This window comes from Pinus tabuliformis, chromosome J (assembly GCF_031772625.1).
Source record: "Pinus tabuliformis cultivar Carrire ecotype Pingquan chromosome J, CPIR1, whole genome shotgun sequence".
Classification (NCBI taxonomy): Eukaryota; Viridiplantae; Streptophyta; class Pinopsida; order Pinales; family Pinaceae; genus Pinus; species Pinus tabuliformis.
This window is the reverse complement of record NC_142295.1, coordinates 938,521,108-938,665,286: the sequence shown is the minus strand read 5'-3', so window position 1 is coordinate 938,665,286 and position 144,179 is coordinate 938,521,108. Positions and strand designations below refer to the sequence as shown.

General features: G+C 37.1%; 1 protein-coding gene across 1 annotated transcript; it reads left to right on the top strand.

Moving 5' to 3' along the window:
• The first annotated feature begins 37,270 nt into the window (after positions 1–37,270).
• On the top strand, positions 37,271–39,445 carry LOC149229862 (uncharacterized). The gene has a single exon (XM_089381148.1). The coding sequence runs from the start codon at positions 37,271–37,273 to the stop codon at positions 39,443–39,445; it is 2,175 nt and encodes a 724-aa protein (XP_089237274.1).
• The last annotated feature ends 104,734 nt before the right edge of the window (positions 39,446–144,179 follow it).

Here is a 144,179-nt window from a genome sequence, read left to right as displayed (position 1 = left end):
GTTATCTGGTTTTCATAGCTATGTCTATGTCTTTCTAAGCTAATGAAATCATGTTTACTTATGCTCATTAGTTTCTTCTACACTTTCTCCTCTATACTACACTGACAATATTCAAATTACACCATGGCTTCTAATATCTAGCTCCTTCTCATATTTTCTCCTGCACTCCTACAACCTAGACCTATTTATGGCTCCAAACCCTAAGTTCAGCAAACCCTAAAACCCAAATTTTCACAAACAAACAAAAAAATACACATATCTAACCTAAAATTCATTTTCTTTAAAGTCATATCACTGATAAGAGACTTAGAGAGATCCCTCTCATGCTCAGTAGGGCTAGCTACTGAGCTGAAGTGGTTTGAGGTTACCCTTCTCGATTTCCTTTTTATCCTAGGAGATTGTAAGGACTAACATTTTTGGCATCGTTTCCAGGGAACGATTGTTAAATCATTCCTGGGAAATATCTAAAGAGCTTTCAAAGAACTGGTTCTGTAGTTCATAGTTTCCAGTATTCAAAGATGGGCTTAATTCATAAATTTCATTAGTTTAGGGTGTATACATTCTGGCTTCCAAAAGGCACACCAGGTCAAACCCTGACCCAAATCCACCCTTTATTGTTGAAGATCTAGAAAGACTGCTAAGAAAACTTAGATTACCCATCACTAAAAGTGCAGTTCGAAAAATCAAAAGAACAATCGCTCTTCCTAAAAATCTGTTTTCCTTTGAGCAAACTCCTTTTGATGAGAACATAGAATTATATCTTTCAAGGTCAAAGTTTGAGTCCTGTATTTCTGAAGTAACATTAGAACCTTTAAAGGTTGAAACTCACTCTATTTCTTCAGAATCTTTGTCTGCTAAAACTGATCATGAACTATGGTTGAATTTTGATAAGCTTCAAAGCCTTGCTGACCAACTCTAGATCACTAGTGAAAAATATTTTGTTCAATATCAACTTGAATATTTGGCCATTGCTTCATCTTCTGTTTCACCTCCAAGCACATCTGCTACATCTCCCAAAGTTTCAGTTTCATATCTTTCATACCACCTCCATTCATCCCATCTTTGCCTTTACAACCAAATGTAGTAGTTCCATCACCCTTACACAATCCATGGTAGCACCTCTACTATCTCTAGTAGTCATGGCAAGATTTTCACCTCTTTTACTGCCTGCTCAACTTGCTGCTTTTCCTGAGAATTATGGTTAAAGACTCCCTTTGTTTGATGGAAGTGCAGAAATTACAGCTCAGTAGGATGTTGATAAGTTAATATATTTCATTTATTTAGAAGAAATTGATGAAGAGAATGCCAAGATGAGGATTATAGCTCAAAGTTTCTCAGGAGATGTTAAGAAATGGTTTCAAAGTATGGTTGCTAATTATATTAACAGTTCTCAAATATTGATTGAATTATTCTTAGCTCGTTGGCAAGAGAAGAAAAATCCATTACAAATATTATCTGAGTATAATTCAATGAAAAGGAACCCAAATGAAACAGTTGAAGAATTTACAACAAGATTCAATACAATGTACAATTCCATACCTGATGATATGAAGCCTCCTCCTGGTTTGGCTCTTCTTCATTATCCTGATGCTTTCGATCCGGACATGGCCTACCAGCTCAGAGAAAGAGATCCTACTACTCTTGAAGAGATGCAGTGGAATGCAGTCAATGTCGAAGCCAATTTTCTCATTAAGAAGTCAAAATCAAAGCCAGAGAGGGCAGAGAAGAAAGTTGTCTTTAAAGAAGAGCCTGCATCATCTTCTGATGCAAAGCTTGACAATCTAATAAAAACTATGGAGAGGATGATGGATAGAATATCCATAACTGGTTGACAATCTGAACCTTCAGTGAGGAATCCTAACTTTCACAGACAACAACAACATCAATTTAGAAATCAACAAAAAGAGAAGCAAAACCAAGATCCTCAAGGTCAAGTAAGAGCTCCATTTCAGCAAAATTATATTGAAGGTCAGGAAGAAGATGAAGAAGAAATTGTAGAAGCAAATCACTTCTTTCAAGAAGATGAACTGCCTACTTTCCTAATAGAAGAAGATCAATTTTTCAAAGATTCTCTCATACCAAGTGATCAGCAATTCGTGTTCGCAAGTGAATATCTGTGGGCTGTTCAAACTGAAGAGTACCAAAGAGGATATCATAATGCCCTCAGTCATCTCAAAAAGCAGTACGCTTTCAGGAAAAGAAATGTACTTGTCACTCTAACTCAGAAAAGACAAAATCTACAAAAGGACACACCGAGCAAAGAAATTGTTCCTGCAGGTCAGAATAAAGACAAGGACATTGTCATACTAAATCGGGATAGAACAAATGAAGCCTTCACCAACAATGTGAGGAAAGACAAAGAATTGCAAATTGAAAGCCACAAGAAAGAATCTCAATCTAAAGGCCAAACAAAAAGGAAGGACATCGCTGCAAAAGAGGTAGAAAATCAATCTAATATCTTTAGTTTGGAGAATGAAATTTCTAAATTGAAGATTGTTATTCCCCTTAATGAATTGGTAAGGAATGACAAATATAAATTTCAGATTGTAAAGATGATAAAGGTTGACCAGATGTCTGATACAGTTAATGTGGCTGATGATGAGCCAACAATCCTTTTTGGTCCAACCTTAGAAGGAGCTCCTGAATATAGTGAAATCCCTCCTTTTTATCTAAGTCTTAAACTTCATGATTTTATCCTTCATAATGCCATGCTAGATTCTGACGCCTCACATAATCTGATGCCTAAAGCCATCATGGATAAACTAGGACTGAGCATCACCCGACCTTACCATGATCTTTATTCCTTTGATTCCGGAAGAGTGAAATGCCTTGGCCTCATTAAAGACTTGGTAGTGTCCTTGGACCAAATCCCGGCCAAAAATGTACTCATGGATGTCGTAGTTGCTGATATTCCTCCTAGGTTTGGCATGTTTCTTTCAAGATCTTGGGGATCAAAATTAAAGGGCACTCTATAGCTTGACTTCTCATATGCCACTATCCCTGTTTTTGGACAACTCTGGAAACTTTATAGGGAAAACAAGATGAAATTTATGATCAGCCATAAGGAGAATCCAGTTAATCATCTTATACATGTTGTCCATACTAATCTTGATTCTTTCATTCTGTTTAGTGATATAAATTCTGTTGATGATGAAAGTCAGCTAGTGGAAATCTCAGAAGTTCCCAAGGTTATGAGCATCATACATGAAGTTATTACAATAGAAGGTAAAGATGTTGGTGAAGAATGTTTGCAGCCTGCAAATACTATGAGTAAATTCAAAGAATAGTGCAGAAAATAGAAATTTTTGAGATAGCTTGTCAAAATCCTAAAAAACAAAAAGTTCAATCTTCAGAAATCCTTTTTCTGGATGAAGAAAATGGTCTTTAGACAATGGAGTTCGATGGTGCATCGAGAAGAGAAGGAGCAGGGATTGGTTTCTGGATACCTGGTCCATTACATCAGTCAAATAAAATCCCTCAAAATGTGAGAATGAGCTCTTACAAGTTGCCTTTTGAATGTTTAAACAATGAGGCAAAGTATGAGGCATTGATTGCTGGCCTCAAAATTCTGAAAAAGTTGGGAGAAAAAAATATTTATGTTTATGGCAACTCTGAATTAGTAATCAAGCAAGTCAAAGGGGAATACCATGCCAAGCACCCAAGAATGAGAGCTTATCGCAATGTTGTACTTGATATCCTCAAGACTTTTTCAAAATATACTTTATCTCTTATTCCTAGAACTCAGAATGTCATAGCTGACTCACTCGCTACTGCAGCAAGTATGGTGAAGATCCCTATTCATCATGATCAGAAGTAATCCATCCATGTCAAACATCATCGAGCTGTCCCAAATAACATGAGATTTTGGCAAGTGTTTGGGGATGATAAACAAATAGACAGTTTTCTGCAATTGGAAGGAGAATTTTAGAATTCTCATATTGATGATGCATACAACTTTGATGATCCGAACATCCACTCAGCTGAGATTGAAGTATTACAGCTCAAGGAAAATAACATTCCAAGAGGCTTGGTGCCTTTGGAAGAGTTATTTGACTGTGATGATGTTGCCAAGAAGCCCACCATGGTTCCTACAGAAAAAGGAGTTGAAGATGTAAACATTGGCACAACTCAAAATCCTAAAATGGTCAAGTTATCAAAGTCCTTATCTCCTGAAACAAAAGGTAAGTACATGTCTTTAATGAAGGAATTCACTGATGTATTTGCTTGGGACTATTCAGATCTAAAAGTTTATGAAAAAAGTATCATTCAGCACACCATTCTTGTTAAGCCCGACCAGAAGCCATTTCGCCAGAAATTGAGGAGGATCAATCCCAAGTTGCTGCCATCAATTGAGAAAGAGGTAAATAGGCTTTATAAGTCTAGAATCATACTCCCAGTTCGATTTTCTGAATGGATGTCTAATCTAGTGCCTGTAAGAAAGAAGACTAGGGAAATTCATCTATGTATTGATTTCAGAAATCTGAACAAGGTGTCCTTGAAAGACAACTATCCCTTGCCGAAGATGGATCACATCCTATAGAGGGTGATTGGATCCTCTAGGATGTCATTGTTAGATGGATGCTCTGGATACAATCAAATTTTGGTACACAAGGATGATCAGCTCAAGACAGCCTTCACAACACCATGGGGTACATTCATGTATGCCAAGATGCCTTTTGGGTTGAAGAATGCAGGAGCTACTTTTCAGCGGGCTATGGACATAGCTTTTGCAAATGAAAAAGATGTATTTTTTTTATCTATCTAGATGATCTGACAATTTTTTAAAAATTTGATGAAGATCATTTGCATCATTTAGGAATTGTTTTTCAAAAATGCAGAAAATTTGGCATCTCAATTAACCCAAAGAAGAGTTTGTTCGCCATGGAATAAGGTAAACTACTAGGACACATCATCTCTAAATATGGCATCTGCATTGATCCTGCAAGAGTGGAGGCCATTCATCAACTAGACTTCCCCAGGAACAAGAAAGAGATTCATTCTTTCAATGGGAAAATTAATTTTCTGAGAAGATATATTCCTAATCTCGCTGAGCACTTGAAAGAAATGACAAACATGTTGAAGAAGGACAGTGAGGTAAAGTGGTCTTTGGAGGCTAAGAAATCATTTCATGTTGTAAAGTTTGCTTTATCTACTGCTCCTATTTTAATTAGCCCATATTATACTTCAGATTTCATCATCTTTTCTTTTACCTCTGAGCATACATTAGCAACAGTCCTAATGCAAATGAAAGATCATAAATGTGAGTAGCCTATAGCATTTTTCAGTCGCACTATAAGAGATGCAGCACTAAGATACAATATCATTGAAAATTGGGCATTGGAATTAGTAAAATATCTCAAGGATTCCCGAATTTATATTCTGCATTCTCATACCACTGCTTATGTTCCTACTGCAGCAGTAAAAGAAATTCTTGTGTAGACAGATCCTAAAGGTAGAAGAGGAAATTGGATTGTAGCCATGCTGGAGTATGACTTAGAGATAAAGCCCACAAAGCTCATCAAAGGACAAGGTTTAGCCAAACTCATGGCTGAATCAAATCTACATGCACTAGACATCAATTTGATTGCTGCACTGTCTGAAGAACAAGAAGAAGACGATCCTTTCCTACAGGTGTCAGATATGTTCATGTCCTCACCTTGGTATTCTGACATTGTCTATGTCTTGCAACACTTGAATCCCCCTCCAGAAGTCCCCAAAGGTAAAGCTAGATCACTGAAACTGAAAGCTTCAAAATATTGTATTCTAGATGGTGTTTTATTTTGGAAAGATCCTGGGGGTGTGTTGCTGAATTGTTTGATAGAAAATGAAGCTAAAGATGTAATGAAGGATTTTCGTAAAGGAGATTGTGGTGGTCATCACTTTTGGAAAACTACATCAAATAGATCTTAAGAGCTAGCTTTTATTGGCCCACCCTCTTTTCTGATGCATACAAAATAGTCATGAGCTACCATGAATGTCAAATTTTTCAAGGAAAGAGGAAACTTTTTCCATTACCACTACAGCCCATTTTAATTTCAGCTCCTTTCCAGCAGTGGGGTCTTGATTTCATTGGTGAAATCCATCCTTCATATTTAGCACAACATAAATGGATATTGACAGCCATTGACTACTTCACAAAGTGGATTGAAGCAATCCCAACCAGGCAAGCTACTGATTTTGTCATCATTCAATTCCTTGAGTCTAATATTTTGTCTAGATTTGGATGTCCACAGAAAATAATTACTGACAATTTTTCTACTTTCAAGTAAAAAGGAATGGTGGACTTCTATGCCAAATATCATATTGTGCTAGGACATTCTACTTCTTATCATCTGCAAGGGAATGGTCTTGTCGAACCTTCCAATAAATCCCTAATTAATATCATGAAGAAGGTCCTAGAGGTAAACAAGAAGAACTAGCATAAAAATCTCATTAATTCCTTGCAGGAGGATAGGGTTAGCACTAAAAAATCAATAGGTATGTCTCCTTTTCAGCTAGTATATGGAGTTGATACAGTGTTTTCTTCATCTCTTGTTGTCCCAGTAATGAGAATTATGTAGGAATTTTATAGTGAAACTAATGACATACAAAGGAGGATAAATCAGATGATTCATTTACAGAAAACAAGCAAAGAGGTTTTTCAGAACACATCCAAACTCTAGGAGAGGATTAAAAAGATTTATGACCGCAAGACCAAGGAAGACAATTTCAATCTGGGAGATGTGGTTCTTAGGTGGGATGCTAGAAATGAAGAAAAGGGCAAACATGGTAAGTTTGAAAACTTATGGAAGGGGCCCTATAGAATTTCTGCCTTCAGAGGAAAGAATGCTTCCTTGTTGGAATAAATGGATGGAAGAGATTATTTAGGAGGGGCGACCAATGGTAGGCTTCTCAAGCACTAATATGTCTAAAAAGGATCCTGAAAATTCATCATCATTGTATATACCGGTGTGGATTTTATTTCCAGCATTTTAGATGGTTGCCATAGGAGTTTGAAGCTCGAAGTGAATGCCCTAAGTCTCTTTAGGTCAACACTGTTTTAGTTTTAGTTTTTCAGTTTTTCTATCATATCAAAAGGTCAGTTAGTTTTAAGTCAAAATTCTGTTTTCATTCATGTTGACTCCATTACCCAATGGATAAGGCTACTTGGTCTATGGTGTTCTTGACACCTCCAAGGAGCTGCCATCCCTAGTTGGAGCCAATGTTAGTGTCAGTCTTGTTAGCCTATCGCCTAGATCAAATGTGCTTTTACTATGCTTGTCCAGACTATCAAAATCAAATTTTTTATGTTACTAGGTTTACACAACAAAATTTGGTCATTGTTTGGTTAGTCTAAAGATGAAGTCAATCTTTTGGAAATTCACTCATGCTGGTCACCTATCACACTTTATGGTGTCACAATAAAAATGGGTCAGTCATCATCATCATTCCATTTGGTCTCAGGTCATTCATTAGGTCACTAGGGTTTCCAAGGTCCATCATTTTCATGAATAAAACAAGCAGTGAATAAAACATGACAAAGAACTCTTGGGAATTGATTTTTGAATTTTCACACATTCCTCATACTCTCATGTTCAAAAAGTTCAAGAAGGAGTTCCAGCACTCAGGAAAGTAAAAGGCAGCTCAGGTTTTCAGTGGTAAAGGTAACTCTGTTTTCATAAAGTGAAAAATCAGTTTTTAAAGGAGGGTGGGTCCCATTTCTTTTCGAAAAAGTGAAATAACTCTCCCTATATAAACTCAAAATCCCCCAAAATCCTTCATTTACCTCATATTCACTCTTTTTTATCGAGCTATACCGTCCAAGAGAGCAAAAAAGTCGGTTTCCTAGGAAAAATTGACAAAAAAATTAAGGCATTGCACTTAGGAGGCCGGCGCTGCGCACAGGATAGAGTGCCCAAAAATCCTTCCAAACTCTCCCAAATCTCATTTTTTCACTTCCAAGCTTGATTATATTGACTTCCAAGCCAAGGGACAAGTAAGTACACCATCATTATCCCTCTTTTTATTTTCCAAATTCATCTCATGTCAATGATTATTCAAGTTATGGTTTGTAGTGAAATTTGCATGGGAAATGATAGGGTGAAAATAGCTATCTTTATTTTTGGTTTCTAAAAAATGTAAAATGATATCCTACACCTGCATACATGTTTCAATAACCATTTTAACCATTCAACCCACCTCAAAACAAAGTTTTAACACTCAAAAAGCAAAACCCTAACTCATTTCTAGAGGATTTTGAGCAAGTTTCATTATAAACCCTGTTGTTTCTCCACTCATTTTATCAGCTTCCAAAGTTCTTATTCACATTTCCCAAGACCCCTCCATCATTTTGTCAAAAACTGCCTTCATATCACTTCATTTCCATTCACACCTCACACTTTATTTTTCGCTGCTTGCTACTAGGATTTTGTGTCATCATGGAGGCAAAATATTCGCCAAAGAGAAAAAGAAAACATAAAGGAGGAAAGATCCTCATATATGAGCCATCAGACTGCAATGCAATCAACTCCTATCCTTTCATTAAACAATGCTTTGAGGATGTACATTGCCTGGAATTTTGCAAAAGGGTGAGCAAGATGGGATTTCATGAGCAATTAACAGATTGGGTGGCAACTCAAGTGAAAGGTGAAACTACTATCATTGCTGGTGTTGAGTTTAGTTTCTAGGTGACCTCCATCTCACTTGCAATAGGGTTACCAGACAATGGCGAATATTGGTTCAAAGGAATGCACCTAGATCTTGAATACTACAAGCCTTTCTTAAAGACGCCACATAGAGAAACACATACTCACCTTATGCCTTTCATATATTTATTGGAGAAATATGCCCCTTTGATGAAGACTGTCATGAAGTTATTCACTTGTGAAGGTAGATTCTTGAGGTTGTATTCTTATCATTCGCCTCCAGATGCATTTCACCTCTCAAAAGCCACTCAACATGTGTAACTATCTATCCAGGAGCATTTCCAAAATGTATGAAAAAATAAAATTGAAGTACAAAGAGCACTCCCCAAGATTGTTTCATCACAGTCTAATCAAAACCATTGTCCTTTACCAGCTAGCAGAGAAAGGTATGGCTTGGGAAGCCTTTTTGGAAACAACCTTGAAATGGGATGAAGCAAATGCAGCGTCTCAGTCTCCTAGTGTGCCAAAACAACAAACAGAGGTGGGGTCCTCTAGCAAAATAGTGGAGAAGACTCAGTTACCCAAACCTAAGGTGACAAAAGTGTATAAGAAAGGACAGAGGCTTGTGTTTTCTTCTCATAGAGAGAAAGGGGCCAAGCCCTGTTCATCGACAAAGCAGGAACCAACAGCAATAGAGAAAGACACAGTTGAGCATGAGTTTGAACTGGTTGATTCAGATGTTGAGGATCAGACTTCAAACATGCGACATACAATCAGGGTGAAGAAATATCAAATCAAGGATCTAGCAATCAATTTGGAAAGAGAAAAATGTATCATATCATTCCTTGAACAGGAAAATAGTTAGCTCAAAGCAAAGGAGTTGATTCTAGAAAAGGAAAAAGACAAGTTATTGCATCAAGTTGGCAAAGGCAAGGAGATCATAGAATCAAGCAAGCCCGAAGCATCAAAGGGGAAAGGAAAGAGGAAAAGACCAAGAACAAGAAGCGTTAAGAAATATTTGCAAGAAGAGCAAGAACATATTCTATTGAATGAGGACCTTGACCTAGAGGATAGGATTGCCATTGAGGTTCATCAAGATCAGGAATATTAGCTAAATAGGGTAAATGAACACTTGGAGAAGCTCCTTGAGAAGGAAAACATGGATAATAAGTTTCTCAAGCACATGGTGCACCACTACTAAGCTTAAAACATGATCGCCAATGTCAAAGTTTAGCAACTTGAAAATAAGCTCAAGGAGGCCAAAAAAGACCAAAAGGATGAGGGAAACTTGGAGATGCTTGCTAAAGCATATATGAAGCTTTAAAAAACATGTTTTTACACCTTCCATCCAATTTTGAACAAATTTTGAGCATTTTGAGTTTTTTGAGAGATTTTGGTCTAAATTCAGAAAATCAGCTGCTCCAGAAGTGTAGCGCCTTGGCACTGTGCTTTTTCCTCAAGCCTCCATTTGAGGAAAGGTATACATTTTTAGAAATATCTTGCCATCCTCTAAAAACCCATTTGCTCATATTTTGCACAGGTAGCTTATTTTTTGAGAAAAATGCAAAAAAGCGGCAAAAAACTAGCATTCTCGACCCATTTTTGACAGGCGTTGCACTCCTAGAGCGACCTTGGGAGAATTGATTCGTGAAGGTCTTTCCATGGTCCAAATTCAGAAATTCAAACTGTTTTGGAAAATAGACTTGAAGGGATAGATGATCGTTCTCTCAGGTTTTAATTTTGACCCCTGAAAGGCACCTGAAAATCAGCTCAAAGTCAGCATTGCGCTTTTGCACTTTTCCGTGTTTTAAATTTGTAAATTTCACTGTGTAAAATTTCTAGTTTCTAGTTTGACTTAGTCAAAGTCAAGATTCTCTATGTAATGGAACTAGTTTCAAGGCTAGGTGATGTAGACATGAATAAATGTACATCATAGGTTGTTTTTGATGTTTATTAGGCCTCATGAAAGAAGCAAACTCTTAAACAAACTCTCCCTGAAGTGTTTGAGTTTCACATTCTCACTCTCACCTGTTGGTTGAGAGAATCTTGAAGTCAGTTCTTCCACCAAGGAATTCCACTCTTGAAGGTGGGAAAGTGGTCTAGGAGAGTCTATATGTATCATTTCTCTTCAGGAGAAGAAGGTTTAACTTTTGTGAAGGAAGCTTACATGTAATCATCTTTTCAACTAATACAGAGACATGTTGCAGCTATTTTCAAGGAACTCTAGCCCAGTGAGTTCATGGTGCTTGTACTTCATTCTATTTGTTTCCTCATGTTTTAAAAATCTTTATCTATATGATATCTCTTCTTTCTATGGATGCCTTACAGTGAAATATACAGAATTCTTGTTTTTCAAGCTCTGTTATCTGGTTTTCATAGTTATGTTTATGTCTTCCTAAGCTAATGAAATCATGTTTAATTATGCTCATTAGTTTCTTCTACACTTTCTCCTCTATACTACACTGACAATATTCAAATTACACCATGGCTTTTGATATCTAGCTCCTTCTCATATTTTCTCCTGCACTCCTACAACCTAGACCTATTTGTGGCTCCAAACCCTAAGTTAAGCAAACCCTAAAAACCAAATTTTCACAAACAAACAAACAAATACACATATCTAGCATAAAATTCATTTTCTTTAAAGTCATATCACTAATAAGAGACTTAGAGAGATCCCTCTCATGCTTAGTAGGGCTAAATATTGAGCTGAAGTGGTTTGAGGTTACCCTTCTCGATTTCCTTTTCAGCCTAGGAGATTGTAAGGACTAACAGGCATTACGAGGTCTAGCAGGGGTGAGTGGTGATGTTGGAATTGAAATTCTACCTCTACTTACAAATCTACCCATAGAATCCATTTATCTATGTATACATGATTTTTACCATGCTTTAATCTGCATCTAGAAATTTGAATGCACCTAAAATTATATGCAAATCAGAAATAGAATCTTATATACACTTCCCTGACAACGGTGCTAAAATGTTGGGTAATTTAATTGTTCTTACTTCATTAATTGTCGACAAGGTCATGTACATGTGAGATGAATGTGCACTATATATGCTAGGATTATTTCTATGGATTGATTATTTCTAAGGATGAAATTAACCTAAGAAAGGGCCAACATTTTTTATGCAATTTAGAGAATAATTATGCACATGTTCTTTCAATTTAAAGTTATATCAAATCCTAATTAACCAAATTGAATTCACTATTTTGCAGAAATTGAAAATCTATCTAAATTGCAAAATTCAAACTTACTTCTAATGGCATGAAAGGTAATGCTAGAAACCCAATTTCAAGAAAACAATTTAGTTCTATTTTGCAAAATTGAAAACATTCTATACTATCTTGCAAAAAGAAACTTCTACACTTAATTGTAGTAAGGAAATTCTATGCTAATTGCATGAAAGAGAAATGGCAATAAAAAGGATCTAATTCCTACTTGCAGAAATGGAAAACTTATAACTTTAGAATGATTACTTTTATGTGCATTTAACCTCTAAAGAGTATTTCATCATCATTTAAGAAATCAAATTAAGTTATGAAACATTTAAGTGTTGGAAAGAAGATGCATTCAAGAATCAAAACTTTTTAGTTTTTTCCTGTTTATGAGTACTCTGCAATCAAAATGAAAATGATAAAAAATGTAACTATGATGAAAATAAATTCTTAAAAGAAACTACAATGCTATAAACATGTCATAAATGCAAAACAAAATTGTAAAAAAAACCTCACATCTCGACAGGGGGCCCTCCCGTGAGTGCAAGTCAGCTATCAATCACAAGATCTCTCACACATGCATTGAGAACATAGTAATTATATTAAGCTGGAACAGAGTATCACCGGTCTTCATAATAAAACAATTATAAACTTAATATTCGAACTTGTTTTTCAGGTCTCAACTTACAACCTTTATACAAACTTCATAAAATGATTTTTAAGAGTTTTAAGCTGACATGAAATGAGCTAACTTGACATCTACGAAATATATTCACTTTGAAACTCAATCTCTTTATGACTTGCTACTAAAAGAGAAAGTCATAGGAGATTCATATCGATCCATATCATAACAGCTGAACAAATCTTCAACACGCTCGCTTGATGTCGTTCTATTCCTCTACTGCCTTTACTTGACCACTACACGTTATTCTCAGAGTTTGACTCTGAATTTAACTTTTAGATTTCTCAATCCTCATAGCTTGCCAAGTCATGCTGATAGGTGGTCATCCATATGGTGGACATTTTTCATCTCTAGGTAGTCTTCATCCTTTTATTGAAGTGCTGCAACCTGTCTATCCGTGAATATTATTGTGGAAACCAACATTAGCTGTAGAATGTTTATGATTCTATCACTGTAAGAAGCTTTTCGTTATAATTCATTAAGAAACAAAGATTATAATTATGAATGATAACTACCTTTTTAAGAGTTGAACTTGACCTTTAGCATGTTGAGATAGCTATAAAATGGTGAGAAAAATGTGAAATGAGATGGTAAAAGGATAGTAAAAAAGAAACAATTCTAGACTTCAACACTAGGCATGGACTGATGGGCCTTATAATTTATCTAGTTTGGTAGCCCATCATACTCCCTACTTGAATTGTTTCTCATCCTCGAGCAACTCAATATTCATCTCTTCTTGTATCCTATTAATTTAGCTCTCTGATTATTTGATTGATGTCCCAAGATGAACTAGACATGGATTCCCCTACTAGATAGAATCTTGCATTCTTCTCTATGTCCTTCCACATTTGGGCTTCCTCTTCTTGGCTTTGATGCTTCTATAGCCCTAGTAGTAGAAGTGGATTAAATTTGAGTCCTATCCATTGAATCCCAAACTTTTGGATAATCCTCTTATAAAGAGAATTTCTTGCTAATGTTTCTTGGAGTCTATCAAGGGAGTGACACTCCCTCATCTTCATGTTGTAAGATAATCCTTGCCATATTCTCTGGAAAGATTGTGAAATTTCTTCTCCCAACAAATTGAAGGTATCCTAAAAGTGCATGATGGATTATACTTGTCTTTGCTTCCACATAATCTCTAGCTCAGGGTCCTATGCAAGAATGGAATGGGATTGAGCAAGCATTGAACATTAGAGGAAATTTAAACCTAAAGATGGTCTCCTAAGGAAAAATAATAAAATAATAGTTAAAATAATAAAATAAGAGTTATGAATTTTGGAGGGAAAATAAGAAAACTACTTTTTTTAATTGTATTTTTGGTTTATCTCCTTGTAGGTTTACTCAAATTTCAAGTGCAGACACTCATTGGATGCAGAATTAAATTCCACGTCCAACAAGTACCCATTATGCATACTTTTGTAAAGAAACACATTGATAAAAATTGAAGATACATTAAAAAAACGTGTTCAGTGTGTTTTTTAATGTATCTTCAATTTTTATCAATGGGTACTCATTGGACATGGAATTTAATTCCACATCCAATGAGTGTCTACACTTGAAATTTGAGTAAAATTACAAGGAGATAAGCCAAAAATATAATTAAAAAAGTAGTTTTACTTCGTTTTCCTCCATAATATTTGCATGCACCTGTTTTTAAATCTAAATGATTTTGATTGGTTTACATATTATGACAAGGAAATTACATGAAAATTTATGGGCACTTTTAGGCTGAAATTTCCTCTAATGAGAGAGGGGTGGTTTGGTATGATCCATAATGACTCCTTCAACTCCCCTTCCAAGGTCCCTTTTGCTTACTCCACTAATCTCCTCATGTCTTAACCAATATGATAATTCCAATAGATGTGCATCCCCCAAGTAAGGATTGAGGTCCCTGATGAGCATATCAAAGAGTACAAGGTTACACATACAGAATTCAATCAATTTTGTTATGTCCTCCATGTAACACTCTAGGCATAAATATGTGAAGTGTTTAGTCTCTTGCAACTATATAGTGCCTCTTTGAGCTATCTAATTAATTTGAAATATGCACAATTTATCTTTTAGGAACAGTGAATAAGCCTTGGATAGTTTCCTGTAGTTGACAACCTCTAAGGAAAAATGTGCCATGGTTCCTAATGATGTTTCCATTGTTGTAATATAAGAATCTTCTCATTTTAACAATCCTTGTGCTTGTTTTACTTGACTCCGTAGTTATTTATTTTCTTTCTCAATATGTTTTCTTTTGTTGAATTCTTTTACTTTTAGGAAGGTGATTTACTCCCTTACTTTTTTTACTTTATTTTCCCTTCTAGCAAGATTTTCCACCCCTTTATCTTGGGAAATTATCTTCCACATTTGCATTTATACTTCGAATTTATCCACCTCAGTAATTAGTTGAGGCACTATATGTGCAAGTATCACTTTGCCTGATGTCCCTATAGCAGGAGGATCAACCCTCAATATCCAAGAAATGAAGGAAGGAAACTTTCTTGGTGCAAGTTGCTTTGTATTTGTTTTCCTTGTGTAACTTTGTGTTTTGTTCCTGTAGTCAGCTAGAATGCTCCTATAGCTCCTCTGTGTCATCAGGAAATATTATCATTTTTCCTTGTTGCACCTCAGTTTCTAGTTCATGTTGGCATTATGAATGAGGTGTTGTCCTTGATGGCAACCTACCTAATGAGTTTTCCTTGATGACAACCTACCTGATGAATGGAAACCTACTTGATGAGTTGTCTCTTGATGGAAACCTACTTGTTGAATATGTAAATAGGATGTGACATAATGTTTTACAGATGTGACAGAGTGTTTTAGCAAAGGCATAACAGTTCAGAGGTAAAGGTATGATAAAGTTGAAAGTTCAAGAAGTATACGTGGGTTTTGTTAAGCTAAGCTACACACACATGCGAGTATGAAGAAGAAAATGTGCATATAGTTTCCGCACCATGGTATTTTATATACTAGGGTCCTTACCATGGTATTTCCCTGTGGTATTGAGCCCAGTAACAGATGTTTTGACCCCGTCTAAGGAAACCATTGGTTGGAGTATGGCTTTGACCTATGGTATTGGATAAAGGCTAAGCTATATAAGGTGATGCAGATCAAAGTCCTAATATATGTGTAAGGTGTGAAAATGTGTGCAAGTGATGGAAATATTATGAATAGTTAGATCTGAAGCAAAGATGCATGTTAGGGTTATTGATTCTTTGCTTGATCTAAATTAAGTATGCACCCAAGAGTTTGATGATGGATTAGATCCAATACATTTGACATGATAATCATGATTATGGGATGATTTGATTTGTGTTGATGGCGTCTTAACGAATGATTTTTTTGTTTATGTTGAGATCTGGGTAAGTCTGAAGTTCTATGTTGCAGCGAAGATTTGAATCTGAATTTGCAAATTTTTACGTGGGTTTTATAGCCTGCAAGGTGTGTACACACACAAATGTGTTTCTGATAAGTCACATATATGCGAGTTTGGTTCCTGGAAACTGCACACACATGCAGATATGCTTTGAGTAAAGTGCGTATAGAAACTAGGGTTTTGATGCAAAAGAATATCTAAATATTTAATTAGTTTTTGATTTGTTTCTATTGTATTTCAATGAAGTCCTCTTAATGATCTATGCTTAAACAATGATGGTCTGATTGTGAATTGATTAATTGAAGAATTTTGAGGTTACTTGCTGATTGAAATTGAAGATCAAAGAAAGTTTTGTGATTTGTTCAGAATGTTGCAGTAGATCTAAGTATGATTCAATGCTTGTTTCAGAAAGGCAGTTGTTTAGTTTTCAATTTTCAGAGGTTTAAGATCTATATGCGGGTATGATTCATGAAAGGTGCATATACACACGATTTTTCTATTGTAAAGTAGCGTATACATTTTGACAGATGATTGATCAGGGTTTACAGTAACAGGATCTAACTTCTGTGATGTGTAGCATGATGTTGATATTCTGGTTATAGTGATATGACTGATTGGTTGAGTTTTGATTGAGTTTCAGTTGATTGGGTTTTAGTGATTGGTTGATTTAGTTGTGTCAGATTTTGATGATTGAGTTATAGTGATGAGTTACAGTTTGATGATTGATATTGAGCTTAAATGTTGGTAGTGGTTCCAGTATGAAATTTGATGAAACACGGCCTACAAGTTATGATGTGTTGTAGTAGGTGGATCCAATATCATAATTTATGAAATGTGGTCCCTAGAGTTGAGGGAGTTGGAGCTTCCTTCTAGTAGTAGCTGGTAAATCAGATTATGGGGCCAGAGCTCCCTTCCAGTAGTAGCTAGAGAATGAGTGAAGGTTGTAGCCTTCTATAGGTTGGTGACTGTGTACTGGTATGAGTGTACGGTAATACAAGATCCAGGGGGTTGCATGTCTCTTCCAGTAGGAGCTGGAGAACAAGCGAAGGTTGTAGCCTTCTGCAGGTGGGTTCCTACATACTGGTATGAATCTGCACTAGTATAAGATTGTAAACAAATTTTATTTATATTTAAAAAAGACAAAGACGACAACAACATGTGGTTTTTTTTGCATTGGGTTTCCACCTTAAATCGTGGTGTTCATGTGCATTTCTTATGTGTGATGGTTTATTTGTTCTTATTGCACATGGTTATTATCTATATAATGTTTATTAACGTACTGAAGCACTGGCTGAAGATAAAAAGATGTTGAATTAACTAAAACATAACTTTACTGGATGTATGTTAATTGTCTTAAATACAGTTGCATACACAAATGGGTACCTTTCAATAAATTTGTGTACATAAATCAGAATATGAAATAAAAATCTTGTGATTTTGAAAATACTGATTCACCCCCTCCCCTCATTATTTTTCCCAACAATTGGTATTAGAGCAGGTCTTTGGCAGAGGCTTGATCACTTGAAGGAGATCCGTCAAGATAACAGGAAAGAAGCAAAAGAAGAAAGAACCTCAAAAGAAGAAGACATATCAAAGGGATAGTGATAGTGATAGAGATGATTGGCTATTAGATGGAAGCAATATTCAAATTCAAAATCACCTCAGAATGAAGATGATCAAAAAAAAGAATTATCAGGTACTGATTTTTGGTCCTCTAGTGATACCTTTCCTTGTTCATGCAATATTGAAGATAATGAATATGACAATGCAACAACTAAATTTTCTCTTATGGGTAAAAGTGAAAGCAATATAATGACTATAGAAGTATAAGTTAAAAGGTCCAAAGATAAAATTAGAGATCAACAATATCTATTTGATAAAAGGGAATGTACCTACAAAGAAGAGCTTACTAGGTTAAAAACTCAGTTGGAGGAAGGAAACAAAATAAGGAAGCAATACAAGGAAAAGGAATATCAATGTCAAAGGCTGCAGGATGAAGTAACAAAATTATGAAATCAAGTGAATGAAGAGGATACAACAACCAAGGAACTTAAAGAAACAACCAGTTATTGTAAAGGTATTGAAGTTGAGGTCATCTCTCTAAAAGGAGATCTTGAAAAATCAAATAAAAAGAATGAAGAACTACTTCAAGCATTTGAAGAATGAGAAAATGGGCTGAAATAAGAGATTCTCAAATTAAAACAAAAAGTGGAGGAAGGAAGAAATGTTGAAGAAATCATGAAGAAGCAGTATCAAGAAAATGAAAAGAAATATCAGGTTGACTTAAATATCGTAAAAGGTAAATTAGAAGAAAAGGACAAACATTTGTGTTTTCAAGATAATACTAAGATTTTGCATAATATTATTAGTAGTCAAAGGCCTCTTGCCATCAAATCTGGTCTTGGTCTTCATGTAACTGTTAAAGGTGAAATCTATCTCATAAGCCGAGGCAAGGAATTCTAATGCAAAATCTGAAATTCTTAACAAGGAGATAAGAAGTCAACCTCATCAACAACCAAGGAAAGAAAGTATTCAAAGGAAATAATTTACTCCTAACTATAGAAGTGTTAATCTATTTTATCCTCTGATCAATAATGTTGAATGTTCTATATGTCATAATTTTGGACATGTTACAGCCAATTGAAGAAGTAGAATGTTTCAAGCTAATAACTATCTCGCCAAATGATCATCAGCTTCCAAGTACTTTAAGGGATATTGTTTATCTTGCAATATGTTTGGTGACAAAGCCATTGATTACAATAGAAGGAATATGAAACACATAAGATGTTATTCTTGTAACAAGTTTGGGCATGTAGCAAAAGAATGCATGAACAAGTCTATGGAACGCCACAAACAACATAATAGGAAACCAAATAAGAACATTAATGTCAGAAGACCTGAAAAAGATGGATCCACCAACAAGCAAAAAAAAGAATAACAAATAAGGTGTGGTCTTTCTTTCTACTCATTTGAAGATGAAGATGAATGGTGGATAGATAGTGAATCTTCTCATCACATGACTAGAGATAAGAGTAAAATGGAGACTCTCAAGAAAAACCAGCATGGTAATGTTATTCTTGGAACTAATGTTTCAACAAAAGTACTGGGACAAGGTAAATCTAGAATTAATAAAACTAGAGTAGCAGCTGATACTTTATTAATTCAAGGACTAAATTAGAATATCCTAAGTGTAGGTCAAATGGAAGATAAGGGAAATATAATTGTGTTTGCATCAACCAAGTGTAAGGTTATGAATGAAGTAACTAGAAAATTCATAATAAAAGGATATAGAAATCGAGACAAATTATATGTGTTTGAAGATTGGAATTCTCATAGATATGAGAAAGGTTTAGACTTAGAGTAAAAGAAGATGGTGCCTATGGAAGTCTCTTATTCTTAAATGAATATTTCTAACATTGATTGCAGAAGTGGTGAGAGGTACTTGACCTCATGAAAACAAAACATAATTATCAGGTCCTCAGGATCAGTGATATGTAAATTCAGGGGGAGTAATGCATGTGTTGTTTTGATGATGAATCCCGTGGTTGTTTTTTATTTTCATGCTACTTATACTACTGACAGTGGCTCTGGTGTAGTAACAATGCATAAGTACAGTCAGAATAGACTCAGGGGGAGCTAAAAGTGTGAAATTTCAGTATTTCACTTTCGGTACGTGGATCTTATGAAGACAAGTCATGTGTATATGCGAGTTCTAAACTTCATAGTCACATATATTTTGGTTTGATGAAGAAATAGTGGGATAGACTCAGGGAAAGCCTCTGATATGGTTTATTCAATTATCAATTGGATTTTATGTTCTGACGGTTGATGGTTACAGTCTGTTGATGCTATTTAGAAGTGATTTTTTCCCTCATAAGTTGTTTATGACTTGATGGATATCTGGTTGATGATGATGCCTTAATGATTCTTACTGATATATGAAATGATATGAGCATATTTGATAGTGAACAATTGGCATAGGTTCAGGGGGGGATTTTCTATGCTTCTAATAATGCATTGTTGGCATTATGTTTGCTTTAGAAGTCCTTGGTATGTAATGATGCTTATCAATGGTAATAATGCTTATGTTGCTTAAGTGTTTAAATAATGTGTCATGCTAAGTTACGGTCATGGGTTGATTATGATGAAATCACAAATGATACTTATATATTACTTGAGCCACATAATTGTTTTGATGCTACTAATTAGATTTATGGATGATTATTTTTATGTTGCATATGGCACATATTTTATGTTCGTTACATGGTGATCTTCATAAGTTAAATTAGATAAACAAATATTGAGTAAACAACTGCATTATTTGATGATGATCAGTGTCACCCATTACTTTATGCTACTACCATCGTGCCATAAAATATGCATAAATTGCATATGGTGCAGTTATGGATGAGGATTCCTATAGTTATTGGCTCTCACATGGTATTGTGTTTTTTTCTTTTTGATGGTATCAAGGAGATAAGTTACTAACAAAGTTTGACAAATGATTGTGAGCTCATGGCTTGCTTTTCTCATTGATGAGAATCTAGATACATATTGTTATCTCTATGATAGATGAACAACAGATAAGGATATTATGAATGATTTTCATATTGATTAAGTGATGTTGGTGTGATAGTTATTCTTGGATAAAGAAAATGGGACAAGATAATGGTGTTACTGTAGGTTTCATGAAGACATGGCTATTTGGAGACACGGCTTACTTAGTCACATAGTGATGATGATAAGGAATGATGAATACTTCTCCCTATATTACTTTATTATTATAGACTTGGTTCTCACATATGTTGATTATCATGGTTGATGCTTATCAGATGTGGGATGTTAGAAAACTCCCTAGTGATGATACACATTTGATATGTTGGGGATTGTTGTGGAAAGAACATGCAATTCTTGCTGTGATTATTTGATGATCATGTTGAGGTCATAGATGATGACTATGGTGCTTACACATGTACATGATATGAAGTGAATGGGTTTGTGAAGATATGGTCAATACTGCTTGGAGATATGGCATATGCTTAGTTAATGCATGAAAGATTATGTTTTTTATGAACATAGATTAAGGATTTTTCTACTAAGGAAAAAGAGCAAGTTGATCTTGATGAGGTCAAGAGGATGAGTTGATAACAAATATCTATGGACAATATTATGATGCATATCAGGTCACATGTTGATGATATTGAATCTACATTGTTCTATCTTACATATTGATGATAAGTTGTTGTTGACAGATGCTTATGGTGCATATCACATATGGTGTATGATAGTTGTTGATGACTATCATGGTCTTTTCTAGGTCTTTGGTCTTGGTTATAAATGTCTTATCTATCATTTGATGTAAATGACATGTAAAGACCTATGATGCACTCATTTTCAAATTCATGTATGGAATATTATGGTCAAGTACTTTTGGATATGTAACCCCACTATGCTTGTGAAGTTGATGTAATAATGATTTCAAATAAGTAAACTCACTGTGATTGGGTTATTGATGTAAGTTTGAGTCCTTGGTGATAGGACAAGTCATATGAGTCATATAGTCATGTAATTCATTGTAAATCTGTCAGAAACTTCAGCATGTGCTCAAGGGGAGCATGGTTTGTTGGCATTTTGGCACAGGTGTGGCGCTTTGATACAGGTGTTGTCCTTGATGGCAACTCTATTTGATGACAGATCTCCGTTCAGACTACAGAATGAAGAGAAATCTCATATACGCAGGTTAATCAAGTCCAAGTTGCGTATACACGCAATCTATATTCATATTAAGTCGCGTATACGCAGGTTATATATATACGGAGGCGCGTATACACGCAGATATATGAACAGAAAAGGGCGTATATGTCGGGAAGCTTCCCTTTGGTCCATGGTAGTTAGTCCTCGGTACTTGAGCCTATGTATTTGGACCAAAGTATCTCGACAGACGTGTTGATCCCTAGTTTCTAAGTTGATGGTATTGGATTTCTACGGTTTGGCCCTTGGTATTGAGCAAGGCCTAAGACTATATAAGGAGGAGAAGATCATTAGGCAAATCATCTTTTGAAAAAGGCTTGAATATCTGAAAAAGAAAGAGATCTGGTATGCAGGTTTTGGGTTGCTTGATCTAAGCTAAGGAGAGATCACTTCGGTTGATGGAAGACTAGATCTAAGGATAGATCAGGATCTAATGATTTGAAATGCACTATTATGACATGGTTGATTATGCGTATTTCTAGATCTGCATACTGACGCAATGTTATGTTCTGGGTCTAACTGATGTCTGGTACAGCTGCAAGTTGAGAGAATTTATTTTTAGATCTGTACGCAGGTTGGCTTCAGTAAAAGAGCGTGTATACGCGGGTTGCTCTCATTGAAGTAGCGTATATATTTTGGAGCTTGATTTTTGAGTTACAGTTGGGTCTGACTGTTATTGCAGAGTTCTGTAGTCTGCTCTGTGTTCTGGTAACAGGTGTTTGACAGGGTTTCAGTGGTTCAGTGATTGATGATGCTAGTATTGGATGTTTTGTGCTTCAATGATTTGTTGTGAAAGTTGAATGAATTGTGGTCTTCAGATTGTAACGTTGTGCTTCAGGAATATCCAGTCTGAAAATGTATGAAAGGTGGTACCTGAAAGAAAGAAGATTGTAGGCCAGCACCTACGTACTAGTATCTTAGCTAGTACAAGAGCAAAGGGGGTTGGAGCTCCCTTCCAAGGAAGTTTGGAGAACGAGAGAAGGTTGTAGCCTTCTGCAGGTTGTAGCCTGTGTACTGGTATAAGGCTGCACCAGTACAAAATGATTGTAAACTGAAGTTTCATATTAAAGAAAGATAGAGACGACTTGCAGCAGGTGGTTTTCACCCACATTGGGTTTCCACCTTATATCATGGTGTTCATGAGTGTGGTTTTTGTGTGATCTGTTCTACTACATCTGTTTACTCTTAATATGGTGAATAATGTCCTTATGCACTTAACTGAAGATAAACTGACTGAATTATAAGATTTCTGTTTATACGCTGTTTTCCTTAGACACAGTTGCGTGTACACGCTGGTTCACTTAACAAAAGTAGCGTATATGTTTCTGAGCATTGAAAAAGTTTTATAGTTCTGATAATACTAATTCACCCCCCCCTCTCAGTATTATTTCCAACAATTGGTATCAGAGCAGGTCCTTAAGAGAAGCTTGACCGCTTGAAGGTAGATCGATCATCATGAGCAACTACGAGAAAGAAGCATCAATCAGGCCACCGGTTTTTGATGGGACAAACTTCAATTATTGGAAGGTAAGAGTTACTGCATATCTTCAATCTCTTGGTACAGAAGTTTGGAACATCATAGAAACAGGCTACACTTTTCCTTCAGCTACTCCTACAGATCCAGCCGAGAAAAAGAAATATGAAACAAATGCGAAAGCAGTCAATACTCTATTGGGATGCATCTCTCAATCAGAATTCATGAAGGTAATGCACTATAAATCTGCAAAAGAAATATGGGACAAAATGGTCACGAGCTATGAAGGAGACGATCAGGTAAAGCGTGCTAAACTTCAAACTCTCAGGATTAAGTATGAGACTCTCAAAATGTATAATGATGAAAGTGTGGCTAACTACTTCCTTAGGGTAGATGAGATTGTCAATTGCATGCAAAACTTGGGTGAAGAAATAAAAGAGGCTATTGTGGTTGAAAAGATTCTAAGATCTTTGTCCCCCAAGTTTGAATCTAAAGTATCTGCCATAGAAGAAAAGGAAAATTTGCAAATTCTTACTATGTCTCAGCTTCACGGAATTCTAACCGCTTATGAAATGAGAAAGGGAGGTCCATCAGACAGAAGAGAAGCTGCCTTCAAGGCTTCAGGCAAAGAAGATTATTATGAAGCAAGTCACCTGCCAGAAGATGAAGAAGAGGAATCGAATTTCGTCAGAAATCTTCAAAGGGGTTCTGGAAGGTTCAGAGGTAAGTTACCTTTTAAATGCTTTGCTTGTGGAAGAGTAGTTCATTATGCTGCCAAATGTCCTCACAAAGATAAGAATGACAAGGGAAAGGAACCTGTTAAATGGAACAAGAAACAAAGCTACTACACTCATGAAGATAGTGATGGATTTTCAAATAGTGATGAAGATGAACAAGGTAATAGATATAAACTTTTAATGGCTTTTGAAGATGATGACTACATGGATGCTATAGATGTAGAAGGCTTTTATGAAGAAATGAAAGATCTCAAGGTTTGTTTAGAAGAGAAGAATGCTATTATTGATTCTCTACAATGTCAACTAGCTGAAAAGGAAAAACATCTTGAAAAATTGGAATGTGAGATTGTTTGTCTTAGAAAGGAGATTGAGAAAACCAAAGCAATTAATCTTAAGTTTGTTAAAGGATCTGAAACCTTGGATGAGATTATCAATGTGCAGCGATCTCCTCTGATCAAGACAGGTCTTGGATATAATGGAGAAACATCTCAAGCCTCTACCTCTAAAAGTTATCTTGATGCAGCAAGGAGAAGCAAGCAAAGGCCAAATAAAAGTCATCAGGTGAATCAGAGACAGTTTACCTCAAGAACAAATAAAGACCATCAAGAAATTCGGGGACAAACTGCCTTAAACAGAAGCTACAATCAGCCACAGGTAAAATCTTCCCAATTTTCTCCAAGAATGAATAGAAGCTACAATCGGTTGGATGATAGATCTGATTATCGCAGAAGTTTCTTTAATGGCCAATGCTTTTCTTGCCATAACTTCGGTCACAAAGCAGCTCAATGTGTTGCCTACAAAACGATCATGACTAGAGAAGCTCAAAAACAAGGGAGAGTGACTGAAACCATGAAAAGGACTTATAACAACTTTTCGGTTCTTGAAAATGAAGTTGAATGCTCTATTTGTAATAACTTTGGTCATGAAGACTCTGAATGCAGGAGCAGGTTCCGGAAGACAACTCAGAAGGAACAAACCTCAAATGTTAGAACATGGAGAATAAAAGAATCACAACCAGAAAGATGTGGGATAGCCTTTTATGCAGAAGGTCAAGAAAGTCTATGGTACATTGACAGTGGATGTTCGAAGCATATGACAAGGGACAAAGAAAAGCTTGAGTCATATACCGCATTAGAAAAAGGGAAGAAAGTTTCTTTCGGGAACGATATCTCTGCAGCCATAAAAGGAAAAGGTATAGCTCCGTTGAAAGAGGAGGTCAAAGCAGGAAATGTTTTATATGTTGATGGATTGAAGCATAATCTTCTGAGTGTCAGTCAGATGTGCGATCAAGGAACTGAGGTAATATTTAGATCAAATGGATGTTGTGTTCGCGATCTTGATACAGGTAAAACAGTGATCAAAGGAAGAAGGACTCCAAATAATCTATATATCTTTGAGGAAAGACAACAATGCTACTTAAGCAAGGATGATGAACATTGGCTATGGCATCGGAGGTTGGGGCATCTAAGCTTTTCACAAATAAGGAAAGCATGCAAATATCAGGCAGTTCGTGGTCTTCCAGATATCAAAATTCCAGACAATACCATATGCAAATCTTGTCAGTTTGGAAAGCAAACCAGAACTAACTTTCCAGAGAAGGAAGGATCAGCTAGCATGCCTCTCGAACTAGTCCATACAGATGTATGTGGTCCATTTAGGAAGAGGACACCTCGAGGAGAAGAATATCTGATCTTATTCATTGATGATTTCTCCAGATTTGTTTGGTTAGGGCTCATGAAGCACAAAGATGAAGCATTCGAAAAATTCAAATCCTTCAAAGCCTTGGTTGAAAATGAATCAGGACACAAAATTAAGTGCCTCAGATCTGACAGAGGTGGGGAGTTTACCTCAAACGAATTTTTCGATTTCTGTGAAGAACATGGGATAAGAAGAGAATTCTCTACAGCTAGAACTCCTCAGCAAAATGGGGTTGTGGAAAGAATGAACAGAACAATCCAACAAATGGCTCGTGCTATGCTTGATGAATCAGGTACTCCCACAACCTTCTGGGGTGAAGCTGCACATGCTGCGGTTATTATTCTTAACAAAACAAATGTCCGAGTAAACAGCACTCAAACACCTCATGAGCTCTGGAGTGGTAAGACTCCTTCGGTGAAGCACTTCAAAATCTTTGGGAGAAAATGTTATATTAAGAATACTGATGAGCAACTTGGCAAACTTGAACCAAGAGCAGATGAGGGCATTCTTCTTGGTTATTCTCCACATAGCAAAGCATACAAGTGCTACAATAAAAGACTTGGCAGAATCGTTGACAGCATTGATGTAGTGGTTGATGAGAAGGGATATATTCCTAGACAAGTTCATCATGAAGACATTGAAGAAGATGAAGGCTACCCTCAAAGACGGAATGATGAAGAAGAAGAACCTCAAGAAGAAGAAGAACCTCAAGAAGAACCAGAGGAGCAGACAAGAATAGAAGAGAAGACTCCATCCAGATATGTTCAAAAGAATCATACGGAATCTCAGATTGTGGGGCAGAAAGAAGCAGGAGTACAAACAAGAAGGACACTTGCAGAAGCTTCAAGCTATTTGGCATTACTCTCCTCCACTGAACCACAAAATGTGAAAGAGGCATGCAAAGATGAATGTTGGGTCAAAGCAATGGATGAAGAACTTGAGCAGATCGAAAAGAACAACACTTGGGAATTAGTTCCTAGACCAAAAGATAAAAATGTAATAGGAACAAAATGGGTCTTCAAGAATAAATTGAATGAAAATGGAGAAGTAATTAGGAACAAGGCCAGACTTGTTTGTAAAGGGTATGCTCAGCAAGAAGGAATAGATTTTGAAGAGACCTTTGCTCCTGTGGCAAGACTTGAGGCTATCCGAATGTTCCTTGCTCTCTCAAGCTTTCAAAACTTCAAGGTATTTCAAATGGATGTGAAATCAGCCTTTCTGAATGGAGACTTAGAAGAAGAAGTATATATTGAGCAGCCAGATGGTTTCATTCTTGGGAATGATCCAAACCTTGTATGCAGATTGAAAAAGGCTCTCTATGGACTCAAACAAGCTCCAAGGGCTTGGTACTATCGGTTGGACAAATATCTTCACCAACAAGGCTTTTCAAAAGGATCAGCAGATAGCAATCTCTATATAAAAGTTGAAAATAACAAATTGCTAATTCTTGTTGTTTATGTAGATGATATTATCTTTGGCAGCAATGAAGAGACTATGAGTCAAAACTTTGCCTCGGTTATGCAGAAGGAATTCGAAATGTCACTACTTGGAGAATTGACATATTTTCTTGGATTGCAAATTCAACAAAATGAAGGAGGTATCTTCTTGTCTCAAACCAAATACCTCAAGCAGATCTTGAAGAAGTATGGCATGGAAGAGTCAAAGCCAGTATGTACACCCATGGTTACAGGATGCAGCCTCAGTGCAAATGATGAATCAGCAGTAGTTCACCAACCCACTTATAGATCCATGATTGGGAGTTTGCTCTATTTGACAGGTACCCGACCAGATATTACACATGTAGTAGGAATTGTTGGAAGATTTCAAGCCAACCCAAAGGAAACTCATCTTCAGGCAGTCAAAAGAATCTTCAAGTATCTTCAAGGGACCGAAAACTGTGGCTTATGGTATCCTAGAAATACAGATCTCACTCTTCATGCTTACACAGATGCAGATTGGGCTGGAAGTGTGGATGATAGGAAAAGCACAAGTGGTGGTGCTTTCTTCATGGGTTCCAGATTAGTATCTTGGTTCAGCAAGAAACAGAGTTCGATTGCCTTATCTACAGCTGAAGCAGAATATGTGGCTGCGGCATCTTATTGCACACAACTTCTTTGGATGATGCAGACCTTGCAGGACTTTCAAATCACTTGCACTCCACCAGTCTCTATCTTATGTGATAATACAAGTGCAATCAACATTTCAAAGAATCCAGTCATGCACTCAAAGACCAAGCACATACCAATCAAGTACCATTTTCTCCGGGAACAAGTGCTTGAGCAGAAGGTCAAGTTGGAGTATGTTCCTTCTAAGGAACAAGTTGCGGATATTCTCACAAAACCACTGCCCAGGGAAACTTTTGAATATCTCAGACAAAAGCTGGGAGTAGTTGATGCTTCATCCTGCTGTTGAAGCTTGTCTATTCTACAGAAAAGTTGGTATACGCAAGTTATGTAAGGGATATACGCGTATATACGCCGATTTATGCTGGGAAAGTCGCGTGTATTGTGTATGCTTGTTGCAGAGAATATATCCGCGTCCATACGCTGGTTTGTGCAGGATAAATCGCGTATATGGAGTTCTGAACAGCAAGGGCAAACTCTGGTTTGAAAAGGTCTGAGATGGGTATGTCAGAATCCTTCAGACACAGTTTCAGGAGGTGCAGCAGGCACAGGTTCAGGGGGAGCAGCTTAAAAGTCTCATAAAGCATTGTTGGCATTTAGATGTTTTGGTTGTTGGTTTCAGGAGAAGGAGCTCAGAAAGAAATCCTGGTTGCTGATCTAAAAGATGTTTATCAGATGCTGCTGGTAACTTTCATAAGTCTTGGTCTAGATCTGTTGTCTCTATGTCATGTATCTCTTTTGTGATATCTCTTTTATGGTGTCAAGGTCATGTAACGGCCTATGTTGGTTTCCCCACTATGCCTGGGATGAATGATGTAATATAATTGGTTGTTTCTGATATGTCCCCTCTTGGTAGGGAGTATGGATGTATGTATTGAGTCTTTTGGTGATAGGAAGGTCCCTTATGGTGTATAAGTCTTGGTTCTTGTTGAAGAACATCTTTTGCAGATCTGGCCTAGCCAAGCATGATTCAGCACAGCCAAGCAGAGGTATCAGCATGTACTCAGGGGGAGCACACCCCTTTGCCCTTGATGACAAAGGGGGAGAATGATTCTAAGGATCTTGAGGTTGCCATCAAATCCAAAGGAGGAGATTGTTGGCATTTTGGCACAGGTGTGGCGCTTTGATACAGGTGTTGTCCCTGATGGCAACTCTATTTGATGACAGATCTCCGTTCAGACTACAGAATGAAGAGAAATCTCATATACGCAGGTTAATCAAGTCCAAGTTGCGTATACACGCAATCTATATGCATATTAAGTCGCGTATACGCAGGTTATATATATATATATATATATATATATATATATATATACGGAGGCGCGTATACACGCAGATATATGAACAGAAAAGGGCGTATATGTCGGGAAGCTTCCCTTTGGTCCATGGTAGTTAGTCCTCGGTACTTGAGCCTATGTATTTGGACCAAAGTATCTCGACAGACGTGTTGATCCCTAGTTTCTAAGTTGATGGTATTGGATTTCTACGGTTTGGCCCTTGGTATTGAGCAAGGCATAAGACTATATAAGGAGGAGAAGATCATTAGGCAAATCATCTTTTGAAAAAGGCTTGAATATCTGAAAAAGAAAGAGATCTGGTATGCAGGTTCTGGGTTGCTTGATCTAAGCTAAGGAGAGATCACTTCGGTTGATGGAAGACTAGATCTAAGGATAGATCGGGATCTAATGATTTGAAATGCACTATTATGACATGGTTGATTATGCGTATTTCTAGATCTGCATACTGACGCAATGTTATGTTCTGGGTCTAACTGATGTCTGGTACAGCTGCAAGTTGAGAGAATTTATTTTTAGATCTGTACGCAGGTTGGCTTCGGTAAAAGAGCGTGTATACGCGGGTTTCTCTCATTGAAGTAGCGTATATATTTTGGAGCTTGATTTTTGAGTTACAGTTGGGTCTGACTGTTATTGCAGAGTTCTGTAGTCTGCTCTGTGTTCTGGTAACAGGTGTTTGACAGGGTTTCAGTGGTTCAGTGATTGATGATGCTAGTATTGGATGTTTTGTGCTTCAATGATTTGTTGTGAAAGTTGAATGAATTGTGGTCTTCAGATTGTAACGTTGTGCTTCAGGAATATCCAGTCTGAAATTGTATGAAAGGTGGTACCTGAAAGAAAGAAGATTGTAGGCTAGCACCTACGTACTAGTATCTTAGCTAGTACAAGAGCAAAGGGGGTTGGAGCTCCCTTCCAAGGAAGTTTGGAGAACGAGAGAAGGTTGTAGCCTTCTGCAGGTTGTAGCCTGTGTACTGGTATAAGGCTGCACCAGTACAAAATGATTGTAAACTGAAGTTTCATATTAAAGAAAGATAGAGACGACTTGCAGCAGGTGGTTTTCACCCACATTGGGTTTCCACCTTATATCATGGTGTTCATGAGTGTGGTTTTTGTGTGATCTGTTCTACTGCATCTGTTTACTCTTAATATGGTGAATAATGTCCTTATGCACTTAACTGAAGATAAACTGACTGAATTATAAGATTTCTGTTTATACGCTGTTTTCCTTAGACACAGTTGCGTGTACACGCTGGTTCACTTAACAAAAGTAGCGTATATGTTTCTGAGCATTGAAAAAGTTTTATAGTTCTGATAATACTGATTCACCCCCCCCTCTCAGTATTATTTCCATCATGGTTAGTGTTCATATTTAGTAGTTCAGATATGGAAGTCTTCATTCAAATTTGGTCATCCCTTTTCCCTTGATGTCAAAGGGGGAGAGTAACTTGGTGTTTGGAGAGTAGCTTGGTTTGGTGCTTGGATTGAGTTGTTTACTAGTATTTCAGGTTGTTGTGAGCAAACACCAATGTGGTTGCCATCAAGTCCAAAGGGGGAGATTGTTGGCATTATGAATTAGGTATTGTCCTTGATGGAAACCTATTTGATGAGTTGTCCTTGATGACAACCTACCTAATGAATGGAAACCTACTTGTTAAAGATGTAAACAGGATGTGATAGAATGTTTTACAGATGTGACAGAGTGCTTTAGCAAGGGCATAGTAGTTCAAAGGTAGAGGTATGTTAAAGTTGAAAGTTAATCAAACCCACATACACACTCGCGTATGAAGAAGCAAAGGAGCATAGATTTTCTGCACCATGGTATTCTAGATACCAAGGGTCCTTATTATGGTATTTCCTTGTGGTATTGAGCCCAGTAACATATGTTTTGATTCCATCTAAGAAAACCATTGGTTAGAGTATGGTTTTGACCTGTGGTATTGGATAAAGGCTAAGCTATATAAGATGATGTGGATCAAAGTGGTAATATATGTGCAAGGTGTGAAAATGTGTGCAAGTGATGGAAATATTATGAATAGTTAGATCTGAAGAAAATATGCATGTTATGGCTATTGCTGATTTGCTTGATCTAAACTAAGTATGCACCCAAGAGTTTGATGATGGATTAGATCCAATAGATCTGAGATGACAATCATGATTATGGGATGATTTGATTTGTGTTAATGGCATCTTAACGCATGATTTTTATATGTATGTCGATATCTGGGAAAGTCTGAAGTTTTGTGTTGCAACAGAGATTTGACTCTAAATTTTGAGATCTATACGCGGGTTTTATAGCCTGCAAGGAATGTACACACATGAATGTGTTTCTGTTAAGTCTTGTACACGCGAGTTTGGTTGCTAGAAAGTGTGTACACGTGTGAATATGCTTTTAGGAAAACACGTACATAAATTAGGGTTTTGATGAAAAAGAATGTTTGATTAGTTAATAAGTTTTTGATGTGTTTCTGTTGTCTATCAATGAAGTCTTCTTAATGATCTATGCTTAAACAATGATGGTATGATTGTGAATTGATTAATTGAAGAATGTTGAAGTTACTTGTTGATTGAAATTGAAGATCAGAGAAAGTTTTGTGATTGGTTCAAAATGTTGTAGTAGATCTGAGTATGATTCAGTGTTTGTTTCAAAATGGCAGTTGTTCAGTTTTCAGTTTTCAGAGGTTTAAGATCTATACACAGGGTATGATTCATGAAATGCACGTACACACATGGGTTTTCTACTATAAAGTAGCGTATACATTTTGACAAATGGTTGATCAGGGTTTACAGTAACAGGATTTGGTTTCTGTGATGTGTAGTATGATGTTTGATATTCTGGTTACAGTGATCTGACTGATTGGTTGAGTTTTAGTTGATTTAGTTTCATTGATTGGTTGATTCAGTTGTGTTAGAGTTTGATGATTGAGTTACAGTGATGAGTTACTATTTGATGATTGATATTGAGCTTAAATGTTGGTAGTGGGTCCAGACTGAAATTTGATGAAACGTGGCCTACAAGTTATGATGTGTTGTAGCAGGTGGATCCAGTATGAAAATTTATGAAACATGGTCCCCAGAGTTGAGGGAGTTGGATCTTCCTTTTAGTAGTAGCTAGTAAATCAGATCAAGGATTTAGAGCTCCCTTCAAGTAGCAACTAGAGAACGAGTGAAGTTGTAGCCTTCTGCAGGTTGGTGCCTGCATATTGGTAAGACTGTATGCCAGTACAAGATCTAGGGGGTTGGAGCTCCCTTCTAGTAGGAGCTGGAGAATGAGCGAAGGTTGCAGCCTTCTGCAAGTGGGTTCCTGCGTACTAGTATGATTTAGCACCAATACAAGATTGCAAAAATATTTTCTTTATATTAAAAGAAGACAAAGATGACAACAGGAGGTGGTATTTTCCCACATTGGGTTTCCACCTTAAATCCTAGTGTTCATGTGTGTTGCTTATGTGTGATGGTCTATTTTTTTATTACTACAGTAGTAAGAAAAAAATAAACCATCACATATAAATGGGCTATGATGGGCCAAGTAATTGTTCTTTCCCTCCTTTTCTTTAGTGATCATCTCCTTCAGATATTGTAGGAGAAACAAAGGGATGCTCAATAATTCAGAGGTTGGGAGTTTGGCTTTGAAACTTAGTTGAAATAATAGCCTAAATTTGTAAGCATAGACTATGCTCAACCTACCCTCACAGAGGATGTATTTGAGGATGTAGTAGGCTAACCTGTTCTATGGATAAAGCAAGATTTCCCTCCTCACTCCTATTTTATCATCATTAGGTTTTTCATCTTGAAGAAAAAACCCCTTCTTAACAGTGATGGCCTTCTGCCTCTCTTCCTTATTCCATCAAAGTCCCTTAAAAAGGGTTATAATCATGTTCATAGAGTCTTGATTGGAGCATATCACTAATCGTATGACTACAGTGACAAAATCATGCCCCTCAAGATTCTACAAATTCATGGAAAATTCCCTTGCCACTTCATCATCAAAGCCTCTGAGATTTTCAAAGAAACCTAACCATTGAAAATTATCAAATATGGTAATAAATCTAGGGTGCTGGTAAATTCTATTAGTTTTAGTGGGCTCTCTCTTATTAAAACTTCCCCCCATTTTTTCCTATCATAGGTTCCCTCAACCCAATTTTGGAGGATAATTTCAAACCATACTTTAGAAATTTCCTTCTTATTAACTCCTACAAGCCCATTCGAACCAAATGGTTTATTTATTCTACAATTATAACAATTCTAAGTGGATATGATGTACTTGTGTTGCTATAGGAAATAGGGTTTCTTGGTGTAATGCCTCTTTGTGTTTTTTAGAATCGACGGAATTCCAAATATTAGCACAATTTTCAACCTATTACTTCAACAAATTGGGAATCACATATATAAATAAGTAAAATGATGAATCTCCTTTCCTCCCACTCACAATTTGACAAAAAAAAATGTATTGTGTGCCCAATTAACACAAAATCAACCATGTAGGATAAATAACTTCTTGAGAAGAGGACTTGGTAAGAAACTCAAGATTTGTTTTTTTGGTACTGGTCTTGTTAACACCCATAAGGAGTTTTAATGCTTGGTTAAGGAAATATGGCAATGTTCTCCCCTACATACATATAGCTATCCATAATAGTTCTTGTAAAAACCTATGATAACTCTTGTAGTAATCTGTGACAATTTCTATAGTAACTTGCAATTTCTTAATTTCGCATGCACTTCATTGATGGGGATAATACTATTTTTTTGTTCTAAAAATGATAGAGATCATAAAGTATAAAATAGTATCGGGGTGGTAGGGATGGGACTCAGTGAATAGTGCTTAGTTGTCCCATCTACCATTCCATTCCTCAATGTAATCTTCAGTCATACTCTCCACTTCAACCATTACATCACAAAAGGACAATGGCCACCCTTTTGAATAAGTCAAGGAGATAAGCCTATTTGTCCTACTTGCCTCTCACAGATGGGAAAAGAGATTTAGAAAAGTGGGTGTTGACTTGTTGGTTAGTTTTTAGTTGCTAGCCTATTTGAACCTTGATTTTCACAAAAAGGTAATTTTCACTATGCTTTAGATGAATTCAAAGAGCATCTAGGACTCCATACCTCATGTTTACCTTTTGGAAACCATGATTGTGGGTGCTTTTAGAGACTAGTTGATGTCTGTTGTTGTGTACAGTTAATGTTGTAGTAGTTTGTAGGGTATCCTATAGCTACATAAGACTTATTCATTAATCCTAGAGGGCTTTCTTGAGCTTATGGAGCTATTGGAAAATATAGTTCCCTCAGAGAGCTTTTGATGTGCCAAGAAAAATCCGGGTTTGTAGCACCTTTGCAACTTGCTACAGAACTGTGTAGTTTCTTGTAACATGCATAGAGGCTTATCAATCTCAATAAAAAGTCTCCTTGAGTGATGTAGGTGACTTGATAATTCAAAGGGATGAAGGAAATGTGGATGGAGAAGGTTTTGAGATTGAATGTGATGAAAAAGTGAAGGAAATGGGCTGCTACAGGGTGGAATAGGGTGAATAGAGTGAGAGGAGAACATTTGTGAAGGTTGTACATGGAAAGGGGAATTATTAGGACCCTGTTGGTGCTCTTAGTTGGACTAGGTACTCAAAAAAACTTGGAACTATAAACTTTTCAAAAACAAGTATTTGCTATATCAGTTGTAGACTTTCTTGAAGCATTTCAGGGATGTTACAGAAATCCCACAGAAAGTGGAGAATATGAGATCCATGATGTTGAGAATGATGTAAGGGAATGGAAAATGATACAGGGATACCTTGGGCCAACCTTGACACAATTTGTGCTGATGACTTGAAATGGGTACTATATTGTCATTTTTTCTAATTTCTATTGTATGTTCTTTTTGGTTGACCTAATTATTGTATATCCTTCTATTGTAGGGGAAATTGTTTTTGAATTTGTTTATTTTATTTTTTTTCCTAGTCTCAATGTTGTCTTGTGGAGGTTTTCAGCTAGTGACCTTGCTTTAGGCGCCTCAAAAGAGGTTTTCACCTAAAGCTTTATTATATTTTTTTTTTCAAACTCAATGATTTCCTCATGGAGGTTTTTATACAATGAGCTTGTCTCAAGCACCTCAAAGGAGGTTTTCACTTGAGACTACTATTTTTTCTTGTTCTCTTTGTTGATCAGAAGTTGGATGATTGAGATCACTAGTGCTCTAAATGACATTCAATTCCTTATTGAAATTGTAAAGTCAGCTCTAGAAAAGGCCTTCTTGTAAACTTTCAATCTGTAACCATTCATGAATAATGGGATCTAATCCTCATCTATGGTTATGATCCTGATAGAGCCATTGTCATAAAAATTTTCCACCAATAAGGTCCCAACCATCTAGTCATAACTTTCCTTTGAATTCCTTGAACCTAGAATCATACAAGAAATCCTAATCACCCTCTTGGAAGGCTCTGGGTTTGATGTATTTATCATCCTATATTTTCCTTTCTAGCTAAAATACCTTGGTATGCAACAAGGCATACATCTTGTATTCATACAAGTCATTTACTTGTTGCATCTTATTGGTTTTCACCTTGGTAAAATCCATGTCTAACTGAGAGGCCATCCTTAAAGTGTGGTATTGAAACTCAATTAGTGACAAAGCCTTCTTCCCATAAACTAGCTCATAGGGTTTGAAACTAATGGTTGTTTTCCAAGTAGTATTGTAGGCCCAAGTGGCCTCAACAAGCCTTTTTATCAAGTCTTTGTTGTTGGCACTAATTACCTTAGTAATATTTTTCTCTAAGGCTCTGTTAGTGACCTCTACCTGCCCATTTTGTTGTGGTTAGTAGAGAATGGATTTCCAATGGAAAATGTGTTGGTGGTTCATTATTCCCTCAATTAGGTTGGAAGTAAACTAGGTGCCTTGATCTGTCACTATCTCTCTTGGAAAACCAAACTTGTAGAAAATATTTTCTCTTAAGAACTCAATTACCTTTTTTTCTATGGCTACCTTTACTACTTTTACTTTAGCCCATTTAGTTTGGTAATCAATGCATACAATGTTGTACTTTTTCTGTCCAAATTGGGGATCAATAGGACCAATTAAATACATGTCCCATTTCTCAAATGACTCAAAAGGCACTTGAGGTTGAAGGGGAATTTCATCCTTCCTTGTAGGCTTCCCCATTCTCTGGCACTCATCACATTATGCAATCTATATTTAGGCATCTTTATGAAGAGTTGGCCAAAAGTATCTTACTTTCAAGATATTATTGGTTGCCCTTCTTGCAACAAAATGACCTCCACAAGGTCCATCATGAAAACCTGAGACGATGTCATAGACCTCATCCTCCAAAAATATTCTTAAAACCTTATCAGGTACCAATTTGAAAAGGCTTCCACCAATCCAAGTAGAGGAGGCACTTTTTCTAATGATATTTCATTTCCCCTTTGAATACAAATGATGAGGGAGATGGTTAGTGACTAGATAGTTAGAAATGTTAGCAAACCATGGAGAGAGAAGTGAGATGGAAAAAATATGCTTATCTGGAATTTGATCATCAACCAACCCTTATTCTATATAAAAGGTTAATCTTGAAAATAAATATGCAACCACATTTTCTTACCCTAGTTTGTCAACAATGGTTAAATAAAATTGTTGTAAAAGCAATAGCCACCTTATTATCATAGCATTTACATCAGTTTTTCATCAAATATTTAATTGTTGCATGGTCAATATGTAAATTGACTTAGTAATTGGTAATATAGTGTCTAAAATTATTCAAAGAGTGTACAACAATGAGGAACTATTTTTCAGTTATAGTGTAATTCAATTCAACCCTAGATAAATTCTTACTAATGAAGTAGATTGCATAAGGAATTTTACCCTCAAGTTCACCTAAAGTTGCTCCAATTTCCCTATCTGAGGAATCTACGTGAATGTGAAAGGGAAAATACTAATTAGGACTTCTAAGAATAAATGTTTTCATTAAGTTTTCCTTTATTCTTTTGAAATCTTTTGGGCATGGATCTGCCCAAAAAAATCAACATATTTGGTTAGAAAGGAAAATAAAGGAGAGGAAATTTTACTAAAATCCTTTATGAACCTCCTATACTATCCTACAAGGCGTAAGGAGATGTTTTCATCTCTTTGCTTTTGAGGTACGGGAAGGTGCTTGATGATTTCCACCTTACTAGGATCCACTTGAATCGATATTAATGAGAGGAAATGTCCTAGAACAACTCCCTCATTCATTAAGAACATGATTTTTTCATGGCTTAAGGAGAGGTTCATCCCTCCACATATTTGAAAGCCCTTATTAATCTCGGCAGCAGTAGTATGGGAGATGACATATCCATTGAAGCCTTAACTCGGAGCAGTCTGGACAGGCACTCTTGGACCGTGGAGACTGTTCCAAACTCCAGCAGAAGGGAAAGCATAAACAAAACAATTAACGTTGAAAACCAAAACAACAGAAAAGATAGCAGGTTCAAGGTTGCTGACATTCCAAACAACGCAAATAGGATGAAGTGTGTAGACATAGACACCCCTAGTCATGTGTCAACTGAAAGCAGTTTAGATAAATTCGATTTTGAGCATCAACGAACTAAGGAAGCTTTCCCCAGTGCCTTAGGAGAATTAAAAACCATACGGATTAATTTAGGCAGCAACGTAGAAAATACTAAAAATTGTGGGGATCCAAGAACTAATAATGGTGTTGGAAAACTAATTGAAACAGATAGAAGCCAGGACATACAACAGACGAGTGAGGACAATGATAGTTCAGTAGTTCGCAACAATTGTGGAAGCAGCTCATCCCCAAATTATGTAAGCACATCAGGAGTGGATAAATTAGGTTCCAGCCTATCCTCGAAAATTCCCAAGAGAAAGGTGGTCAATTTTTCTTCCCATGAATTAGACCCAGATATTATTAGTGTCCTCAATAAAGGATCAAGGTTCGTAGTGGCTCCAAAGAGCATTCTGGTTGAGAGGATCATTTGTAGCATAGAGGATGGAATCAACAACCTCTCTATGGAAGATAAAGAAGCATTGAGACAAGAATTTGCTCTCATAATGAGGAAAGCTAGAATTCCCAAGAGTAATCTAAGTAAAGAAGAACAAATTGCCTTTAGGTCTCTACGAAATAATGAAAAAATTGTAGTTCTTAAGGCAAAAAAGAGAGGGGTAGTGGTGATCTTAGATAAAGAAGATTACATTTGCAAAATGAATGAACACCTCAGTTGTGGCAATTACAAGAGGCTTAGCACCAATCCAATTCCTAAAATTATGAAAGAGGCCAAGAAGGCAATTTCAGACTCCAGACTTGAAGAAAAATTAAAGAAGGAATTAACTCCTTCCTGTGAGACCATCCCAAGAATTTATGGGTTGCCCAAGATTCATAAGAAATGGGTTCCTCTTAGACCAATATTAAATACTATTGGCTCCCCAAACTATGAACTCGCAAAATATGTTTCTAGAATCCTTAGACCTCTGGTTGGGAACACTGATTCTTTCATCAAGGACTCCCATGATTTTGTGAATATTATCAAGAATGAAAGGGTAAACCATGATGACATGTTGGTAAGTTTTGACGTGGTTTCATTATTCACCAAGATCCCTTTGGATGAAGCTATTCAGGTTATAAAGGAGGTTACGGACCCAGAAACTGCAAAACTTGCTAAGATTTGCTTAAGGCCGATTGTTTTCACATTCCAAGGAGGATATTATGAGCAGACTTCTAGGGTGGCAATGGAATCACCCCTATCACCAATTGTAGCCAACTTATACATGGATTACTTTGAAAAGAAGGCCCTTAAATCATACCCTTTGAAGCCAGCTTGGTGGAAACATTTCGTTGATGATACCAACCTAAAATGGACCCACGGTAGGGAAGAGCTTGATAAGTTTTTCGTGCACCTCAACTCTATCTCTCCCGAGATAAAATTTACTATGGAGATAGAAGAAAACAATAGTATCCCATTCTTAGACGTGCTTATCATTAGAAAAATGGACAACTCTCTAGGACATAAAGTTTTTAGGAAATCCACTCACACAGAAAGGTACCTCCACACTGACTCCTACCATCATCTGTCCCAAAAGTTCAGTGTGCTTAACACTCTTGCCATTAGGGATTTTCAAATTTCTAACTCTGAACATCTTAAGGAAGAGAAGGAACATTTATCTTCAGTATTTAAGAGTATAGGCTACAAAGAAAAAGAAATTAAGAAAGCCATAGAGAGAGCAGAAAGGAGGGTGTTATCTCAGATACCTAGGGCCCAAGACCTTAACCAGGGTGGTGGAGTCTTCCTACCATATATTCATGGAGTGACAGATAAAATTACCAAGATCCTAAGAAAGAAAGACATAGTCACACAGTTCTCAGCACCCGGAACAATTAAGAAGGGTATGAAGTCTGTTAAGGATGACATTGATAGACAACAACTCAAAGGGGTTTATAAAATTGATTGTTCTTGTGGCAAAAGTTACATTGGCGAAATAGGTCACTCTTTATAGAAAAGACTAAAAGAACATGGAGCTGATATTAAGAACGGAAGATCTCGTACTTCAGCCCTTGCGGAGCATTCCTCGAAAACAAAACAAAACATTAAGTTTGTTTGGAAAGCGCCTCAATTATTGCAAGGGAGGAACAATATCAAAGAAGGAAGATTAGGGAGGCCCTTGAGATTATAAAACATCGAAAAAATCTCACTAGGGACAACGGGATTGAGATCAATAAAAGTTGGCTACCTTAATTAGAGAGTTAGAACCACAAAGGCATCCTAGGTAATCAAGTAGTTGTTTTTCCTCTCCTAACCTTATAAATACCTAATCTTATAACGATATTATTAATACACAAAGATAAAATTAAGATAGCTATGACTATTAGGTTTTATAATAATGATCATTATCATGAAGATTATTTTAATAATAATAATATTTATTTGTTTATAATAAAATAATATAGTAATATTATTTATAATAAAAATATTATTTAACCACTAATAAATATCTAATTTGTATAATTATATCATTATATATTAAAATATAATAATAAAGTATCTAATCTAATATTTTTTATAAAACAAAACAAACTAACTATCTTACCTTATTTTCAATATAAATTGAAAAGAAATTGTAATTCTTAACAGTAATTACGAGGAAAATTTATAATATTAATTATCATAAAAATATTAAAATAAAGATTAAAAAGAAATTTATGATATTAATTTATGAAATTAATAATTATTATTACCTAAATTTTTTTAATATAATTTGAAAAGAAATTGTAATTCCTAATAATAATTATTATTGAATTTTTGTAATAATAATTATCATAAAAAAATTAAAGTAAAGTTTAAAAAAAGAAATTTATGATATTAATAATTATTACTAACTAATTATAGAAAGAATTACTTTATATAAGAATAAAATTAAACTATATTCAATTAATTAACTATTATTAAAATATTAATATTAAAATTAATAATAATAATAATTTATTTATTTATGTTATGATAATGATTTTTAGAATAAAATTAGTTTTTTAAAAGAATTAAGTAACTAATTAATCAAATAAGCTAATATTAAATCCATTAAAAAAAAAACCTCCAATTAATTAATTATTCAACTAATAAAAATCTGTTAAAGCATAAATTAAAATAAAAAAGAAGCAATTTATTAATGAGTATGATAAAATTAAAAAATATAAAATATAAATAAAATATAAATTAGAAGTTATCAACCGACCTTTAAAACTATTTCTTTAAACTATTTATCCTATCACATAGCTCTTTTTATATCATCATTCAGATTGGTCCTGATGATGGATCCCTGTTGGGATTCGAAACGTTGACAAATATGGTTTCTATTGTGGATACTCCGAGACAAAACTCAAAATAAATGAACCACAGATGCCTAAAATCGAGCCCTTATTAATATTGGAGAGAGATTCTTGAAATTCATTCTCATAGGGTATGAAGTCATCGATATAAATTTCTACTGAATCATGCACAAGACCATAAAAGATGTTAGGCATAACCCTTTGGAAAGTGACAAGGGTATTATTAATCTAGACAGCAGTAGGATGGGTGACGACATACCCATCAAAGCCTCAACTCGGAGCAGCCCAGGCAGGCACTCTTGGACCATGGAGACTATTCCCAACTCCAGTAGAAGGGAAAGCATAAACAAAACAATTAACGCTGAAAACCAAAACAACAGAAAAAATAGCAGGTTGAAGGTCACTGACATTCCAAACAACACAGATAGGATGAAGTGTGTGGACATAGACATCCCCAGTCATGTGTCAACTGAAAGCGGTTTTGATAATTTTGATTTTGAGCATCAACGAACTAAGGAAGCTTTCCCCAGTGCCTCAGGAGAATTAAAAACCGTACAGATTAATTTAGGTAGCAACGTAGAAAATACTAAAAATTGTGGGGATCCAAGAACTAATAATGGTGCTAGAAAACTAATTGAAACAGATAGAAGACAGGACATACAACAGACGAGTGAGGACAGTGATAGTTCAGTAGGTCGCAAAAATTGTGGAAGCGGCTCATCCCCAAATTCTGTAAGCACATCAAGAGTGGATAAATTAGGTTCCAGCCTATCCTCGAAAATTCCCAAGAGAAAGGTGATCGATTTGTCCTCCCATGAATTAGACCTAGATATTATTAGTGTCCTCGGCAAAGGCTTAGGGTTCGCAGTGGCTCCAAAGAGCTTTTCGGTTGAGACGATCATTTGTAGCATAGAGGATGGAATCAACAACCTCTCTATGGAAGATAAAGAAGAATTGAGACAAGAATTTTCTCTCATAATGAGGAAAGCTAGAATTCCCAAGAGTAATTTAAGCAAAGAAGAACAAATTGCCTTTAGGTCTCTATGAAATAATGACAAAATTGTAGTTCTTAAGGCAGACAAGGGAGGGGCAGTGGTGATCTTGGATAAAGAAGATTACATTTGAAAAATGAATGAGCACCTCAGTTGTGGCAATTACAAGAGGCTTAGCACCAATCCAATTCCTAAAATTATGAAAGAGGTCAAGAAGGCAATTTCAGACTCTAGCCTTGAAGAAAAATTAAAGAAGAAATTAACTCCTTCCTGTGAGACCATCCCAAGAATTTATGGGTTGCCCAAGATTCATAAGAAAGGGGTTCCTCTTAGACCAATAGTCAATACTATTGGCTCCCCAACCTATGAACTCGCAAAATATGTTGCCAGAATCCTTAGACCTTTGGTTGGGAATACTAATTCTTTCATCAAGGACTCCCATGATTTTGTGAATCTTATCAAGAATGAAAGGGTAAACCATGATGACATGTTGGTAAGTTTTGACGTGGTTTCATTATTCACCAAGATCCCTTTGGATGAAGCTATTCAGGTTATAAAGGAGGTTATGGACCCAAAAACTACAAAACTTGCTGAGATTTGCTTAAGGTCGATTGTTTTCACATTCCAAGGAGGATATTATGAGCAGACTTCCGGGGTGGCAATGGGATCACCCCTATCACTAATTATAGCCAACTTATACATGGAGTACTTTGAAAAGAAGGCCCTTAAATCATACCCTTTGAAGCCAGCTTGGTGGAAACGTTTCATTGATGATACCAACCTAAAATGGACCCACGGTAGGGAAGATCTTGATAAGTTTTTCGTGCACCTCAACTCTATCTCTCCCGAGATAACATTCACTATGGAGATAGAAGAAAACAATAGTATCCCATTCTTAGACGTGCTTATCATTAGGAAAATGGACGGCTCTCTAGGACATAAAGTTTTTAGGAAATCCACTCACATAGAAAGCTACCTCCACGCTGACTCCTACCATCATCTGTCCCAAAAGTTCGGTGTGCTTAACACTCTTGCCATTAGGGCTTTTCGAATTTCTAACTCTGAACATCTTAAGGAAGAGAAGGAACATTTATCTTTAGTATTTAAGAGTATAGGCTACAAAGAAAAATAAATTAAGAAAGCCATAGAGAGAGAAGAAAGGAGGGTGTTATCTCAAATACCTAGGGCCCAAGACCTTAACCAGGGTGGCAGAGTCTTCCTACCATATATTCATGGAGTGATAGATAAAATTGTCAAGATCCTAAGAAAGAAAGACATAGTCACATAGTTCTCAGCACCCGAAATAATTAAGAAGGGTATGAAGTCTGTTAAGGATGACATTGATAGACAGCAACACAAAGGGGTTTATAAAATTGATTGTTTGTGTGGCAAAAGTTACATTGGTGAAACAAGTCGCTCTTTACAGAAAAGACTGAAAGAACATGGCACTGATATTAAGAACGAAAGATCTCGTACTTCAGCCCTTGCGGAGCATTCCTTGAAAACAAAACATCAAGTTTGTTTGGAAAGCGCCTCAATTATCGCAAGGGAGGAACAATATCAAAGAAGGAAGATTAGGGAGGCCCTTGAGATTATAAAACATCCAAAAAATCTCAATAGGGACAATGGGATTGAGATCAATAAAAGTTGGCTACCCTTAATTACAGAGTTACAACCACAAAGGCATCCTAGGTAATCAGGGAGTTGTTTTTCCTCTCCTAACCTTATAAATACCTAATCTTATAACGATATTATTAATACACAAAGATAAAATTAAAATAGATATGACTATTAGGTTTTATAATAATGATCATTATCATGAAGATTATTTTAATAATAATAATATTAATTTGTTTATAATAAAATAATATAGTAATACTATTTATAATAAAACTATTATTTAACCACTAATAAATATCTAATTTATATCATTATATCATTATATAATAAAATATAATAATAAAGTATCTAATCTAATATTGTTTATAAAACAAAACAAACTAACTATCTTACTTTATTTTTAATATAAATTGAAAAGAAATTGTAATTCTTAATAATAATTATTAGGAAATTTTATAATATTAATTATCATAAAAATATTAAAATAAAGATTAAAAAGAAATTTATGATATTAATTTATGAAATTAATAATTATTATTACCTAATTTTTTTTAATTTATTCAAAGGGAATTCATTCCTAGGGTGTCTCTTTATGCACTGGGGTCAAAACATAACCAATGTTTTTTTTGCTTTTTATTTTCTCCTAATTTGCAAATTATCCATCCTCATGACAAATGTGTGTAATAATTATGTTTTCATGTGTTCTAAAATTCCTCCTATTTCATTTTTGTAAGCAAAATGAAGAAGAAGGACTTACCAAACTCTTTCCCATTCTACCTTTTTTCCTGTGGCTCTAGAATGATTTTTAAAAACCTGCTTAATCTTATCATAGGTGAGTTGGTAGATATCTCCATTAGCCAACAAGTTGAGAGTTTCCATGGTATCCTCTCTAACTCCTCTCAATAGCACAAGATTTAAGGAGTATTGTCCCAGAGTGCAATTATGTGCCCTTTTGTAACTCATTTGGAACATTTGCTCATAATGTTCTAAAGGTTCACTTTCCCCTTGATTCATTCTGAAAATATTATCTTTGGTGTCCCTTTACATACAATAATCTTGATACTTATTGTTAAAATATTGTTGTGTGTGGGATCAAAATTTTGATTCCCATGTCTGGATTTTTAAGGTCAAAGATGGATGAAGCTATGAAAACTCTTATGGAGACTAAGGTTTTTATCTATCCAGATGATCTATGCCAGATCACATGGATATATTTGCATATCCCTTCTTCATTCTAACTAGTGGTGAATCTTAGTGTTTCAACGAAGAAGGAAATTTCTATTGCAAGCCCTGGTTGTTGTTCCAATGAGATCTTCTTTAGTTTTGTACAATGACATGCTGAAAACCATAGATGTTCTTCCGATTGTTCAAGAAGTTCCTTCCCTTAATGTTCCTCTAGAGGAGGGAGCTTTCAGCTATGAATAATACTTTTCAGAGCAATATTTGGTCTACAGGTTTAATAGGTTTTGGTCATGGTTGAATGATATTCACAACTGGATCTAAGATTCATGGAAATCTCTGTTGACAGATGATATGAATATTTATCTTATGCCTCAGAGTTTTGTTGTTGTTGTTGTTTTTGACAATATTGAGGACAAGAAGGTTATTTGTGAATCCAGGCCATGGTTCTGGTGTAGTTTTGGTCTCTTTATGTAGCCTTGGTATCCCATCTTTGATCGAGTTACAACATCAATCTCTACGACTCTAGTTTTGGTAAGGTTTCCAAACCTTCCCCTACATATTTGGAATCTCCCATCATTATGCTCTATTGGGAATGCATTAGGAAATTTTTATTACCATAGCCTAGAAACTAAACATTTTTATAAGAGTAGTTATGCTTGAATATGTGTGGAGATGGACTTCAATAAGGGTTTTCCTGCTAAGATTAATTTGACGGCTTTAGAATATGTCTTGGTTCAAAAGTTGGATTATGAAATTATTTCATTTTGGTGTAGAGCATGTTCTGAAATTGGGCATGTAATCAAAAAATTCCCCAAGTGTATGCAGATCAGCAATGACTGGAAAAAAAAATGAAGGCCCAAATGGTGGGAAGGAGCTCAGAGTAAACACTACACGGTGTGCAAAGAGGAAGGGTACGAAGATAATAAAGAACCAGAAGATAATCAGGAAGCAAATATTTTCCAAGAAAATGCATAAGAGGAAACAAAAATTAGTTAGTAAAAGGTGCATGCCAGTGAGGATTCTCTGGACTCGTGATAATGGAAAGTAGCAAACCCTTGTGGAAAATGGATCCCTTCCTGAAACCAAAAGTAATAAAAATAGAAAGGAAACTTCTTGGGTAGATCAGGTGGATAAGGAAGAATTTAAAATAGAAACGCTCACTTGCTAAAGAGTGACCCATTGGGATAAGCAGAAAACATGGGTTGGATTCAAGTTGGGAAGAAAGGAAAGGTATTTTTCCAAGGACAAAAAGAAGTCATAGTAAATCAAATCAAAAGTAGTGAAAAAATATAAGGTAAATGTATTTGGATATTGGAGGTTTTTTGGAAATATTTTTGTTGGAAAGGGTTTAGAATTCTTGTATCAAGGTGTATTCACTTGAGGGTTTGGATTGAGCCTCCATGCCCAATCTGATATCTGCAAAGAATATTGAAATATGTAAAGGTTGTGGCCTTGTAACCAAATTAATCTTTAATACAAATCTTTACCCATTTCTTTATTAAAAAAAAAACTTGTTTTGTTTGATCCCAAGTGGTGATACTATTACCTTCAAGGCTCATGAACCACTAGAGAGCTACATGCTTTAAGGTGGAAAGAAATAGCTTTAGCTTTTGCTCATGTGTGGTGTAGTCATCAGTTCTACACACAAATCAAACTTGAACATAAAAGTGTCAGGATCATCTATAATTAATCTAGAAAAGTGTGGAAGTATAGATGGGTTAATATTTTTCATTCTTTCTTCTCCATTTGTCTTTATAACGAAGAATACAAACACTTCAAGTTGTCTTTCTTCAACCATAGTAGTAGTGGGGGTTGAAGGATGTTCTCCTCTTGCAAACTCCTCAAAGATCCTTGCTTGCTCACTCAAAAGAGCCTCAGAGGTCTCTATGGATAGGGTAACAGGCTCATTGTTAGATGAGAAGGGACAATTGATAGTAGAAGTGGGGGATTTTGGTAAAACTTCCTTGTCTTGTCCCTAATTCTACAAGGCTTAAAAGATTCAAAGAAATTCTAGAAAGAATAAAAAAATTATATTTTTGTATATTCTGAAAGAATGTTAATGTTTTTTTCTTTTTCTTTTAAGAAAACAAAATAAGGAAAAAGAGTAAATTTGTTAAAGAAAATGGCAGTGCATACCTTGACAACTCCCCGACAATGGTGCCAAAGTGACGACCGTCAGTATTACAACAACAATAAACACATTTATGAACTTAACGAGAATTGTATCGAGTTCTCATTTTTTTAGAGGTTGCATCAAATCATGATTTTCATGCCAATTTTGAAAAGTGTTGATGCAACATCAACCTTTTTTTTGGAGAAACATATTTTTGACACTTTAAATTTTCTTATGTATTAAGTATGGACATTTCTTTTAAATATTGGTGATTTTTCATGCCAAATTTGAAAAGTGTTGATGTAGCATCAACATTTTTTTGGCATATTTCTAACACTTTAATTTTCTTATGTATTAAGTATGGACATATTTTTTTAAATGTTGGTGATTTTCATGTTGATTTTGCAAAGCATTTTTTTTGTTTTTTGGGCAAATTTTTGACACTTTAATTTTCTTATGTCTAAATTATGCACATTTTTTTAAAATGCTAGTTATTCAAACATTTTCAAGTTGTCTTATTTTTCTTCTTTTTTCTTCGAGATGTTTTCTTTTTAAGTGTTTTCAAGTTTGTCTTTTTATTTTCTTTGCAATGTTTTCTTGTAATAAAATTTTCAATTTTTTGTAAAGATAAAAAAAAAAAAACACAATAAAAATAATATTTTGAAGCTATGATTTTTTAATATATTTATGTATTGTTAGTTAATACTTCAATACACATAAAATAATTGTTACTAAAGAAAATTGTAAATACTTGACAAAAAAATAGACATTTTGCATATAAATATAATTAAAAAAATACATATTTCAAGAACTTTTCACTAAAAATTACACTTCAAATAAAGGATCTTTTAGGAAAAATTTTGAACATAAAAGTTGAAAAATAGCAAATTTTATGAAATTTACATCCAAAGATGATAATATTTAAATTTTTTTTCCTCCAAGCTTAAAACAACTTTAGCCCCAAAAAAAAGGTTAAAAAAATGAAACAGAATTATGAAAACAAATAAAAAATAATTTAAAATGAAAAAAAAAAAAAAAAAAAATCAAAAAAACATTTTTAAAAAAATTAGAAAAAAAAGAAAGAAAAAATAAAATTAAAACATTATAAACCAGCTAAAATTAGAATTTATTAAAAATTATTAGAACAATAAAAAAACATTAGAAAATTAAAAAATAAATTTGTAGAAAAAAATTAAATAAGACATTTCAAAAATTGAAAAAACAAATATTAGAATAATTAAAACGTTATTAAAAATTTAAAAACAAGACAAATTGAAAAAGAAACAAATATAAAACAAATTAAGCAAAGCCTTTCGGTAGAAATCACATAAGAGAAATTAAGAAAATCAAATATAAAAAAATATATAAAAAAAAAAAAGAAGAAAAAAAACAAAAAAACCAAAATTAACTTGTAAAAAAAAATTAAACAAAAAAATAACAAAAAATAAATAAAATAAATATCATATATATATATATATATATATATATATATATATATATATATATATATATATATAATTTAAGGAAAAAAATTAAATCAAAAACCATTTCTTTCAAGTTAAAGATAAAAACCTCATAATTTTTTTTTTAAATAATTACAAAAAAATTTAAAATTTAAAACAATAAAAAAATTAAAAAAATATATATTAAAGAAAAATTCCCCGCCCACCCCACACCTCCCTCCCCACCACCCCTGCCTGCCTGTCACGAGTTAGTCCACGTGCCACACCTGCTAAACACTTAAACATTTTATCTTCTAAGTTATTTTCCAGATTACGCCTAACACTTTTATCTTTCATCATCTTTCTTATTAATATGTAGAATAAACATTAAACTTTCAACCATATGCAAGAGACACAAGACACATGTAAATACAGTAATCTTTTATAAATTTTATTTTACAATTTTCCTCAGGAGAGAAGCTTAACCAAGTTATATAAATTTTACAACAAAGTGGTTGTCGTGCAGCTCGGTTGGTCTACCCGACTCGGTCACTGCACCGTGTAGACTTACCCAACACACCCGCACCGCCATGCCCACGCGTTGTGCAAACTCTATTTTAACTAGCTGCCTGGTCGCCTTACACGACTCCCGTTCGGACTCCACCGCGAGTGCACCACCCACCCGGGTCACCCACCCGACTCCCCGCTTAGACTTGCTGCCGGCGCACCACCCACCCAGGCTGCCCTGCCCAGCTTCCTGCAGCGACCATGTTTCAACCTATTGATAGCTCATTCGCCCTTCTGTGTGTCAACTGCCCTGTGGTTTGCTACCTGCCTATTCGTCAGCATACATTTCGCCCACTCGCCTGCGGTGCGACTGCCACTCGAAACTCGACCCTTCCTACCCGTTGGTTATGTTGTTGTTCAAACAATGTTTTGCCCACTGTGCGAGTGCATCCTACACCTCGTTAAGACTTGTTTGCCCCTTTAACTTGTACTATCTTGCTCAACTCATTGGATGATGCCCTCCTCACTTCTTCTGTCATGTTTACTTATACACTTTGTCGACCATGGATGGGAGCTTGCCACTGCCAAGCTAACCCACTGTTTCACCACTTAGTGTATTTTCCACCTATTGACCCAAGCGTAGGGCCGCCCATACATTCGGTCGCTCACCCCTATAACTCACCAAATCGTTCGCCCACACTTAGTCGTTTTTTTCAACTCGTCTCATGGGTGCATTCTTGGCTCGTTCGGTTGACCCAGCTCGTTGGTTGGGCATGTCCATCACCAACTCGTCGGTTTTGTGTGACTAAGTTGTCTCACCCATCATGCACCCAAGACGACTCATCCTCAACTCGTCAGTTGAACACGCCCATCATGCACGCCCGACTCGCCAATGTGTGATGATGACTCGGGAGCCTTACATCTTCCCCCACCAAAATTCATTGTCGTCCTCGGCAATCTAGCTATCCTCCATAGCTTTCTGTCATAGTTGGCAATCTTCTTCTTCCACCTCCACAGTGAGTCCTCTGTCTCCCAGCTATCCTCCTCCGGTGCATCCTTCCATCTAATGAGGAATTCCCGTTGCATGTTACTTCCAAGACCTGTCGTTCGAAGATCCAGGATCTTCTCCAAAACAAGGTTCAGTCTGTCAACAATCATGGCTGGCCCTCTCAGTGGCTCTGTCCTGTTTGGATGGTCTACATCAAGTCAACACTTCTTCAACTGAGTGATATGGAAAACAGGATGTTTCGAACGCATGTAGTTTGGAGGCTCCAACTCATATGCAACTTCTCCCACTTGCTTCTTCACTCGAAATGGTCCCTCATACTTCCTCATCAAATATCTCGCAGTCCCTTTCGGTGGCTGAAACTTATCTCCGGTAATCCTAAGAAAAACCATATCTCCCACACTAAAGTGTGCATCCCGCCTATCCTTATCTGCTCATTTCTTCATCCTCCTTGCAACCTCATGCAAGTGCAACTATGCCAACTTCAAAGTCTCCTCCCATACTATCATAAACCTCTTCACATGAGGACTCCTCAAGAAACCTCTCGTCAATACGGTAGGAGGAGCAACTTGAAACTTTCCATTCACCAAATCAAATGGACTATACCCTGTTGCAGAACTCTTCTACATGTTGTAACTGAAATGAGCTACATCCAAGAGTTCATGCCAATTCTTCTAATTAGCCGTCACATAATGTCTCAAGTAGCCCTCCGACAAAGCGTTAATTCGCTCAGTCTACCCATATGATTGCGGATGGTAACTTGAACTCATCAACAAATTTGTCCTGACTAACGTGAACAATGTGGTCCAAAATCTTCCCGTAAATCGCGGATCTCGGTCCAACACAATGCTCAATGGCATTCCCCAATACTTCACTATGTACTTGAAGAACAACTCCATAGACTTCTCATCTCCACAAGGTATCTTCATTGGAATGAAGATGACATACTTGGAAAAACGATCAACCATGACCATAATCCCATTACACCCCTGCAACTGCGGTAACTGAGTAATGAAGTCCATCGAAACATTCATCCATGGTCTCTCCGGAACCGGTAAAGGCTATAACAATCCTCCCTGCCTCTAGGTGTCCGATTTGTCTTGTTGACAAATAATACATGTGTGCACATACTCCTCTAAATCCTCTCTCATCTTCTCCCAGAAGAACCCTCTCTCCAACAATGCAAAAGAATGACGCTGCCCTGGGTGGCCAGCCCACAGAGAATCATGACACTCCTTCAAAAGGTGTCTCCTAAGTCCAGATGTCTTCGGAATATAATGTCGGTTGCCAAAGAATAAGTTTCCATCTCGGAGAAAAACCTTCTGTGTCTTCCCCTCCTTTATCTACTTCATAATGTTCTACGCCTGAGTATCGGTCTCAATGCTCGCTTTGAGCTTATTTTGCATCTCTTCGGTCATATGTACCCAAATCCTACTTCGTGATGCCCAGTCTTCTTCCTCCTCAAGTGTGTCTAACTGTCTATTCATGCTAAGGGCATCTACAACTGCATTGAGTCTACCCGGTTTGGACTCGATAGTCATATCGCATTCTGCCAAGAAGTCTTGCCAACGAGCTTGCTTCGTTGACAACTTTGGTTGTGATGCAAAATAACTTTCTGCAACATTGTTAGTCTTGACAACAAAAGGCTTCCCAATCAAGTAATGCCTCCATACTTGTAAATAGTGGATGATTGCAGTCATCTCCTTCTAATGAAATGGATACCTTCGTTCCCTGTCTTGCAACTTCTGACTCTCATATGCCATCAGATGCCCATCCTGCATAACAAATCCTCCTATCGCAAAATCGGAAGCATCTGTGTGTACCTCAAATGGTTTCTCGAAGTCAGGAAACTTCAGTATCGGTGACGAAACCATCCTCTTCTTCAAGTCTTCAAATGCCATCTAACATTTCTCCATCCAATTCCATCACTTAGCCTTCTTCAAAAGGTTTGTCAGTGACGAGGTCACTTTGGAGTATCCCTCTACAAACTTCCATTGGTAGTTGGTCATCCCCAAAAACACCCTCATATCATGGACATTCTTCGGTTCAGCCCAATCCTCTATCGCCTTCACTTTGCTCAGCTCCATCTGTATGTGCCCTTGGCCCACAATGTGCCCAAGGAATGGAACCTTGGTTTGGGAAAACATACACTTTGACTTCTTTAAGTACAACTGACTCTTCTTCAGTGCCTCAAACACCAAAGCCAAGTGTTTCTTATGATCCTCCATGTTATCACTGTACACCATGATATCGTCCAAGTATACTACTATGAACGAATCCAAATATGGACGTAGTACATCATTCATTAAAGTGAAAAATGTGGCAAGAGCATTGCACAACCTGAATGGCATAACAAGGAATTAAAAACTTCCATACTTTGTGACAATCATAATCTTCTTCTCATCTCCTTCTGATATCCGCACCTGATAGTAACCATGCCTCAATTATAGCTTGGAAAACACTCGGGCTTTCGCAAGCTTATCGAAGCAATCTACATCTAATGGAAAAGGATACCTGTTCTTTATTGTCTACTTCTTAAGAGCACGATAATCACAGCACATTCGTAGCTCGTTTGTGTCTTTCTTCCATTGGAATAATACTAGAGCTCCATATGGGGACCTTGAAGGTCTTATGAAACCTGCATCAGTCAACTCTTTCAACTTTCATTTCAATTCCTCCAACTCTAGTCCTGAAAACCGATAAGGAGCTTTTGCCAGAGGTTTCTTCCTTGGCTCTAGCTCAATGCTATGGTCCACTGCACACCTTGGTGGAAGTTTCTTTGGTAGCTCATCAGGCATCAAATCCGCATAGTTGGCCAGCACCTCAGAAATTTCAGCTGGAATATGCGTCCCCACTCCATCATTGCTATCAACTTCTCTAATGACTGTCACATATGTCTCTACATCTGACTCACACATAGCTTTCTCCAAAATTAGTGCAGAAACATGTTGCACCTTGACTTCCTTCCTTTGCTTATGAGTAGGCAAAGTCTAAGTTTGTGAGCCTCCAATTAGCGTGATCTCATCGCAGAAGGGGACAATAACCACTCTATTTCCCTTCAAGAAATATTGCCTCAATATCATGTCAAAGTCGTTCATCTCCATCACTATGAAGTCCAACCAACCCTGCTAGTCTTCAATTCAAATTGGCACTTCGCTTTCCAATCCAACCACTTTAGCCCTTGAGTTCATTGCCTTAACCTCCACATCTTAAGGGATAATCTGCAGCCCAACTTCTTTTGCTAAACATGTAGTCATGAAGTTATGTGTGGCACCCGTGTCCACCAATGCTTGGATGGTCTTGCCATGAACCTCCAAGCCCAGGAACCCCAAACTATGAATCCAAGATTTCCTGTCCAAAACATCAGACTGCATACATACCTAGTTTCTGCAATTTCCTCTGATACCATCTATCATGCCCCCAACTCTTTTTTCATGAGTTAGTCCATGTGCGACACTAGCTAAACACTTAAACATTTTATCTTCTAAGTTATTTTCCGAACTATGCCTAACACTTTTATCTTTCATCATCTTTACTTATTAATATGCGGAATAAACATTAAACTTTCAACCATATGCAAGAGACACAAGACACATGTAAATACAATAATCTTTTATAAATGTTGTTTTACAATTTTCCTCGGGAGACAAGCTCAACCGAGTTATATAAATTTTACAACAAAGTGGTTATCGTGTAGCTCGGACGGTCTACCCGACTCGACCGCTGCACCGTGCAGACTTGCCCAACACACCCGCACCATCGTGCCGACGTGCTGTGCAAACTTTGTTCCAACTCGTTTCTCGGTCGCCTTACCCGACTCCCGTTCAGACTCTACTATGGGTGCACCTCCCACCAGGGTCACCCACCCGACTCCCCGTTTAGACTTGCCGCAGGCACACCGCCCACCCTGGCTACCCTGCCTAGGTCACCGCGGTGCCCATGTTTCAACCTGCTGATAGCTCGTCCACCCTTCTGTGCATCAACTGCCCTATGGTTCACCACCCGCCTGTCCCCCAGCCTGCGATTCACCCGCCAGCCTGTGGTGCGACTGCCACTCGAAACTCAGTCCTTCCTACCCGCCGGTTACGTTGTTGTTCAAACACTGTTCTATCCACTATGCGAGCACATCCTGCACCTCACTAAGACTTGTCTTCCCCTTTAACTTGGACTGTCTTGCTCAGCTTGTTAGATGATTCCCTCCTCACTTCTTCCGCCATGTTTACTTATACACTTCATCCACCATGCATGGGGGCTTTCCACCGCCAAGCCGACCCATTGTTTCACCACTTAGTGTATTTTCCACCCGTCTGCCCAAGCGTAGGGGTGCCCATACATTTGGTTGCTCACCCCTATAACTCACCAACTCGCTCACCTGCACTTAGTCATTTTGTTCAACTCGTCTTGTGGGTGCATCCTTGGTTCGTTTGGTTGACCCAGCTCGTTAGTCAGGTAGACCCATCGCCAACTCGTCGGTTTTGTGCGCCCGACTCGCCAATGTGTGATGATGACTCGAGGGCCTTACCCCACCCACCTCGCCCTTCCTCCCAGCCCACCCCATTATCCCACCCCGCCTTCCCTCCCTGCCCACCCCACCCCTCCTCCATCCCATGCCATCCCGCCCTCCCTCCCCGCCCACCCCGTGGCCCAACTAGCCCGAGGTGGTGAGGGGCCGATTCTTGGAATTGGCCCCTCGCCACCCCGAGCTAGTTGGGCCACAAGGTGGGCAGGGAGGGAGCTGCGTGGGATCAACCCCTCGCCACCCTAGGTCGGTTGGGCCACAAGGTGGACGAGGAGCGAGGGAGGGAGGGGTGGGATGGGCAGGTAGGGAGGGAGGGTGGGGTGTGGGGGGGGAGGGGGGGGTAGTAGGGAGGGAGGGGTTGGGTGGTGGGGTCGGTTGGGAAGAATCGGCCCATCGCCACCCCGGGCTGGTTGGGCCGTAGGGTGGGCAAGGAGGGAGCTGCATGGGATCAACCCCTCGCCACCCTAGGCCGGTTGGGCCACAGGGTGGGTGGGGAGGGAGGGAGGTAGGGGTGGGATGGGCGGATAGGGAGGGAGGGTGGGGTGGGGTGAGTGGGAAGGATTGGTAGGGAGAGAGGGGTTGGGTGGTGGGGTCGAGTGGGCGAGGAATTTTTTATTTATTTTTTAATTTAATTTTTTTGCTTTATTTATTTATTTATTTTATAATTTTTTTATTAGGAGGTTTTCTATTTTATTTTTTATTTTTAACTTAAAAAAATTGTTTTGGTTTTTTTTTATTATTTTTTTTCCTTAAATTATATGTTTTTTAAAAAATATTTTCCTTTATTTATTTGTTTTTTTCTTTTTTTTTTTTTTTTTTTTTACAAGTTAATTTTGGGTTTTTGTTTTTGTTTTTGCTTTTGCTTTTTTTGTTTTTTTGTTTTGTTTTGTTTTGTTTTTTTTTTTTTTTTTTTTATGATTTAATTTTTTGTCACAAATCAGCCCACTTCCAACCTTGGCCAGTTGAGCCTTGAGGTGGGCGGGGAAATTTAATTTTTTTATTTTTATTTAAATTTTGTAATTTTTCTTATTTTTAAATTTTCTTTTATTTTTTATTTGGTTTTTATTTTATTTTATTTTTTTAGCTTCAAAAAAGAATTGTTTTTTATTTTTTTGTTTGTTAATCTCTATTTTTTTCTTAAATTATGCCTATTTTTTAAATATTTTCCCCTTTTTTTATTTTATTTTATTTTTGTTTGATTGTTTTGTTTTTTTCTTTTTACAAGTTAATTTTGATTTTATTTTTATGGTTTTTTTTTGTCCTTTCTATATATTTTTTATATTTGATTTTTTTTTTGTCATGTTTTTTTATGTTTTATTACTTGTTATTATTTTTTAAATTCTTTTGTGCTTTTTTTTTTTTCAATATTTGGCTTTTTGTTTTATTTTGTATTTTTCAGCCCACTTCCAACCTTGGCCAATTGAGCCTTGAGGTGGGCGGGGAAATTTAATTTTTTTATTTTTTTTATTTTTATTTAAATTTTGTAATTTTTCTTATTTTTAAATTTTCTTTTATTTTTTATTTGGTTTTTATTTTATTTTATTTTTTTAGCTTCAAAAAAGAATTGTTTTTTATTTTTTTGTTTGTTAATCTCTATTTTTTTCTTAAATTATGCCTATTTTTTAAATATTTTCCCCTTTTTTATTTTATTTTATTTTTGTTTGATTGTTTTGTTTTTTTCTTTTTACAAGTTAATTTTGATTTTATTTTTATGGTTTTTTTTTGTCCTTTCTATATATTTTTTATATTTGATTTTTTTTTTGTCATGTTTTTTTATGTTTTATTACTTGTTATTATTTTTTAAATTCTTTTGTGATTTTTTTTTCAATATTTGGCTTTTTGTTTTATTTTGTATTTTTCATATATATATATAGGGTCCATGTCAATGCTCGTCAAGCAACCCAATCCCACTATGTGCAATTTCATAGTTGATTTTAAATTTTTCATTATAATGAATCGAGTCTACCCAAAATTGTAAGGGAAATCCTCCATGCAATCTCATTCACATTGCATGCTCCATGATTGTCCTATTCATCCTTTCTGACACACCATTTTCATGTGGTTTTCTTAGAACTGTCTTCTCTCTGCGAATTCCATGCTCTAAATCAAAAATCTTTATTGTAGTATTTGTCTCCATTTATGATTTGAGATACTTCAATTTATTTCCTATCTCATTCTCAACCAAAGCTTTCCATTTCATGAAAGTAGCAAATACTTCAAATTTATTTTGAATACAATAAATCTAGGTTTTCCTAGTTGCGTCATCAATAAAAGTAACATAATAGCAAGAGCCACCCAGAAATGATACCTGAGAAGGTTTCCATACATTTGTATGCACAAGTTCTCATTTTTAAATACTTTTGGTTGTGAAGCCTTTGCCCACCTTAATAAAGAAAACAGAACAAAGCTTGAGGCAAAATCAAAGAAATGTACCTTTATTGGATATGGTGTTAATGATTTTGGTTATCGCTTAAATGACTATGAAAATCACAAAATCATTAGGAGCAGAGATGTCATATTCAATGAAAAGGTATTGTATAAGGGTTAGATGTAGGAAAAGAAATAGAAAAAGGAAAACAAAGAACACACAGTGCTTGATGAGATCACAAAAAATGTAAAAGTTCCTGAAAATTATAATGATCAATAGCCACAACAACAACAATAACCACAATAGCAACAGACACCTCAAACACCTGAAAGCAGTGTTAGAAGATCTATCAGGATAAGTATACCCCCTGAAAGATACTCTCCTTCATTATAGTATGTATTGTTGACTGATTCTGGTGAACTAGAAAGATATGAAGAAACAATGCAAGTAGAAACTAGGAAGAAGTGTGAGCAAGCCATTGAAGAGAAGATGGACTCCTTGATGCATAACCAAACTTGGGACTTAGTCAAATTACCTTCTGGTAAAACAACATTGCAGAATAAATGGGTTTATAGGTTGAAGGAAGAAGATGGAGGAAAACATAGGTACAAGGATAGACTTGTGGTGAAGGGGTTTGGACAAAAGAAAGGTATAGAATTTGATGATTTTTTTTCTTATGTTGTTAAAATGACTTCAATCAAAACTATTTTAAGTCTAGTGGCAGTAAACGATTTTCGTCTTGAGTAGTTAGATGTAAAGACACATTTCTCTATGGGGATTTGGAGGAAGAAATATATATGTAGTAGCCACAAGGGTATGAGGTCAAAGGGAAGGAGAAATTAGTGTGCAAGTTGAAGAAGAGCTTGTATGTCTTAAAACAAACCCCAAGGTAGTGGTATCTAAAATTTGATAGGTTTATGTCTGAACAAGGTTATACTAGATGCCACTCTGGCCATTGTGTTTATCTTAAAAAGAAAAATGATAGAAACCATATTATATCTTTGTTTTATGTAGATGACATGCTTGTTGCAGGTTCTAACATGCAGGAAATAAATGTTCTCAAAATGAATTGGAAAATTCATTTGCAATGAAGAATTTGGGTGCTACAAAACAAATCCTTGGTATGAGAATAACTAGAGACAGGAAAAGTCACAAATTAACATTATCTGAGAGTGAGCATATAGAAAAGGTGTTGGAAATATTTAATATGTAGAATGTAAAACCAGTTAGTATGCCTTTGTCTATCCATTTCAAACAAAGTAAGGAGTTGTATCCCAAGACCCAGGAAGAGATGGATTATATGTGTAAAGTTCCATGTGCGTTAACAATTGGAAGCTTAATGTATGCAATGGTATGCACAAGGCCTGATATTTCACTTGTAGTGGGAGTTGTAAGCAGGTATATGAACAATCCAAGAAAAAAGAATTGGATGATAATGAATTGGATTCTCAGGTATTTGAGAGGTACCACAAATTAAGCATTATGCTTTAGTGGTTCAAACATTACTCTACATGGATATGTTGATGCAGATATGGTAGCTGATAGAGATAATAGGAGGAGCACAACAGGGTATGTGTTTATTGTAGGTGGAATAGAAATGGAAGCATAGTATACTACTGCTACAGAGGCTAGTAAAGAAATGCTTTCATTACAAAGGTTTATGGATGAATTGGGCAAGAAGTAGGAAATGGGAAGGTTATATAGTGACATCCAGACTGTCATTCATCTTGTAAAGAACTCAAATTTTCATTCCAATACTAAACATATACAACTCAAGTACCATTCCATATGGCCAATGTTGGAAGATGTACAATTGAAGCTGGAAAATATATGCACTAGCCATAATCTTGTAGATATGTTAACAAAGGTTGTAACCAGGAAGAAACTAAGATTCTAGTTAGTTTCAATTGGTCTTCAAGTATGATGGTGAATATGAGAAACAGTCGGGTCCAAGTGGATTCATTTTCCATCAAGTGAAGCAACGATAGAGTTTATATAATCAATCTCCAAGTGGGAGATTTTTGCATGTGGAGCCTGATTATCTTCTTGATTCATAGGTCTCAGTTGCGTTGGCCCCAGTTCCTAAATAGGGTGGAAATGTTTCCCGTATAATAGTCGTCATGGGGGTCGGGGGGGCAACTGATACTTTTAATGAGGTCCCCCTGGCAAGGGTTCAGGAGCACCACCCCCGAATATCCTAAGCGAGAGAGAGAGGAGGTTGTGTGAGAGAGAATAGGAAATTACAACAAATCTATTGTAGGTTGTATCTCTTTATTTTGCTAGATAATATAAAAGGAAGGATTGGTTGTTTCTCCTTGGACATATCCCAAATTGGGTGAACCACGTATATCTGTGTCTCTCTTGTTTTATGCATTTTTGTATTTGTGTTTCCACAATATTTTGTGTATTTCATTGCTCCGTTAATTAATTTCTAACAAGAAGAAATGTTTTCAAGTCATTTCAACAAAAAGGTTCAGGATTATGAGAAGCTAGAAGTAGAAATTGATCCAAATATAAAAGAGAGATAAAAAATTTGAAGAATTTATATCCTTGAAAATTTAGCTATAAGAAGCTAAGATAACAATATAAGTGATGAAAATCCAGTTGAAGGAAAAAGAAGAAAATTGTGAGAAGATTGAAGAAAAAATTGTGTCATTAAGGAATGAAGTAGAAAAACTCAACAAGAACTTAAAAATTTCTCAAATTTTTTATGATATTCTTATCAATCAAAGATGAAATTATGAAAAAATAGTTCTTGGTTATGTGGGTGAGATTTCATACAAAGAATATGCAAGCCTTAGGTGACTAGAAAATAATATTTAGGAAAAACATGAAAGTCATGCTAATATTCTTCAAAGCCCCAACCCTAGTGGAAACAAGGGAAGAAATCAAGACGAGTTTGGAAGAGATACTAAAGATAGAAGTTATACAAGTAGAAGTGAAATAAGAGATAAGGATTAGTAAATAATTGAATCTTCTCCAAATAAGAAAAACTTCTGAAGAGTTGTTTCATCAAGACAATCCTTCTCAGACAAGTACCAAACTATATTTCTTCATCATTATTTTTCATGCACAAACTTTGGACATAAATAAAGGAATTGTAGAGCCTATGATAGGGATGATTATAAAGGCCTGTATCAGACCTCTAGAAGAAAAATTTCATACATTCAAATAAGAAGGTCCAATAGCTATAATAATATAAATCATAATTCATTCACTCCCTTATTCAAGTACGGTACCAAATGCCATAATTATGGGCATATATCACATCATTGCAAAAGAAGTATGGATGGTCTCCTAAAAAAATCAAGGAAGAAGGTATCTCTAGTAAGCATAGAGAAAAATACACCAAGATGTGGAGAAGAAAAAAAATAAGATCCCAAGATGAATATGTATACTCAAGGCAAAGGTCTTTGTAGATGGAAACTTACATCTGATGTGCTAAATCAATGCAATGCACAAGAGCTAGGTTTTTCTTCCTTAAAAGAATCAAGGTCCACCTCATCAATGGACTAAATAAGTGAAAACTTTATATATGCAAAGGATGATTGACGAGCAGGAGAGATCTTAAGAACTGGCTCGGAAGGGAGAAAAAGAGAGGCAACATATAGAGAGAGAAGAGGAGGAAGGTCAAAGGAGACTTTTGGTTTGGATCCCTCTCTAAACAAAGGTGAAGTGATGAATAAGTATGAGGTCATGTCTCAAACATTGGAGGTTTCAATCTCAAAGGGTTCCAATTATCATGAAATTCATGGACTTGTCTTAGAGATTTCACATATTATTTTGCAATATATTAGTAGAGATGATACAACTATGGCAAAAGAACAAAAGGTTTTTAAGAGATTGTATCAGAATCCATCAAGAAGCATACATGTTTTGACCCATATTGTTGTATTGATGACCATCCATGATGTTTTCATATGGGTTTTAAAGGAACTGACATGATGTGTTATTTGTTTAGATGGGGAACACAAATTCAACAAGGATATACTTATCACACTTATTCATTCTGAACTAATTAACCTTACATAATATTCCATGCATCTTTCTAAACTTGTGGATGAAGGCCATAATGTTGTGGCAACCAAATCTATTATATTTCTTGTTCAAATCTATGCTATAAAATAACTTTGGGTTAGTGCATCTAAGCCCTACAATCTTATTGAATCTCAAGGGAAGATGGCAGAAAGGCCAGGCTCTCTTGAGTCCTTGTGGAAATTAATTGAATATGTAAGAAATTTTTCATCAAATACAGTTGGTAAAAAATCATCTTCAGTTGGGAAAGAGGAGAAGGATAGAAAATCTAGAGATAAGAAGGTTATTTCTGGTCTGCTTGGGGCAAATAGGGATGACAACAAACTAACCAGCTGAGATCGTGGGTTAGTTGATTTTCTTGGTTTATGTGAATAGGTTGGAAGCGCTTTTGAAGACAAAGCTCATATTTATGATCCTCCCAGAGTGAATGATAAAGCATATTTTATTTAATTACATTGTTATAGCTGTTAGAGTCGGTCTAGTAGCCCTCCACCAGAGATCAAAACTCTTTGCATTTCATAATTAGGTGTCTCATCAGTGTGATCATGCTTGCATCCCGTTAGGCATGCCATAACCCTGGTGGAGAAGCTTATGTCTTTTATTCCCCTCTTGTTTGGCACTGCTGGATCATGTTTTCTTGAGTAAATAAAATCTTCACAAGGTCATTTCCCTGTTTTAAATGTCAAGGTCTTAGGTCTAGGGTTGAGTCAAGCTTTGTCTTGAGATGTCATAAAGGACCAGCAGGCCAGAGGGATGTCCGTCATAAAGCATCATTTTAATAACTCTTATCATTGTACAGCTAATTTTTACCTTGTTTTCAAAAACCCTGTTTTTGAAGACAAAGGTCATTATCTCATTTTTGTAAAAATTTGTAAAAAGTTCAAATTCTCCAAAAGTTGGCATGCAGCCTTGGTCTCCTTTGCCAAGACATCTCAGAAGCTATCCCTGCAAAAATTTTCAAGAGAAATCATCATTTCAACCAATTTATTTTGAAAAAAGGAAACTAGAAGTCAGCGGCAATTAATTCAAAAAAATGTCATTTCAAAAACATTATAAAGTGGGTTTTGGGCAAATTAAATTCAAAAGTGAGCCTATAAAAGCCCCTCCCTCCTCATTGGTAACTCATTTGCCTCTCAACACTTCAAGAGAATACTTTTCAAGTCGATTTCAAAGTTCATTGGGCGAATTGGGTAATTACAGCGGCGCGCTACGCATCAGAGGAGGGGCGCTACGTGTTGGGGGCGCGCTACGCATCAGCGCGCATTTTCCAGTGCAAATTAACTTAGGCGCTACGCGTTGGAGGCACGCTACGCATCAAGCTGGGCGCGCTACGCGTAGGGTTTCTTGCTCAGGAAATCGCCAGCAAGCCACCAAAACTACTTCTCTCTCAAAATCTTTTCAGGTAGGCCTCTAATCCATGGTGATTTTGGTTTGGCTAAGATGAATGAGCAATGAACATGCAAAAAATTCCATGCTAATATGGAGTAAAAACCCTACCTTGCTGTGTCAAAATTTAAAAATGTAAATGTGCTAGGGTTTCATTGAAATTTGCTGCCCAAGGTTACCCATTTTCCATTCCTCTTTCCCCATATTTTCATCACCATTTTCCTTGACATTTTTCCATGCAATCATATAATTTCCCTATTCAAAATCATTAAAATCCCTAAACCCTACTTCCCATTAAAATCCCACAAATTATGATTGTATATGTTCCATGTTCCTTTCCTAAAATTTCCTTTCACATTTGTTTTCCCTAATCCCCTCAATGTTCCCTTTTCCCTAACATTTCCCATGTGTGTTTGTCCCCTTGGTAACAGCATTTAAACAAGTCAAAACAGCAATTCATTGGGTGCACAGTCAGCATTATTTTTCAGTCACTTGCCTCCAAAACCATGTCAGAAACCGAAACAGATTATGAGCAAAGTGATGACCGTGAATCAACACCAGAGGTAGAGGTGCCAAGGAGGCATCACAGGGGTGGTAAAGGTGGTCAGCATGTCAGGGAGGAGCCCACCTCTTTGGCTTATCTACAAGCTTGTCCACTTGCAGTGACATGTTTCCGATACCAATCATGTTATGAATATTGCGAGAGAATCTCCCAAATTCAACACCACAAGGAATTGGTCCGCTTGTTTGTCCTACATTTGCACAATGGGCATGTGAATCTTGCAGGAGTGGACTTCACATTGTCACCCGAGATTGTTGCTCAAGCAACAGGGATACCCAATATTGGAGAAGAGTGGAACAAGCGCCAGCAGTTGGACAGATTTCATTATGAGCCATATATCAAACCTGTATATATGAGGCACCTAACTGCTGTTTTTCCCTTCAGATTCTTAAGAGACGAGTATGCACCTTTGATGAGGATCATCATTCGCTATTTCACTTGCGAGGGTAGATTTTTACGTTTATATTCGTACCATGTCCGTTTGTTGATGCATTTCACACGGGTACGAATGATGAACATTCCATTCTTCATGTGTCGAAATATAGAGAGGATGGTGCCCTTGGTGCAAAGAAAGAGCCCAGCACAGCAACACAAGAGCATCTATCATTATGCACTGATCAAGATTGTGGTCATGCATCAGTTGGCACAACAAGGTATTCCATGGGAGGATTTCATTTCTCGTGACTTGTTCACAGTGCCACAGCCACCTCCTGAGGTTGTCCGTGATGAGGGAGGGCCTTCACATCAGTTTGACATTCCAGAGCCCGAGCATGTCAGCTCCCCTCCATTTGTTACATATCAGAGAGGCCACAGGGCCTTATTTGCATCTGCACGGCGAGTATTATCTTCACACCAGGTGAAAGGGGTCTCGCCTTCTTCATCAGCACAACGAGTGTTATCTCCACCTCATGTGGAAGGGGCCTCGCTTTCGACAGCAGCACAGGTACCGGAGAGAGGCAAGCAGCCCATGATTGAGGAGGGACTGTCAGGTGATCCAGACATTGACATTATTGACCTTGACGTCAGTTCTCTTAGCTCGGAGCTAAAGGAGATCATTCAGCAACAAAAGGCTGAAAATCGCTTGTTGCAGTAGAAGTTGGAAATGGAAAATTGGACAATCACCTACTTAGAGCAGCGCAACAAGCAACTAGAGGATGAGCACACTCTTGATGAGTTGCGGAGGATCCATGAAGACCGCAACTTGGCTCGCAAGAGACCTGGTGATTTGACACCCATTGAGCAAGAGGCTATGCTCATCCGGGTCAATACTCATTTGGAGAAGTTGTTGGCCAAGGCAAACAGGGAAAAGGACATGCTCCGACACATGAAGAATCACTATTGGGCTCGAATGCATGTGTGTAAAGCAAGAATGAAGGTACTCAAAGGACGGTTGGCCAAGGCACTAAAACGGAGAAAAAGGCCCGATCCCCTTCATATTTTGGCTAAGGCTTCCTTGAAGGAGCATGGCACTAAATGACACACCTTCAGCTCAAATTTCAGAGAATTTGGAGCAATTTTGGTCATTTTTGAATTTTTTTGGTTAAAAAACAGGTTTTTGCCCTCAACGCGTAGCGCGCCGCGCGCTACCCTGAAGATGGGCAAGTCCATTTCTCAAAAACTCAGTATTTTTGGATTTTTCATGAAAAATTACACTTTCTCAGCAATTGCCAAGACATTTCATCAGGTTTTGAGCCCTCAGAAGGTCAAAAAACATGCAAAAAATGACTTTCTGCCACTTTTTGGACACACAGGAAGCAGTCTTGGGAGATTGCAATTTTGGAGGGGCAAATGGACACCAAATTGAGAAATTCCACTTGGGTTGGAAAGTAGACATCTAGACCTTTCCAACAAGCCTACTTTTGCCTCATTTGGATGCCGATAAGTGCCTCAAAAGTTGGCTCAAAGGCGCGCTACGCGTAGAGAATTGGGGCGCTACGCATCAAGGAAATTTGCCAGATTTTCACCTACAGGTCAGCAAAACGCAGATTTGACTAGTTTTGACTTTTTGTAGTGATTTTTCATCCTCCTTGATGTAATTGATGTAATTTTATGATGTCATGGAACTTATTTATCTCTTCTAGAAGATTCATTCATAAAAAGTCAAAATTTTAATGAATGAATTGGTTTCCTAGCTTATAGAGGCAAGTTGTTTTGACTGCCTAGATTTTAGTGCTCAGTTTAGAATTGGTTGAAACAGCTCCTAGAAGGATGAGCTCGACCCCTAGAGGCAAGGAAAGGTGTTAGCTTGCCTATATTATGTATTTTCTTAGTCATTTTCATGGTTGGACTCTTGAGGGATAAGCTTATACTGTTTTACTCTTTGTATCTCTGCAATTTTGGCAAAGGAAAGACCAGGGTTTTGCAGCACTATTTGGGATTCCTGTGGTGTTTTGTGTTGATGGTGTGCTTCTCTCATGTACTTGTAAGTGTGTTATGTGTATCATTTTCCTACTTCTCTTTTCTGCACATTAAGTAAATGAAGTGTTAAGGTAGAATTCATAACTTATATGCTCTGCCTTTAAGTTTGCTTAATATCTATGTTTTCCTCTGTCTAAAGAGAACTCTCGAAGGTTTCTTGCTCTCTTTAGCTCCTCACCAGTCATTCCTATCCATTCACTTAAATCAAAGGCATCAAGACAATCTCCTACCTTGCCCCAAAAAGACCTCTGCAAAAACTGTGTCTCATCCCCGCACCCAAAATTGTTGTGCTTAGTTTTCCAACAAAATTCTAAAAATTTAAAATCAAACTTTCCCTATCAGTTTACTAGCCTAAAATCAGTGTTCTTTATTGGTCATCTCTGCCCTTTGAAGACCTTTTGCCAAGATAGACCCGGAGAGAGCCCTCTCCTGCCCCGTAGGGCTAGCTACGAGGCTAAGTGGTTTGATGTTGCCTTGGATTTTGTCTTTTTCAGCCTGAGGCCAAATTCAAGCGCTAACAATAGCAATATGGGATATTAAAAGGAGATGATATTTCTAACTGTTTCTTCCATGCCTTGATGGAATTATGTGTCCAACACTATTTAGCCTCTAAAAGGCCTTTCCTTTACATTAATTGATATGTATTTGAAAATTGTGGTTTTTTTTGTTAAGTGTTGTGAAGTGGACCTAGGAATGAGTAGTCATTCTTCTAAACACGGTGCTTATAGTAACTTTGCATGTCATTAAAAGGCATGTAGAAGACCAAAAAATTTCATTCCATCTAATACTTTATTTCCTGCTATTTTTGAATTGGATCATGGATTCTAACTCCCGTAATCATGCTCTTGATGCCAGCAATTTTCAAGTACTCATTGCATTTGCAATTGTTTTCCATTCTTTACAACCATTCTTGGATCAATTAAATAGGAAGAGCATGAGGGTTTGTATTAAGAAGAAACTCTAAGCCAGATAGAATAAAGGATGAGTTATAGGGAAAACATGATATTAGTGTGCATCAAAAATTTCCCTTTGGGGGTGAACTTTTAGTGGTTATAGATTATGGTGAACATGAATTCCATGAGGATGAGGCTTTGTAAACCCAAAAGGAGGGCTTTGTAAATGAGGAATATGGTTCAAATAAATTACAAAAATCCATCATCTAGCAACTTATTGTTTAGAAGGCCTCTATGGGGACATCTAGCTTAGCCTCAGTGGAGTTGGGCCTATCCAATATTTTTTTTTCTCGTTAAAGACCAATTCTATTAAGTGTAATATAGTACAATCAGGATAAGCAAAAAACCGGCAGACCGGAAATGATGGATTGGGCCTATCCAATATTAAAGACACTCTAAATATAAATATACTGGTTGACTAGATGGAGCATAGTTGTATTAGACATGATTTATATACATATGATGTTCTAATCTATGGATAAATATGTGCATAATTTGACACTGAATGAAAAGCCTCAATATGAAGATAAAAATTGGAGCATAAACTCAAGGGGAGCAGTCCTCAGTGAAAGAAAAAGAGGAACATATGCCAAGAAGTGTTGAAAAATGTAGAAAAAGGGAGCACCCTTTGGTATTAATGTAAAAGGGTGAGAGAATGTATACAATGGGATAGCTAACAAGAAGAATGAAAATAATGGAGGAAGGGGGAGAAACTATCAGAAGAAGCATATATATAAGTATTTCCATCAATAAAAAGGGGGCGACTGTTGAAAATGGTTATTATTGATTTCAAAGGTTGTTCAAATGAAAGAGAAAATTATATAGTAAAATAAATTATTTTGAGACCTTTCTAATGATATATGACATGCATTTTGGAGATATTATTTTTGTAATTTTAATGCCTCTTTAAGATACCCTATATTTGAATGAATTTTTTCTTCAATTACCTAGATCAAAACAAAGAATAATATATATTCTTAGAAATCTTATTATGATACATTTCCAACAATATATGAAACTCCCTATAATTCCTCATGGTTGAGGAGAAATACTTTTTTTATTATTCATTATACAGTCTACCCAAGTCAGCCTAGCCAATACACAAGTCAGGTCATCTAATGGACAAGTTGGCCCTACTTTTGAGGATCAAACACGCTATATATAGTTATTACAAGGAGTAAACTAGGACTTACTTGCTCAATAAAATTCATGTTTTTATAGGCAAGAAAAGGATCATTTTTTAGGTTCATACCTCATGAACGAAGTGAAGTGAACCTAAGTTAGAGAGGTTTTCCTGCAAGAAAGGTTTTTGGCACATTTTTGTAAGGGTTTTTGGCACTCTTTGGGAAGGTTTTTGGTCTTGGTTAGAAAGCAAGTGGTAGAGCTACTCTAGAGGTTGAGTTTTAGTCTTGTGGAACCCAATTTTTAGCCCTATTGAAGGACAAACTTTACTCCTATTGAGGAAGAGTTTTAGGTCCTTTTTGTGGGCCAAACTCTAGTGTTTGAAGCCCAAGTTCGGGCCTAGTTTGAAGGTCGAGTCCTAGAGTTTTGAAGCTCAAATTCAAGTCTAGTTTTAGGGCCAAGTTCTGGTGCATTTAAGACTAAGTTCAGGTCCAATTTGAAGGTTGGTTTTTGGTGTTTTAAAGGCGAATTTCAAGTCTATTTTGTGGCTTAAATTTCAGTTATGTTATAAACCAAGTTCTCGTCTAATATTTGGGGTGTCCAAGATTTGTTGGAGAACTATTGTAAGGCTCTTTGGAGGTTGAGTATGGTTTTCTAAGGAAGTGTTAAGGGAGTTGTTAGATGAAGTATTTGTGATTTTAATATGGTTATATTCCTGAGCCCTATCATGGATAGAGATGCAATAAGAATAGGGCTATCACAAAAAAAATTTGTGGTAGACCTATGGGCTACATAAGGTGAGTGTTTATTACAAATGTTGATAGGCCATAGGAAGAAAACCTTGAAGGTTGTAAAGGCCTATTTGGTTCCAAGTGTGTTGAAAAACCACATGTAGGAGAAAGAAATATATAGTGTAAGGTCCCACCTTACCAACCATCAACATAATAGAGAAGTAAAAGTCCCATTGAATACTAAGACTCACAATACTATTTTTTTCTAATATTTTGTGGTTGTTCATATTTATAAAATCCAAGAACTATACACTCCAACAACCAATTGCCTTATTATGGATTTAGGGTGTGTAATCCACAAAATCGTGTGCAAGAAAATCATTAATCCAATTAGTTGGGTTGTTTCACCATAAAGCATGTTGATCCATCACCTTGAAAGACCATTAATACACAAATTTCCCAACGTTAACTAAATATGAAGTTTAATCACCATTTACTAAATAGAAAATAACACACAAGTTTTCATATTTAGAAGAGACCCTTCACTTAATGAGTGAAAATGGCGTGCAATGTAAATGTAATATTTTAAATGGAATCTTTGATTTATTGAAAAAAAAAAGTCCATATGCAATAACCAACCATAAAGAATTCAACTTGCAGTTGGAGAGGCAAGTGGCTAAAGAAAGAAATCAAATTGAGATATTAACCTTTTCTTGAGTTGTGATCCAACAAGATAACAATGCCTAGAAAATAGAGCCCAAGAAAATGAGGAGAACAACCATCCATTTCAAGATAATGTGTAAGATAACTGCATAAAAAAATTTGCAACTCACTTGCATAATGATGTAAAGTTTTATTAAGCTTACTATAGTTACATAAAATCTAGACATCCTTATTTTTGGAAAAGACAAATGATTTTTCCTTTCAAGTTAGTATTAGAATCTTAGACAAATTTCAACAATTCTTGCACATAATAATGGATACATACTAAGCTATTTTGTAGAATTTGATTATTAGTGGATTATATTAAAATCCCACTCCATATGATCAACAATTAAAGCTTATGTGATTTACCATAAAAACATGGGACTTCATTGATAATGTTATCCAACTACAGGAGTTGGAGTGATAAATAATAGTTATTTAAATAAAATAATGAGTGAAGCAGACAATTGTCATAGCTATACAATATAACAAGTGTTAGCGAATTAAAAAATAGCAACAGATAACTCACAGGACTTATGTATTGAACCATGGAGAGGGTCTAGCTCATAATTATACATCAATAGAGATGGCCATCATTTAACTTTTATACTCAAATCCACTTAAAAGTTTGTCTTAGATGCAGTAAAATTATCGCTATGCTTCACAATACTAGAAATATAAAGGTGGAATTCCAATAGGGTTTAACCTTACTAAGCATTCAACCCATAGATTTCATAGTTGTATTGATTAGTTTGATTCAAACTGAGTTCCACAACTGTAACACAACTTGGTACCGGATTAGCAAACATTAATTCCATGCTTAAAATTGAGTATTATATCTATAAACATATGATTCCAGATTTATTCTAGAGATTTAATACACATTATAATCAAAATGTGGAGAGATGGAAGGAAATGGACACATATCAATATTGAAAAAAATACATACAATGGTAATTTCATTGTAGTTGCACATTTTCCTTGAATACACAACTAAGAAACTCATCTAGAAATTATTTCCTCTTTATCTCACCCCTTCTCGTGCTCCAAGAGTTACATTTTATATAAATATACATTTGTACTTTTGAATTTATGAAATTCAAGAAAAATTCTTAATTTACCTACATTATTGTTGTCCTTTCTACAACAACCTCCAAAATTTTGACCTACACCAAATTTTAGAGCCTACCTTGTTCTTGCATTTTGTCATCGCAAACATTGAAGTACATTTCACGTGTTTTATTTAAGTGTTTTGGTACCTTTTGCAAGAAAGGAAAAATGTCGTATTCTCGCATGTTAGTTGTCACATAATATGTGGATATTTTTTTGGTTGTTTCAAGGGGTTATATTTGTGCAAATGAGTTGATCTAACCATGTCAACATCCACCACACTCATTCCCAAAGTTTTTAAGCATTGTCGCACAAGTGTCGTCACGGTCGTCGCAAAGTGTACCTTTGGTGTCGCACTTGTCATAAGTCATCACAGTGTGGTCGCGCTGAGAGAAATGTGTGGTTTATGTTTCATGAATGATCTATGTTGTTGTTTCATCAAGTGCTTAAGTGTGGTCATAGTCAAGTCATGTCCTTGATCACATCAGTTCATTGACCCCACACTTAAACAATTTTCAGAAATTTTCCAACAACTTAGACTCATCTGGAATCTCCCAACTACGCATTGCATAGTTCCAACCCTCAAGTTGGAGCCTTATTCCTTTCCATTGGGTAATGCACAACTCCTTCCTCCCAGGACTATGCACTGCGTAGTTCTAGTGCTAAAGGGACTTGGCCCACATAATTATGCAAGCCAACTCTCCAGCCTGGCCCCAACTATGCATTACACAGTCTCTAAGATGAAGTTCAGACCTTGATCTCCTGAGCTACATAATTGCACAATCCCCGGGCCTACTTTGCCTCCTAGAACTACACAGTTAGCCCAACTAGTGAAAAACCTCTCAGCTAAGCCCATTGAGCCTTATAACTATGAAGTCTGCCTTCTTAGTCTAGCCTAAATTGTGCAATGCGTAGTCTCAAGGCTCAAGCTTCACCCCTGAGCTACACAATTATGCAGTCATTAAGCCCCACTGCAACCTACAACCTGGTTCCAGCTCAACTAGTGGATCAACATGTTCCAAAATAGGGTTTTTTATCAGACCAATGTCGTCTCGTCATGAGTGGATTGTAGATGTAGGTACTCCATCATACAATGAAAATATGATGGAGAAGGATATGGAGAAGGGAAACATGATGAAAGACACTTGCATAGCTGATTATGCAATATAATCAATCAAGAGAAGAAAAATGGACACCAGTTTGTGGCCACAGCTCAATACTTGATATCATTAAAAACTCCTTACCTCTAAGCCACAAGGAGGTGGATAGAAGATCATCCTTAAGTAGACATGTAGCAAGAAACAACAAAATTGGATTGACATTGCCATGTCATCAAGTAGTTCATGTCAGCAGTGTCATGTCATGATTTTTCATATGCCACATCATCATTGTGGGTTATGTAATTATCTATTCAAAATGTATTGTAAAGTGCAAGTCCAAAGGACACATTCAGAATATGGCGAGTCATGAAAATTCAAAAATTCATAGGAAGTCAAAGAATCATGAGGGTAGTCAAAGAGTCACAAGGAAAGTGAAGTATCACTTCATTGGTTATATATACACCATCATTGTGTGAGAAAAGGACTTTTCACCTTGGATCCTCCCGCAAGGCATTAGAGAGAAAAACTAGTTCTTTTGGGGAGCAAGGAGTGGCTCCAACACTCCACTATTGGAGCTAGTAATGTTTATTGTATACATGTGTCTTGTAACTTTTACTTAATATATAAGAAGCCTCATGGCTAGCACATTCTTCATGCATGGATTATTAATATTTGTAAGACTATTTTGTGGATGTTTGTAATTCATGGTTTTTTTCATCTGTGCTAAAGTAGTTGAACTATTTCATTTATTTTAGTACCTATCATATTGAGATTTTGATGTAATGGTTACTATTGTTGTCACATCCTTATGGACTATTCCTCTTGATATTAGACAAATCTATCTTTTTGATTGGTTGTATTGACCGTCACATATTTGTGGACTATTCCATTGGATGTTAGATGGATCCTTCTTGGTTACATGTGTCTCTACTAGGGTGGTACTATTAACTCTCTCTTAGAGGCCCACTTCCTTTTCTCCCTCCGCAATAGAAGAAACTTGACACAGTTACAACCGAACACTCTCCAGGCACACTCACTTTCTTTTCGAAGGCACATTTTCATTCCTCTCTCTTGCTAACAGTTAAAGCCAAGGAAAATATTTAGTTACCTAACAACCAAGCCATATTCCAGATGGGGCTCCTATCCAAAATGGTGTGAGTTTTAACTGGGACCACATATCAGGGAGACCCCTTGAATGTTGGTGGGTCCAGTACCATCAACAATTATCTAACAGACTATCTAAAATATCGTATTGCTTTAATTATATGGACAATAAATGTAAGAATGTTGAGAGTCATTAATAGTATCATAATCAAAATTTACACAATATAACGATGCATATTTAAACCACAAGTAAACAATAAAAAAAATGCATTTTACATAAGTAAACTAAACTTAGATCTTGTTACCATATTTTATATCATGCCAAGATTCACATTGCTGGCTTAAGGGGGCTTAACCCAGGTTTAGAGTTGTCCGCACCAACCAACAAAACCCTAACTATTGTCCCTTTCTGTAACAACATGCATAGCGCATGCTGCAGTCTCTCTCGAAGTAGTATTGGGGGATGCTAGAACCAGGTTTCTACATCTAGGGACATGTGATAAGTGGCTCTTAAGCTTCTATAGTTCAAATTTGCCTTCATGCAGATCGGTAGTCTCCTATGGGTTGTTATTGCAATTCTATGAAAAAAGCTTCAAAGCCTTCGTGAAGATCTACGATCAGTATTTGCAGACCTTAAACAAACAAATTACCTACTTTCGCGCATCAATAAATAACCCTAGATCTAATTTCATGCAGATCTATCCAATTCATTAGAAAGTATAGCACAATTAACCCTTAACTTCACAAACACAGATAATTACCTAAAGCATGCATAAATAGCATAGATTCAGTAGTTTCACACAACATTCATACATTATTTTAGGAAAACATATCATTGAGCGACAGAATATAACATAAATAGAATCAACATAAATGCTCAGATTGCACATTAATTCTTCAAAATCAGTCTTTATTGATCTTCAATGTTCAGATTGCAGACTTTTCTACCCTGCGCACTCAGCTACCGGGGTACACATACTCAGTTGTGGACTTACCAAGGCCTCCTGTGCACTCAGCTACAGGGGTCCACGCACTCAGTTGCGGGCTTACCAAAGCCTCTTGCGCACTCAGCTGTAGGAGAATTCCCCTTCTCGCCTAGGTACAGGAAGCAGAGCCTTCCTGCCTTATCACTTGCCCAAAACAAAAAAAATCATTCAAAGTTCATAATTCTTCCTTCTAAGTTATCTCTAAGACTCGCTATGACTCAACTATTTATAGCTTTCTTCCATACGATACCATGGTCATCGGACCATGGGAGAATCTTAAAACTGACCCAAACAAGGGGCTAAGACCCCTTTGACTCCTATCTACCTGCGCGCTCTGCATCCACATTTCGCAGACTTTACATCTTTCACAAAAATTCATACAAAACTTGGGTTAACTACTTCCAAAAACTTACCCTAGGGACCCTATCCCAACAGGCCCCCAACACAAAGATCGTGACTCACCCTCGAGTTACTCAGTTGGCACCTCGATCTTGCTGCGCAGACCACTGAGCTCAACCTATAACACTGAAACTTCAGCAACACTTTGTGTCACAGCCTGCTGCACTTCTTCAACCAATTTCTCTATTGCTGGGCCCTCCACAGCTAGATGCATTGTCCTCTGTGTCAGTTGTAGCACCTTTATCTTGTCCTGAAGTGATAGAGTAATATGACAAGCTTCCTCTAGCCACTGTTGTAATCTGGCCTTTAGCAGGGCCTCATTCCTCTGCAATTCTTCCACCTGTTCTTGCAGCTGCTTTCCCTCCTGTAATTTTGCAAGGCGCTGGTGCCAAAGTGCGCGTAGTCACTTAGGCCTCATAATATTGTCATTATGTCTCTCAGACATTGGTGTTCAGCTTCTGTAGGGTTGGTTCCTCCTATAGATTTGTCCATAATTCCATAGTTGTGTCGAACATCGTTGCACAGTCTGTGATTGAGGTATCCAATGTGTTCATACCATCCTTGATCGTTGCTCCGTGTTTCTCCCATACCTCTGGCGGAGTTTTTGGTTACAACTTCAACTGCAGCTCTACTATCTTCATTTGGAAGTCAAGGGTAACCCTCCAACCTCATCCTTTGAGGTGCGTACCGCAGAAGCCTATTTCCTTACTTTTGCTATGGATTCTGCATCCTTTGGTATGTTCAATTCAGGTACTAACTTGCAGGCCTACTCGATTGTTGTCTCCGGGATCTGATGTCGTATCCGAAACTCCTCTTTTTCCTTTAGTGCCTGAGTTTTCTCTGAGAACATCTGTTCATTGTTGACTTTAAACTCAATTATGATGGTGAGGGCACGCTTGTCTCTGATCCTCAGTTCCTCTGAAACCCCCTGATGTAGCGCATGGAGGGTCTGGAGTGACATCGTAGCCAAATTCAGCCCAATGTCCTTCACTGTGTTAATCACAGTGCGATCCTCATCTAACTCTGTGTGAATGGATCCCTCTAGAAATGGTGTGACTCTGAGGTCCAGAGTCTGTTCTAACTCTGCCACTGTTCCACTTCCCTGTGTCAGGCTTGCTTGCACCCCGCTCTCTTTCCCGACGCCCACTTGAATCTTGCTAGCCTAGATATGCAACTCATGCAGATCCTTTTCGACACTCCCCAGTGTCTGCATATACTATTGCTCAAACTGTTGCAACATCTCAGTTGTTGTGTCTCTCACTTTGTCACCGATCTCATCAAGATCACCTTCTATCAGCACCATTGGGTCGATGAGTGTCTGCTTATGAGACGTATGCTTTTTTCATTGTCCAACAATCTGCTCCTACCCATGCTACTTCAAGGTGAAAGGAGTTCTCTACTCCTCACCAATGCCTTCTCCCTGTTTTGAAAGAACTTGCTCATCAGTGTGTTGCAAAGCTGATTTGTCACCTTTTTCTGTATCATGTTGTTCTTTATTAGCCTACTCTTTGGCAGCGTGCTCTTTCTTTGTCCACTCTTTCTCTGCAACTGCCTTAGAAACAACTTCCTTCTTATTTTGCTCAGCGAGAGCCTGCATGGCCTTCTGAGCATCTTCCTTGTGCTTCTGCGCAGCAAATCTCTTTGTACCTTTTCTTGTTCCCACATCAAGCCCTGTGGGTTCATGCCACTTCACTGGCCAATACCCCATGATCTCTTGCACGTCCATATCTGATACCAAATAGGGAAACTTGTGCCATACGTGCTTTGTTTCCTTCTGTGCTCTGATTAACACATTGTGGAAGTCGGCCTTGAACTCTGCGTAGGCCATCAATTTCTCAAACAAGGTTGGGGACAACCTTGGACTCTGATTTATAACCATCTGAAGGTCCATCTCCATGAGGATCAAGAAAATTTTCGACTCCTTGATTCTTTCCAGATCCTTTGTAGACCACAGTGAGGCGAACTGCACTACTTTGGGTAAATATTCCTTGTGCGGGGGGAACTGACTATCCTCTGACAATCTCCAAGTTACTAAAACAATAGATAATAGCATCCATGAATAATGGAAAAACTTTCTCTCCTCTCGAGCTTCCTAGAAGTTCGCAAGGAACTCCTTGCACAGATATTTTGCCCAATTGTGTTGAAATCCCTTCGCACACTGTGCTGCAAGTGATACGACCAGCACCGAAACCTCATCCGCGCGACACTTTCTCATTATTTTGCTTGCTAGAATCTGGGTAGTGAACTGCACCGCTTGGTCCTAAATAGAGCGGATAGAATATCCATGTGACTTCTTAACAAGCCCATATTTAGTCTTCATCTTATCGGCTAATTCGTTTTCACCACTTTTCCCTCCAAACTCCTTAGCAGGGTCTACTCCTTTGTAAGGCAATTTCATTATGTGATGGATTAACACGTTGGTAATTGGGATGGGCTCCCCAAACCATAGACAACCATCGTGCACCAACGCAAGGAGCTAGTGCACACACATCGTGTTGATATTAGATCGATGATAATGTGGCACACAGAGCATGTGCAACAATCCAGCCTGCTCAACACCTTTGACCCACTTCATGGGCTCTAACCGCGTAACCCTTTTCTCTTCATAGTATATCTTCGTCATATATTTATGGGTCACCAAATTTGGGAGCCTCTCATGGTCCTCGAGGTCCCAATCTTCCATTTTCAGTACTATAATGTGTGCTAATGTAGGACCTTCAAATTCCACCTGTTCAAGAAATAGGGGTGTCGAAACGGTGAATTTCCTAGAGCCTATGTTCTTGGTCACTTTGGTTCATCCCTTCCACAGAGGGATATACTTAGGAAGTCGTGAGATGGGCTCGACCTCTTCGGCATCCAATTCTTCTATACCTTAGTATTCCTCCTCCTCTAAATCAACCACTTTCTCCAGCTGTTTGTCTTTCTTCTCCTTTTGTTGCCCCTCTAGATTCTTCCTCTGTGACATTCTCACCGGCATCAAATTCTTCTTCTTTTCCTTTGTGGCTAATTGCTTCATTTTTGTGGTGGATTGCTTCAGCGTTGGTGACCTCGTCACGGTAGGCACAGGGGTTGTAGCTTCCATACTTGAACTCTCAAGACCCAGCATGTCAGACACAACAACTTCGAAACTTATGGCTTCAGAGGGGTTTGTAGTAGTCATTCATTCAATGAATATCTCTTGGGATGCTGCAGTGTAGTTTGAAAACAAGGGGCACATCACGAACTCTTCCCAAAACTCATGCTTCATAAACTTCAAACAATAAAACGCCCAAACAATTCTCAGAATGCAAAGTGTTCTCTGTTGGACCAACACGCGTAATTTATAGGAAGTTTTGAATTCAAATCTAATCGCGCCCCCCCCCAAGCCAAATTCTGATAATAAATGCATCTTTGGTGATAGATATTCAAATATTTTTGCCATAAAGAGCACCTATCTACTCCTCTTAACTACTTTTTGGCCATCAAGTCATGAATAGTAATTTCAACGGCTACTTTTGGAACCATCTGTATGGTACCAGCCCTCATGGCGCAACTCATCTAGCGCAGCTCCACCTATCGCACACTTGTCATCCGTCGCGCAACCTTTCTACCACGTTCTTCACCTAGTCAGCCAACATATCTTATTGTCCCACAATCCCTTGCAATTGCCTAGATTACTAAGACTGTCTTGCTGCTATATAGTCATCACGCAGGGGTAGGATCCCCTATGTACGACTTCAACCTACTTTCATTCACTTTTCCAAGGAATGGTTCTCCATTCAACTTCGTGAGCTGAACTACGCCACCATTTGTGATCGCCTTAATAACATACGGACCCAACCGGTGAATTTGAAACTTTCCTAGAAACTTCATGAACTTGCTATCATATAACAGCACCAAATCATCTACCTTGAATTTGTGCAACTTAATATGTCGATCGTGACATGCCTTCTTATGTTCCTTTTGCACTTGCTGGTGAAATCCTGCAAGGAAGCAGTCTTCTTCTAACTCCATGATCTATGCGATCTGTTCCTCCAAGTTCACACGGTCTGCCATCTCAGTCAAGGTTGTAGTCCGTAAACTTGGCACTATATACTCCATCGGCATTACTGCTTCAATTCCATAGACCAACCTGAACGGTGTCTTTCCTATCAAATTCTTGCAGTTCATCTTATAAGCCCATAATACAACAAGTACGAGCATGTCCCATTCATTCCTCTGCATGTTGCATACCTTTGTTAATGCATTCTCCAAAATGTTATTAAAATCTTCCACCGTTCCATTTTCCTGTGGGTGATAGGGTGTGCTCTTCTGATGATACACTTGAAATTCTTCCAATATTTCACTGATAGTTTCATTCACGAAATGCATACCCCTATCACTCATCAAAATCATAGGGCATCCAAACCTCGTTAAGACATACTCGAATAGAAACTTCGCAGTAGTGGTCGCTGTACAATCTTTCACTGGCTGCACTTTCACCCACCTAGTTAAATACTCAGTTGCAGTAATGATATACCGCGCGCCCATCTTCTTACCTGGCGGTTGTATTGAACCTATAAAGTCAATGGCCCATTTCTCAAATACCTGCAACAAAACATGGGGATTTAAAGGAAATTCATCCCTTCGCGAAGGCTACCCTGTCCTTTGGCAAGCATTGCATGCCTTGAAGTATGCCTTAGAATCCTTGTGTAATGTTGGCCACCATAACCTAATGCACAAAATCTTCTACACAATCACTTTCCCTGCAGAGTGACCTCCTACCGCTCCTCCATGGGCTTCAACCAGGATAGTAGCGCACTCAAACTCTGGAACATACCTTCACAATATCTCGTCTGAGCCCGTCTTATACAAATGACCCGCAATTACCAAAACATCCGTAGAGCGAACTACTAACTCCTTCTTTTGTTGAGTGGAATAACCTTTCGGAGCTTTTCCCATTGCTAAGAACTGAATAATATCGAAAAAATGATTGTCTGTAATGCACACCGCAAAGAGTTGTGCATCTGACAGTCCTTCCTCCTAACTACTTGGTTCTTGACCTGTTTCAATCCTTAATAGATGATATGGGCCTACATTCAGCCTTCCAAGCTTCACAATCACTTCATAGTCATACTCCTAGAACAATAGTAACCATCAGCATATCTTCTCCCCCAAAACAGGCTTATTGACCAGGTACTTCAGCGCGGAATGATCCGTATACATTTTAAAATGTCCACCTAACAAATAATGTCTAAACTTCTACAACACGTAGACCATCGCCAACCCTTCGCACTCTGTAGTGGAGTAATTCTTCTCATATTTGGATAAATTTCTGCTCCCGAAAGCTATCGGATGATCAATCTATCCCTCACCGGCTTGTGTTAAAACTGCTCCTAGTGCAATGCAGGAGGCATCAACATGCACATGAAACTCATTTTTCCAGAATGGAAACACCAAAATAGGCGATGTCACCATTTTGTCCTTCAAGACATCCAAGCTGCGCTGACAATCTTCTTCCCAACAAAAGAGCACATCCTTCTTTAAAAATTTCTCCATCGATGTGGTTATCTAGGCATACACCTTGATAAACTTTATGTAGTACCCAGTGTATCCCAATGTTGCGTAGATGTTTCACATTCCTAGGTGCTTCCAAATTCACAATTACAATGATATTCACAGGGTCCACCATCAATGCCTACTTACAGACAACATGGTAGAGAAAAATCCCAAAAGGCACACATAATATACATTTCTTTAAGTTCAGCGTGATCTGATCCTTTCAACATGTATCCAACATTAGGCATAGGCTCGCAACATGTCACTTTACCAACCCAAATATAGTCCAATCATCAAAATATACCTCAAGTAACTTATGAATAAATTCTTTGAATGTCGCGATCACTACCTGGGAAAATATTGCAAGCACGTTCTTTAATCCAAATGACATAATTGTATATTGAAAGCAACACCACTCAATCGAGAATGTTGTTTTGCTACGATCTTCTGACACGATCTTTATTTTATGATATCCCAAAAACCCATCAATAAATGAGTACGCCACCTATCCACCAACGTTCTCTAATACTTCGTTAGAAAAGGGTGTCAGAAACGGATCATGCAGACAGGCTTCATTTAGATTCCGGAGATCTACACATGTGCAGATCTTTCCCTTCTTTTTATTTTCTTGGACCACCATAGAGCTTACCCAATCTGATTCCTCTACAGGCTCAATAATACCAACTTCCAACATTTTATCCAGTTCTAGGCATACCTTCTCCTTATACTTTGGATTCGGTCGATAAGGCCGATGCTTAATAGGTTTTGTATCCGATTTCAATGTGATCTTCATAACACATAAATCTCTGATAATCGCTTTGAATCCTGAAAACTTCATTGGGAACAAATCCTGGTATTCACATAGCAACTCAGCTACTTTATCAACTGTATCTTTGTCCCAATAGTCTCCTATCTTCGCGAACTTAGGTTCTTCTTCAGTCTGAATTTTTACCTGTCGAGTTTTCAAAGGATTTGATATATCTAGGTTCGCCACCTTTAGTCCTTCGAATTCACACTGTCCTTCGGTTTCAGGAATGGTAATGTTCCGTGCATCATCCTCTTCTTCAGCAGTCACATTATAGCATTCCAATGAGTGGCGCAACTGTGTACTCCAATTTGGCTGAGTCCATTCTACTGGTTCCTTCAGTGTTCTAAATATATCTTCTTTAATTTATTGTAAGGCCTCATAAACGCTCTCAAACACATCCTCAAAGCTGAAGGTTAATAGAAAACTCTCCCTTAAAATGTCCCATTTATTTGTTCCATGGTGAAGCTCTATTTCCAAATACCAGTTCATTGGGATCATATGAGAGTATGACAGAAGATATGCACCCATTCTAGTTGTGGTTCTATTCCCTAGCCCTTAATCCATCGTGCCAAATGATCGCACGGATCATCCTTCCCACTGTAATTTTATGTCATTCTAGTATTAGCATAGCTAAACCTTAAATTCACCATTCTTTTGTATTCTCTCCATCCAGTAAAGCTCTCCTTGTGCGTACGCCACCAACGGGTAAGCATAGCACGCAGTGCTATTTCAAGTTCCTAAAATCGATGTTATTCTGGTACTTCCCTTTCAAATTCATCCAAAAATAGTTCCACATAATTCAAACCATCTTAATGTGGAAGATTTCTTACCTTAGCTAAGACACACCTCAACGACTTTGTCATCATGTTGCAGCGCAGCGTAGATACCTCATGCAACCTATTTTGCCAATGTTCAATCTCTTCATTTGAATCTAAGGCACGAGAGCTATCCCTGTCCCACACAATACGTCCATCAGTTGTAGGATTGATCCAATTTGCATCTCACACGATTATCTTTTGTATATCTGATCGATATCATCATCACTTTCTACATAGTCGCACACTAGTTCAGTATAGCACGCTCCTTCTGCAGGGTCTAATGGCACTATAACCCTAAGTGACTTCTTTTCAAATGAAATCTTCCGCTTCTTCAAGTTGATTATTCCATTCATATCAATAGCCCAGTCAATTCCTAGCACCGCAGGGTATGGGTTACTATCATCCACTATCTCAATGACCTCAAAATCAGCCAACGCACTTGCACCCTCAATGTCCACCGTTAAACTATATACGCAACCCATTGGAATAATCTTCCATGCACAGTTGCATAGGAGACCACTGTAATGTAGATCTCCCTATCCTTTCCCATGTCTGTTTCGGCAGGATATTTGCATCAAATTCCAGATCCAATATTGCTTGGTCCATTTCATAATCACCTATCTGCGCAGATAGTCTCATCTTGTGCCCCATTTGTTCCTTATGTTTTCTAATATTTCTGACTATGCATTGCTCCATAGGAGTCTTTTCCTTATTGGCGCAATTTTCTATTAAGTCTTGCAATCCTTCGATTGCTTTCTTATCACGCAGAAGCTTCATATAAGTCTTCAGAAAGGTAGCAAGAATTGAAGGATCTACTTCATGCGTCACATTAGTCTCTAGTAGTTTTCCTAACTTCTTGAGGTGGAGGCCTTAGTGAAGTTCTTCTTGGCTTCCATGAAAGTCTCTTTAGCACGACTAATATCAAAAGTGACCTCCTTCTTAGCAGCCTTATGCACCCATCCATCTTCCTCAGGATTCTTACCTTTATCTGCACCATTTGTCATACCACTTCTCGACATAATATTTATGTTATGATCCCTTCACGAGGCTCAGCCCTCATCATCTGAATGTTCTACGTAGGTTGTTAGGGTTTTTCCTTTTTCTCTTGCATCTTTTCCATAAGGACCAGACATTCCTCTATGACATGATCAAAATGTTGACAATATTGACATAAGGGATGCGTGGGGTTTGTAAAATCTCACATGAAGTGCCTTGCCTCGCCACAGTTATAGCAGATTACATGCCCACGCCCTCAACCTGGTCCAATGCCTCTTCCTCATCCTTGGCCTTGGAATCCTCTATGCGTTGCTCTTGCGCCTTAATCCTGAGGCTAACTCTCTACCTGCATTCTGTAGGTATTGGTTCTATCCATCATCAACTCATAACTCCTACAATGGCATTCATTGTGTCCCACAAACTTACAGAAGTTGCAAAATAATTGTTGAGGGGTCTGTACAAACTTATGCATTAGATGGCAATTATCAATAGCATGTTGTCCTGTAACCTGACAAATAGCGCAACTCACACAGTTGTCCCAAAATTATTCTCTAGTTTCAGAGGCACAATCCCTCCCCCTATAACATAATTCTTAAATATCAGGCAATGATCCTTATCATGTCCATGACTCTTACATTTCAGACACCAGATCTCAGTGCACACCTCTAGCTTCCCTTCCCTTCCTTTATTTAAGCTATGTAACTACAAGTGCAGACTTTGTAGTTGTGAATGAATCTATTGTACCCCAAGGTTCATGTCCTGAATAGGTGATGCATCCAGCCTCATCGCGATCTCCAGGGCTTCTTCTTGCATTGCTATTTTATGTTGTGATAGAGGTATTCTTAAATGCAGCAAGAGAATTGATATAAACCAGTCACGATGCTGGGAATCTGAGATTTTCATATTAGCCTGCCTGATCAAGCACTTCAACCTCTAATCAAATTCCCAAGGTTTCTCATCAACCTTCTATCGAATTTCCTTAAATTCAATTACTGACTACGCCTTTGACTTAGGCTTACTAAACTCATTGTTCAAAGCTACCTGGGTATCTTCCAACGACGCGTTTTGGTTATCAGTGCAATACTTGATATACCATGTTAGTGTGTGGTCCTGTAAGTTTGTAACCAACTGCACTTTCTTTATATTATCATCCATAATATGTTGTGTTTTCCAAACAACATCTGCGACAAACCAAAACTGTTATGGATCTTCAGTCCTATTCTTTTAAAAATCGGCATTTTCATCATGTTTGCCATGTTGAATGGTGGGAGTGGACGTGGTCAAGGTGTAGGTGTATGAGGCGGAGTTGGAGGTGGAGTGAGTGGATGAGATATCCTAGGAATACCCTATGTAATTAACTGAACCACACTTCATGGCGTACTCAGCATTGTCCCTTCATCGTCACTTGAAGGGGGTTCAATGAGCGAACTATATTCTGGGCTAGATCCTTCATTTCTTCTAAAGAACCTCCCACTTCATGTAGTCCCAAACATCAAGGTAACTACATAACCCTCTTTTCAAATATCAACATTTTAATCCAAGTCTTTAGTGAGTTCAATTACTTACCTCGCGGTCCTTTAAAGATCCTTCACTATAGCTGATGTTCCTGTCAATCACGAAATAAGTCACAAAGCTTCCCAAGTTGCAATCAATCCAATGGTCCATAGCCCATGCAATATTGTTTTATGATGCTTCCAAATGTCACACCAGTTCAGGAGTCCACACTATAGCACCTTTGAGCCTCCATGTCCCTTGACTATCGGCCAATTTGGATAACCACTCATATAGTTCTTCAGGGAAGAAACAAAAGAACGTGCTGGTCTTGTCCATGTACAAAAATCTCTGTAACCACTGCTCCTTGGATAATTTAGGGCTTCCTTTCTCCTGAGTTGCAAATGTGTGTGATTTTTGATCAGTCCACTTATCAAGCTCTTTCTTCGTAGGAAACCATTTATCACACCTCTCAGATATATCCCAGTCCCGACAATGGAACCAATTGTTGGCCTGAGGGGCCCTAACCCAAGTTCAAAGTTGTTCGCACCAACCAACAAAAACCTAATCGCTGGCCCTTTCAGCAACAACCTACATAGCACATGCTGTAGTCTCACCCGAAGAAGTATTGGGGGATGTTAGAACCAGGTTTTTGCATCCAGGTACATGTGATAAGTGGCTCTTAAGCTCCTATAGTTTAGATCTTCCTTCACGCATATCAATAGTCTCCTATGGGTCGCTACTGCAGTTCTATGAAAAAAGCTTCAAGACCTTTGCGAACGTCTGCGATCAGTCTTTGTGGACCTTAAACATACAAATTATCTACTTTCGAGCATCAATAAATAACCCTAGATATAATTTCATGCAGATCTATCCAATTCATTAGAAAACATGATAGAATTAAGCCTTAACTTCATGAACACAGATAATTACTTAAAGCATGCATAAATATGATAGATTCAGTAGTTTAGCGCATCATTCATACATTATTTTAGGAAAGCATATCATTGAGCGATAGAATATAACATAAACATAATCAATAGAAATGCTCAGATTGCATGGTAATTCTTCAAAATTAGTCTTTATTGATCTTCAATGTTCAGATGATAGACTCTTCTACCATGCGCACTCAGCTGTAGGGGTTCACGCACTCATCTGCGGACTTACCAAAGCCTCCTATGCACTCAGCTACAGGAACCTTCCCCTTCTTGCCTAGGTACATGAAGGAGAGCCTTCCTGCCTTGGCACTTGCCCAAAATAACAAAAACCATTCAAATTTCACAATTCTTCCTTCTAAGTTATCTCTAAGACTCGCTATGACTCAACTATTTACAACTTTCTTCCATACAATACCATGGTCTGCAGAACATGGGAGAATCTTAAAATTGACCGAAACAAGGGGCTAAGACCCCTTTGACTCCTATCTACCTGTGTGCTCCACATCCACATTTCTCAGAGACTTTACATCTTTTGCAAAAAATTATACAAAACTTGGGTTAACTACTTCCAAAAATTGACCCTAGGGAGCCTTTCCCAACACACACTAATCGATAATTAACATTATAATGCATCACTTGTAATGATACAATGATTGAATATGGAAAATATAATGATCCCATGCTTAAAAATCAACCTGAATAACAAATTCAGTCTTGTAAATATCTTTGGGTGAGAAATATATTCCATAATAACAAATTCAAACTTGTAAATATTGTTGGGTGAAAAATATATTCTAGAAATTATCTTCATTTTTAATTTCTTTCCCTTCTCTCTAATAATAATGAATAGAATAATATTTTTTGCAAAAGAAAATGAAAATCTTCCATAAATAGATAAGTACCAATCAGATGAGGTTAAATTTAACATTTAATTTGACCAAGAACTGCTATATTTTTTACACTGAAACAAAGAGCATCAAATAGTGAGTAAAAAGAGTGTAATTGTAATAATTTGAGACCATAGGAACTAAAATTCACACTATCATGTTGTGGGAAAGCCTTACAACCAACTAAAGTAAATATTTACTATCTAAAGTAGCTTTTCACTGATGAGTTAAAATAGAGCATACTCTATCAAATATTTAATTTTCAAGAGATGTATACAAAAGAGAATAAATGAAAAGCCAATGACTGTAATTAGAACATTTTGGAAGAACAATTTCTATTTGTACATGTAAACTAGCTACATCGTCATTCAAGAGAAGTTAATTAAATCATAATACAACAAACTAGAAATTATACCTGATACTCAGTCATTCTACTCTGTTCAACAAATATGTTTACCAACTCCAACATACCAACCAATTTTACCACCCAACCATATCCAATGAAACATTTTTCCCTATAACCCCTGAGTCATATGAGTTCACAAACAATACCATATTCAATAATAGTAAGAAATATCTAGAAAACTAAGGAATATATCTTATATTCCTCTTGTTTGAAAATGTAACTATGCTCGGTCTTCACAATTAATTTGGTATACATATTTTATAAGCAAAAGAAAAGAAAAATATAAAAGCATGGGTTTCATGCTCTATTTCTTTTCTTTATCAAATAATTCAAGCATGTTCTTCATGCTCTAGGATTTATTGAGTCAATATTGTTCTTGTCATTTGTACAATACCCTTATGGGGAAATTGTAACAAGAAAGAAATATTAAATTTATTTTTGAAGTGTCATTTTTGGACTCCCAACACCAAGTCAATCCAAAAGAAGCTCATTCAATCACTTAAGATGAGTATATATTAGAGGAGAATTCGACCTATTGTGACATCCACCCAATCAAGTTCGATATGCACCGAAAACACAAGCTAATCAAGTGCGAAGGCAAAGGGAAAAAGAAAGAATCTAGAGCGAAGAATAACAAATTTGAATTTTTTACCTAAACTAGCTCACACATGCAGTATTTATGGGGATTCATGTAAGTAGCAAGGTCAAAGATTGCAAGCCAAGTTGCAGACCTGAAGAAAGGGACTCAAAACTTGTAGATTTCAAGGACCTTGACTTTGAATCCTTGAAGAAGATACTTTGAATGAAGTCTTTGACTCTTTGAAGAAGAAAAATTTGGATGGCTAACTTGGTGTTTGGTGGAAGTCATAGTCTTGTAATACTTGTCTCATTTTGATTTTGTTCCATAAGAAGAAGAAGAGGTTGATTGGGTTTTTCCTTGGCTAAGAGCCTACATATTGTGTTCAATTTTTCTTGCAATCTTCATGTTCTTTTGATTTGATAGTTGCTTGATGAAGAGAAGATAAAGGGAGATAATATAAAATTGTCACAAACTATTATAAAAGTGAGAAAATATTTTCTATCCTTTTATTTTCTAACCTAAGATCAGAGCTAAGGTGTGGAAGGTAAAAGGAAACTTCAAGATCATTTGTCACAAAAAAAAAATTACAATGAAAGCTACTTTGAAAAGGACATTTGAAGAAATATTAGGAGATATTACAAACATTTTTGGAAAATCATCACTTGTAAGGAAGAAGGAAGAAGAAGTATCAAGAACCTTTGAAGCATCATTAAAGAAGGAATAACCAACAACTTAAATCAATCAAAAGGTAATATAGAAAAGATATCTATGACACTAAAAAGTGTACCTATGGAATCAATGAAATATGAGAACAAACTTCAAGTGGGAACTTCAAATTTTAGAGCTTGGAAGACAAGGATGGATCTTATCCTTTCTAGGCTCAAAGTCTTAGACATTATGATAGGAAAAGTAAAAGAACCTACATATGATGTTGGAAAAGAAAAATTCAAGGAGAATGGTATTTTAGCCATGAGCCTAATTGTGGATTCAAATAAAGGACAATATAAATCCCCACATATCCACTCAAGATACCTCAAAGAAAATGTATGAAGCTCTCTCCAAACTATTCAAAATAAAAAATATTGGCCAAGTTGCTAGCCTAAAGAATGAGCTTCAAATTATCAAGATGACAAAGGAGGATAATAGTGTTGGAAATACTGAGAGGGGGTGAATCAATATTTCTTTTCAGTTGTTACTTTTACCAATTAGATTATTTATATTTAGAACACAAAAAGAAAAATAAGAATAAATGCTTTTATTAATTTCCTTTTCACAATAAATCAAGTACAATCTATATTGGGATCCAACCCTAGATGAAGGCACTGATCTTCAATCTCCCAGGCTCCAACCTATTTCCAAGAACCAACTTGGACTTTTGTGAGGCTCTGACCTCTAGGGTACCAACCATATCTTCTCAAGGCTCCAACCTTGCATTTAGAGGCTCCAACCCCTAGGGCACCAACCCTTATCTGGTACAGTCTCCAATATGGTTTCTTGAGGACGTTGATCCTCTGGGGCTCCAACCTATCTTATCCAAGGCACCAACATTGATTTTAAAAGCACCAACTCCAAGGACACCAATCTTATATTTTCCAAGCACCAACTTGGACTTTCCAAGGCACCAACCTTGTCAATTCTGAGGCCCCAACCCCAAGAGCTCCAACCATATAGCTTCACTTTGTCAAGGTATGCTTGGTTGTACTTCACGGCTCCCAAGGTCTTCTTGACCGAGCCCTGTCAATCTTCAGCTTCACTATAGTCTTCAAACTACATCATCAATGACAACCTTAAATTAGAAGGTGTCATCACTATTCTTCATGGTACCTAATCAAAATATCCAAGGTCACCTCATGATGACATCAACGATGCATCATTATCTCAAGGACACTTTCAAGAATCTTCAATATGTTGCTTCACAAGTCAATAAGTCTTCACAAGTTTTTCACGCTTCACGAAGATGTTCAAGTACAGGTCTAAGGTTGTCCACAAGACATTACGTTCTTCAACAGAGTTTCTCTTCAATGACTGTCTCAATGAGGACTTCAATAAGGGTTTCAAGGCTGCCTCCAAGATCATATCCTATAGATCTTCCAGATTTCTTCAGTAATGCCTTAAGGTTTCAATAAGTTGCCCCAATAATTTATGAGAATGTCTTCAAGTACCTTAGTGCTACCTTCAATGGTGCTCTCGTAGTGTTTGAACAATGATCTCAAGTCAGCTCCAAAAACATGTCAATGATTCCTATTCTTCAAGACTGTTGTAAACAACTTCAACATAGATGATAAATTACTGTCCAAAATTTTATTTTACTGTTGTTGTATCCTTGTATCAGTGCAGTGAAAACTTAGATGTGGCTGTCATATGATCCCACAAACACACATAAAGCAGATCTTCAAATTATCGCCCAGGTCTGAGGATCCTTTTTGTCGAAATTGAGGTTTTTTCACTAACTATAATGCAATAGATCAAAATATTGTTACCATTTGTCCAAATTACAGGATTGTGTTGGGCAGCGAATCCCCCCATAACGGATTTTTGGGGCTTGTAGCCCGAATTTTGGTCAAAAGTAATGTAAGACCCTGCAAAATGCGAGCGCAAAGCGCGAGAGTCTAGCATTGTCTACCCTAAAATATTGTAAGTTAATATAGAATGTGTCGGCCTACCCATGGTCCGCAGACCATGGGAATGTATAAATAGAGTGAGGCTCTAAGAGTAGAAGGAAGTTTTGGTTAGTCTTGATCTTGAGTGATATGGGTTTTTGAATGCAATATTCACTCTGAGTTTGTAAGTCTGAGTCTTGGGTTGTAGGAGTAGGAAGAGGCTCTGTAGCTGTGTGTGCAGAGGCCTGATAGAGTTCGCAGCCATGTGCGCGGACCCCTGCAGCTGAGTGTGCAGGGCGGGAATTGGGATTGTAACGGGATAGAAGAGTAATAAAAGCTAAGTTAATTCTGAAGTATTGTGCATCTGTTCGTAGATCTATATTTTTATTCTTCTGTTATCTGTTTATGTATCTCCTTACAGTTTATGATTGCGTGCACTTGTTATGAATGTTGAATGATTGATAAGAATATTGGGCCCACAAAATTAAGTCAGATCTATAATAATAGCACAGTAAGGTTAGAGGATCTAGATAGTGCCCTTTGTGCTCTATACAGAGCTACGTGAAGGTCAGATAGCTGCATGGAGCTGCACAGGTGCACAGGATCAGTTTGCAACCTTTCCAGATCTCATCAAGACATCCCTAGGGTGTGGAAACTTGGTTCCAGCACCCTCCCATACTACCTCAGGTGAGACCTAAGTCCGCGCTCTACGGACTGTTGCCGAAAGGGCCGGTAGTTTCAGGATTTGTTTGGCTAAATCACTTTTGAACCTAGGTCAGGCCCCAACAAGCCAACGAATGGTTTCGTTGCCAAGACTGAGATCTACCTAAGGGATGTCTGATGTCGGAACACTGGAATCCTACGAAGAAGGAAATTGAGGATTGGTTGGATCAGAAGCTTCACGAGTTCGTGACATAGGAGAACAGAACTCCGCAGATATCTGAAAAGAGGTGGCTAGGTCGCTACGTATATACAGAAATCTACGAGATCTTCTTCGCATCCTTCTCTTCAGAGCTGTATGATTAGATCGCGAGGTTAGCCGACAGCCAGGGGAGGCATAAGCTTAATCAACTGATAGTGTGGACTCCGAAGTTAGTGCGCAGACTAGAGGCATCATAAGATAAGATCGCGTGGGTCGTGGACCATTAGCTTGGCCGGGTAATAGGTGGGTTTATCATTGAGTTCGCGATAGACACAACCGTGAGCTATAGCGAAGCAGAACGACGTTTTCTCAAGGGACCGCAAGGTAGGTACATCAAATCCCTGAATACCTGGACTAAGATGTTGTTATGTGAAAAGCGGGTTATGCAAATACATTAATGATTGGAATGAGATGGAGTGAAAAGATCTACAAAGGGATCAAGGGATTAGGGAATAGTGCTTTAATTTCACCTTCACGAGAGAGTGAGGAAGAGCGTGCTCGGGTTTCTCCAAGAAGCACGGTTAGTTTGATAAGACAGCGCATTCTGTAGTTATTACCTCCACTTATGCCATCACCTGCTTCACCTACTTCACCTCCATCTTCACCCACCCCACCTCCACCACCCCCACGATTCAGCATGGTAAGCACAATCAAGCTACCCGTTTTCATAGGAGTAGGGAATGAGGATCCTAACCAGTTCTGGTTCGTGGTAAGAGCAGTGTGGGAAGCACAAGGGGTCATGGATGACAACATTAAGAAGGCCACATTGGATCGCACGCTGACATGGTATATCAAGCAATCGAATGATCACCCAAATGCAGGAATAGTAGAGATCTAGGATGCGTTGAACAAAGAATTTAGCCGGCCAAAATCAGAGGGATAGTCAATCATCGGATTTAAAGAGATCGCGATGCTTCTAGGCGAGACCCCCTAGGATCTAGATCAGAGACTAAAGGCTATGATCCATGAGGCTAATATGATGCTAACGGATGCATAGCACCATGCGTGGTTTGTGGCGTCTTTGACACCACACCTGAGGACGGCGCTATCACAGCAGAAGCTTTCAACCCAGGCAGAAGCATTGGAGATGGCAATAAGGTTGCATGAAACACCGATCCAGGATCCGAGATTGGGAGTTCAACAGATCCATGTACAGCTTCAGAATCTCTGCTTGGAAATGTAGAGCTTGAAGCAGGATAGGGCACCCCAGCCAGAGGCGCGTGAAGAAGTGTGGTGCATAAAATGTAAAGGCCAAGGCCATGACAAAGACCACTGTCCAGTATTCGCGAACTACTTGGCGAGAGGGGGGCCAATGGCATTGAGACCAGAGGCACAGGCAAGACCAAGTGTGGCACTTACATTCTGGTGCGCGATTTGTTAGGTGGGAGGAAAGCACACGATGGACAACTATCATTTGTTGCAGAAGTATATGAAGACTCCCCAGTAGTTGCTTTGTAATTTTTGTAGATCGGTGGGCCACGACGAGCATATTTGTCGCAGCTACGAGTTAATGATGGAGAAAACCCCAGCATATAGAATGAAAACGGAAACGCGAGGCCTTGACCCAGCCGCGGGGATGGCGCACGGTGGATTTCAAGGTCGAGGAGGAATGGAGCCAGGAAGGGGTCACAGACAATTAATCTGTTACAATTGTGGAGGACCAGGGCACTATGCTCGCAATTGTACCAACCCAACGAGAATATCTTGTTCGTATTGTGAGCAATTTGATCATGAAATGGTAGATTGTCCTACATTGATCACAAAGATGTGCGAGAAAGGGGTACTATAGCCTAATCCGACGCAGAATATTCAAATGATGAGGTCTGAACCACGGGAAGAAGACTCGAACATGAACATGGTGCTCAGAAGCGGTGCGACCACAGGGGAAGATAAGGGGAAGCAACCTGAGGAAGATACATGGGTTCGCAAGGCTCCTACAAAGGAACCTGAGTTTGACTTGGAACGCGCAAAGGAAATGTTTATGGAAGCTAAGAAGAGCTTCGCAAAGGCCTCTACTTTAGGTAGTAAGGATCAACCAGAAACAGGTATGGATCCTTCTATGCTAACTACCTTTTTAGAGACATGCATGAAATTGTTGCGCGACAATAAGGTGGTTAAAGGACTACAGGAATTGATAAGTAGGCGCAGGGTCAGGGGAACCGTGCGTAGTCCGAAAACTAGGAAAGCATACATTGCGCACCGGGAGGGAGATGAGACTAACAGCGCAGATTGGCGAATATGAAATGGATCAGGTAATCCTAGACCTAGGCTCGAATGCGAATGTGTTACCGAAGTAGACGTGGGAACGCATGGGCAGACCCACGTTGCAGTGGTCTCCCATTTAATTACGAATGGAAAACCAACAGAAAATTTTACCCAGGGGAGATTGCAAGGGGTAACAGTGGATATTGAAGGCGCGAGCACACAGACAAACTTTGAGGTGATATAGATTGTGGATGAAACCAACCCTTACCTCACATTGCTAGGAATAGACTGGGCCACTGATATGAATGGAATCATCAACCTGAAGAAGTGGAAGATGATATTTTAGAAAAATTCCCTTCAGGTAGTGGTTCCACTAGATCCAATCGAAGGTGCGCGCTACACCGAACCTGTGCACGACGATGACAGCAACGATGAGCTGGAATACATCTACCAGATAACAGCGCAAGACCAGGATCGGGTAAACCCGACTGTAGATGGGAGAATCTCATGGGAGCATGACAGTTCCTTTACTTCGGATTCAGATGAAGAAATAGGACAATGGAAGAACCGATTGCACGAAGTGACAAAGTTGAATTGCAACACGATGATCAGATCACTGCGACGTGTGATGACCGAAGCAAGGGAACTGCCAACCTACGATGGGGTAACAGGAGTGGATGAATTCTTGGACAAAAGTGTAGTACCAGAATAGCAGCGGTACGATGCACTGGAATGGGCGTTACACGCGACACCTGCACGATATTGGAGTACACGTCAGAAGACTATAGGGAAGTGGAGCAAATATAGAAGATAGATGCGCTTATGGTTTGGAAGTCCCCAGCGTCGAACATGAGCCAAGCAGCCAAAACAGAGCAGGCTACGCGCCCACTTGTGTCGATGGGTGCAGGAGTGTGTTGTGCAAGCACCTCCCAGACTAAGGATCAGAAGTTGGAACTCGACACGGCAACAGGGAAGGCGACACACTCCACAAATAGTCTGCGACGAAGCATTCAAAAAGCTATGTGTAATCATGAATAGAGTCTACCATATGGGACGAACTGATTGGGACCTATGCGTGCCAGCGGTTTGATAGGCCTATGGGGCCATGTGCAGGAACTTGAGCGTGGAAATGGTTCTGAAGACGATGAGCATAGTCAAGGCCATAGCTTTGGGAAAGAATCCTCACACCCCTACAATTGCGATAGCACGCAGGGACCAAAGCAAAGAAATTATGCATCCATGAAAGGACGAACATATGCAGATTCAAGAATCCATTCAGCGAGGGAACCTTGAGCTTTGCAAACTCGAAGAAAATCGGGTACGACTGAAGCAAGAAAGCATATTAATGGACGAGGATATCAGAAAGCTGGAAACCAAAATCTCGCAAGCATTATGCATTAACAGAAGGACGGGGCCATGTATGGGCAACCCTACCACTGTACTAGAAGATTGTCGCTGAGAGTGTTTGGCTATACTACCAGGGCTGCAACCACACCGTATCAGACGAAGTCACCAAGGAAGCACACCACATAAGGAAGAACGCAAGGTGCTGACAGTCGCAAGGGTAACTAAGGGAGGCCCGCGGACTGAATTGAAAGGTGACTTGAAGCCTCACACTAGTAGTGCAACCACTTGACTATCTATAGGAAGCACAATCTCAACGCTCCAAGTAGTTGAAAGAAAGCGCGGGACTACAAACGAATCTGCATGGGAGCTACGCGACGCGGAAGTTGCGCGTAGGATCAGTCTGATGCACAGGTCGCGTTCATGCATCGGGCACTGCACTACCACACGGATAGGCGGGAAAGTGACCATTGGTGTCATTGTTCATGACAAGATGGCCAATTTAAGACAACGAGGAGTGGACGACGGGTAATTAAAACACACAGTCATAATGAGATTTGGGACTATCTGCCACTAGTCTCGCATTAATGAGCCGAATCCGGGGGGAACTATTGAATTTGAATTCAAAGAGGCTTATAAATCACAAGTGGCCCTCCACTAAACAACCCTTGGAATTTTTACGTTGTTTTGTTATCAAGTGGGCATGAACTGATGAACTTGGAAGTTGTAAAAGCAAGTCTGTGGTTTGAAGCATTGCTAAAGGATATACAGGATTCTCGTATCAGAGTAATGTCAACAACCAAGGGAGCCGCGCAGAGTTCTACGCCACCAGTAGGTGATGCACCAAAAATCCCTAAATCACCCTGGACGTCGAGGCCCAAAAAGGACCCACAGGCAGTAGGACCAGTCCGTATGTCTCTGCGAAATTCGTGATTCAACAAACTGTTAATGGAAGAAAAGCGCAAAACGGTTAATATTGAGAGCGATGATGAGGAGGAGGATCCTTAAACCTTTGTAGAAGAGATGGAACCAAAGGAAGAGGTGGGAGAAGACATCTAGCTAGTGCACGCCACAAAAAAGCTACCCAAGTATGTCCCTCTACGGAAAGGGAGGGTAAAGGTAGCTAAAGATTTGGATGTCGTTAAAAGCACACTCAACACCCCGTTCCTCCCCGAGGGAGTTCTATTTAAAGGTTCGACTGTGGGCTGCATACCCACTATGAAGTTTGAAGACTGGGACCTCGTGGATAGCGAGAAGTTCCCTCACTTGGAAACTAGCTAGTTGATGGAACAAAGCATAGAGGGGGCAGTTACAACACTATAGCCACAGACATGGTTGTGCAGGGTGGAGGAGGTCGGGCTACTGCACCTCCTATCGATTCCACATTTTCATCGGGCCCCACTCACGACATTTGTCATCAAGAAACTTCTTTTCTTGGTGCATGATGGGTACTTGTGGCTGGAGGATCCCATTCCCATCATGGCAGAGCTCATTCATAGGATTTCTCGGCTTCCTTATATGGGATGGGACCCCGCGGAAATAGCTAGCACAAGTGGAGACTTGGCGATTGCGGAGGCCATGAAAAAGAAATATAAGTTGGAGAAAAAGCAGAGGGGTTATGTTATCACTAGTATTCAGAACAAAGGGGTCTGCATCACTACCCAGTTGTTGGCGGGAAAGGTGATGAGGAAATGTCGTGGAAATGAGGTACCAACAATGGTCATTGCGTTGGCCGAGCAATGCGCAGAAGGGGTACGGTTCAACTGGGCATAGTTCCTCTGCGACGAGTTCCTGACAAACTGTAGGGAGGCCCAAGAGTAGGGTAAGACCTTCCACTACGCATGGTTGCTCTTATCCATCCTATTGGTTACAGGTGAATTGCCTGAGGATAGTCAATTTCCTCCCCTTGACCAGGACTGGCTAGAGGCAGCAAAATATGCGTCGCTATGGGCGACAAAGGATGTCACGCAAATCCGAGAAATCAAGATCTTTTGGGTATTGATGGAGGTGAGTGTATGACTATGGATCAACAAACGGCTACGCTAATCTGCCTCAGTATACGACAATCTGAAGAGCTTTGCAGACTTTAAAGATGATATGCACAATGTGTATATCAGAGCATGGAAGGATCTAGAGCAGAAGTGGGCCACACTCCCCTTCATCACAGTAGATGACATTGTTTTCATGTGGTGCTCGACACATGGCCACCAGAATGGTGTGCACCAGATCTGGGGGTGCGCGATGAGACGGAGATTCAAAGATAGAAGGTTGTTGCTAAGCTGCTAACATAAGAGAAGCAGAATGAACAGCTATCTGAAGAAGTACGGGCATCTCAGGAGGCAGCGAAGGCCGCCGCAGAAAAGACAGTAGCAGCCGAGGCCACTACGATAGGGTAGGGGATAGATGATACGACAGAAGTCGAGGACGCAAGCACCACCTCTACAAAATTGAAATGGCCGCGAGCGACAAAACGAACTAGGCCCCGGAAGAAGACCAAGGCTTCCAAGTTGGATGGGGATCCTATTACACTAACCGAGGCTGACCTATATGACATCGGTGACATAGTTCATGAAATCACCAAGCAGGTGCTCCAGGAGGTAATGGAAGAGCAGAAAAATGTGTTGGGGGCACTCAAAACGCAACTACAGGAACTTCACGTGTGGCCCCCACATCAAGGAATGGTAGCCGCCTACGGGGCTATGGGTACATCAGCAACCAAGTAGTTCCTACAGACCAAAATTGCTAATACCGTCGCACTGTTGGAAGGAGCACTAACAACAGACAACACGGAGGACAGAGACACGGTAGGCCAGCGAAAGGGACTTGGACTAAACTTGGCTGCCCTTCCGCAAGAGATATTATACCAGCTGCAAGATGGAGCAACGATAGAGCTCGGTGCTAGGGAGGGATGCGCAATACAGATGCTCAGTGAATAGTGAATCAATATTGAGCAGCTGAGCCTCCAACGCAATGAAGCGGTAGCACAGACCCAACAGTTGGAGAAAATCGTCGAGGAAGCATGTCGCCGCGCCCTCGAACTAGAGATTGCAGTAGACTTACCAGCGGGTATACAAATCCACAAATTGGCCAGTGGATTCCGCGAGGCGAAGGAGGAAGTAACAAGGATCCAGTTGGACCTCAACTTATAGATCGCAGAGCTAAGGCTGAATATGCAACCCTCTACACCACTAGAGGTCAGAGAACAGCAGCACCATGCCATTCAATCAAGGCTAGAAGCAATAGAGCACGCCACACAGGAGTGCACAGGCTTGTTGGATCAGTCACTCGTCACGCTTACTTCATTGCAGGAATACCCAATGTTACAATGGTTAGAAACAGAAGCGTGGGAATTACAGCAGACCTATGACAATGTCTAGGGGATCGCATATACGGTTGCCCTTACTCAGTGGCTGGCCAAGATGAGGGAGGCCCAGGCTCTCAAGGCACAGGTGGACATTGCGTGTCAGAAAGAAGTAATGCTTAAGGAACGCATCTAGCCTTGGCTCGAGGAAGCATTCATAGTCACTGCCAAGATCGAGGGAAAGTTGGCATAGATGCAGGGCGTATATGCACTCAGGCAAGGAATGGCACCTGAAAACGAAGCATTAGAGATACGCACACAACGGGTATAGCAGACAGCAGAAAAGTGTGTTGCGAACGTAAGCGAAGCGCAGAGGTTGCTATATGAACTTCACGCGAATATCACCACACCAGCCGAGTGACTTGGGATGAGTCACGATGATTGTGTTGGGGGCCCGTTGGGTAGTGGATCCCCCCATAGCAGATTTTTGGGGCTTGTAGCCTGAATTTTGGTCAAAAGTAATGTGGGCACGAAGCGTGAGAGTCTAGGGTTGTCCACCCTAAAATATTGGAAGTTAATATAGAATGTGTCAGCCTACCCATGGTCTGTGGACCATGGGAATGTATAAATAGAACGAGGCTCTAAGAGTAGAAGGAAGTTTTGGTTAGTCTTGATCTTAAGTGATATGGGTTTTTGAATGCAATATTCACTCTAAGTCTGTAAGTCCAAGTCTTGGGTTGTAAAAGTAGGAAGAGGCTCTGTAGCTGTGTGCGCAGAGGCCTGATAGAGTCCGTAGCTATGTGTGCAAACCCTTGCAGCTGAGTGCACAGGGAAGAATTGGGATTGTAACGGGACAGAACAGTAATAAAAGCTAAGTTGATTCTAAAACATTGTGCATCTATTTGTAGATCTATATTTTTATGCTTCTGTTATATGTTTATGTATCTCCTTATAGTTTATGATTGTGCGCACTTGTTATGAATGTTGAATGATTGATAAGAATATTGGGCCCACAAAATTAATTAATATCTATAATAATAGCACAGTAAGGTTAGAGGATCTATATAGCGCCCTTCGCGCTCTGTACAAAGCTATGCGAAGGTCAGATAGCTGCGTGGAGCTACACAGGTGCGCAGGATCGGTTCGCAATCTTTCCAGATCTCATCAAGAAATCCCTAGGGTGCATAAACCTGGTTCCAACACCCTCCCATACCACCTCGGGTGAGACCTCAGTCCGCGCTCCACGGACTATTGTCGAAAGGGCCGGTAGTTTCAAGATTTTTTTGGCTAAATCACTTCTGAACCTGGGTCAGGCCCCAACAAGCCAATAGGTTGTAATTATAGGTTCATATGGCCAAATTTATAAGTTCCACAGCTCTAGATTTTTTTGTGTAAAAGCTTACAATAGAACCCAGAGAAAGAAGGTCGAGAGAGCTTCAACACTTACCATAGTCTGAAATCAGCGACAACAATGACCACAATGTGAGCTTAGTTACAGCAGTGACACACTATATTCTGAAATTAGCTACAACAGTGACCACAGTCCGAGCTTAGCTATATGATACTGAAAGAATTTGAGTTTCTGTGTATGCTAGCAAGTCCACAGAGTTCTGTCCTTGCTGACCTGTAGTGTTTTTAGACCCAAAACTTAAATAAATATTTTATGTGCCTTGTATTTTTTTCTTCTCCGAGCTACTGTACTTCTTCTGTAATATTGACCGAAATATTGGCTAAAGAATGATCTCAAAACTCTAATAAATAGAGGTTTTCGCACATCAAAAATGAAAAGACACGTCTCTGTAATTTGGCCAACATAAATTGGCTTAACACAAGTCGGCTCACTATCAAAATTATACCCTTAACTTGTAAATTCTCGTTCTCCCTCACCGTTTGGAGTTTCGGGCCAAGTAATAGCTCATTGGAAAAGAAAAATTATGCTCTAAAAGATGGTGTAGGTGTCATAATGAAATTTTTCCTCTAAGGTAGTAAAAAATATTCTTTAATGTGACTGGTCATTTATTAGTGCAGAAATGGAGGTAGGGCAGAATGCCTTCGAGTGTTGGGCTTCTTCATAGTTTGATTTCTTCATTGTTTTCCTTCTTCATCATAGGGTCATAATGTCATCGTCAATGTCATCAATTCACCATGTCATTAAGATAGTGCAGTGATATGTCATCAATCATATGTAACATCATGTCATCATGTAGTCTTCCATCATCAAGATCACCGGAGGTAAGGACATTTAAGGTTATGGCTTCACACCATCATCAAGACCATCAAAGGTAAGGGCATCATCTAGTCCTTCATCAAGTGTGGTCATTCATCAAGGTAGTCCACATAAGTCATCAAGAGCTTCTAGATCATCAAGGTACATGATTGGTACTTGGTACTTGGCACTTCTTCATGAGTGACTTGACATCTTCCTCAATGGACATCATCATCCAAAATCTCAAGAATATTTTTCATCCTAGCCAATGCCATATTGACATCAATGAAAACTTTGATTAACAATCCCCCCTTTTGTCATTGATGGCAATATTATTTCCCTTTCAACATTCTCTCCCCCTTTGACATCAATGGCAAACATGGTGCCAAAGTACTCCCCCAGTCAAGCTGCTTCTTTTCTTCACGAATAGTAGTTCTTCATAAGTATGTTAATCCCCCTAACATGGTGCTCTTATTTGTGGCAATGTGGTCCATGATAATTGTGTTTACATTTATTCATGTGATGAACCAACTCCCCCTACCTTCATAAACTCCTCTAGATCATGAAACATTACCTGCTTAGTGATCAAGTGGAAGACATCTTCAACAATAGTCCATTGGATAGATAAGAGATCATGTTCTTCAATGGAGTGTTCCTGAGAAATGATCTATCAAAGAATGATTGTCAATATAGCTCATCAAGGATTTCATAAGGCCCATTCACAGATGGCTTCTACAAGGATTCTTAATCATCATAAGTTCCCCCTAACTATATGCATGGTCTTCCTTTTGGTGGAGTCTCCCCATCATACTTGGAATATGAAGGATAACTTCATCAGGTCAATAACATGTGTTGTTGGCTGGAGTGTTCAAGAGACTTCTGGATTTAATTTTCTTCCTTCTCCATACTTGTGTAACTTTCTTCTCTGGCACGGTTATAGCTTGTGTAGGGGCCCAAGTCAAGTTACAATCACATGCCATATGTCCAATGTTATAACACTTAAATCACTCTATGTTGTTGATGAACAAGAATTCATGACTTCTTGCACGAAAATTTCTCGAAGGTTGACGAGGACCATTAAATATGTTGTTTTGATATGCCCTACAATATTTTTCCATGTGCCCAAAGTTTGTACAAGAATAGAAATAACCAAGAAATATACTTTGGTACCTGGGCGAAGAAGGTTTCCATGATGTACTTCTGAAGTATTTTTTCCTTGGGATTCTTTGATGATATTCATTACCTTTTGGATTCTTGACACCATTTGCAAGTCTTCTTGGAGTAGGATTTCTTTCAATGTGTTCTTGACCCTTCTCCTTGCCTTTGCTAGAACTAGGAGCATCAACATTTCTTCCAGGCTTCCTCACATCCTTGTTGTTTGAAGCATTTGGGTTTGCATCATTCTTTCTTGAGGATTCACATACATATCCAAGACATGATTTATCAAGTGGAGACCTTTGATGACTTAGGATGTCATCGAGGCCTTGAGAACTCTTCAAGTTCGTATTCATCAAGTCAACTTCCTTTTTAAGAAAGACAATTTCTTCTTTCATGTTCTTGTATTCTTCATCCTTCTTTGATAGTATGATCTCCATTTCTTCCTTCATCTTGGTTGCTTCACATGATTGGGCCTTAAGAGAAGTGATTTCTGATCTTAACTTGGTGATGCCATCATTCTTCTCGTCTAGTTGGCATGTCATGGTCTTTCTATCCTTTTCTATTTTATCAACTTGTCCTTGTATGAATGCCAATGCTTCCATTGCCTTCTCAACTCCATGTGCTTGTTTCTTTGCTTCTTCTAGTTGTGAACTAAGGGAGGAGACCTCTTCCTTGTATGGACCAATATCTGCTTCAAGTTTGTTCAAGCTCTTATGCCTTTGTTCAAGGTAGCTTGACAATGTATCTTCTGATTTCTTTTCCTTATCCAATTGATTTGTCATTGATATGAATTCTTCATGATGCTTTCTCTTGTTTTGATGAAATTCTTCCTTAATCTTGGTGATCTCCTCATCTCTTTCTTGTACTTGAAGCTTGACAAGGTAAACTTCCTTCCTTGTCTTTTTCTGGTCACCAACTTGCACTTTCTTCTTAAGTTCCTCATTTTCCTTTTTTCAAATTGTTAATCTCTTCTATGGAAGCCATAATTTTAGTGAGGAGATCTTCTTCAAAATATTCTTCATTCTCTTCATCTTCTAGGTCTTCTTTAGCCTTGATTTTATCTCTTATCTTCAGCTTCCTTGATGGGCTCTGGATTTTCTTCTCATTTTCCATAATTTTCTTGACTAGAGATCATTGTCAATTCTCCTTTTGAGTGAATATCATGAAGTTTATCCCATATGCCTTTTGCTGACAAACATTTTTCAAAATTGGACTTCATATAATCAGGTATCCCATTCAAGATTGCTTTCATTGCTCTTGTATTATGTTCCTTGGATTATCTATCCATCATCCTATCAACAATCAGCAATTTCTAGACTTCATTGCCTTGAGTCTTTAAGAATTTCCTCATTCTTTTCTTCCCATATATCAGAGTTTCCATTGAACAATGGAGCCTTCACAAATTGATTAACTTCAATTTCGGTGGTTGAGGGAGACACATCTTTAAGAGGATTGGAGACTTTCTTCCTTGGATTCGCGATTTGTGTTCTAATCATCAACCTTTAAGTTGTTAGGCTTTGAGTGAAGGTACTAGCTATGAATTGTTGGAAATATTGAGAGGCAGGTGAATCAATATTTCTTTTCAATTATTATTTTTACCAGTTAGATCATTTATATTTAGAACAAAAAATGAACAATAAGAATAAATGATTTTATTAATTTCCTTTTCACAATAAATCAAGTACAATGTATATAGGGATAAAACCCTAAATGAAGACACTGATCTTTAATATCTCAGGCTCCAACCTATTGTTAAGCACCAACTTGGACTTTTGTGAGGCTTAGACTTCTAAGGCACCAACCATATATTCTCAACTCTCCAACATTGTGTTTAGAGGCTCCAACCCCTAGGGCATCACCCCTTCTCAGGTACAGACTCCGATCTGGTTTCTTAAGGACTCTGATCCTCTAGGGTTCCAACCCTATCTTATCTAAGGCACGAACCTTGAGTTTAGGAGCACCAACTCCAAGGACACCAATCTTATATTTTCCAAGCACCAACTTCGACTTTCCAAGGCACCAACCCCAAGGGCTCAAACCTTATAGCTTCACTTTGTCAAGGTATGTTTGGTTGTACTTCACAACTCCCAAGGTCTTCTTCACCAAGACCTATCAATTTTCAGCTTCACTATAGTCTTCAGGCTACATCATCAATGACAACCTTAACTTAGAAGGTTTCATCACTATTCTTCATTACCTAATCAAAATATCCAAGGTCACCTCATGATGACATCAGTGATGCATCATTATCTCAAGGATGCCTTCGAGAACCTTTAATATGCTGCTTCACAAGTCAATAAGTCTTCACAAGTCTTCACAATTTTTGCACACTTCACGAAGATGTTCAAGTATAGGTCTAAGGTTGCCCACAAGACTTTAAGTTCTTCAACGTAGTTCCTCTACAATGAGGACTTCAACAAGTGTTCCAAGGCTGCCTCCAAGATCATATCCTGTAGATCTTCTAGATGTCTTCAATAACGCTTTAAGGTGTCAATATGTTTCCCCAATAATTTATGAGAATGTCTTCAAGTACCTTAGTATTGCCTTCAATGGTTCTCTAGTAGTGTTCAAACAATGATCTCAACTCAGCTCCAAAAATATGTCAATGCTTCCTGTCCTTCAAGACTTTCTGTAAACAAATTCAACAGAGATGATAAATGACTGTCCAAGATTTTCTTTTATCATTGTTGTATCCTTGTATCAGTGCAGTGAAAACATAGATGTGGATGTCATATGATCCCACAAACACACGTAAAGCAGACCTTGAAATTCTAGCACAGGTCTGAGGATCCTTTTTGTCTAAATTGAGGTATGTTCACTAACTACAATGCAACAGATCAAAATATTGTTACTGCTGGTCCAGATTACAGGGTTGTAATTGTAGGTTCATAGTGACAAAGTTATAAGTGCACAACTCTGGAATTTTTTGTGTACAAGCCTGCAATAAAACCCAAAGAAAGAAGGTTGAGAGAGCTTCAACACTTACCACCATCCGAAATCAACTACAATAGTGACCACAGTGCAAGCTCAGTTATAGCAGTGACACACTACAATCCGAAATCAACTACAACAATGATCACAGTCCGAGCTTAGCTAGAGGATAATGAAAGAATCTAAGTTTTTGTGTATGCTAGCATTTCCACAGAGTTCTGTCCTTGCTGACCTATAGTATTTTTAAACCCAAAAATTAAATAAATTTTTATGTGCCTTGTATTGTTTTCTTCTCCAAGATACTTACTTCTTCTGTAATATGGACTGAAATATTGGCTAAGTAATGATTTCAAAACTCTAATAAATAGAGGTTTTTGCACATGAAAACTGAAAATATGTGTCTCTATAATTTGGCTGACATAAATTGGCTTAACACAGGTCAGATCATTGTCAGAATTATACCCTTAACTTATTAATTCTCGTTCTCCCTCAGCGTTTGGAGTATTGGGCCAAGTAGTAGCTCATTAGAAAGGAAATATTATGCTCTAAAATATGGTGTAGGTGTCATAATGAAAATTTTCCTCCAAGGTAGTAAAAAATATTCTTTAATGTTCATGGTCATTTATTAGTGCAGAAATGGAGGTAAGGAAAAATTCCTTCAAGTGTTGGGGTTCTTCATAGTTTGGTTTCTTCATTGTTTTCCTTCTTCATCATAGGGTCATAATGTCATTGTCAATGTCATCAATTCACCATGTCATTAAGATAGTGCAGTGATATGTCATCAATCATATGCAACATCATGTCATCATGTAGTCTTCCATCATCAAGATCACTGGAGGTAAGGACATTTAAGGTTATGGCTTCACACCATCATCAAGACCATCAAAGGTAAGGGCATCATCTAGTCCTTCATCAAGTGTGGTCATTCATCAAGGTAGTCCACATAAGTCATCAAGAGCTTCTAGATCATCAAGGTACATGATTGGTACTTGGTACTTGGCACTTCTTCATGAGTGACTTGACATCTTCCTCGATGGACATCATCATCTGGCATCTCAAGAATATTTTCCATCCTAGCCAATGCCATATTGACATCAATGACAACCTTGATTAACAACTAGATCTTCATATTTTGTGAAAATCTCCCATATAAGAGATGAAATTCAAGCAATTGATGAAATTATCCCTAATAAGGAACTTGTAATATCAACCATTTTAGTTTTTCCTAAATCATGGGATTACTTTGTAGCTAGCATCAATAGTTGGAAATAAACTCCATCATTTGAAGAACTATGGGCTGCATGTACTCAAGAAGAAGATCGACTTGATATAATAGGAAGAAATCAAGAAGGATAAAATGATATCTCAAATTTTTGTTCATAAAATTTCAAAAATAGAGGAAATAAGAAATCCAACAAAGGTTCAAAGAAGAATCATCACAAGAAGATTGATCTATAAAAATTTCAATGTTTTCAATGTCATAAATTTGGGCACTATAGAAACTAATGTCCTGAAAAATCAAATGATAACAAGAAAAGATAAAGAGATCATGCTAATGTTGTTGATAATGAAGAACCATCAAACAAATCCAAAGGAGAAGAGTTTGAAGTCAAAGACTTATACTATTAATCAAGAAGAGACTTGAAGTCTTGAGGATTGTTAGTATTTTAATATCCTTTAATTCTAGGTCTTTAGTTTTTATAAGAAACACCTTTATAGATTATCATTTTTTTTCTTATGGCCTTAGTTAAAAACTAGGATTTGTAAATCTAGTAATAAGATAGTGTGTCCAAAATTCTTGGACATGTTCTAGGTTAAGATATATCTCAAGGATGTTTAGATCTATTCAAGATCAAGAGGGAGTTGTTGTAGTTCACAAAAACATAAGTATTCTATCTATTTCTTCTTTCATATGATTATTTTTTGTTTCTTAAAGTTTATCTAGATTTATTTCTACTCAATTATAATTATTTCTTTATGTTTTCTCTAAAAAGGATTGTAGACAATTGAAGTCAAAAGATTATGGGTAGATTCAGAGGGAGCAGTTCAACTCTCAAGATAACAATAAGAATTGATCTTATGGAAGCATTGATAAGAAGTTTCTTTGTTGAAAGTAATCATATAGTAAGCGATATATAGATCACCATATACAACAATAGTATGGCATCATAAGGATCATAAGGATCCTCTACTAGAATGGAATTGTAGCATGAAGGAAGTCTTAGAATAACAATCCAAAAAGAAAGAGAAGACTTCTTAAGGTATGTTTTCTATATTATGATTATTTGAAAATATTTGTAATATGAGGTTTTTGAAGCTAATTTATAGATCTTGAGTTTAGGGTTTGCTAAAATTTAGAGTTTTCTGAACCCAAGATAAAAGTAAACCCTAACCCTAGTTTATTGTTTCCTCTATGAATCCCTAATTCTTGGGATATGACATCTAGGGTTTTCTAGCTAAATGTTATAATAGAAACCCTAATAGAGTTTTGAGTAGGGTTCTAGGGTTTGCACTAAACCCTAAATATGGGATGAAGATGGATCTTAGGAGTCCATGTCAAAACCCTAGGACCAAAATGTTTTCATTGTAAGCAAAAACCCTAGACTAACATATTTGACATCATGTTCATGTATTTGTATCTTGTACTTTGTTGTACTTGTTGATGAGAATGCAAGTACGTGAAGATGGTCTTCAAAATTGTGAAAACTAGATGAGAAAATGTAAGAAAAAAATCAAATCTTATGCTTGATAATGACCTTGTGATAATGATGAGCATGATGGAAAGAGGGAGCTATAGAAACTCTGATGATATTGAATTTTTCCATCTAACGATCATATTACTGATTAAAGGATTAAGTTGAATATATTGTTGCTTATGAAAGGAAGTTGTTTGGTTCAAGAAGCTTCTATTTGATTTATTTGGAGAATCAATGTATCTCATTGTTATATATTGTGATAACCAAAGAAACATAAGAGGGCCATGTGTTTCATGCTAGGATGAAGAAAATTAAGATGGGAACATGAAGCTACAAGATATTCCAACTGATTGACAAGTACATGATATTTTGACTAAATTTGTATATTTGAAAAGCATGCATAAATTACTTGATATCTCCTATGAGTTATTGTATCTTAGATTGGTTAGCTTGTATGATGGTACTCAGGGCTCATATCTTGGCAGGTAGCCTAGATGATACCTAGAACCCTGTGAGTGTTATTACCTTGGTAGCTAGCCTATATGGTACCTAGATCCCTATTGGTGTCTTGGCAAGTAGCCTAGATGACACCTGAATCCATGTTAAGATGGTGTCTTGGCAGGTGGCCTAGATGACACCTGGATCCTTGTTGAGTTGATATCTTGGCAAGAAGCCTAGATGATATCAAGAACCCTAATAGGGTTTGTGTCTTAGTAGGTAGCCTAGATGACACCTGGATTTATTGATTAGATGCCTTAGAAGGTATCCTAAATGACATCTGGATCCTTGCTGATTTGGTACCTTGGCACTTAGCCTAGATGGTACCTAGATACCATGGTATTAGCCTAGATGGTATCAATATATCTCAGCATTGTATATGTTGACCATGTTACTCTTCTTATAACATTTCAAATTGAGGTCACTCGTACAATTTGTTAATTATGAATACCTCCCTAGTTAAGAGTGACTTTTGGAAAATGTAGCTATGCTTGGTATTCATAATTAATTTTGTATATATTGTATAAGAAAAAGAAAAGAAAAATGCAAAAGCATGGGTTTCATGCTCTATTTATTTATTTTGCCAAATATATCAAGCATGTTCTTCATTCTCAAAAATTTATTGAGTCAATATTGTCCTTGTCATTTGTATAAGACCATTATGGGAAAATTATAACAAGAAATAAATATTAAATTTGTTGTTAAAGTGTCATTTTTGGACTCCCAACACTAAGCCATCCCTACCGGTGAAGTCGGCCCCGAAGAAGCCCATTCGATCACTCAAGATGAGTATATATTAGAAGAGAAATCAACCTATTATGGCATCCATCTAATAAAGTTTTGTCTGCACCTAAAACATATTCTAATAAAGTTCGAAGGCAAGGGATAAAAAACAAATATTCTAAAGCGAAAAAGAACAAGGCTGAATTTTTGACCTAAACCTACTCACAAGTGCGAGATTTTTCTTCACTTGTCTCATATTGATTTGGTTCCATAAGAATAAGAAGAATTTGATTAGGTTTTACCCTAGGGGAGGGGTTTTTCCCTAGATGAGAGCCTACATACTGTGTTCAATCGTTCGTGTGATATTCATGTTCTTTTGATTTGGCAGTTGCTTGATGAAGAGAATATAAACGAAGATAATATAAAATTGTCATAAGTTATTATCAAAGCAAGAAAGTATTTTCTACCTTTTGATTTTCTAACTCCTCTCACACCACTCATTCTCCACCAACGAGGAAAATCTAATGGGATTTTTAATTTAGGAATTTCGTAGTCATTTTGGCTGCATCTCCCTATTCTGCCTAGTCTCCCCTCCATGGGGAAAAATCCTTCAATATTTACAAGCATTGAGTGGAATGACACCTCACCCCCTTCATGTAAAAATAGCCTATTTTTTAATTTATAATAATTCATATTATTCACCACCCTCCCTAAGGTGGCACTTACCCAAGTTTTTTACTTTTTTTATTTTTAGTTACCTTAATTATGTAATTTTCATCACCCATGTGTTCACTTAGGGATTTTTCTTATTATTTATTTTTCAAAAACTGATAATTAATATTTTGTAATAAAACAATATCTATTTTAAATGACCTTCTAAAGTGGGTAAATTGGAGTTAATTAAACTCAAGGTTTAACTTATATTAATTCACCTGGTTGATGTAATCCCTTAAGTCATGTTTTTTAGTACGAGAATAGGGATTCTGCACCCCTATTGTGCACCTCTCCCAAATTGTTAGGACTTCACACACTTGCCCTATACCTAGGAATTTGCATTTTGGTAGAATAAAGACTCCATACCTTGATATATTCCAAAGATCCAAGACTCCACACCTTGATATTTAAAAACGTTAAGACCCCGCACCCTAATATTTTCCATATATTCTCATCTATACTTATTTGAGGCTCAATGCTTTGCCTCAAGGTATTGGTTGTGAGCACATATGAATCTGATGATCTGTTGGCAAGTTCTTGCTTCCCCATACCTACACACATCATAACCCCATAAATTAAACACATCAATTGAAATTCATATTGAATTAATTGAGTCACATTTTACCAAATGTATACACGATATCCACAGTCATTTATTATCTAAACGTCCTTCTTGACAAGTAACTAAGTTCCCTACTAAATACAAGGTTAAGCACATATAATCATGCAATTCATAGATTATCAACAAGATTATGGACAGTTAACTACTCCAGATAGGAGCTTCTGTTCACGTGTCACAATCATATACCATTATTCATGTCATGCACCAAAGTCAAAATTAGGATGCAAAAAGAGAAACATTGATAATATGCACTTAACCAAAATCATTCTTATACACACAACCCTAGATATTATCATAAACAAGAAGCATTCATGTGACCCAAACCAGGTCTATAGCATACAAACATATACATAAGCCTGACATACATAATCTTGATATCACTCCATCAAAATCACCCTCTCTAGGTGTCACCAAAACTAATTAACCCATAACATCCCTAGTTAAAATCCATGTAAAATATATAGACAATGGCCATGGGACACGTATTCCAAGCTAAATGGTGGAAAATTCATCCTATTGGGTGTTCATTTCAGTTATTATGGCTAAAGGAAATTGGCAAAGGCATTGGAAAAGGCTTTGGAAAGGCAAAATGGAAATTTTGGCACATTTATTTATGAAAATAATGGAAATTAGGAGAAAAGGAAGGCGAAAGGTCACAAGTTGCATGTGAGGAGGAAATTGCAGGAAAATAATGGAAAATATAGGCCTCATTAATAAAAAGGCTTCTAAGGATCAAAAGGCAAGCTTTTGCTCAGGCTTGGTCAGTGTAGACTTTTGCCAGTTTAGTTTTGGAGCTCTCTCTCTATTATCTTTCTCTCATACTCTTGGACACTTAGAGTTTTCTTGGGGCACTCTTGGAGAGTGTGGCATACTTGGATTTTTGGAGCAAGAATGAAAAGGAAGAGTATGAAAGTGCAAGAGTACATCGAGATCAACATCTACAATGAGTTTTTCTTGCAGGTACCGAGTCGCATGTATGTTTCCCTCACTAGTTTTGCAATGCATGGTATATGCATGTGGTTCATTGGTCATGATCTATCACTGGCATGGAGTATTTCCTGGATTGATAGTGGATTTTCCTAGCCTTTCCATTTCCTAGATATCCATGGTGTTAGGGGTTGATTTCTTTGTTTTTATGGTTGGTTCTCATGTTTCCTTTAGCTTAGGTTGACTTACTAGTTCCTAGAATCCTTGGTTGGACAAACGATCTGGAAGCCCTACAACGGCTTGAGTTGAGTTACTAGTCCTGGAAGCCTTGGTTATACAAATTCTCTGGAATACCTTGGTGGGTTGAGTTACTAGCCTGGAAGCCCTAGTTAGACAAACACTTTGGAATCCCGAAGTAAGTTGTGGGTTGAGTTATTAGTCATGGAAGCCTTGGTTGGAACAAATGATCTAGAGCTCTGGAAGGCTTAGGTAGATACCAATATGATGATGGTTTTGTTATGTCTGATCGTGAAACAGAATCACTCTTTGATGGGTTGAGGTGGTTGGCCTCTAGAAGCCCTGGATGGTTTCTAATTGACGTGCTTCATGAGATCCCACATTCATGCTTGGAATATGGCACGAGGTGACTGGTTGAAGAGAGTTTTGGCTCAGGCATGTCTATTGTCGGGTGGTTCATGGGAATCCCACAACTGGTTTGCCTTTGCAACATTAATATGAGGGTATTTCTCCTTGTTATTTCATGAGTATTATACTAGTTTATATGTGGATTATATGGTTGTTGTTTCCTTGGTAATTTTTTTGCTATTATGCTAGTTATGAACATGTATTATGACAATGGCTATGTATGTATCTTATCATTTTTTAACTGTAAATGAATGAACAGTGTATCTATGGCCTAATGGATGAAACTACAACTAATGTGTTGAGGCATCAATGCTTCTTAGTGATTCTCAGATGAGTATGTGACCCCTATGCTTAGATTTGTTGCTTACACCTATAGATTACATATTTGTGACATTTTTGACAAAATTATTGTCATGGCTAATAGGGGTTCAGTCAAGGGCTTGTTTAGATAATTGTATTTATATCATTATTCCATTGTTATCTTTCTGTTTTGAAGGTGTCATTTACTTCTGGGCGGTGACCTGGGCTCTAGGCTTGAAAAAGTGGCTCAAATATCGAGGACATTGGCACAACACTGAGAAGAAAAGTCCCTAGACACTAGCATACCATGTTATGGGAGAATCTATAGCCTTCTGGATGCATGCATGCCCATATCATGGGAGTGTCTGGGGGTTAATTGGCCTAAAAACTCAGTTCCTAGGAGTCATGTTCTTAATGTGGAAGGTCTGTATGGTGTGTTTCCATCAATTCCACTTCCTTAAGGTGACTTAGGAGGTCGAATCATATCATAGTAACTTCTCATCACATGTTTACCTCGGTTGGACAATTACTTAGGTAGATGTGAGAGGAGGGTGTTACATAACCAATAAGGGACACTACATACTCCCCCACTTGGCCTAAACTTGGCCTGATGTTTTCCAATAGTCATAAGATCCATGTTTCTTTTCTTTATTCTCTTATCAATAAGGTTTTAACCTTATGCATATGTACTTTATATCTTTTTCTTCATGTCAATTCATAATTTAATAATGTTTTGCTAAAGTGAAATCATCTCCATGAAAACCAAAGCATACCATTCTTAATCAAGTGGCAAATATATCCATGCCATATTAGATACATTTCGATATAAAATGCCAAATATTTCTATATCAAAACCAACCATACATTTTATAATACCATATCAAGATACTATTTTATGTAATTGATATGACATCTGCCTAATTTATCTATAATAACTTGACATTCCACGTTTTTTTCTTTCTCATAGTCCGCATTAATCCTCATGTGTCATATTTTTGGTTCTATAGTATATGATCATTCTCAAATATAAATAGATCCAACATTAGTTATATAACAACATTGATGGACCATCCCATCATATAATCAAACTTGTATGACAAAAGGTATCAAATTATACATATACAGTTGCATGTCAATCTAGTTACCAAAACATGATGTGATATTTATAAGTAATGACTTATGTTTTTTCACTCCAAGTTTACCATTTTCATTCCACAAGACATAGATGCAATCACAACCCTTAGGAACCAATTTCTACTTTTACCAAAAGTTTAATCCTAAGAATAAAAACAATTTGAAGATCAAAGCACAATTATTTTAACTGATCAAGGTAAAGTGGGAAACAACTACTTTGTACCATTGAATTTTTCTTGAATTCCACAACAATTGATGTTATTTAATTTCATTACTTGAGAACCAATTCAATCTCGGTTTAGAAGAATTTGATTCCAACATATCAATTTTCAATCTTCCAATCAAAGAGAACTGACAAAGTAGGTTTTCTATATCATTATATCAACACCCATTTACCAATTACTTATGATTTCAATTCTATAACTAGGTAATTCATTTGGTTCTAGGCTTTATTCCCTAATATATATATATATATATATATATATATGAAAACCTTAAACAAAGATATGAAAACCATACATTTCTCAAACCATGAATTATCATCTTGATTTTACATAAGATTTACAGTATCACATGGGAATTTCTAGCCTAAACCTAAGCTTCATTTCTTTTTTCTTTTATAAAGGAGAGTTAACACCCTCTCAAAATATTACAACATTTTGCGGGACTACTAACTTCTCAAACAACTATACATCCAAGCACGTATTACTAAATCCAACAATCTCTTCCATTCCATATAAAATACAATCATCTTAGGTTTATATAAATCATGCAACAGTTCCAATTCATCAAAAATCTGATCTCACTCTTCTTTGATTTCTCCCTCAAAAATATCACAAGCACATATTCTTGTAAAACAAGAACTCAAATCAAATTTTCATTAATCTCATACCTTATCCTTTAAGCTCAAATAAAACAAAGTTCCAACCACATAAAAGTTTTATCTCTAAACATGTTATTCTCTTAAAAATTGCAAGATAATCAAATTTCAAGAAAGTAATTCATCAAGATCATAAACAATATGAATTTTAAATCTATCCACTAACTAAGAATATTTTATAGCAATTCATGATTTCAATCCTCATAATTTATCTAATTAATTTAGTTAAATACAATTCAATCAATATGCAATTGATAATTCATTAAGGAGACTATTATGTCTTTCCTAAACACAACACTATGTAATCTTCTTTACATATGATAGACTTAATTTGTCTTAAGCCAATAGAAAATATTTTTCGTCAACTTATCGAATACTTTTTCCCTACATTTTCAAACATTTGAAAATGAATTTAATTCTACTCAATCAAGCATGTACAAAATGAATTACAATACTAGAGTATAAATGCCTAGTTTGCAAGTGACTACATATATCAGGAAAAGATATTGAAAACATTCTAAACCACCTAACAATGTACACTATACCAATCTTTGTTTCTTCATTTGTAATCAAAAGAAAATAATGCATTTAAATCTTAAACAAATTCATGTTACGAATATTTGTTCCACTAAATTCAAAGTATGCACAACCAACCCTTCTTAATCATGTCCATGATATTTTATCAAAATCAATTCTTCATTATATACACAAAGAATTACTTACCTTATAGATATAAGTTAGTATAGATTGTAAGTTCATACATAACATAGCAAGCACATCCTTCAACTTTCCCTCAAATGGTTTGCACAACCAATCACATGTATAAGTCTATTAAACCCCTTCTTTACTAGGCATGACATACCTCAACCTAGTCCTAGAGTAATTCCAGGTTATCTCATGAAGAAAACCAACCCAAAATCAACAATTAACAAGATCAAAAAATTATAGAAAATAAACCACAAAAATTTCATTCTTAACCGTTTAGAAGGTCTTCATAAAACATATTTTAACTCTTTACTTTAATGCATGTGCATTACTTGTGCACCTATATTCATAGTTAAAAATGGCTCACTAGAGATCACTTACATTAAATTCTATTTAGCATGGATAATTTAAGAATCAAGATTAATTTGATGAACTCAATCATTACATTAATGACATTTCATCTTCATACTTATTACACGCTACCAATATATTTACACTAAGTCTTCATTCCATACAAAGCCATGGTTTTCCTTGGCATATGTGATTTCACCCAAAAAAAATGGTTGTTTAAACCATACTATGTGGTTAACAACAAATTAAGCACACAAGAAACAAACACACACTACACATACATCCACTATCCATTCAAACCATTCACAAACGTATGTTTAATCCCAACTATTTAATCACAATCTTTCATAACACCTCTTAAATGCTTTTAACAAATTTCCACAACTTGCTTCAACAAAAAGGCTATGAATATATGTAATTATTCCTTCTTCACTCTTTTTTTAATGGACACTACAAATAGATAGGTCTAAGATAAAACAATATTTCAATTCTTTTGCAACTGATCTCTTTGCAACTTCTGACAAAACCCCTCAAGAAGACTAGTATCAAAAATACGAAGTGAATTCTATGGTTCTCAATTCTTTCTTTGAAACTAGCAAAAACATATTAAGAGAAATTCACCAAAAACTAGTTTAAATTTAACTTCTAGGTTATTAACATGAAGATTCCAAACTCAATGTGAATTTGAGGCAATTATTCTAAAAATTTAATGTTAAACCAACAACAAAACGAAAATGAATTCCAAGATAATTATCCATGTGAATTCTCTATAGTAATTTCAATATAATTAGATTGCTGCTAAATACTAAGTTCCCTACCAAATCCTGCTACATACAAGGTTAAGTGCACATAATCATGTAATTCATAGATCATCAACAATATTATGGCAAATTAACTACTCCATATATTAGTTTCCATTCACATGTTACAATCATAGACAATCATTCATGTCATGCACTAAAGTCGAAATTAGGATCCCAAAAGATAAACATTGATAATATGCACTTAACCAAAATCGTTCCTATACACACAACCCTACATATTATCATAAGCATGCAACAACCATGTGACTCAAACCATGTCTATAGCATACAAGCATATACATATGTCTTACATACATAATATTTATATCACTCCATCAAAATCACCCTCTCCATGTGTCACCAAAACTAACTAACCAATAAGGGACACTACATATTTCCCTTATTGGGCTAAACTTGGCCCGACATTTTTCTACAGTCATAAGATACTTGTTTCTTTTTATATTCCCTTAGCAATAGGGTTTTAACCTTATGTATATGCATTTGATATATTTTTCTTTATGCCAATTCATAATTTAATTTTTTTCTAAAGTGAAAAAAACTCCATGAAAACCAGACATATCATTCATAATCAAGTAGTAGATATATCCATGCCAAATTAGATATGTTTCAATATAAAATGCCAGATATTTCTATATCAAAACTAGCCATGCAATTTATAATATTTTATCAAGATATTATTTTATGTAATTGATATGACACCTAATTAAGTTATTTATAATAACTTGACATTCCACATGTTTTTCTTTCTCATAGTACGCATTAATCATTCATGTGTCATGTTTTTGGTTCTACAATATATGATCTTTCCAAGATGTAAATACCTCCCACTTTTTTATATAACAACATTGATGGTCCATCCCATCATATAATCAAACTTGCATGACAAAAGATAGAAAATCATACATATACAATTTCATGTCAATCTAGTTACTAAAACATGATGCCATATTTATAAGTAATGACTTATGTTTTCTCACTCTAAGTTTACCCTTTTCATTAATCCACAAAACATAGATGAAATCACAACCCTTATGAACCAATTACTATTTTAAACAAAATCTTAATCCTAAGAATAAAAAAAAATATGAAAATCAAAGCACAACTATCTTAACTTATGAGGGTAAAGTGGCAAACAACCACTTTGTACCACTCACTTTTCTTTGAATTCCACAATAATTGATGCTATCCACTTTCATTGCTTTAGAACCAATCCACTCTTGGTTTAGAAGAATTTCATTCAAACGTATGAATTTTCAATCTTCCAATCCAAGATGACTCACAAAGTAGGTTAGCTATAACAATATATCAACACCCATTTCCCAATTACTCATGATTTCTATTCAATATATAGGTAATTCATTTGATTTTATGCCTTATTCCTTATATATATATATATATATATATATATATATATATATATATATATATATATATATATATATATATATATATATATATATATATATATATATATATATATATATATATATATATATATATCTGAAAACCTTAAACAAAGTTATGAAAACCAAACATTTCTCAAACTATGAATAATCCTATTGATTTTACATAATATTTACATTATCACAAGGGAATTTCTAGCCTAAAGCTAAGCTAAGTTTCACATTTTTTTTCTTTTATAAAGGAGAATTAATACCCTCTCAAAAGATTACAAGCTTTTACAAGACTACTAAAAACTCATACAACTATATATCCAAGCACAAATTCCTAAATCCGGCAATTTCTTCCATTCCACATACAATACAATAATATTAGGTTTCTATAAATCATGCAACAATTCCAATTCATAAAAAATGTGATCTCACTCTTCTTCAATTTCTCCCTCAAATATATCACACACACATATTCTTGTAAAATAAGAACTCAAATAAGTTTTTCATTAATCTCATACCTTATCCTTTGATCTCAAATAAACAAATTTTCAACCACAAAAATGGCTTATCTCTAAACATTTTATTCTTTTAACCATTACAAGCTAATCAAATTTCAAGAAAGTAATTCATCGAGATCTTAAAAGACATGAATTTTAAATATATCCACTAACTAACAATAGTTTAGAATAGTTCACGAGTTCAATCCTCATAATTTCTCTAATTAATTTATTTAAATGCAATTCAATCAATATGCAATCGATAAATTCATTAAGTAGACCATTATGGATTTCCTAGACACAACAATATGAAATCTTCTTTAAATATGTTAGAGTTAATTTGTCTTAAGCCAATAGAAAAGATTTTTCATCAACTTATCATAATATTTTTTTTCTATATTTTCAAACATTTGAAAATCAATTTAATTCTACCTCAATCAAGCACATACAAAAATAATTACAATACTAGAGTATAAATACCTAGTTCACACTTGAATACATATACCACGATAAGATATTCCAAACATTCTAAACCACCTAATGGTGTAAACTATACCAATCTTTTGTTCTTCATTTGTAATCAAAAGAAAATAATTCATTTAAATCTCAAACAAATCCATGTTACGAACATTTATTCCACTAAATTCAAAGTATGCACAATCAACTCTTCTTAATCATGTCCATGAGATTTCATCAAAATCAGTTCATTATATACAGAAAGAATTACTTACCTTATAAATATAAGTTAGTATAGATTGTAAGCTCATACATAACATAGCAAGCACACCTTCAACTTTCCCTAAAATGGTTTCCACAACCATTCATGTGTATTAGTCTTTTAAACCCTTTCTTTACTAGGCCTGACATATCTCAACCTAGTCATAGCGTAATTCTAGGTTATCTCATAAAGAATACCAACCCAAAATAACCAATTAACAATATCACAAATTAGTTAAAAGAAACCACACAAATTTCATTCTTAACCAAAAAGAAGGTCCTCATAAAACATATTTTAACTCTTTACTTTAATGCATGTGTCGCTACTTGTGCACCTATATTCATTGTTAAAAATGACTCATTGGAGATCACTTACATTGAGTTCTATTTAGCATAGATAATTTAACAATCAAGATTAATATGATGAACTCAATCATTACATTAATGGTATTTTATCTTCATATTTCTTACACAATACCAATCCATACACACTATGTCTTCATTCCATACTAAGCCATGGTTTTTCTTAGCATGTGTGATTAGATCTGGAAAATATGGTTGTTTAAACCATACTATGTGGTTAACAACAATTAAGAACATAAGAAACACACACACACACACACAAACACACATTAAAACCATTCACAAACATATGTTTTATCCCAACTATTTAATCACAATCTTTCATAATACATCTTAAATGCTTTTAACAAATTTCCACAACTTGCTTGAACAAAAAGGCTAAGAAAATAAAAAATTATTCCTTCTTCTATCTCTTCTTCCATTTTTTTAGTGGAGACAACAGAAAAATAGGTCTAAGATAAAATGATATTTCAATTCTTTTGCAACCGATCTCTTTGCAACTTCTAATAAAACCCCTCTAGAAAACTAGTAAAAAAAATAGAAAGTGAATTCTTCACTTTTTAGTTCTTTGTTTAAAACTAGAAAAAATATTTTAAGAGCAATTTGCCAAAAACTGGTTCAAATTTAACTTACAGGTTATTAGCATGAAGATTCCAAACTCAATGTGAATTTGAGGCAAATATTCTAAAACTTTAATGTTAAACCAACAACAAAACAAAAATGAATTTGAAGATAAGTACCCATGTTAATTCTCTATAATAATTTCAATATTACATAAACTATAGGAAAAAAAATCTATGTAGATTTGCCCCAAAATTTTTAGCAATAAACCAAAAGATAGGGGATAAGAAATTGAATTTGCACTAATAATATTAAAATTGCAGCATTTTACAAAAAAAGTAGGAACTTGAAATCCAAACTAAGCTTTAGTGTGAATCTTCCATAATAATATGAAAATTATAACCTTTAATTGGAATAAGAAGAAAGGAAGAGAAACTCCAAACTTAGTCTCCCTTGAATTATACAATATTATTTAAAAATTATATCCTTAAACCAGAAAATAGGAACATGAATTCCAAGCTAAATCTTCATGCAAACTGAAACTTAAACCATGAAAGGTACAACAATATGAAGTACAAGCCCAATGATAAAGTACAACAAGTTGAAGTATAAGCTTTGTGCTAAAGTGCAGTAATATTTTTAAAATTACAGCCTTTGAGCAAGACAAGGTTTGTGCTAAAGTGCCATAATATTTTTATTTTTAAAATTACATGTTTTAAGCATGATATAATTAAATTGGAGAGGATTATTAGTTACCTATATATTTCCAAAATTTTAATTGTAAAAAAAAAAAAAAAAACCTCAAAATTTTAGCCTTAAACCATAAAATAAAAAACAAAAAACTTGATCCAGTTACACTTATTCTAAGAACAAACAATCAAACACACACATAACAATTCAACATGGATCCAAATCACATGCACATATTAATCTACCAGCAAGCATATATGCCCATTAGGCCCTAGTGTTGTAGCTCGCTCTGATAGCATATGTAAAGTCCCACCTTACCAACCATCAATATAATAGAGAAGTAAAAGTATCATTTAATACTAAGACTCAAAATACAAAAAAATACAACAAAAAAAATTGTGTCTATTCATATTTATAAAATCCAAGAGTTATACATTCCAACAGCCAATTGTCTTATTATGGATTTAGGATGTGTAATACAAAAAAACGTGTGCCCTAAAATGCACATAAATCCTCATGCAAAAATGAATAAGAAAATGATTAATCCAAGTAGTGGGGTCATTTCACCATGATGCATATTTATCCATCACCTTGAAAGGCCATTAACATAAAAATTTCCCAACATTAATTAAATGCGAAGTTTAAGCACCTTTTATTGAATAGGCAACAACACATGAGTTTTCATAATTAGAAGAGACCCTTCAAATAATGAGTGAGAATGCATTGAAATGTTAATGGAATATTTTACATGAAATCTCTTATTTGTACCTCAAAACAAGTCAATATGCCATAAACCAACCATAAAGAATTTAACTTGCAATTGGAGAGGCAATTTCCAAAAAGAAAGAAATGAAATTGAAATATTAACCTCTCCTTGAGTTGTGATCCTGCAAGAGAATGATGCCCAGAAAATAGAGCCCAAGGAAATGAGGAGAACAATCACCCATTTCAATCTAATGTGCAACATAAATGGACAAAACATTATGCAGCTCACTAGAATAACAATGTAACATTTATTAAGCTTACTACAGTTACATAAAATCTAGTATGTCTTCCTTTTTGAAAAACAAATGATTTTTCCTTTCAGGTGAGTGGTATTAGAATCTTAGACAAATATCAACAATTCTTGCATGTAATAATGGATACATACTAACTAATTTTGTAGTATCTAACTGTTAATGGATTATATTAAAATCCCACTCCATATCTTCAACAATTAAAGCTTACTACTAGTTACCATAATAACATGGGACTTTAGCGATAATTCTATCCAATTGTAGGAGCTGGAATAATAAATCTAATAGTCATTTAAATTAAATAATGAGTGAACCAAATAGTTATTATAACTATGCGATATAACAAATGTTAGTAAATTAAAAAATAGCAACAGATAACTCATCAGGACTGACCTATTGAACCATGGAGAGGGCCTGACTCACAATTCTATGGTAGCATAGATGCTCATCACTTAACATTTATACTCAAAGCCACTTAAAATTTTGTCTCATATGAAGTAAAATTATCGCTATTCTTCACAGTAGTTGTATGCAAGTCAAGAATTATAAATGTGGAATTTCTATTTGTGCATGTAAACTAGCTATATCTTCTTTCAAGAGAACTTAATTAAAGAAGAATATAAAAAACTAGAAATTCTAACTGATGCTCAGTCATTCTACTCTATTAAATAACTTTTCTTTCCAACTCCAACATACCAATCAGTTTTACCACCCAACCATATCCAAGGGAAACCCTTTTCCCTAGAACCCACAAGCCATATGACCTCAAAAACAATTCCAAACTAAGGAAGATATATTATCTTCCTCTCACACCACTCTATCTCGATCAACAAGGAAAATTTATTGGGATTTTTAATTTAGGAATTTTGTAGTCATTTCTAAAACATCTCCCTACTCTTCCTAGTCTCCCCTCCATGGTGAAAAATCCTTCAATATTTATAAGCATTGAGTGGAGTGAAACCTCACCCCCTTCATGCAAAAATTAACCTATTTTTAATTTATAATAATTCATATTGTTCGCCACCCACCCCTGAGGTGGCACTTCCCAATTTTTTTTATTTATTTAATTTTAATTGCCTTAATTGTGTAATTTTCATCACCCCATGTGTCCACTTAGGGATTTTTCTTCTTCTTATTATTTTTTAAATAGATAATTAAATTTTTTATATTAAAACAATGTTTATTTTAAATGACCCTCTAAAGTGGGTAAATTGGAGTTAATTCAACTCAAGGTTTAACTTATATTAATTCACCTGGTTGATGTAAGCCCTTAAGTGGTGCTTTTGCAGTCAAAGGATAGAGATTTCGCACCCCTATTGTGTACCTTTCCCAACTTGTTAGGACTCCACGCCCTTGCGCTATACCTATGACTCCGAGTCCTAATATAATCAAGACTCCATTCCTTGATCTGTTCTAAATATCCAAGACTCCACACCTTGATCTTTCAAAAATTTAGGACTTTGCACCCTAATATGTTCCATATATTTTCATCTATACTTATTTGAGGCTCCATGTTTTTCCTCAAGGTATTGGTTGTGAGCTCATATGCATCTAATTATCTGTTGGTAAGGCTTTGTTTCCCTAGAACTGCACACATCATAACCTCCTACATTAAACACATAAATTAGAATTCATAATAAATTAACTCAATCACATTTTCTCCAAATGTATACATTACCTCTGTTAGCGCTTGAAATTTCACCTCAGGCTGAAAAAGGTAAACCTCAAGGCTACATCAAACCATTTAGCCTCGTAGCTAGCCCTACGGGGCAGGAGAAGGCTCTCTCCGGTCAATCTCGGCAGATCTTCAATGGGATGAGATGACCAACAAGGTAACACTGATATTAGGCTATTAAACTGATTAAAAAGTTTGATTTGGGGTTTTTTGGGTTTTTGGTGGCAATTTGAGGAATTGCAATTTTGGGTGCGGGGATTTGACACAGTTTTTGCAGGGGGTTCCTTGGGGCGAGGTAGGAGACAGCGTTGATGCCTTTGACTGAGTTGGATGGTCAGGAATGAAAGATGAAGAGCTAAGGAGAGCAAACAATGACTTTGAATTCCCTTTAGACAGTAGAAAACATTGAAATTAAACAAATTTAAAAGCAGAGCATGGCAAGCATGAATTCTTACTTTAACACTTCATTTGTTTAATCTGCAGAAGTAAAAGAAAGGAAATGAATCACATAACAAGCTTACAAGTACAATGAGAAACACACCATCAACACATGAGTCCACAAGAATCCCAAAGAGGACTGCAAAACCCTGGTCTTCCTTAGCCAAAAATTGCAGAGATACAGTGAATAATACAATGATAGCTTCTCCCTCAAGAGTCCCACCATGAAAATGAGCAAGAAAGTACATAATATAGATGATCTAACCTCTTTCCCTGCCTCCATGGGTCGAGCTCACTATCCTAGGAGCTGTTTGAACCACTTCTAAACTAAGCACTACAAAATAGGCAGTCAAAACAACTTGCCTCTATAAACTTGGAAACCAGTTCATACATTCAATTTTTACCCTTTACATGAATAAATCTTCTAGAAGTGTTAAACAAGAGTAAAAGTGTCTTAGAGTTACCAAAATTACATCAAATATAATCATCTTCAATCCCAAAAAGTCAAACCAAGTCAAACTGTGCTTTTCCGAGCTGTACAGTGAAATCTGGCAAAGTCTGCTCAACGGGTCGCGCCCCCCTGCTCAACGGGTCGCGCCCCTTTGGAGCTCTGTTTGGGGCACTTCCAGGTGTCAGAACTGGGTGCAGGATAGCTCGTTGGAAAGGTCTCTGAGTCTACTTTCCAACCCAACTATAATTTTTGGATTTGGAGGTCATTTTCCCTGTCAAAACTTAATTCTCCCAAGACAGATTTCTGCAACTCAAAAAAGGGGCAGAAAGTCAAATTTTGCATGTATTTTGACCTTCTGGAGGCCCAAAGCTCCATAAAAACTCAAGTCTATCCATAGGCATATGTAACTTTGCATGAAAAATCTAGAAATGCTGAGTTTTTGCAAAAAGGAGCTGTCATGACAAAGGGTCTCACCGGGGGTGAGACCCGTTGAGGAGCCAAAACCTGTAAATTTCCAAAAATTGCCAAAATTACCCAAAATTCTCAAAATTTTTTGGGATTTGAGCTGTGGCTAAGCTATTGAGTGCCATGACCTTTGATTGAAGCCTCAGCCAAGATATGGAGGGGATCAGGCCTCTTTCTCGTTTTTTGTGCCTTGACCAACTGTACTGGAAACATGAGATTGCCATAGGATAAGCTTGTAAATCTGTCAAAAAGGTGGGCTCCTCTCTCTTATGATGTCCACCCTTACCACCCTTACGAGGCCTCCTCTGTACCTCAATCTCTGAAGCTGATGATTGGTCATCAATTTTCTCATAAGTTTCGGTTTCTGACATAGTTTAGGAGCAAAGTGGACAAACTGTACTGCTGTCTCTGCCTGTAAAAAGTGCTGAATTCTATGCTGTTTCAAGGGGACAATGACATGAGGGAAATGTTAGGGGAGGGACCTCTTGCACAAGGAATTGTGAATATATGAATAACAGGGAATTTAGGGAATCATTTACAAAATCACTGCATATAGGAATTCATTGAAAAACAGTGAACATAAGGGAATACATGCTTGTAACAAGGGGACATTTGGAAACTTATCTACAAAACCTTTCACATATTCACCAAGAAATTTTTATGTTTATAGCATGCATATGGTGAAGCAAGGGTAGGGTTTTGAGTTTTTGATGCTTTGGGAGGGGGGTAGGGTTTGTATGTTTGGTGATTAGGGAGAGGGGAGGGTTTGCAATTATTTACAACATAGCATGGGGAAAATAGATATACATACAAGTGTGAGTGGAAAGGGGAAGGAGGGAAACAATTACAAAGGGAAAACACCTTGAAACAACACAAACCCTAACACATTTTACCCATTACCATTGCAGTCATATGAAGAGGTTTCTCTTGCACCATTTGATTCTTAAAACATGTTCATACTATCCACCAATCATAACCAGCAACCATTGCATGATTAGAACACCTACCTCAAACGATTTGATGGCTTGGAGGGCGTTTGAGCAAATTTGAAATAAGTTTTCAGGGAGACAGCTCAACGGGTCGCGCACCTCCCAACGGGTCGCGCACGTTGCTTTTCTGAACTGCGGAAGAGCTCTCAACGGGTCGCGCACCACCCAACGGGTCGCGCTTTTGCAGGAGGCTTTTGGAGGCCTTTCCAGTGTCAGAATCAAGTGCAAGATAGCTCGTTGGAAAGTTATTTGAGTCTACTTTCCAACCCAACTAGAATTTTTCAATTTGGAGTTTATTTGACCTGTCAAAAATCAAATCTCCCAAGACTGGTAAAAAAGTGCCAAATGAGGCTGCCTCAAGGAAGAGTGTTGTTGCAGTCAACTTTTGAATGCCTTCCTCAACCCCAAATTGAGCACATGATAGCTCATTGGAAAGATCTTTGTGTCTAGTTATCATTTTACCCATCAAGAAAATCATTTGGCCAACCAAGCTAGGAGAAAACTTGATTTTTCCAAGGTCACTTCAGAGGTGTCTTTGATTCTCCTGAGGCAACGGTATTCTTGACATTTCTCTCAAACCATGACACCTGTAAAAAAAGTGAAGGAGGTTTTTCTTCCTTGGCATGTTTTGGACAAAAACCTCTCTCATTTTCCCAAAATTCATCTTTGATTGCTCTGAAACATCATTTGAGTGAAACTTGTCCCGATGTGTGAAACAAGGAATTTTGTCGAAATGAAGCGAAATGAAGGGGATAGGGGGCTTCTAAATTATTGAGGAAATTTTTGGGAGTGGGGAGGGATGTTAGGAAGCAGAGGAAAGTGGAATCTCAGAGATTGAGTGAGGGGAAGGGGTCCAAAAGGGCAAAACACAGGCCAAACCTAGAAAATTGTCAGGTTGTAGCTAGAAACTAGGGTTTGTGCAAAAATGAGGAATTTGGCGGATCTAAGGGATGGGAAGCATTTGGTAAGGTACTTTAAGGATAGGGGAAGGTGTATGAACATTAGGATACAAGTTTTACCGATGATTTGACCGTGCAAGAGAAATTAGCTTTCAAAACCCTAGGAGAGGGAAATGACCTTACCTAGGCACAACTGGAGCATGAATAAGGTGTAAAATGACTCATTCGACACTGACATGATAATGACAACCCTCTGAATGATGATAGGCTTAGCTGAATGATGACATGGACTGACATGTGGGCAAACCCTAGACCTAATGCCTAGTGACCAAATTTTGCTTGAAACCTCTTTGAAATGACAAAATTTGACCTTGACACTCTGAGATCACTGTATAAGAGCATATTTGATCACTAGAGGAAGGCTGGAAAGACTGACACTAACATTGGCTCCAATGGGGATGGTAGCTCCTTGGAGGTGCCAAGAACCTTAGACCTCTGGGAGAGCAGACCAGTGCCTTACAAATATTGGGCAATGGAGTCAAAAACTCAAGCTGAAATGCATGACTAAAAACTGATGAGTTGACAACACAAATTGACTCTCACTCAACTAAAAACTGACTCGATACTTAAGCACAACCGACAAACTGAAAATGATGCTCAAAGGGGAGCTTATTCATCACAACCTACTCTAACAGTTTCATACATCACCTGATCAAGTGAAATGAAACAACCAATGCAACCAAGTAAGTATCACGTCTGCTGGTTGAATTCTCCACAAGTGCTCACTTATGAACAACAAAAGAGAACTACTGAAAGGCAACTCCCATGACAACTTAGAAACAGATCCATTGAATGATATGAATTCTCTATCTGTCTCCAAAAACACTGCATAAGGATCTCGAAATTCAAGCACACTGGAACTTAGCTCATCGAATGGATTACTTCTCTTTTCCTCATACCATGAATGCAAACTTTGATCTGAGCCTTGTGATGAGACCTCTGTTGAAAATGAGAAAGAAACCGGCTGCCGAATCAAATTCATATCAGCACGTGTTTCAAGCTCACATGTAGTCAATGGAGAAAGACTTTGACTGCAAACCTCATCCAAAACATCAGCTATTGGATCATGAAAAACGTGAAAAGACTGTTGTAATGTATCCATTGAAAATGCATGACATCCTTCTAGCTGTTCATCTTGTTCTTGAGAGATTTTACGAGAATTCTACCTTATAAACTGAAATGCTTCGAAACAAAAGGGTATAGAATCTTCCTGCATCATCAAATCATGTATTTCGGCTGCCACAACTTCATCTGTAATCTGCCTTTCAATTTCATTTGGTAGTTGCAAATCTGATGCTACAGGCTGCTCAAGAATTTTGTCATCTGTCTCATCCTCAACATTTACACTGAGAGATTGCTGATTTGTTATAGGCTGTCCATTTAAAGATTTACTATACAACCTACCCTTCAAAAACTGAAATGATTCGAAACAAAAAGGTAGGAAACCTTCTTGTATCATTTGATCAAATATGTCAACTTCCATGCCTTCATCTGCAACTTGAAAACCAATGGCATTTGGGGGCTGCAAATCTGAATATGAGAAGTCTGGAACAAGGTTTTTATTGCCTCCAAGATGGTCTAGATCAAGACTTGTTGACAGCTGATTTTTAATTTCATGGAAGTTGTATTTAATGAACTGACATGAATCAAAACAAAAAGGTAAAGATCCTTCACTTACTTCAAAATTTGCTGCACTTTCCTCATCGATGTCATAGCTGATATGTGATGGCTGAACATTGTATTCAAGCTGCTGAAAATGAACTTCTTCCTCCCACAAACTAGCTGCTGATTTGTCTGTAAGATTAGCTTTTGTTTGGAGAACATAATCATCATCATACTGATCAAAACGAGGCAAATCATCATCAAACATACACATCATATCAACAGTTCTCTCTTCTTCACAATGATCTATAAAACAATCACTATGACAACTGGGATCAGAAACAAAATATTTTGAATCAGCAACTTGTTCTTCTTCAATCAGCACGCCATGATCTTGAACATCATAAGCATTTCTTGTGTTGATCTTGTCCATCATCTTTTCCACGGCACTTACCAAAATGTCAAGCTTCACCTCTAAAGATGTTGATTTTTCCGGATCTATGTTTTTCATCTCTTCTTCTTTCAACCTTGCCCTTCGGATCAGCAGATGAGCTTCTACACTTACTGCACTGTTTTGCATCTCGTGAAGTGTTGCAATATCCCTTTCTCTCAGCTGAAACTCCATCTCCGGATCAAAGGCGCCCGGGTAGTGCAAGAGAGCAGATCTAGTAGTAGGCCTTATATCAACTGGCATTGAATAATAAACTTGGTTAAATCTGGCTGAAAACTGTTGTACTGTCTCCCCTGGCAATCTTTTCAGCTGGTTATACTCTTCTACAATCAAGAAAAGGTTCTGCCCAATCATCCACCTATCGAGAAAAACTTTGACGAACTGCTGGAAATCTGAGATGCTCGCATCAGGCAGGGCTTTGAACCAACTCTTCACTTTGGTTTGCAAAGAAAGAGCAAAAAGCCTTATACTAACATCTTCTTCATCAACTTCAAAAAGATCTAGAAAATTCTCAAAATTCTGGACATGTTGCTCAGCGTTGACATTCTTACATTCACCATCAAACATCGGCAAGTATAGATCATAGTTTTTGGGGAAAGCATGAAGAACAGAAGGTAAAACAAGAGGTTTATACCGATCTGGAATTTTACAAGGTGTAGGGGTATGTACAGCAGGTATAGAATTAGTCTTGGTCTTTGGAGGCTCATCAATTTGAAGATGGTCATCACAAAATTCGGAAAAAGGATCTTGATCAAGCTCGAAGGCATGCAAATATTTGGTATTCACAATCTTCAAAGGGAAAGAATCAACTGCAGGCCGAGGATCTCTTCTCAAATACAATATACTTTGCAAAGCCTTCTTGACATTCTTGGGAAAAGAGAAGAAATAATTTAGGACAAAGAACAAAATGTCTTGGATGAAATTCCAACTTGAGTACCTGATCTGTCCATGTTGTCCTTTCATGTTTTTGCTGGTCGGGATCATCCTCCAGTGGAGTCTTTGGATCTGATCTCAAAAATGATTTTGAGTCGCCAAGTGAATGATTTCAGCCTTTCAAGTGTCTGATCGTTGTTCACCATCAACAATCAGATCTGAACTTGATACATGTACTGGGGTAAAACACAATCGAAGTGGCCGTATTCACAAGCTCACAGAGATTGACTGAAGCAGCGTTTATCTACTTGCGCTGATGCAAAGCAAGAGCGTTTTCGAAGGCTACCTGGCGTAACTTCAGGCTCCGTCTAAGACTTATGAAATAACACGTCAATGAGCAAATGATCAGTTGTTCTCCCCAGTATGGTCGCCAGTATGTTAGAGCTTGAAATTTCACCTCAGGTTGAAAAAGGTAAACCTCAAGGCTACATCAAACCATTTAGCTTCGTAGCTAGCCCTACGGGGCAGGAGAAGGCTCTCTCCGGTCAATCTCGGCAGATCTTCAATGGGATGAGATGACCAACAAGGTAACACTGATATTAGGCTATTAAACTGATTAAAAAGTTTGATTTGGGGTTTTTTGGGTTTTTGGTGGCAATTTGAGGAATTGCAATTTTGGGTGCGGGGATTTGACACAGTTTTTGCAGGGGGTTCCTTGGGGCGAGGTAGGAGACAGCGTTGATGCCTTTGACTAAGGTGGATGGTCAGGAATGAAAGATGAAGAGCTAAAGAGAGCAAACAATGACTTTGAATTCCCTTTAGACAGTAGAAAACATTGAAATTAAACAAATTTAAAAGCAGAGCATGGCAAGCATGAATTCTTACTTTAACACTTCATTTGTTTAATGTGCAGAAGTAAAAGAAAGGAAATGAATCACATAACAAGCTTACAAGTACAATGAGAAACACACCATCAACACATGAGTCCACAAGAATCCCAAAGAGGACTGCAAAACCTTGGTCTTCCTTAGCCAAAAATTGCAGAGATACAGTAAATAATACAATGATAGCTTCTCCCTCAAGAGTCCCACCATGAAAATGAGCAAGAAAGTACATAATATAGATGATCTAACCTCTTTCCCTGCCTCCATGGGTCGAGCTCACTATCCTAGGAGCTGTTTGAACCACTTCTAAACTAAGCACTACAAAATAGGCAGTCAAAACAACTTGCCTCTATAAACTTGGAAACCAGTTCATACATTCAATTTTTACCCTTTACATGAATAAATCTTCTAGAAGTGTTAAACAAGAGTAAAAGTGTCTTAGAGTTACCAAAATTACATCAAAGATAATCATCTTCAATCCCAAAAAGTCAAACCAAGTCAAACTGTGCTTTTCCGAGCCGTACAGTGAAATCTGGCAAAGTCTGCTCAACGGGTCGCGCCCCCTGCTCAACAGGTCGCGCCCCTTTGGAGCTCTGTTTGGGGCACTTCTAGGTATCAGAACTAGGTGCAGGATAGCTCGTTGGAAAGGTCTCTGAGTCTAATTTCCAACCCAACTGGAATTTTTGGATTTAGATGTCATATGACCTGTCAAAACTTAATTCTCCCAAGACAGCTTTCTGCAACTCAAAAAAGGGGCAGAAAGTCAAATTTTGCATGTATTTTGACCTTCTGGAGGCCCAAAACTCCATAAAAACTCAAGTCCATCCATAGGCATATGTAACTTTGCATGAAAAATCTAGAAATGCTGAGTTTTTGCAAAAAGGAGCTGTCATGACAAAGGGTCTCACCGGGGGTGAGACCCGTTGAGGAGCCAAAACCTGTAAATTTCCAAAAATTGCCAAAATTACCCAAAATTCTCAAAATTTTTTGGGATTTGAGCTGTGGCTAAGCTATTGAGTGCCATGACCTTTGAGTGAAGCCTCAGCCAAGATATGGAGGGGATCGGGCCTCTTTCTCGTTTTTTGTGCCTTGACCAACTGTACTGGAAACATGAGATTGCCATAGGATAAGCTTGTAAATCTGTCAAAGAGGTGGGCTCCTCTCTCTTATGATGTCCACCCTTACCACCCTTACGAGGCCTCCTCTGTACCTCAATCTCTGAAGCTGATGATTGGTCATCAATTTGCTCATAAGTTTCGGTTTCTGACATAGTTTAGGAGCAAAGTGGACAAACTGTACTGCTGTCTCTGCCTGTAAAAAGTGTTGAATTCTATGTTGTTTCAAGGGGACAATGACATGAGGGAAATGTTAGGGGAGGGACCTCTTGCACAAGGAATTGTGAATATATGAATAACAGGGAATTTAGGGAATCATTTACAAAATCACTGCATATAGGAATTCATTGAAAAACAGTGAACATAAGGGAATACATGCTTGTAACAAGGGGACATTTGGAAACTTATCTACAAAACCTTTCACATATTCACCAAGAAATTTTTATGTTTATATCATGCATATGGTGAAGCAAGGGTAGGGTTTTGAGTTTTTGATGCTTTGGGAGGGGGGTAGGGTTTGTATGTTTGGTGATTAGGGAGAGGGGAGGGTTTGCAATTATTTACAACATAGCATGGGGAAAATAGATATACATACAAGTGTGAGTGGAAAGGGGAAGGAGGGAAACAATTACAAAGGGAAAACACCTTGAAACAACACAAACCCTAACACATTTTACCCATTACCATTGCAGTCATATGAAGAGGTTTCTCTTGCACCATTTGATTCTTAAAACATGTTCATACTATCCACCAATCATAACCAGCAACCATTGCATGATTAGAACACCTACCTCAAACGATTTGATGGCTTGGAGGGCGTTTGAGCAAATTTGAAATAAGTTTGCAGGGAGACAGCTCAACGGGTCGCGCACCTCCCAACGGGTCGCGCACGTTGCTTTTCTGAACTGCGGAAGAGCTCTCAACGGGTCGCGCACCACCCAACGGGTCACGCTTTTGCAGGAGGCTTTTGGAGGCCTTCCTAGTGTCAGAATCAGGTGCAAGATAGCTCGTTGGAAAGGTATTTGAGTCTACTTTCCAACCCAACTAGAATTTTTCAATTTGGAGTTTATTTGACCTGTCAAAAATCAAATCTCCCAAGACTGGTCAAAAAGTGCCAAATGAGGCTGCCTCAAGGAAGAGTGTTGTTGCAGTCAACTTTTGAATGCCTTCCTCAACCCCAAATTGAGCTCATGATAGCTCATTGGAAAGATCTTTGTGTCTAGTTATCATTTTACCCATCAAGAAAATCATTTGGCCAACCAAGCTAGGAGAAAACTTGATTTTTCCAAGGTCACTTCAGAGGTGTCTTTGATTCTCCTGAGGCAACGGTATTCTTGACATTTCTCTCAAACCATGACACCTGTGAAAAAAGTGAAGGAGGTTTTTCTTCCTTGGCATGTTTTGGACAAAAACCTCTCTCATTTTCCCAAAATTCATCTTTGATTGCTCTGAAACATCATTTGAGTGAAACTTGTCCCGATGTGTGAAACAAGGAATTTTGTCGAAATGAAGCGAAATGAAGGGGATAGGGGGCTTCTAAATTCTTGAGGAAATTTTTGGGAGTGGGGAGGGATGTTAGGAAGCAGAGGAAAGTGGAATCTCAGAGATTGAGTGAGGGGAAGGGGTCCAAAAGGGCAAAACACAGGCCAAACCTAGAAAATTGTCAGGTTGTAGCTAGAAACTAGGGTTTGTGCAAAAATGAGGAATTTGGCGGATCTAAGGGATGGGAAGCATTTGGTAAGGTACTTTAAGGATAGGGGAAGGTGTATGAACATTAGGATACAAGTTTTACCGATGATTTGACCGTGCAAGAGAAATTAGCTTTCAAAACCCTAGGAGAGGGAAATGACCTTACCTAGGCACAACTGGAGCATGAATAAGGTGTAAAATGACTCATTCGACACTGACATGATAATGACAACCCTCTGAATGATGATAGGCTTAGCTGAATGATGACATGGACTGACATGTGGGCAAACCCTAGACCTAATGCCTAGTGACCAAATTTTGCTTGAAACCTCTTTGAAATGACAAAATTTGACCTTGACACTCTGAGATCACTGTATAAGAGCATATTTGATCACTAGAGGAAGGCTGGAAAGACTGACACTAACATTGGCTCCAATGGGGATGGTAGCTCCTTGGAGGTGCCAAGAACCTTAGACCTCTGGGAGAGCAGACCAGTGCCTTACAAATATTGGGCAATGGAGTCAAAAACTCAAGCTGAAATGCATGACTAAAAACTGATGAGTTGACAACACAAATTGACTCTCACTCAACTAAAAACTGACTCGATACTTAAGCACAACCGACAAACTGAAAATGATGCTCAAAGGGGAGCTTATTCATCACAACCTACTCTAACAGTTTCATACATCACCTGATCAAGTGAAATGAAACAACCAATGCAACCAAGTAAGTATCACGTCTGCTGGTTGAATTCTCCACAAGTGCTCACTTATGAACAACAAAAGAGAACTACTGAAAGGCAACTCCCATGACAACTTAGAAACAGATCCATTGAATGATATGAATTCTCTATCTGTCTCCAAAAACACTGCATAAGGATCTCGAAATTCAAGCACACTGGAACTTAGCTCATCGAATGGATTACTTCTCTTTTCCTCATACCATGAATGCAAACTTTGATCTGAGCCTTGTGATGAGACCTCTGTTGAAAATGAGAAAGAAACCGGCTGCCGAATCAAATTCATATCAGCACGTGTTTCAAGCTCACATGTAGTCAATGGAGAAAGACTTTGACTGCAAACCTCATCCAAAACATCAGCTATTGGATCATGAAAAACGTGAAAAGACTGTTGTAATGTATCCATTGAAAATGCATGACATCCTTCTAGCTGTTCATCTTGTTCTTGAGAGATTTTACGAGAATTCTGCCTTATAAACTGAAATGCTTCGAAACAAAAGGGTATAGAATCTTCCTGCATCATCAAATCATGTATTTCGGCTGCCACAACTTCATCTGTAATCTGCCTTTCAATTTCATTTGGTAGCTGCAAATCTGATGCTACAGGCTGCTCAAGAATTTTGTCATCTGTCTCATCCTCAACATTTACACTGAGAGATTGCTGATTTGTTATAGGCTGTCCATTTAAAGATTTACTATACAACCTACCCTTCAAAAACTGAAATGATTCGAAACAAAAAGGTAGGGAACCTTCTTGTATCATTTGATCAAATATGTCAACTTCCATGCCTTCATCTGCAACTTGAAAACCAATGGCATTTGGGGGCTGCAAATCTGAATATGAGAAGTCTGGAACAAGGTTTTTATTGCCTCCAAGATGGTCTAGATCAAGACTTGTTGACAGCTGATTTCTAATTTCATGGAAGTTGTCTTTAATGAACTGACATGAATCAAAACAAAAAGGTAAAGATCCTTCACTTACTTCAAAATTTGCTGCACTTTCCTCATCGATGTCATAGCTGATATGTGATGGCTGAACATTGTATTCAAGCTGCTGAAAATGAACTTCTTCCTCCCACAAACTAGCTGCTGATTTGTCTGTAAGATTAGCTTTTGTTTGGAGAACATAATCATCATCATACTGATCAAAACGAGGCAAATCATCATCAAACATACACATCATATCAACAGTTCTCTCTTCTTCACAATGATCTATGAAACAATCACTATGACAACTGGGATCAAAAACAAAATATTTTGAATCAGCAACTTGTTCTTCTTCAATCAGCACGCCATGATCTTGAACATCATAAGCATTTCTTGTGTTGATCTTGTCCATCATCTTTTCCACGGCACTTACCAAAATGTCAAGCTTCACCTCTAAAGATGTTGATTTTTCTGGATCTATGTTTTTCATCTCTTCTTCTTTCAACCTTGCCCTTCGGATCAGCAGATGAGCTTCTACACTTACTGCACTGTTTTGCATCTCGTGAAGTGTTGCAATATCCCTTTCTCTCAGCTGAAACTCCATCTCCGGATCAAAGGCGCCCAGGTAGTGCAAGAGAGAAGATCTAGTAGTAGGCCTTATATCAACTGGCATTGAATAATAAACTTGGTTAAATCTGGCTGAAAACTGTTGTACTGTCTCCCCTGGCAATCTTTTCAGCTGGTTATACTCTTCTACAATCAAGAAAAGGTTCTGCCCAATCATCCACCTATCGAGAAAAACTTTGACGAACTGCTGGAAATCTGAGATGCTCACATCAGGCAGGGCTTTGAACCAACTCTTCACTTTGGTTTGCAAAGAAAGAGCAAAAAGCCTTATACTAACATCTTCTTCATCAACTTCAAAAAGATCTAGAAAATTCTCAAAATTCTGGACATGTTGCTCAGCGTTGACATTCTTACATTCACCATCAAACATCGGCAAGTATAGATCATAGTTTTTGGGGAAAGCATGAAGAACAGAAGGTAAAACAAGAGGTTTATACCGATCTGGAATTTTACAAGGTGTAGGGGTATGTACAGCAGGTATAGAATTAGTCTTGGTCTTTGGAGGCTCATCAATTTGAAGATGGTCATCAAAAATTTCGGAAAAAGGATCTTGATCAAGCTCGAAGGCATGCAAATATTTGGTATTCACATTCTTCAAAGGGAAAGAATCAACTGCAGGCCGAGGATCTCTTCTCAAATACAATATACTTTGCAAAGCCTTCTTGACATTCTTGGGAAAAGAGAAGAAATAATTTAGGACAACGAACAAAATGTCTTGGATGAAATTCCAACTTGAGTACCTGATCTGTCCATGTTGTCCTTTCATGTTTTTGCTGGTCGGGATCATCCTCCAGTGGAGTCTTTGGATCTGATCTCAAAAATGATTTGGAGTCGCCAAGTGAATGATTTCAGCCTTTCAAGTGTCTGATCGTTGTTCACCATCAACAATCAGATCTGAACTTGATACATGTACTGGGGTAAAACACAATCGAAGTGGCCGTATTCACAAGCTCACAGAGATTGACTGAAGCAGCGTTTATCTACTTGCGCTGATGCAAAGCAAGAGCGTTTTCGAAGGCTACCTGGCGTAACTTCAGGCTCCGTCTAAGACTTATGAAATAACACGTCAATGAGCAAATGATCAGTTGTTCTCCCCAGTATGGTCGCCAGTATGTTAGAGCTTGAAATTTCACCTCAGGTTGAAAAAGGTAAACCTCAAGGCTACATCAAACCATTTAGCTTCGTAGCTAGCCCTACGGGGCAGGAGAAGGCTCTCTCCGGTCAATCTCGGCAGATCTTCAATGGGATGAGATGACCAACAAGGTAACACTGATATTAGGCTATTAAACTGATTAAAAAGTTTGATTTGGGGTTTTTTGGGTTTTTGGTGGCAATTTGAGGAATTGCAATTTTGGGTGCGGGGATTTGACACAGTTTTTGCAGGGGGTTCCTTGGGGCGAGGTAGGAGACAGCGTTGATGCCTTTGACTAAGGTGGATGGTCAGGAATGAAAGATGAAGAGCTAAAGAGAGCAAACAATGACTTTGAATTCCCTTTAGACAGTAGAAAACATTGAAATTAAACAAATTTAAAAGCAGAGCATGGCAAGCATGAATTCTTACTTTAACACTTCATTTGTTTAATGTGCAGAAGTAAAAGAAAGGAAATGAATCACATAACAAGCTTACAAGTACAATGAGAAACACACCATCAACACATGAGTCCACAAGAATCCCAAAGAGGACTGCAAAACCTTGGTCTTCCTTAGCCAAAAATTGCAGAGATACAGTAAATAATACAATGATAGCTTCTCCCTCAAGAGTCCCACCATGAAAATGAGCAAGAAAGTACATAATATAGATGATCTAACCTCTTTCCCTGCCTCCATGGGTCGAGCTCACTATCCTAGGAGCTGTTTGAACCACTTCTAAACTAAGCACTACAAAATAGGCAGTCAAAACAACTTGCCTCTATAAACTTGGAAACCAGTTCATACATTCAATTTTTACCCTTTACATGAATAAATCTTCTAGAAGTGTTAAACAAGAGTAAAAGTGTCTTAGAGTTACCAAAATTACATCAAAGATAATCATCTTCAATCCCAAAAAGTCAAACCAAGTCAAACTGTGCTTTTCCGAGCCGTACAGTGAAATCTGGCAAAGTCTGCTCAACGGGTCGCGCCCCCTGCTCAACAGGTCGCGCCCCTTTGGAGCTCTGTTTGGGGCACTTCTAGGTATCAGAACTAGGTGCAGGATAGCTCGTTGGAAAGGTCTCTGAGTCTAATTTCCAACCCAACTGGAATTTTTGGATTTAGATGTCATATGACCTGTCAAAACTTAATTCTCCCAAGACAGCTTTCTGCAACTCAAAAAAGGGGCAGAAAGTCAAATTTTGCATGTATTTTGACCTTCTGGAGGCCCAAAACTCCATAAAAACTCAAGTCCATCCATAGGCATATGTAACTTTGCATGAAAAATCTAGAAATGCTGAGTTTTTGCAAAAAGGAGCTGTCATGACAAAGGGTCTCACCGGGGGTGAGACCCGTTGAGGAGCCAAAACCTGTAAATTTCCAAAAATTGCCAAAATTACCCAAAATTCTCAAAAATTTTTGGGATTTGAGCTGTGGCTAAGCTATTGAGTGCCATGACCTTTGAGTGAAGCCTCAGCCAAGATATGGAGGGGATCGGGCCTCTTTCTCGTTTTTTGTGCCTTGACCAACTGTACTGGAAACATGAGATTGCCATAGGATAAGCTTGTAAATCTGTCAAAGAGGTGGGCTCCTCTCTCTTATGATGTCCACCCTTACCACCCTTACGAGGCCTCCTCTGTACCTCAATCTCTGAAGCTGATGATTGGTCATCAATTTGCTCATAAGTTTCGGTTTCTGACATAGTTTAGGAGCAAAGTGGACAAACTGTACTGCTGTCTCTGCCTGTAAAAAGTGTTGAATTCTATGTTGTTTCAAGGGGACAATGACATGAGGGAAATGTTAGGGGAGGGACCTCTTGCACAAGGAATTGTGAATATATGAATAACAGGGAATTTAGGGAATCATTTACAAAATCACTGCATATAGGAATTCATTGAAAAACAGTGAACATAAGGGAATACATGCTTGTAACAAGGGGACATTTGGAAACTTATCTACAAAACCTTTCACATATTCACCAAGAAATTTTTATGTTTATATCATGCATATGGTGAAGCAAGGGTAGGGTTTTGAGTTTTTGATGCTTTGGGAGGGGGGTAGGGTTTGTATGTTTGGTGATTAGGGAGAGGGGAGGGTTTGCAATTATTTACAACATAGCATGGGGAAAATAGATATACATACAAGTGTGAGTGGAAAGGGGAAGGAGGGAAACAATTACAAAGGGAAAACACCTTGAAACAACACAAACCCTAACACATTTTACCCATTACCATTGCAGTCATATGAAGAGGTTTCTCTTGCACCATTTGATTCTTAAAACATGTTCATACTATCCACCAATCATAACCAGCAACCATTGCATGATTAGAACACCTACCTCAAACGATTTGATGGCTTGGAGGGCGTTTGAGCAAATTTGAAATAAGTTTTCAGGGAGACAGCTCAACGGGTCGCGCACCTCCCAACGGGTCGCGCACGTTGCTTTTCTGAACTGCGGAAGAGCTCTCAACGGGTCGCGCACCACCCAACGGGTCACGCTTTTGCAGGAGGCTTTTGGAGGCCTTCCTAGTGTCAGAATCAGGTGCAAGATAGCTCGTTGGAAAGGTATTTGAGTCTACTTTCCAACCCAACTTGAATTTTTCAATTTGGATTTTATTTGACCTGTCAAAAATCAAATCTCCCAAGACTGGTCAAAAAGTGCCAAATGAGGCTGCCTCAAGGAAGAGTGTTGTTGCAGTCAACTTTTGAATCCTTCCTCAACCCCAAATTGAGCCCATGATAGCTCATTGGAAAGATATTTGTGTCTAATTATCATTTTATCCATCAATAAAATCATTTGGCCAACCAAGCTAGGAGAAAACTTGATTTTACCAAGGTCACTTCAGAGGTGTCTTTGATTCTCCTGAGGCAACGGTATTCTTGACATTTCTCTCAAACCATGACACCTGTGAAAAAATTGAAGGAGGTTTTTCTTCCTTGGAATGTTTTGGACAAAAACCTCTCTCAGTTTCCAAAAATTCATCTTTTATTTCTCTGAAACATCATTTGAGTGAAACTTGTCCCAATGTGTGAAACAAGGAATTTTGTCAAAATGAAGCGAAATGAAGGGGATAGGGGGCTTATAAATTCTTGAGGAAATTTTTGGGAGTGGGGAGGGATGTTAGGAAGTATGGGAAAGTGGAATCTCAGAGATTGAGTGAGGGGAAGGGGTCCAAAAGGGCAAAACACAGGCCAAACCTAGTAAATTGCCAAGTTGTAGCTAGAAACTAGGGTTTGTGCAAAAATGAGGAATTTGGCGGATCTAAGGGATGGGAAGCATTTGGTAAGGTACTTTAAGGATAGGGGAAGGTGTATGAACATCAGGATACAATTTTGGCCGATGATTTGACCGTGCAAGAGAAATTAGCTTTCAAAACCCTAGGAGAGGGAAATGACCTTACCTAGGCACAACTGGAGCATGAATTAGGTGTAAAATGACTCATTCGACACTGACATGATAATGACAACCCTCTGAATGATGATAGTCTTAGCTGAATGATGACATGGACTGACATGTGGGCAAACCCTAGACCTAATGCCTAGTGACCAAATTTTGCTTGAAACCTCTTTGAAATGACAAAATTTGACCTTGACACTCTGAGATCACTGTATAAGAGCATATTTGATCACTGGAGGAAGGCTGGAAAGACTGACACTAACAACCTCCACCATCATTTATTATCTGAGCATCCTTCTCGAAAAGTAACTAAGTTCCTTGCCAAATCATACTAAATACAAGGTTAAGTACACATAATCATGCAATTCATAGATCATCAACAATTTTATTGCCAATTAACTACTCCACATAGTAGCTTTTGTTCATGTGTCACAATCATAGACCATCATTCATGTCATGCACCAAAGTTGAAATTAGGATGCCAAAAGAGAAACATCAATGATATGCAATTAATAAAAATCATTCTTATACACACAACCCTAGATATTATCATTAGCATTCAACAACAATGTGACGTAAACTATTTCTATAGCGTACAACCATATACATAAGTTTGACATACATAATCTTGATGTCACTCCATAAAAATCACCCTCTCCAGGTGTCTCCAAAACTAACTAACAAATAAGTGGCACTACATATAGTGTTGAGTACAAGCTACTAGGTGGGATGACATTCTCTTTGAACATATAATAAGCCTAAGTAATGACAGTTGAACAACAAACAACAAGATTTGAGGAAGTTGAAGTTCCATATGGGTAGGCCTCTTTTGATCAAATACAAAGAACAGACATGTAGGAGATCAAGTCTAAAGAGCCAACTCAAGAAGCCTAGTGGAAGAGTAGAAAGTTAAGGTGTATAGGTCAAGTGGCTATTATCAAGCTTAAAGGTGTAAACCTAATGGCTGTGTTATCACTCAAAATTTCCTACCTATAAGAGAAAAATAATAGTATAACCTGAAACCAATCTTTTAGTTTGGGATTTGGCCCTCCCAATCCAGAGAGGGAACTTTCTATGAATCAATTACTCAATGTCACCATAATAAAGGGTCATTTATACACAGTGGCCATGTCAAATATAACAGGGCTAAGAATTTTGGTTCGAAAAAAAGGAAAGAAGGGCATGGAGTCAGAGGTTGATTTCAATCAAGATTTTCAAGATTTGGTGGGTAAAGCCAACAAAGATCTGAGGCAAGATAGATGATTCTTATCTATACCTTCGATTGTCAAGCTAGAGGTGGAAAAAGAAAAAAGAAAAAACATTACAACATAGAAACAAGATGAATTATGTGTAACTTTAGAATAAATAGTGATAATATTTGAAACTTATAAAGAGAAGGGAATCTTGACAAATATTAACTCTACCAATTTATATGAATTTTGTTTCAAACATGAAGACTTAAAACATTCATGGAACTAGCACATGAAATAAGCGTCACTAAGAGACACACTGATAAACATCACAAAAGAATCTCTGATATGAAAGCTTAAAATAATGTTGCCTTGGAAATCTCTATTGATCTAAAAAATAGAGCCAAATACACAATACAAGTCTCTTTTCTCTAAAGAAAAACCATCCCTTGGCTCTACTTTCTTCATAAGTTTTATAGAAAAATTATACAAACTTTAGATCCAAAATATATTGAAAGATTTGCTTTACAAAATATTAAAATACACATATATCTGAACTTTGAGATAAATATAATATAAAATTATAATATTCTCTACTATGAACTTGGGCATGTAATTGTAGAAATATCTTGCAATAAGTATCGAGTTGTCTACTGATCTTTTGCAGAGAAACTTGGATGCAAATCACTTAAAATCAGGGCCACCTGGAAACTAAAAACTGAAATATTTGCCATGTTTTCTCAGTAAGTAAATAATTCATATTATCTTTTCAAAATTTATATTTTTCCATTGATCTTTGAATTATCTAATCCCATCAACATTACTTAGCTATAGAGAAGATGTTGCAAAAGGATATACCTTAGTGCTACCAAAACAGAGTGCTAATAAAATGCATTTTTATGTGTTATCATTTCATTTGGAAGCGCTACTTCATCTTGTTTATTTCAAAGCCTTTGCTACCTATTATAGAAGATAAATGTTGCTAGGATCAACTTATTTTTTCTTTTACTCCTTATAGCTCTAGTAAGTACAGCATCTGCAACTTTCTCCTGGAAAATACTTTGTTTTTTACCCTTTTTTTGCTTGGTGCCTTTGTTTTTGTTGTCATATGATTTCTATGCATCTTCAGGTGTATCCTCACCCAAATTAATAACTTGATATTTAAGAGTAGGATTTAACTTGAGCCTTGCACTCAATCTCAACTTATTAACAAAACTTGTATGAGGTTGTCCCATATTTTTTAGTTTTTTCAACCTATTTCCTCTTCTCTCTCTTCACAGATTCTAATGACTTTTCTTTGTCTTTGGAACTTTATATTTTGTTGGGTTTTATAGTCCTTTTCTTAATGAAAATTGATAATGTCACATCATCATCATCTTCATATTTTTATGAAAAACTTATAAAGATGATGAAGTCATTTCAAATTACAGCACACAACACATATTAGTTTGAAATTCTTGTGATTGAAAGGCCTCAAACTTCTCTTTATTTGTAGGCCATTTTTTTTCCTTATATAAACCATTTCTACTGGATGCAGAAATGTAGGGTTTTCTTCTTGTTGATTTAATGAATTTCTCCTCATACTCTAGGTTAATACAAAATAACATATTTGTGTTGCTTCAGAGGTTTGCACAAGGGTTTGTTTTTTCTTCTACTTCTTACCCTTGTTGTCTTTAGTTTTGGAAGTTCCATCTTTAAAAAACCCTCCCAAAAACATGAAATGGTCCCATGTATTTCCTATTTTTCCTATGTGGCTGAAAAATAACAATTTAATGAGATTTGTGAAAAATACATTGAGGGGGAGTTTTAGGTTTTTTTCCCTAACTTTAGCTTAAAATTTATTCAAACTTTTCAAGAAGAAATAAGCAATATTCATTCTAACTTGACCAGAAAGATGAGAAAAAATTGTGAAGTGATACATGCCTACCCGTTCATATCTTCCTTCACAAGTAAAATAGATTTAAATAATATTGAGGGCATGATTCCAATACTTCTTTAATCAATCTCTTTAAACTCCCTGGCTCCAATCTTCATTTATGCATTCCTCCTTCAAAAATAATGCAATACCGTCTCCTATGAGAGTCCAATTCTTGAACCACCTTTCTCCATAAATTGGTTGTCTCCTCTGTGAATGGAAATGAATGATCAACAACCTTAGCAACTCTCCCATTAAAACCATTGACAAATTCTCTTGCCACTTTATAGTTGAAACCTTGAAAACTACGACAGAAGGTCTCTCATCCAGCCCTACTAAACAACTTAGCAATATCAGGGTCACATTCAATAAGATCTAGATCTTTTGTTTCATTTCAACAGAGATGGACACTCCTTCCCATGTCTGCAAATGACTTGACACTAATAGCTAATAAAAATTGGGGCTTTGGATGAGAATTATGTCACTCGATGAGTTGGAACAATTATGAACCTCCACTAAAAAACAAACGGTTATGATAAAAGTTTGATAATATAAAAACATGAACTAATGCTCCACATTTACCTATGCTTACATGCTAGCTCAATTTATAACCCACACTTACTATAATGCACCTTTGACATCATGAGAGCATCATTTCGTCATTGAGCGATGGTACCCTAACTCACCAATTACAATCATTTTGTCACATGTTCATTTGATTTGACAATTCCCTTTTCAAACTCATATGTGTTATGCATTATAATTTGAAATGGCAGCACCTTTGTCTTTGTCAGATTCACCATTCGCTGCCTTTTAATTTGGAAACGCCTTTATGAGTGTTGCCAAATTAAAAGGCAGCGAGAATTAAAACTTGGTATAACTTAAAACTTAGAACCCAAAGAGAACTTATTTTAATGAAATTTTTACATGTGATAACAGGTTGCATTGTTAGATGAAAAATAACTAAATATTTTGTTGAGGACTAGAAGTTATTGATGACGGATCCAAGGAAAAACTTGAAGATATAGGTTGGTGCCTATAGTTTGTTGTGTTGGTGCTTAGTTGGGGGGGATTGATGTCTCTTGTAGGTTGGTTCCTACATTTTCTAAGTTTGTGATCAGTTAGGGGAGTGAAATCTCTTGTAGTTTGGTGTCTATGAAAGGTGTAAGTTGGTGCTTAGTTTGCACAAGGAAGTTTACAAAATATTTACAAAGAAAAATTGTATAAGTGTTTCTTATGTAAAGATATATGTTTCATGATTTATATGAATCAAATGTTTTAAAACATAAAAATATTTAAAAATAATGAAATATTGGTTCAGCCCCCCTCCCCCTCTCAGGATTTCTAAGATGTTTGAATATATAATGAGCACAATTGTGTAATTACACCATGGTGCCCCTTTTTGAGTAATTTTACTATTCTATTAATGCATATCACTTTAGGTAGTTTCCCTTGGATGATTCTAAGCTCAATTTCCTTCCCTTCTAAGGAAAACACCATGAAAAGATCTTAAAAATAAAGGGGTACTATTCCTAATGATTGTATCCCTTGGACCCCTAATACCACTAGGGAAAATTTTAATAAACCCCCCAAATTTATATATATAATAAATGGGTGAATCCCCATGGTATATAGAAAAATGTATAGGATATTTTTTCATTGATATAATATACATATATAATTTTTTGGTGAAACTTTCATTGAATTGTAAAATTTTGTTAAATCTTGCCAAATTTTTCACTTGGTTATATGGTATTGCAAATTCCTGGCTAATCTTCTAAAAAAATAGAAAACATTGTAAAATATTGGATTCCTTGATAATGTATATATATATATATATATATATATATATATATATATATATATATATATATATATATAATAAGAAAAATGTTTAGCTCAGTTATAATATACTAATTTTCCATGTTTTGGAAAAGAAAAATCAAGAGTAATGTTACTCTAGGTTCTTATTATACACTATTGCAATTTTTTTTTGCATTTTTTTATCATGTTTTACCACAAAGGTCTTATCACATCCCAAGTGGAACTAGTTGGAAAGGCACCCCCAAAGGCATGTGATGTTGAACTAAAGAAATTATTTTTCTCAAACTTGGTATTGATGCATCTAGATAACTCAATCATATTTAATGTAATTCATATTTTGTAGTCTTCACATGAAAATAAGGTCTATGAATAGCTATATCAAAATCATGAATATTTACATCAAATTATTTTGTTTTCTGATACATCGTTTTTCTAAAACGTAAATACTTCTCCAATTCCTCGAGTTCAAATAAACCAGCTTTAAAATATGGTGCTTCCTCGTCATATCTAGGTTTTTCAACTAATTATTGGATCGTAACTATTGTAGTAGTTGTTGTCCTTTATTCTACAGTTGGCAACTCTAATAATGTTGAATTGTTAAACAATTATTTGAAATCGCACAAAATGAAAAATGAAAATGAATGGAAGATGAATATGTATTGAAACTTAATTTCCTACACGATGAAAAAAGAAATAAGGTAATAACAAAAACTCATTAAAGACTACATTTGGTGAGTTAAAAAATATAAACAATAGTTTCTACATGTTCATTACTTGGAAAAATATGTCACAAAACAATCATCATCAAGGGAATTTTCACTTCAAGAATGGTAGTGCACTAAGCAATCTATCATTCTCATCTAATAACATGTGATTCTTTTTTTGTATTGGTATCAAAGTATAATTGCATTAGATGAATGTTAGTCTCATGATAATAGGACTCCTATGATGAACACATAGGATCCTAGTGCATATAGCATTTTTCTCTTCAATTAACTAAGCAGATCTCATTTTCCTTTCTTAACAAACAATAAGTATTTTCAAAGAAAATATAAAATAAACATAGTAGATTCTAAAAGGTGAAGATTCTTTTGTGACACCACAAAGTGAAAGGGAAAAAAAAACTTTCCTTAAATAATCAAATATTTAAAGAAAATAATTTATCTTTTATGGCTCAAACTTCTCGTAATGTTTACATTATTCTTTATATGATTTAAAGATATTTTCCATTCCTTGGAACCCATTTTCTTCTTTCGTGGTTAACTCCTTTCCAATACCTTTATATTCTCTTTTCATTACTAAACTCACTTCATATTTTATTTCTTTCTTTTTCCTTGATGATGGGTGGAGTTCGTTATCACCTAGATTGAACCTCAAGCTGAAGGAAGGCAATGCCAAGGTAACCACAAACCACGCTTAGCCAAGTAGCTAGCCCTACTAGGCCAGTAGAGGGCTCTCTCAGTAAGGATCTCAATCAAGATGACTAGATCAAGAAAATGATATTAGGCTAGGTATAGTAGCATAATGTTTGATTTGATTTTGAAGGGTTTTGCTGGATCAAGAGGAGCCAAATAGTTAGGGCAAGGAAATTAGGTCAAAACTACAGGGTGTTCGATGGGGCAAGGTAGGCACAACGATCAGAACCTTAGAGTTTGATGGATGAGGTGAAAAGACAAGTGAGGACCTAGGAAGAGGATGTAAACCTCATGGATTCTTCCTAAACTGAAGAAAACATAGACTGTGAAATGTCTACCCAAAATAGAGCATAAAAGTTATGGATTCTGCCTTTCAGACTTGTATACATTCACATAAAGAGTATGAAATGATGAAATGGAGTCAACAATACATTTTAACACATGAAAACATAAGAAAAACTGAACTGAGCATCATACCACATGGATCCCAAAGAAATAGCTACAATTTTTCATTAATCTCCTGTTGTAACTGGTACAAAATGATGTCTATCAAAGCCTAAGAATCCCACTGAGTCCAACCCTTTACAATGAGAAAGAAGAAGAAGATATAGACATTGATTCAACCTCCTCCCATCCTCAGGGGTCGAATTCCTAAGGATGAGGAACTAATCCATCAAAAACTGAACAAGAAACTAGAATCTAGGCAACCTAACAACTTGCCTCTAAAAGTGAGGAAATTGATTCATTTGTCCTCAAGATAACTTTTAATCTAATGAATCTACCTTCTAGTACTTATTATCCATCCTATTTACATTCCTAGTCACCATTTACATTAGTAAAACACCATCCATGAGAGGAAACCCAAAATTACAGTCAAGGCACAGTGAAGTGGAAACCCAACACAATTTTTGTCCTATGCGCAGCGCCCA

Excerpts from the sequence above, each read along its gene's own strand:
- LOC149229862 (XM_089381148.1), top strand. The coding sequence starts at position 37,271 with ATGGGAGATGACATATCCATTGAAGCCTTAACTCGGAGCAGTCTGGAC.